A 121,896-nucleotide genomic window follows, 5' to 3' on the forward strand; every position below is an offset into this window, starting at 1 on the left:
CTTTTTGTCATCTCGCTCAAGTAGGTACGGGCTGTGTCTAGGACAGCTGCAGAGCAAATGTCATCGCCCCTCTCCTGGGTTACAGCTTCTGCTCTCTGGATGCATGGCACCTTCTTTCATGGCTTCTGTCTGTTACAGTGGGACAGAACCTCCAGTATTTCCCAGCAAAGAATGCACGGTGGTTAACTTGGAGGGAGAATCTGAATGTCAAGCCTCATTTTTGGTTAATTGGCTCCATATCAAGTTCTAAGCTGCAAATAATTTCCCCATACAGTTTGAAGACATATACATTTATATACATACAAACATATAGGATGTTTATATATATATAGAAAAAAATATATATATATATAATGTTTATATCTATATAAAAGATATAGATATATACATATAGAGAGACAAATTTAAAGAGATAAATATATATAAAGAGAAATTTATCTGATATTTGCAACCAGTTTACTTTCCAATTTCTTATTTCCCCATTTACGATGTATAATTTATCTATTTGTTCATTTCCTCGCTTGATTTAACATAGAGCTATTTCTGGTTTTTAAGCAGCTAAATTTTATTTCTTTTCTGATTTTATTTCATCTCAGAAACCCCAGGACAATCTAAATGGAACATGATGGACAGCTCAGCTCCAGTTCTATAATGAGTGGTTTAAGATAATGAGGATAAGAGTAATGATGATAACATCAATTAGTAATAAAAACCAGTATGGTTATGGTAACTATCATTTATTGAGCTTTTGCTTTGTGTCTGGTGCTCTTCTGTGGACTTTTAATGTCTCAACTTATTTAACCCTCTTAACAACAATATAAGACAGGTACAATTATTATTACTTTAATTTTATATGCAGGATAATAAAGCAGAGAGTTATTTCAGCACCCAAGGTTACTAGACGGAAGTGGAACAGCCAGGACTCAGGCCATGGGGGTCTGTCTCTGGGATGCATTTCCTACCCAGTGTGTCAGTTTAGAGTGAGGAGAAGAGTCTGCATAAGTCCTCTGGACACACTATGCCATGCAATGTCAGAAACCACTGGTTTCTTACAACCGCCATCTGAAAGAGATATGGTTATTACACCTATTTTTCAAATGAAGGAAAAGAAACTGAGAGGTTAGAGTCTTAATCCAAGGACACACTGCTACAGAGAAATGGAACCAAGATTTAATACCAGAATGCCTGTTTACAGCCCCCATTTATAACTTTATTCTCAGCACTCCCCCACCTCTGGTGGAGACTGAATTTTGACTTCGATTTGTTGATTATAGATTTTCCAAGTACAGAAATGTAAAAACAAAACAAACACCAACCAGGGCATGTCATGCTGATGTTTTTGTATATTTTATCTAGACCCTTTCTATGCATGTTTTAGCACAGCTGAAACCACAGCATACGTAAGGTTTCATAACCTGTGCTCTTCGTTCATATTACAAAATAAGCACTAATGTACATTAATAAAAGACTTCCTATACCTTTTAAAATTGTGATAAAATACCTAACATAAAATTTAACTCTGTACAATATTTTAGATGCTTATGAAATCATGTCCTCAAATGAGCACAACACATTCCTCCTTTGGTGGAAGTCTGAAGTTTTTCAAATTTCTCATTCATCAGTGAACCTGCAATTCACATACTCATGAATAATTTCTTTTCCACATTTCAATTTATTTCCTTAGGATAGATTCCTAAAAATGGAATTACCAGATCAAAGAGCATTAATATCTTTAAACTCTCCATATATATTGCCCAAGTACTTTGCTCTCCAGTTATGGCCATATAAAACACATATATAAAATACTTGACTTTCACTAGAATAGCAAGCTGATAAAATGGAAATATGTTATTCTCCAATTTTTGTGGAGGTCCTGTGAGTGAGGTGTGAGAGTAAATGGCTGGTTTGGGGCCTTTTACCGAGCACCTGCCTCTAGCCAATAAAAGAGGACAGAGAGGCTGAGATGAGTTAAAAACTAGTAGAGAATTTTGGAGCCAAGCTTTGTTGTTCATGAGTCCTTTAAGAAGGGCATGTGGACTGTGCTTCCTCTTAGCTGAATCCTAGGAAGAGGGGCTTCACCTGAACCATTTAGAAAGCTCATTGTGTGAATTCTGTAGTTTGGGGACATATTGGACCAATCTTTAATTCATACCTGAAAATCTAAAGGTCATGGCTAGCTACTCTGAGGGTACATTTTGCAAATAATGAAATCAAGGTTTAAGAAGTTTAAGTCTTTGGTTCAAGGTCATCCACATACATGTAATGAAGCCAGAATTAAAACCCAGATCTTCAAATTCAGAGCTTGCATATTTACCCATTCTGTGATACTTCTCATTATCTTTGGAATCTTTCTAATTTTCATTATTTTGTATTTATCCATATTTTGACTTGAATTATTTTGACTTGAATTCTTCATCTCCCAACTACTTGGAATTCTTTGGCAGGAGACCCCACCAACATAATTTCAACCTTGTAGAAACCACCCTATAGACCCTGAAGAGATCAGCTATTTACACGTAGGACTGATCTCAATCCTCAAAATCTTGAGTTTGCTAGATAAACTCAAGCAACTTTAGGCCTCCCTTCAGATATATATTTTAGTCTAACACAGGGGTACGGGTTGAAATGTGTATCCCCAAACCTCAGCATCTCAGAACGTGACCATTTTGGAAACAGGATTGTTGTAGATGCAATTAAGTAAGGTGAGGTTATGAGTCTGGGTCCTGATAGCATCGTTGGTGTCCTTATAAAATGAGGAAATTTGGACACACAGACAGGCATAGAGGGAGGATGGTGTGAAGGGACAGAGGAAGAAAACCTCCAGATACAAGTCAAGGAGAGGCTGGGAGCAGGTCTTTCCCTTCCCCTTCTCAAAAGGGGCCAGCCCCAGCCATTCCCTGATTTTGGATGCCCAGCCCCTAGAACAATGAATCAATAAATGTCTAAATGTTGCGTAGGTCACCCTTTGTGGTGTCTTGCTATAGCAGTCCCTGAAATCTAAGCATAACTGCTTGCTGAGCAGTTGAAACTTGATTGTGAAACCTTGAAGTTCAATACAGGAAGTGCGGTCACCCTAGAGAAAACAGGAAAATCCAGTTATAACAGCAGTTGCAACTCCGTTAGAGTTTTTGTATCTTTAGCATACATTTCATGGTTTGAATGTGCTCCTCACCGTTACGTTTCATAGAAATTTAGATGATGTTCCCTAAATCTCTAAGTTTTGACTCCACAGCTTGATTTAAGACAGTTTTGACAATATGATCTTTTTTTTATAAAAATTTATTTGGGATTATATGAAAACAGTTATCCAATGGATTTTTTTTAATTTGTTCTTTTTAGGTATACATGAGAGTAGAGTGTATTTTGGCAAATCATACATACGTGGAGTATAATTTATTTTAATTAGGATCTCATTTTGTGGTTATACACAATGTGGAGTTTCACTGGTCACGTATTCATATATGAACATGTAAAAGTGATGTCTGATTCATTCTACTGCCTTTCCTATTTCCATCCCCCCTCCCTTTCCTTCACTCCCCTTTGTCTAATCCAATGAACTTCTATTCTTCCCATCCCTGCCCCTTATTATATGTTAGCATCTACATAGGAGAGAGAACATCTGGCCTTTGTTTTTTGGGGGGGGGGACTGGCTTATATCACTTAGCATAATACTCTCAATGTAACTTTCCACATTTATATTCTACTGTCATTTTTCATGAATTTCATGACCCAATTAAACTGGGACACCAGTCCCTGCCTTTGCTCTCTGAACCTCTCTATGTAGAATGGCGTTTCCATCACACATCATCACACATTGAACATTCCAAAGTTAAATTCTTCCTCCAAGACCTGACAGAAAAACCACCATTTTTTAAGAAGACTCATTTCAGTTAAGCTAGAAGATTTCTAAACTTTCATTCTGTATTCTCATTATTTTTAGTTACTCAGATATATATAGGGTCCTCTGATTCACTGTAAGTTCCAATTATTTGGGTACCCCCCAATCTCCTCTCGTAAAAGGAGAAACTGAGACAAGAACTTTGTGTACAGGTTGTTTGGAGAAGTAATGTCAGAGCTCAAGAGCGAGAGGACTGGGAAGGGTAAAACAAAGGAAAGAAATTCAGCCCAGAGGGAATCACATACTGGTCTTCCCTATGGGTGAGTATGACTCAGTGCTATTAGAGACTGTTCAGGAAACACTATAGACTATGTCCCAGTTTTTAACCCAAGAATAGAGGAGTATTTTTCTAGTGGCTCCCACCCTGTGGTGTTCAAGGACTGCCTTCAAATGATGTCTTTCACTTACAGGTTTGGGGATGTGTTAGAATAGTTGAAAAGATTCCACAACCATCTCTCATGTAGCTGAATTAGTGAAGCCATGGGGCATGAGGTGAGAGATGTGGTGCAGTTATGACAAGATGCTGTCAGGTTACACTTGCCCCGAGCTGGCTGATGGATTGAAAAGGACATGTGATAAATATAAAAGGATATGTGATAAATATTTTAAAAAATACATGGTCTGGGGCCAGAGCTCAGTGGTAGAGCACTTGCCTCGCATGTGTGAGGCACCGGGTTCGATCCTCAGCACCACATAAAAATAAAGAAATGAATAAAGATATTGTATCCATCTACAACTAAAAAAATACATGGCATAGCCCATTCCATGCACTGCCCTATCTGCTTAATAGTTCTCCAAAGATAGGTGTGGAGAGTGGGGATTTGACTTGTGGTCTGACGGCCTCAGGGCTGTGGTTGTGCTGGGAACTTCCTGTGTGAAGGTGCAGGTCAAGTGGCCAGTTGCTATGGTGACGCCCGCCTGAGGAAACTGTGCAGAGGTGCAGAGTTATATCAGTTGGGACCTTGAGCTTAGGCACCAGGTCCTGGGGATAGAGAATTCTGAGCACCACAAGATAACCCTAATGTCTCACCAGTTCTGCATCCTTCAAATTGCCCACTTTGCTGAAACTTTCCCACAAATAACCTGTTGATAAAACCTATATAATCAATATGCTGAGCTAGCTCTGAGTCAGTCAAACTCCTTCACAGTTTGGCTACCCACCTGGCCCCAGCTTTTTCTTCCTCTATGTCTGTCTGCCTGTCTTTTTTTTGGGGGGGGCAGATATGGGAGTTATCGGGGATTGAACCCAGGAGCACTCAACCACTGAGCTACATCCTTAGCCCTATTTTGTATTTTATTTAGAGACAGGGTCTCACTGAGTTGCTTAGGGCTTCGCTAAGTTGCTGAGGCTGGCTTTGAACTCACCATCCTCCTGCCTAAGTCTCCCGAGCCACTGGGATTACAGGCATGTGCCACCCCGCCTGGCTCTGTCTTTTCTTTATCCCCTATCACCTCCACTGGTGTTTCCCAGAATTAAAGGGTGTAGCTGAGAGCTGGAGCCAGAGCATATAGGAGTGCTGTGTACACTACACCTCAACTACATTCTTCCCTCTGGTCAAAGGAGAAAGGTTTTTGTGCATATTAGTTTATGTAACTAGAATCTCAGCAAGAGCTCCAGACACAGGAAAACAGATTTGGAATTTCCATCTGAACCAAGGTGGAATACTATCTTGGTTTGCATTCCCACAGAAGCAGGCTCTTGCTAGGTGTGGTGGTGCACACCTGTAATCCCAGCAACTTGGAAGGCTGAGATGGGAGGATCACAAGATTGAGGCCAACCTTGGCAAATTAGTGAGGACTTAAGTAACCTGGCAAGATCTTGTCCCAAAATAAAAAATAAAATGGGCTGGGAATATTACTCAGTAGTAAAATGCCCCTGGTTTCAATCCCTGGTACCAAAAAGAAAGGAGAAGGAGAAGGAGAAGAAGAAGGAGGGGAGGGGAAGAAAGGGGAGGGGAGGGGGACATGGAGGAAGAGGGGGAAGGAGAGGGAGAAGGAGCAGGAGAGGAGAAGAAGAAGACCCTTAGTGAAGGATGCAGCAGCTCCCAAGAAACATCCATACAAGAATGAGAAAAATGAGAAAAAAAGTAAAAGAGCACACTATTAAACCGTTTCTACTGTGGACAATCAGAGATTATCTTATTCCACTTGGGAAAATCAGAAAGAGTATAAAGTACACCCCAGATTTATCTCCAAAAATGGAAGAGAAAATTTGGAGTATTTATCCATCAATTCTCTTTCTGACATTAGTTGAAGGCTGCTTCTAAGAACTCTACAGCTTTTCTGAATTGCCCTTTGTGTGAGCCTCTTGGTCTGGGGGGAAAAAAAAAAGCCAAAAAACCTCCGGCATAGAGTCTCTGGCATTAGCAATGAACAGCCTTCAAGATGAAAAGGCAAATGCTGAGTAGAAACCAACAGCTGCAGAAATTTGCTGCAGGAACCCAGTTATAGATAGGTAGGTCATGGAGTTTTCTAATATTGATCTCAGCACACAGAAATACATCACTGAAGAGAAACAAATGCTTCTCTTGATTTCATGATAAATTCAATGAATATAGTTATAGAAAAAAGATGAATCAAATTTAAAATCAAATCAATTTAATTGAAATTATATCATTTCATTAATTTTTATTGCCACATAAAAATGGTGAACAGAGACCTTGAAATTACACATTATTAACTTCATCGTGAAGTTAAATTCCTGTTTATATTTATGGTGATACAAAATAAAGTCATTGTTGGAACTTCCAAAAACAGCAACTTTGAGAAGAGAAATATTTTCAGCTCTGTGTGTGATTTATTTCTTTTCCTTGGGCCGTCAACTTAATGCGAATGGCTGCTCTTAAGTTTGCCCAAAAAAGTCCATGTTTGCTCTTTTCCATGGGCCATTCCAAATAAGTTCTTTGTGCCATAAGAGTTCTGAGCTTGTGGTAGTTGCTAGGAATGGAGTACTGTGGAATGGGTTCTAGCAAGATCAGAATTAAGTTATCAAAAGCTTTATGGAAGAGATTGTGGTGGGCAAAGTACAGCTCATAATGGCACCACTCACTCTGGACAAAGTTGGGGGACAAAACAAAGATGGACTTGTAGCTCTTCTCAATGCAATTTATGATATTTTCCACAATGCTCTTGCCAGGAACAAAGTTTCTTTCATGGAGACAGATCCGGATATCTTCTTTTTCTAGGTTTGGGAGTAATTCACTCTTTACCCAGGCAGAATCATGCCCACTGTATGAAATAAAAGCATGGAACTGGAGAGTGCTTTGGAGTTCTTCCAAGGGGACGTTCCTAGTCCTGTGCCGAGTCTGGGCCCACTGACACACCATCCTGAGATACCAGGGCAGATCCAAGTAGAGGCAGAAGAAGGTCACAGAACCAGCTAACACCAGCACCACGACCCCAATGGTGGCAATCAGCAGACCTGTGTTACAGGATAATGGAGACACATGGAAGTCCTTTAGTGGGGTTCCCTTATAGCTTTCTGGGTAGTCACACTTATAAGCATCAGGCCAGCCCTCTACCACTTCACTTGGTAGTTGGCCTATATGTTGGATGAAGTCTCTGAGCTCACATGTGCATTGGAATGGGTTGCTCCCTGCTTGTATTGACTTCATCTTCTGGCAGCTCTGGAAGAAATCAGCTGATGGGTGGGAAATAGAATTATGGTCAATGATCAGTACAGAGAGGCTGCTGAAGGTACCACATCCAGGAAGGTCAGCTAAAGAATTGAATGCTACGTTGAGTTCCTGCAAAGCTTCCAGATGGGTGACATCTTTAGGGATGTTCATGATTCTGTTATTGTGAAGATCAAGTACCTTGACCTTGGGAGGCAAACAGCTGAAAACTGAGTCAGTAAGTATATTTGAAGACAGATTTAAACTTAATAAACTTTTAGTCCAAGAGCACATCTTCTCATCTTCTTCATACCTTAAAGAATTCTGGCTAACATCCAATTGTTGCAGAGACTTCATCTCCGCAGTCATATGAATTATGTTTGCAAGTTTTTTTAATTGATTCATTTGTAAACTAAGTGTTTTCAACTCAATTAAGTTTCCACAATCTTTAAAAACCATGTCGGTTAAGAGATTATTGGAAAAATCCAAATGCAGAAATGGGCTAATTTGGGATGGGCAAAGCATATGGATCATGTGGGTACCAGACACTGTAACGTTCTGGATATTCATATTTGAAAATATCTTATAGATGTTACTTTGTGGGAAACTGAAGACATCACTGACAACTTGGTGTATCGACAAGGCCTTCAGAGAAGTGTGAGAATAATCAAAATCCCTCGAGTCAAGTTGATCTTGTAGTTTCACATTTGATATGGAAAAATATTCTATGGTTGTTGGCCAAACCGACTGGAGGATATTAATGAATGAATTCCAAGTTGTTTCAATGTTGTTCAAGGTAAGATTCAATAACCTTGGATTGTTTTGAAGTTTTACCAAAGCACTTAGGAAATAAGAACACTCATTGTCCAGCACACATTTGATATTAGACAGTTCCAAACTTATTGCAGTGCTTACTGACATATCCAAAATAAAATGGAATGCCTTTTTCATAGGGAAAACAATATGCAGACTGTCTGTGTTAAAGTCCTGAAGACTCTCAGGATCTTCTTTTTCCCCATAAGTCTCTCCTAAAACTAGCAAAATCTTACTGATATTCAAATGAGCAATTGGCTGCACACGAGATTTTTCTAACTGCGTAGCACTCAATCCCAGAAATTTTAGCTGAGACATGTTGCCAAACCCTTTGCATATGGGCAGTGCTTCGAACATATTAAATGAAATGTCTAAGTGCTTGAAGTTCACTGCAGGGTGGCAAGATATCGTCCTCAACTTGTTGTGGGACAAATCCAAGTACTCCAATTCCTGGTTGAATCTGAAAACACTGATATCAAGATACTGGATTCTGTTGTGAGAAATTATCAAAATCCTGAGCTTTGACAGTGATAGGATGTCAGAAGTCTGAAGCTCAGATATATAGTTTTGTGAGACATCTAAGGTTGTTATTTCAAGAGAGAGTTCCTTGGGAATGTGGGTGAGGCCTGTGTTTGACTTGTCAACTAAAAATTCACTTTCGTCAGATAGTTGGATTTTGATCTTCACCACTAACACCAAGATGATAACAAATTGGAAGAGACTAGAATTCTTTTCAGTCATTTTGTAACACTAGACATTCCTGGTATAGTTACTATTCTTCAGAGCATCTTGACACGGGTACAGCACCTAAGGGGAAAAACCCATATTAAATGATTATCTCAAATTAAGCATAGCTGACATTAAACATGCTTATTAGAGACTTATAAAATGAAAGCTACACTTGTTAGGGTTATAAAACCTAAAATCAGGAAGATAAATGATTATGTGAATTCTAACCAAATAACTAAGAATGGATGGTGTAATGGTTGAAGGGTGGTTTCTCTCAAAAGGTATATCTACCTCCTAATCCCCAGAAACCATGAATGTTGCCTTATTTAGAAAAATAGTTTTTGCAGAAATAAAGTTAAAGACCTTGAAATGGGGGATTGTTCTGGATTATCCAGATGCTTAGTAAATCCAATGATAAGTGTCCCTATAAGAAAGAGGCAGAGAGGAATTTGACAGAGACACCAAGCAGAGGACCACATGAAGGCAGGCGGTGGCTAGGAATACCTGTAGCCTAGGTGCTAGAGGAGATTCTAGAGATGCTTCAGCCCTGCCAACACCTAGATAACGTACTTTCAGCCTCCAGGACTATGAGAGGATAAGTTTCTATATGCTTATCATAATTTGTTACAGCAGCTGTAGGAATCTAAAAGATGGTTCATCTAAAAGATGGTTCTGGCCCTGACCCTTCCAAGCTCATTTAGAACTGAGGCTAAGATTTATCTGGTACCTTAGACATGAAAGGGTGTGTCTCCCCAGGACTTTCTTGAGATTAGGACTGTTCTTGCATTATCTTCTATTATTGACATATGGTTTGGGCTAACATTTGTCTTGTTCAAAAGCTAATTAAATCATAACAAAAGGTCTTTTAGAAGGTGCATTCACTGAAAACTACAGAACACTCAAGAAAGAAATTGAAGAAGACCTTAGAAGACAAAAAGATCTCCCATGTTCTTGGATAGGCAGAATTAACTTTATCAAAATGGACATACTATCAAAAGCACTGCACAGATTTAATGCAATTTCTTTAAAAATTCCAATGATGTTCTTCTTAGAAATAGAAAAAGCAGTCATGAAATTTATTTGGAAAAATAAGAGCCCAGAATAGCCAAAACATTCTTAGTGAGAAAAGCAGGAGGCATCACAACACCAGATTTTAAATTATACTATAGACTTATAGTAACAAAAACAGCATGGTATTGGTACCAAAACAGACTTGAATAGAAGAATAGAAGATACAGAGACAAACCCTCATAAATACAGTTAACTCATACTAGACAAAGGCACCAGAAACATGCAATGGAGAAGATAGCCTCTTCAACAAATAGTGCTGGGAAAACTGGAAATCCACGTGTAGCAGAATGAAATTTAACCTCTGTCTCACCCTGCATAAAACTCAGCTCAGAGTAGTCAAGTGGTCTAGGCATTAGACCAGAGACCCAGCACCTACTAACAGAAAAAGTAGGCTCAAATCTCCATCATGGGCTTAGGAACAAACTTCCTCAACAAGACTCCTAAAGCATGAGAGGTAAAATCAAGAATCAATAAATGGAATGGTATCAAACTAAAAAGCTTCCTCACAGAAAAGGAAATAATCAAGAATATGAAGAGAGAACGTACAGAATGGGAGAAAATCTTTGCTACCTGCATCTCAGTGACAGCATTAATCTCCAGGATATATAAAGAACTCAAAAAACTTAACACCCCCAAAAAACACAAATAACCCAACCAATAAATGGGCAAAGGAACAGAACAGGCACTTCACAAAGAAGAAAAACATTCAGTCAACAAAGATATGAAAAAATGCTCAACATCTCTAGCACTTAGATAAATGCAAATTAAAACTACACAGAGATTTTATCTCACTCCAGTCAGAATAGCAATTATCAAGAATACAAGTAACAATAAATATCGGCAAGGTTGTGGGGGGAAAGGTACACTCATACATTGCTGGTGGGACTGCAAATTGGTGCAACCACTCGGAAAGCAGTCTGGAGATTCCTCAGGACACCTGGAATGGAACCACCATTTGAATCAGTTATCCCACTCCTTGGTATATGCCCAAAGGACTATAGCATAATACAGTGACATAGCCACATCAGTGTTTATAGCAGCTCAATTTACAATAGCTAAGCTATGGAACCAACCTAGATGCCCTTCAACAGATGAATGGATAAAGAAAAATGTGACATATATATGATGGAATATTACTCAGCAATAATAAAGAATACAATTATAGCATTTGGCATATGGATGGAGCTAGAGAATATCATGCTAAGTGAAATAAGTCAATTCCGAAACTCCAAAGTCCGAATGTTCTCTCTAATATTTGGATGCTAACACATAATAAAGGCAGGGATAGGAAGAGTAAAAATTCACTGGATTAACAAAAGGGAATGAAGGGAAGGGAGGGGGATGGAAATAGGAAAGACAGTAGAAGGAATTAGACATAAGTTTCCTATGTTCATATATGAATACACAACCAATAGAGCTCCACAACATGTACAACCACAAGAATGGGATCCTAATTCGAGTAAGGTGTACTCCATATGTGTAGAATATGTTGAAATACACCCTACTGTCATGTATATCCAAAAAGAACAATTTTTTTAAAAGACAAAAAAAAAGAAGATCTATTCATTAATCTATTTTTTTTTTTTTACCTATTGGCCATGCTTTAGGAACTAGAGACAGAGCAGTGAACAAGACAAAGTCCTATTTCTCAAGGAGCTAATTATCTATCTGATGGGGAGACAGAAAATAAAGAAAGAAATGACTAACCTTGATTTCATGTAGTGATAAGTGCAACGTAGAAAACTGAAGCAGTGTGAATTGTAAGTATGAGATGGTGCTTAGTGGGATATTTTTGATTGGCTCATTGGAGAAGGCCTTTTTGAGATGACTCTGGGGTAAAAATCAGAATCAAGTGAATGATTCACTGTGGAAAAACCTGGGGGTGGGGCATTTCTGGCAAAGGTCCTGAGATGGAATTGAAGTTGGCTTGTCTCAAGAAGAGCAAGGAGATCACATTAGCACCGTCAACGGGACCAAAGGTTAGAGGAAGCCAAGATCACACTGGGCCTTGGAGATCATTGCAAGCAGTCAGGGTTCTAACTGGAGAGAGCCAAAGGCACGGAGCCCTGGGAGGTTCTGAGGAATGGAGTTGTTTCCTTCTCTGTTTTTCCTTCATGGAGTATGTATTTTTCTCAGTGAAGTGCTAGACATTGTCTTAGGTTGTGCCTGTTGCACTAGTTATCAACCCAGGTGGCTCAGATGCCATTTATCATTATCATTCCAGTGACACATGTTATCAAGGGAGCTGCCTTGGGATGAACCCTGGAGAGTGATACACCTCTTGCCCCAGACACCCTTGCAGCTGGGGCCGCACAGCCACACAGCTCTCAGAGAACGTATTCAAAATCCCTGGGAACAGCACTGATGAGCAGGCCATGAGCACCAGCAAAGATTCTTCCTCCCACATCCCTTCCCTTATCTCAGCTGGTGCAGAAGGACGTAAATAATCCAACTCCCAGGGATTCCAACATGGCGGAATCTTGAAAAGAGTCTAGCCAACTCAGAAATGCTGGTAAAACTCACGAGAAAAACATCCAAGAGTTATGGGATAACATAAAAAAAACCAAACTTACAAGTCATCGGGATAGAAGAAGGTACAGAGATTCAAACCAAGGGAATGAGTAACCTGCTGAATGAAATAATTACAGAAAACTTTCCAGAAATAAAAAAGGAAACAGATATACAAATTAAAGATGCATACAGGACACTGAGCACACAAAATCACAGTAGACCAACGCCAAGACACATTGTTATGAAGATATCCAATATACAGAACAAAGAGAAAATATTAAAAGCTACAAGAGAAAGGAGACAGATTATATTCAGGAGTAAACCAATAAGGTTAACAATGGATTTTTCATTACAGACACTGAAAACAAGAAAGTCATGGAACAATGTATTTCAAAAACTGAAAGACAATGGATGTCAACCAAGAATTCTGTATCCAGCAAAATTAAGCTTCAGGTATGACAACGAAATAAAAATCTTTCATGATAAACAAAAGTTAAAAGAATTTGCAGCCAGAAAACCAGCATTGCAAAGCATTTTGAGCAAAACACTACACGAGGAAGAAATGAAAAACAATAACCAAAACCATCAGTGGGAAGTGCCTCGGTAAAGACAGAGGATGAGGGGAAAGATAATCATGAAGAAACAAACTAAATTTTTTTAAAAAAGGATAAATAATCAAACATGGATGGAAGTACAAACCATATATCAATAGTAACTCTGAATGTTAATGGCTTAAACTCTCCAATAAAGCAACATAGGCTGGTATCATGGATTAAAAAAACAAATCCAACAATATGCTGCCTCCAGGAGACACATCTGATTGGAAAAGACATACACAGGCTGAAGGTGAAAGGATGGAAAAAAATATACCACGCACACGGTCCTCGTAAGCAAGCAGGGGTGGCCATCCTCATATCGAATAAAATCGACTTCAAGACTAAGTTAATCAAAAGGGATAAGGAAGGACATTATATACTGTTAAAAGGAACCATTCACCAACAAGACATAACAATTATCAATATTTATGCACCAAATAATGGTGCTGCGACATTCATAAAACAAATTCTCCTCAAGTTCAAGAATCAAATAGACCACAACACAATAATTATGGGTGACTTCAACACACTTCTCTCACCATTGGACAGATCCTCCAAACAAAAGTTGAATAAAGAAACTATAGAACTCAATACCACAATCAATAACCTAGACTTAACTGACATATATAGAATATATCAACCATCATCAAATGGATATACTTTTTTCTCAGCAGCACATGGATCCTTCTCAAAAATAGACCATATATTATGCCATAGGGCAACCCTCAGTAAATATAAAGGGGTGGAGATAATACCTTGCATTTTATCTGATCATAATGGAATGAAACTGGAAATCAATGATAAAAGAAGGAAGGAAAAATCCTACATCACATGGAAAATGAACAATATGTTACTGAATGATCAATGGGTTACAGAAGACATAAAGGAGGAAATCAAAAAATTCTTAGAGATAAATGAAAATACAGACACAACATATCGGAATCTATGGGACACAATGAAAGCAGTTTTAAGAGGAAAATTCATCGCCTGGAGGTCATTCCTCAAAAAAAGAAAAAAACCAACAAATAAATGAGCTCACACTTCATCTCAAAGCCCTAGAAAAGGAAGAGCAAAACAACAGCAAATGTAGCAGAAGGCAAGAAATAATTAAAATCAGAGCGGAAATCAATGAAATGGAAACAAAGGAAATTATTGAAAAAATTAACAAAACTAAAAGTTGGTTCTTCGAAAAAATAAATAAGATCGACAGACCTTTAGCCATGCTAACGAAGAGAAGAAGAGAGAGAACTCAAATTACTAACATATGGGATGAAAAAGGCAATATCACAACAGATGCTACAGAAATACAGAAGACAATTAGAAATTATCTTGAAAACCTATATTCCAATAAAATAGAAGATAGTGAAGACATGGATAAATTTCTTATCATATGATTTGCCCAGACTGAGTCAGGAGGATACACACAATTTGAACAGACCAATATCAATGGATGAAATTGAAGAAGCCATCAAAAGACTACCAACCAAGAAAAGCCCAGGACCAGATGGGTATACAGCAGAGTTTTACAAAACCTTTAAAGAAGAATTAATACGAATACTTTTCAAGTTATTTCATGAAATAGAAAAAGAGGGAGCTCTTCCAAATTCATTCTATGAGGCCAACATCACCCTGATTCCGAAACCAGGCAAAGACACCTCAAAGAAAGAAAACTACTGACCAATATCTCTAATGAACCTAGATGCAAAAATCCTCAATAAAATTCTGGCGAATCGAATACAAAAACACATCAAAAAAATTGTGCACCATGAACAAGTAGGATTCATCCCTGGGATGCAAGGATGGTTCAATATACGAAAATCAATAAATGTTATTCACCACATCAATAGACTTAAAGATAAGAACCATATGATCATCTCGATGGACGCAGAGAAAGCATTCGACAAAGTACAGCATCCCTTTATGTTCAAAACATTAGAAAAACTAGGGATAACAGGAACTTACCTTGACATTGTAAAAGCTATCTATGCTAAGCCTCAGGCTAGCATCATTCTGAATGGACAAAAGTTGAAGGCATTCCCTCTAAAATCTGGAACAAGACAGGGATGCCCCCTATCACCACTTCTATTCAATATAGTTCTGGAAACACTGGCCAGAGCAATTAGACAGACGAAAGAAATTAAAGGCATAAAAATAGGAAAAGAAGAACTTAAATTATCACTATTTGCAGATGACATGATTCTATACCTAGAAGACCCAATAAGGTCTACAAAGAAACTACTAGAACTAATAAATGAATTCAGCAAAGTGGCAGGATATAAAATCAACACGCATAAATCAAAGGCATTTCTGTATATCAGCGACAAAACTTCTGAAACGGAAATGAGGAAAAACACTCCATTCACAATATCCTCAAAAAAAATAAAATACTTGGGAATCAACCTAACAAAAGAGGTGAAAGATTTATACAATGAAAACTACAGAACCCTAAAGAGAGAAGTAGAAGAAGATCTTAGAAGATGGAAAAATATACCCTGTTCATGGATAGGCAGAACTAACATTATCAAAATGGCGATATTACCAAAAGTTCTCTATAGGTTTAATGCAATGCCAGTCAAAATCCCAATGGCATATCTTGTAGAAATAGATAAAGCAATCATGAAATTCATATGGAAAAATAAAAGACCCAGAATAGCAAAAGCAATTCTAAGCAGGAAGTGTGAATCAGGCGGTATAGCGATATATTACAGAGCAATAGTGACAAAAACAGCATGGTACTGGTACCAAAACAGGCGGGTGGACCAATGGTATAGAATAGAGGACACAGAGACTAATCCACAAAGTTACAACTATCTTATATTTGATAAAGGGGCTAAAAGCATGCAATAGAGGAAGGATAGCATCTTCAACAAATGGTGTTGGGAAAACTGGAAATCCATATGCAACAAAATGAAACTGAATCCCTTTCTCTCTCCATGCACAAAAGTTAACTCAAAATGGATCAAGGAGCTTGATATCAAATCAGAGACTCTGCGTCTGATAGAAGAAAAAGTAGGCTCCGATCTACGTATTGTGGGGTCGGGCTCCAAATTCCTTAGTAGGACACCCATAGCACAAGAGTTAAAAACAAGAATCAACAAATGGGACTTACTTAAACTAAAAAGTTTTTTCTCAGCAAGAGAAACAATAAGAGAGGTAAATAGGGAGCCTACATCCTGGGAACAAATTTTTACTCCTCACACTTCAGATAGAGCCCTAATATCCAGAGTATACAAAGAACTCAAAAAATTAGACAATAAGAAAACAAATAACCCAATCACCAAATGGGCCAAGGACCTGAACAGACACTTCTCAGAGGAGGATATACAATCAATCAACAAGTACATGAAAAAAATGCTCACCATCTCTAGCAGTCAGAGAAATGCAAATCAAAACCACCCTAAGATACCATCTCACTCCAGTAAGATTGGCAGCCACTATGAAGTCAAACAACAACAAGTGCTGGCGAGGATGTGGAGAAAAGGGTACACTTGTACATTGCTGGTGGGACTGCAAATTGGTGCGGCCAATTTGGAAAGCAGTTTGGAGATTCCTGGGAAAGCTAGGAATGGAACCACCATTTGACCCTGCTATTGCCCTTCTCGGACTATTCCCTGAAGACCTTAAAAGAGCATGCTACAGGGATACTACCACATCGATGTTCATAGCAGCACAATTCACTATAGCTAGACTGTGGAACCAACCCAGATGCCCTTCAATAGATGAATGGATAAAAAAATGTGGCATTTATACACCATGGAATATTACGCAGCACTAAAAAATGACAAAATCATGGAATTTGCAGGGAAATGGATGGCACTAGAGCAGATTATGCTTAGTGAAGCTAGCCAATCCCTAAAAAACAAATACCAAATGTCTTCTTTGATATAATGAGAGCAACTATGAACAGAGCAGGGAGGAAGAGCAGGAAGAAAAGATTAACATTAAACAGAGACATGAGATGGGAGGGAAAGGGAGAGAAAAGGGAAATTGCATGGAAATGAAGGGAGACCCTCATTGCTATACAAAATTACATATAAGAGGTTGTGAGGGGAATGGGAAAATAAACAAGGAGAGAAATGAATTACAGTAGACGGGGTAGAGAGAGAAGATGGGAGGGAAGGGAAGGGGGGATAGTAGGGGATAGGAAAGGTAGCAGAATACAACGGTTACTTATAGGGCATTATGTAAAATTGTGGATGTGTAATCGACGTGATTCTGCAATCTGCATTTGGGGTAAAATTGGGAGTTCATAACCCACTTCAATCTAATGTATGAAATATGATATGTCAAGAGCTTTGTAATGTTGTGAACAACCAATAAAAAAATAAAATAAAATAAATAAATAAAAATAATAATCCAACTCCCAGAAGCAACCTGGTTACAAAAGTTCCCCAAGTTAGACATACAAACTGAACTGATTTGCAGAGCTGGCCTTGGACTTACCCTTTGGTAGGAATGTCCAAAGTTACCTTAGTTAGCCTATTCCAGTGGTGTGCTGGGAGACGCAGGGGTGTGGGTCTGGGTGTGTTTCAGCTGCTTTGCTCTTCTTCTAGCTTTTTGGTTTGTTTTGGAGGTATGGGGGATGAAACCCAGGGGCTCTCTAGCACTGAGCTACATCTCCAGCCCTTTTTATATTAACTTTGAAACAGGGTCTTGCTAAATTGTTGAGGCTGCCTTCAAACTTGCAATCTTCCTGCCTCAGTCTCCCAAGCAGCTGGGATTACAGGCATGCACCACCACATCTAGCTTCCTCTGGCTTTTTGATCAATGCACTACTGTCGGAGTCCAGCTCCAACAGGGGGTCTCAGGAGACGAAAACGGATGGTGAGGAGTCGGCAAAAGGGGGGGTGGAGAAACAACATAGACTCCAAAGTGAAGGTGCTGAATCCCAATCTTTGCTTGTGAAGTTAATCATATATACTTTTCATTTTGGCAGGCTCACAGTACTTTGTGGTTACAAAACAGAAATCATTATTCAAAGAAACAAAGTATTACATAGCTACAATTAGAATAGAAGAATGTATCTTGGCTTATGCATAAGCAAGCATTTTTACTTTCAGTTTGCGTTTGGCTTTGAGCTGTTTCTGCTTAGTTAGCTTTTAATAATAGTTAGAAATGTCCCAGACTATTGGCCTATACCTTTACTATTCTTTCTTGACTTACTGACTGGAACCGGTGCCATGATTACAGCAAGTGGTTAACTTGAAAAGAGAGGCTACTAATTTTAATCAAACAAGAGCAAGAGAACAAACCATTGTGCACAGAAACAAGAACAAGTTGCCCAGTACTAAGCACTAATCTGTCTTCTTAACATTAATTCTTCTTCTCTAGATTTTAATTTAATTTCTCAAAACCTTCCTTGACAGGAATACGGGGAGTTTTTGATTAGAAATTAACAATTTACGCTCCACAGCTGAATCATTGCATTTAGAGCAAACATATCTATTCTTTAGAAGTAGTTGCATTAATTGGGAAAGTCATGTTTTTTTCCTTCATACTTAATGGTCATATGAGAAGTTGCAACTATACTTATTAAAGGAATACAAAGACAAACCAGCCCATTCCCAGAAATATACTGTACTCCTCCAGAGGATGGACGCCTTGCGCCATCCACCTCAGTAGGGCCTTGCCATTGCCTGAGTCAGGGGAGGGGCGCAGCACACTACCTCAGTGACTGACAGCAGAAAGAGCAAGGGTTAAGATTAAAGTATTACTGCAATACATCCATAAAGAGGGAAGCTAATTTATGTGCTATGAAATGGATGATAATCATGTTTTTTAAAAATTTGTAGTTGTAGATGGACAGCATGCCTTTATTATATTTGTTTATTTTTTGTATGTGGTGCTGAGGTTTGAACCCAGGGCCTCACACCGGCTAGGCAAGCATTTACCACTGAGCCACAACCCCAGCCCAATCATTTTTTTTTTTTTTGACCAATTGGTTTTTAGATCCAAATTGCTGCTGATTTTTTTCCATTGATATTTCCCAGCTTTTTGAAAAACATGATTTTTAAACACTGTGTCAAAAGCATACTAAGACTCTCTTTTTTTAGATAAGGGCCAGGATACTTCCTTGGGGTTGTTGTGTCAGCAATCTCAAGTGAGGCATTCTGATGGCTCCACTCTTGTCTTTTAAACCAACAACATAAAAATGGCAAAACCACACATGGGCAATAAAGCTGAGGATGCCAACCATCTGCCTCTGCACCTGGCGTCCAGTCAAGGTCTGATGTGGGAGGACAGGACGCCTTCTTTATCTCCCTCCACAGCTTTCCCCTGGAATCAGCCTTTCTGCCACACAGAGAACCAGGTTCGAGTCCCTAAAGTAAGGACTGTGGGCTTCTTTTTGATTTATAATACAGTCTCTCTCCCTCTGCACCCCTCTTTATCTTAGAATTTAACAGGAAAAAAAAATGGTTTACAAATTTATTTCAGAAACTAAAAGAATGAATCTCCCTCCTGCTCATGCACCATTTCTTCACTTAAATCTGTCACTGGAGACAAGGACAGTGTTTGATTAAGAATTCCGGACCTGGCTCACCCTGACTCTGAACCCAGGGCTAGAGAGGAAGCAAGTTGGACGTCAGGTGAAACTCCTCAGCACTCCCAGGTCTTGCCTCTCCCCTCAAGTCCTCCAGCACTCAGGGCTGCCCACCTGTCTCCTTGTCCTCTCCTATCCTTGAGCAGACGCACACTGTGATCATGCATATCCGTGATCAGACAGCCACACCCCCAGGAAAGCTCTCATTCTCACAGAATATGGCTTCTTTCTAAACTTTTTCATATTTCATTTAACCCAATATAACCAACATATTTTTTAAACATGTGATCAATACAAAACATTACTCTAATGAGATTTTTTTTTTAATTCTAGGTCTTCAAAAGTCAGTGGGTATTCAACATATCTCAATTGGGTTACCTGCATTTCAGGTTCACCACGATCCCCTGTGACTAAAGGCTTCCATCTTGGATAGCACAAGTCTAGTGGAGGTATCACAGCCATGCACAAAGTCCAAGTCCAAGTCCAAGTCCAGCTAACAGCAGCCTGAAGAGCTCGTTTGAAATGAAGACTTCCTACTTATAGTCTAGGCAACCCCATACTTCTTTCTCCAGCAATTTCTCTGACCACTCCTATCCCATACCAAGACATTTCTTTTAGGATCCAGGGTAGTATAAACAGTCTGCCAATTAGATGTAAATTATAGTTAGGGTTTTTTAGCTTTATTGAAATATATTCACATACTATAAAAAATTTACCAACTTATAGGTGTAAAACTGAATAGCTTTAGGTGTAATCACAGAGTTGTGCAACCATCCCCACAATCAATTTAGAACATTCTCATCACCTTAGTAAACAGTACTACATCCCTCTGCCCTCACCCTCTACTCCCCCCCACACCCCAGTCCTTAGAAACCACTCCTCTACTCCATAGATGGTACTAATCTCTATAGATTTGTCTATTCTGGATATTTTCTATACTGGGAAGCATACAACATGTGGACTTTATGATAAGCTTCTTTCACATAACATTGGGTTTTCATGGTTCATCCATGTTGTAACATGCACCGGCATTTCACCTTCTTTATTACCAAATAATTTTCAGTTGTGTAGATATGCCATATTTTATTTACCCATTCCTCAGTTGATGAACACTATGGTTTTTATGAGTAATGCTGCTATAAACATTTATGTACAAGTTTTTTCATTGACATATTTTCTCAGGCATATACCTAGAAGGGGAACCAATGCATAAATTGGGAATTCTACAGTTAGCCATATGAGGAATTGCCAGAACATTTGAAAACAGCTGTGCCATTTTACCTTCCCACCAGCAGTATGTAAGGGTTCCAATTTCTCCACAACCTTGCTGCTATTTTCTTGTCATCTCTCTTGTATTATAGCCATCCTATCAAGTATGAAGTGGTATCTCATTATGATTCTGACTTGCATTTCCCTGATCAATATGATGTTGAGCATCTTCTTTGATCCAGGGATCACAACACCACGCTGTATCCCGATCCTTGAGACAGGGTCTTCTCTGAGTTGCCTAGGCTAGACTTGAACTTGCAATTCTCCTGCCTTAGCCTCCCAAGGAGCTGGGACTATAAACTTGCAACACCATGCATGTACCTAAAATGATACAAAATGAAGGCACAGATGCCAAGCTTTATTCTGCTTTCAGTCATCCATTGGGCATCTGCAGACCTAAGTAGAGTCAGTGCTTTTAGTAAAAGCAGCTTCTCTAAGTCTCCATTGCACTTTTGTCATGAAGGTGTGGAGAATATGGTTTCTTAATCAATAAGCACAGTATCATAATTTGTGAGGTTCTTCTCACAGTGGGGTTACTGTTCCCATCATGTGCAGAGCAGCAATAGCATATTCCTTTCCTTTTGATATTCAGTTTTCAACCATTATAGCGAAATACCTGAGATAATTAACTTGCAAAGACAAAAGATTTACTTTGGCTCCCAGTTCTGGAGATTCCAGTCCAAAACCAGGCAGACTCTTTGCTTTGGACCTCTGGTGGTGTGCCAGATGGCAAGGACGGTGAGTGTATGGTGGAGCAAAAATGCTAACCTCATGAGCCAGAAAAGAAAGAAAGAGGAAGAGGCCAATTTGCCACAATCCACTTCAAAGACACACTTCCAATGACCCACGGACCTCCCACTAGGCCCCACCTTCTAAAGATCCATAACACCTCCCAAATGTACCACCCTAAGGAGTGAGTCCTCCACACATGACCTTGGGGGGACACTACCCCTATTCAAATATAGCACCTTTCTTTTCTCCCTACTTTCTCCGTGTAATTCCACAATTTCTCTAACCCACCTGAGCCTCAGTGTGTCAAACTTCAAATCGTGTCCCATAAATCTCGGGGGAATGAAAAATGGCATTGTTCAGACTTTTACATTTTAATGAATTTTCCCTTAACGACCGACCTAACACTTTCTGGCCAAATTTTTTGAAATTGACACTAGAATGTCAATACCTGAGTAAATCTCAGGTCAAGACAGGCCATTTCCAACCATGTCCTGAGAGCAGGAGGAGGGTGGGGATTTGCTCTTTCAGTTTCACAAAATGTTAACAAGCACTTTTATAGAGTCTGGGTCTGGATTTTTTTACTATTATCTTAAGAAAAAATCCTAGAAAGAAATAACCAGATTAAAAAACATGGACATTTTTATGTTCTTGATGCATATCAACCAAAGTACTTTCCATAAAGTGTGTTGCAGTGCACCTGCTCTCCAGGAGCATCAGAGCACGCATTACACACACCCACCCCGAAAAGAGCATTTTAGGCATCTGGCAATTTCGTTGATGTACAGCATGATCTCATCATTGTTTCATTTTTGCTCCACTATAAGTGTTATTGGACATTTTTTTATATTTGTTGGCAATTCATATATCTTTAATGCCTGTTCATGTCATTTTACCTATTTTTCTATCGGAGTTATGTTTTTACATTATCTTATGTTACTGACATTGACCTTTGGTCAAACATTTTGCAAACATACACTCCATTGTTCACCTTTCCATTTCATGATCTTTTGAACTAATAAATATATACATTTTTATGTAAGCAAGTCCACCTTTTATTTGCTATTACTAATGCCATTCAGCTGTGTGCCAGTAAACTGGTTCAAAAACCAGTCTGATTTGTAGCATTTGCTGATATTTGTGGTGTCACTATTCCCACCACAGCTGATTTCTTGCTACTAGCTACTCTGCTTACAAAATATCTGGAAAAAAATGTGCACTCCTTTAGTTTTTATTTCCACGCCTTTGTTTATCCTGATAAATCTTATATTTAGTCTTTTCATGTTACCCCATATTTTTTGAAAGTTCTATTTATGGTCTCTTAACATCTTTATGGTTTATTTTCAAGATTATATATTTTCTCTTCATTGCCTGAAACCCTGTCTTTCAAGTGGTCCAATGTGTTGGTGATGCTTTCCATTGGATTTTTAATTTGATATATGGATTCCTTCATTTTAAGGATTTCGGCCTGATTTTTTTTCCCAGAATCTCTCTTTACTGAAGTGATCTTTCACTTCCTGTATTTTCTCTCTCATTTCACTCCTTACATGTCCTTTACCTCACAGATCAGTTTAACTATGAACATTCTAAACTCCTTCTCTGGCATTTCTTCTACTATGGTATTGATAGATTCTGTTATTGAAGTATCTGGGTTTGTTTGGGGTGATTTGTTCCCTTGCTTTTTCATGTTGTAGATGTGTCTACCCATCTAATAGTATGGATCTGGGGCAACAGAGTTTCTACCGTGTGGATTTATAATGTCTCTGAAGGTTTCCAGTACTTCACCATTTAGGAGGAGACTAATAATAACAACAACCAATGCAGACATTATATAGCATTAAACCAAATAGTTCCTACTATGACATCTACAATGTTAAATGTCACAATAAAAAGAAATGATGTGATCAGTTATTGCACACAGTAAGTTTGCAAAAGGGTTTACAACTTTGAACAGTGAACAAGGAGAGAACAGAAGTGATGGAGGATGTGATGATTATGAGGAAGAAGAAGAGAAAATAGAAGTAAAAAATTAAAGGAAGAGAGAATAGAGATTGGCTGTCAGCAGAAGAAAAGAGATAAATAGAATCAAGGGAAACATATAAGTGAGAGAGAAAAAATGTGTAACATAAATTTTTTTAAAATAAAAGGATATAAGAACAACCAAAATATCAAACATCCTAGTCCTCATAAAACTGATCCATGAAAAACAACTTCCTCCAAAAAAATGCTATAAATGAGAAAAAAGAAACAAAAATGAATATGTATAAGTGTCAATTAACTATTCAGGTCACAATTGAACAAAGAAAACAAGAAAAACATTTTTTTTAAAAAAAAAGATTTCAGTGAAAGGTTTTGTTTCTGTTGTCTATTTCAGGCCAAAAGATTCTCAGCTTCCCTTCTCAGCAAGTGTTAGGTGGGGTTGCTGGAGTGTGAGAGGAAATCCCATAAGCAGAGGTCCTAGAGGGCAGAGTTTAGGCCACTTTAATGCCAGTTGGTCTGAAGACTTTAAATCAGTGCACCTCCAGGAGTTGCTGGTCCACACTGGGAGACTGCACCCCAGGGATCTTCCTCTCATGCAGTGGAGGAGCCAATCCTTAGTCTCCTCCAGTACCCACAGATCCCATGATTCCTGGTCTCAGGTTCAGTCTCCAAACTCAATCACTCCTGCCCCAGCCCTTTCAAATTATTGGCTGGGGCATCTCTCCCAGACAGTTCTGCACGCTGCTGGGCTGGAGGAGAAGGTGGGGAACCCTGGTGGGTTTCCACGACCTGTATTCCCCCATGTAAACCCCTCTCTGTGTTTGATTTTCTCCTGGTCACTTAGGCACTCTACGTCATGCGGTGTGAGTTTGCCAGGCCTATATTTCGGGCCAAGCTCAGGTTTGCCAGGAAACAGTTCCCCCAGCTGCCGGTCCCCTCAACACAGCTGCAGAATGGTTCCTTCCTCTCCTCCGTGGGCAGCTGGAAGAGCCGCAGCTTCTTTCCCACACAATGATACTGTGCTGCGCACCTTTCAGGTTAGTTGGGTGGTGTCTTTGATCTCTGATCTCTCCCTACCCAGACATGCCTCAGGTCTCCTAAAAATGAAGATCCTTTTAATTCCTTTATCTCTCCATTTTGTTTGCAGGGGTGAGGGAGGGCCACTGCAGCAGGCAGCAGCAGTATAGGTGGCAGTGGTACTGGGGATTTTTTCCTTATTTTATTATTTCCAACCTGCTGAGTCCCTGATCTGCTTTGAATTTACAGAACTAATTCCTAGTTATGTCCCTTTTTTTTTTTCTTCCACCCACCTTGCTGAGAAGTTGCCTGTCTGCTTTCTTGGTTTAACACCACCATGCAGCCAGGAAAGTGACCTTCTCAAATCCATAATCTTGAAAATCCCTATGTATGTTATTTTTTTTCAGTGAATAATTTTATTGGATTGGATTTATTGTATGTTACTTTTTATCTGTTTTTCTCAATTCATAATATATCAAATACCTTTTAATGTCAGTAAGTATTCATCCACACTTTGTTATTATTGGTTGGATGATATTTTTTATTTATAATGTATATTATTTAATTTTTTAAGTTGTAGATAGACACAGTATCTTTATTTAATTTTTTTAATGTGATGCTGAGGATTGAACCCAGTACCTCACACAGGCTAGGCAAATACTCTACCACTGAGCCACAACCCCAGCCCCATAATATATTTTAAACATTTTATTATACAATGTATCTAACCAGTCTTCTATTGCTGAATATTTAAACTGTTTTCAATATTAGAAACAACACTACAATAAGCAGCATTGTTTCTCTGGGACATGTATAAACAATTATTTTCTTAGGATGTATTCTATGAAGTAGACTTTCTGAACCAAAAATATAAACCATACCATTAATCTCTACTTTTTCTCCTCTTGCTATGGGTAATATGTCCTTTATTGATTTTTTAACTCAAATTTACATTTTTTTCTAGATTGCTCATCTAACATGTAATTCAGTGAAGAGTTTTTGTTTCCCTTCTCCTGATTATGAAACAGAGTGTCAATTGGAACTTTTCCTATGGCTTGGGTTCAAAACTGAAAACAAGGAAGTGTTACATACCCTCATTCTATGAAAACTGCCAAGAATTGGAATCAGGCACTTCTCCAGGGCATTCTAAGAAACAGCTGACCTAGCTGGCCCCATCCTCACCATCATCCCGCCCTCAAATTCCCCAGTCCACCTCATAATGCCAGATTCGGGAGGGGGTAGCAGCACTGGGATATTGGTGTTTATAAGGTAAGCCTGCCCCCTTTTATGCTGTCCATGGAGGAGCTGACATCTTCTCTTTTAAAGCCAAGTGGAGGGGGAGTGCCGGTAGAGTCACTCACAAGGCTGATCTAGGAGTCCAGGCATCTCTTTCTTCAGGATGATGCTTACGTTGATAAAGGATCCTCTGAGGTTGGTCACTTTCTAAAGCAGTTTTAGACAACATTACACTCTAGCCCCTGGAGTTCAGGAGAGTAAATTAGTAGACGGATGGTGTCTACTGGACAGTTCTTGTTACATAATCCTTGTCAAAAAGCAATAGTGACTATGATATCATATACCTCTACCTCAGCTTCCCTTGATCCACAGCTCTCAAAGAAGACACAGCAGTACTTCATTAGTTCCTGTAACTCCACATAAAACAGGATGGCAAGAACTCTGGAGAAGACAAGAACTGTGGGAAACAGAGCTAACTGGCCACCTTTGAATGACTATGGAATAGGGATAGCTATCCATCTGCTATTATTTGGATGCAGTTTGACCCTCAAATGTCTCATGTGTTGGAAGCTTGACTCCAAGGGTGACAATGTTGAGAAGTGGTGGGCGCTTTAAGAGGTGGGGCCTAATGCAAGTTGGTTAGGTAATTTAAAACATGCCCTTGGAAGAAACTGATAATAGTTCTTGTGGGAACCTGGTTAGTTGTTTAGAAAGGGTTGTTATAAAACAAAAAGCCTAGCTCCTTCCTACTATCTCTCTGGCTTTCTGTTTCACCCTATGATTTCTCTTTCTCTCACATGGTCCCACCATGATGCCATCCACCATGATGTGATGTAGCCAGGCAGATCTTCACAAGAGCCAGCACCATGCTCTTTGGACTTCCAACCCCCCAAACTGTTAGGTAGATAGACAATGTGTGTGTGTGTGTGTGTGTGTGTGTGTGTGTGTGTGTGTGTGTGTGTACATACACACACACATCTTGTATATTTTGTTATATAACAAAAAAGTAGACTAATACACTATCAGAGACCTCTTGACTATACTTGTCCTATTATTTAAGAGGAAACAAAGTCCTGTCCCATTTAAGCCCCAGTATTTGGGATCTCCCTGATCTGCTGCTGCTGTTGCTGCTTTTATTTTATTTTATTTTTTTGGTACCAGGGATTGAACCCAAGGGTAACTATCAACTGAGCCATATCCCCAGCCTTTTTTACTTTTTATTTTGATACAGGGTCTTGCTGAGTTGCTTAGAGCCTTGCTCAGTTGCTAAGGCTGGCTTTGAACTTGCAAATTCTCCTTGCTCAGCCTCTTGAACTGCTGGTATTACAGAAGTTAGTCACCACACCCCAGCCCTGTTCTGCTTCTTAAACTTACCTTAATGAGCACAACTATAGAAGAGGATAAATCTGCTTTCTAACCCTCTATCCCTGGTCTCTACCTGGGGGCAGGCCCTAAATCAGGGGGAAGGAGAGGCAGGAAGTGTGTATCTCAGGAAAATCATGCTATCTTACTCCTTGCCAAGGTCGAGCTATGTCTAGGCTACTAGATTATGATATGGGAAAAGGGAATGAGCTTCAGATGGAGCTGGGATTAAAACTGTTCAACTAGATTGCAGAACTGATACCTCAAGATGACTGAGAGGTGTGAAAAATGCTCAAGATATTACCCAGGGGTGACAAGAGTTTCAGAATCAAATTGATGAAATGACTAAAGAAAAATAAAAACTACCTCATATTTAGATTTGACTATGTTGATAATCTGCATAAACTATAATGTAAAACCCTCAGAAAGTCCCTGTATTTAGAAATTCCCCTCAGGCTTCATTCACTGCCTATAGTCTCATTCCTTTCTAAGGAAGTCAGTTTCTAGAATCTAGATCAAAATATTTCCTCTTTTTTTAATATTCATGTGTGTGTGTGTGTGTGTGTGTGTTCGCTTTCTCTTTAAAATTCACACACTCTCCCCATTTACACCTGTGCCCTCTATCCACCCTTTCACTTTCTCTCACTTCCACTCTTTCTAGTCTCTTTGCTGCTCTCACTCTTCTTTGTACCTCTGACTCCCCAAGCAGCCCCTTTCAGATTCTTCCCTCTCCCTAAGAAAACTATTTTCCCCTCCTACCACATTCAGCAGAGTCCCCAGGCCATCAGAGACGGCCACACCAACCCAGAGTAGTGGGTTGGATAGTGGTCCCCTCCCCCAGAAAGACTCATGTCCACCTGGAACATCAAAATATGACCTTATTGAAGATAGAGTCTTTGCAGATGTGACTAAACTCAGGATCAAGATGTGGTCACAAAGGATTGAGGAGGCTCCTAAATCCAACTAGTGTATCCTTGTAAAAGATGGGAAAAGAGAAGGGACAGAGACTGCAGAGAAGACCTGGTGAAGATGGAGGCAAAGCCACACACCACCAAGGACTGCCAGCAACCACAGAAGCCAGGAGAGGCCTGGGATGATTTCTCCCACAGAAACTCCAGGAAGTACAAATCCTGCCAACACTTGATTTCTGACTCTGGGCTTCTGAATGGTGAGAAGTCCATTTCCGTTGTCGTAAACCACTGTGTAGTGGTCATTTTCATAACAGCCTGGGGGACTAACACACCAAGCCCACCGATGCTCCCTCTGCTCACGGTGCCCTTCCAACTTTGCACCCACCGAGGCTTCCCCTTTGAAGGGCCTTCCCAGCCACAAGCCCAGGACCCTCACGCTGCCAAGTGTTGTCCAAGCAGCTCTCGACAGGGCTCATCCTCGCAGCCCTCCTTGATCAGTAACTTAGGTTTCTCATCCTGTTGGCCGTGACTGAAGGTTTGTGTCAGAATTCTTACGTTGAAATCCCTAATCATCAAAGGAATGATAATAAGTGGGGCTTGGGGTAGTGATTGGGTTATGGAGTGGGATTAGGGCCCTTATAAAAGAGACCCAGAGAGCTCCTTCCTCCTCCCCAGTATATGAAGACACAGCTGGAAGCCTATGAACCGGAAAGATGGCCCTTGCTAGACACCAAGACTGCCAGCACCTTGATCTCAGGCCAGCCTCCAGAATCGTGAGCAATGACTTTCTTCTGTTTACAAGACATTCAGTCTATGGCACTTCATTACAGCCGTCCAAGTGGATGATTCCCTCATCAAAGCTCATCCTGGCCATGTCCCACTCTTCCTGACCTGTTACATGATTAAGGAATCTAATCTTTATTCTCATCACAGTGTTTAATAATTGTAAATATATTAAGGCAAACTTCACAAACCGGCACATCTGTTGGGGGCACCTGAAAGTATAGCCCAAACATGGATGGAGGGTATTGGATACGGAGAATGACAAACCCCCAAGTAGTGTGGCCTAGGGACAGGGGATGAGGGAGAGGCAATACATGATAACATTGATCCTTTCCCCAATACATTCTTTCCTAGTGACAAGACAGGCCCCGGGAGAGGAGAAATCCATCAGGTCTGGATTGACAGCCTCTGGGAAGAGGCCAGAGCATTGATCCTCCCCAAGACAAATCCTTCCCCAGATCCTTTATCTGGTCCAGAAAAGACAAACCCCAGATACTGACTGCTGACCCTTGACACCCCCATCTGGCCCAGGAAAACCGATCCCAAATTCCTGAGGCCCAACCTGACATGCTCATTAATTAAGTCACCTCTCAGTGTAACTATATAAATATAATCTCCCCCTTTGCCCAGGGGCTCATTTTCCACCAGGAAAGCGGGTCCATCAGAGGCATCACTCTGTTCCCAATAAAAACTGCGCTGAGCCATGAAGTTTGCGACCAGCCTGGTCCTTTTGTGCTACAGAAGAGACATTCTACCTGTGTGGAATTTTTTGTTGTTGTTTGTTTGTTTGTTTTTCTTCATCTTTCTGAGTCCATTTTTTATCTCACCGAGAAAGGCTGGGGAGCAAAATTTTTTGTTGTTTTTAAATTTTATTTTTAATTAATAATTGCATATGTTTATGGGGTACAATGGGATGTGGCACACGTAGACCCTGTTGAATGAGTAAATCAAGTTAATTAACATACCATCCCTTCACATACTTATTGTTCCTTGGTGGTGAGAACATTTAAACTATATTAGACATGATAAAATATACATTTATTAAAATTTTGATTGACATGAAATGATGGTGTATATTTAAGAGGTGCAGTGTGATATTTCTACACAGGTGCACAGCATATGCACTGATCAAATCCGAGTAACCTTCACAACTGTCTCAACAGAAGGGCTTGCTCCACGCAGGCAGAGGGGGCTGCTGGGTGTGGTGGCTGCCCTGGGGAAAGGCTCGCCCGGTCTCTGCAGGAAGTGTTCCTTTCTCCCAACATCAGGTGACACCCGGGGTCCTCTCACCTAACAAGTGGCCAGTGGAGACAAGCATGGGGACACCCAAACAGAGACAAAAGTATCCAAGACCAAGGGCAGCTCTCCTAGCAGCCTGAGAGACCAGCCCGCCAGCAGGGCAGGTCAGTGTGGACTCCACCAGGGCCGCCCCTGCTGTGCTCCAGCACAGCCACCTCTGCATTGAGGGCTTCAAAGATGTTGTGGCCAGTCAGGGAGACACCTTCATCCAAGTTTTGACTGTGTATCTACCATGGACGATGAACTGTCCACTCAGCACCAGGGAAAAGCGGGGAACACATTAAGAAGGATCCCATTTAACCGCAGCTTCCATTTCAGTGGAGGAGAAACCGAATAAACAGGTAAACAAGTAAACAAGATAACTGCAGAATGATGTGCTGTGATGAAAACCAACAGGAGAAAGTACCCCACAAGGATGAGGGGCGGGTTATTTTAGAATGGGGGAGCAGCCCACACCACCCCCCCACTGGAGGTGACATTGGGATGTGAAAGGTGAGGACAAGCCAATCTGTTCAGGGAAACTAATCTCAGCAGGGGAAGTGGTGTGGCCAAGTGTAATGGTGACACAGTGGGGAACCAGTGTGATGCACTGGGGGACCAGCCAGAAGGCAACTGGGCTGGATTAGAAGTAAAGGGGACAGTGCAGAGAGGTGAGCAGGCGGATCATGATAGCAACCCAGGTCACTGGGAGGAGTTGGACTCTTGTTCCAACTGCAAAGGGAGGTCACTAGAAGGCTTTAAGCAGGGAATGGCCTAATATAATTTACATCTTAAAAAACCCACTCTAATGTGGGAGGCAAGAGTAAGAGCGAGGAGACCAGTTAAGAGGCTTTGCAGTAGCACAGGCTGATCCAGGTGCCTCACATTGATGGATGCTTTGCTCCAGGTTGCAGAGTGGAACTTTCACACTGTTCTCTCATAATAGGTCCACACAGGAAGGAAATCAGAGAAAGCTGTACCATTGCTCTGTGCTGCAGACATCCATATATGTTCTAAGAGGCTATATCAGAGGAATCCAAAGTGGCTTCAACAGATGGAGGTTTACTTCTCTCTCACATAACAGAGCTGAGCAGTCCAGACCTGCAGTGAGGCTGTCTTGGGCAGCACAAGTGGGTAGAATGAAGAGCACATCCACATGTGACTTTCACCTCTAGGTTCTAGATGGCTTCTCCAATTCTACACTCATCTTTCCTTTGTCAGTTCCACTGACAAAGGAATCCACGCTCATCTTTCTTAGAGACATGGCATAGAGAGGCACACAGGTTCCAGTTCCATCCCAGTGCTAAGAGTTCAGTCACATGTCCACATGGAGCCACAAGGAATGCTGGGAAATGCAGTCTCCAGCTGGGTTGTCAAGGGTCCTAATAAAATTGGAGCCATTTAATAGTAAATGAGAGGATAATGGTCATTGGTGGTGACTAATAATCTCCATCACAATATTTTTAAATTTATCTGAATAACTATGTTATGGACTGTATTATGCCCCACACCAAATTCCTATGTCAAAGCCCTAACTCCCACTACCTTAAAATGTGACTGTATTTGGAGACATAATAAAGAGGTGATTAAGGTTAAATGAGGTCATTCAATGGGAACTTAATCCAATATGAATAGTGTCCTTGTAAGAAGAGGAAGGGACACCAGGGATGTGCACACAGAGAAAAGACCCTGTGAGGACACAGAAAAAAGGTGACCTTCTGTAAACCAGGAAGAGAAGCCTCACCAGAAACCAACCCTTCTGGCACAGAAATTTATTTTAGACTTCTAGTCTCTAGAACTGTCAGGAAATAAATTTCTGTTGTTTAAACCACCCAGTCTGCAGTATTCTGTTATGGCAGCCCTGAAGAACAATACACACTCCTTCTCAGTAATGGCTACAGGAAAAGCAATCCCATTCCCACTCCTCTACCCTCATACCTAACCCCCCACAGTAACTTAGTTTAGGTGGGAGACACTAGAGATATCTCCAACACTGGAGAGGGAGAGAAAGTTTGGGCAGTTGGCCATTCCTGCTTTCAAACTTCCTCAGAGCTCAGCTCTATCCCTGCCTTTGGGTTCTGAGACATCTCTAGATTCTTGAAATTAAATACCCTTTTTCTCAAGTTGGTATCAGGTGTTGGCAACCAGAATTCAACAGAGAAAGTAGAATATTCATGGAGAAAGAAAATCTTTATCTAAAAAAGAAATAGATCCCTTATGATAAACCTTTCATATGTCTGAAATGTGTGTGTGTGTTCGTACATCACAAAAATGTAGATTTTAATTCTTTTTAAAAAGGTTACAATTAATATAGTTTAATGTCCACAAATTTTGTGGGAAACATATTATTAAACTTAAAAATATTTGATCATTTAAAATCTGTGCCGTGGATTTTTGTGGGTGGTTTTTGTTAGTCGTTGTTTTTAGTCTAGGAAACAGTGCAACACAGGCTGTGGAAGAATTTGCCATTTGAGAGAGGGCCTATGAAGGAGAACAGTGTTCTCCAAAAGAGCAAGGAAGAGCTAATGTAGACAGAGAGGAGCACTGAAATTTCATTATGGCTTATTTCTTCACAGTGATTCATTCATTATGAAACTGGCTTATTGAATGAATGAAATCCAGAAGGAAAGAACCTGTTTTTTTCTCTCTAGCCACTTCTTTACAACCAGGTTCTATTGGATCTCCCTCCACAACACCTGATCTTGGGAAGATCCCATACATTCTAGTAATTCTCAAGTCTCATTTTTGTAATTGTACTTCTACATCAGGATTAAAGGGCTCAGACTAGTTCCAGTTAACAGAATCTCACACTCAAAAGCTCATTCGAAATTCAGCCTTATCCCTAGCTCAGGCCTTCCGTTCAGTGAAGGGAAGAAGGAATGTAACCAATTGTTTTACTTTTCCTTGGTATTCTCCACCTTCTTATGTTCTGGATGTCCCTAGAGCTTTGCAAGGAAAGAGGGTATTATACAAAGAGGCATGTCCCTGCCGTTAACTACTGGTTTAGACAAATAGGCTATCACACTCCTACTTCCTGTTGTGTCAGAAACCAAAAGGTGGCCCTTTTATGGCATGCATCTGTGAGTTATTTGGAGACCCAAATATAGAGTAGACTCCATATCACACAGTTCCTTAATGCAAATGGCACACAATCTGGCTGATCTCTTCCACAACTCCTGCAATGCACCTCTTCCCCCCAACTCCTTGGCCTCTGGGTGCCACAATATCTCTGCACAATAGGCTGCCTTGTTGGTTGAGGTCCTATTGTGACAACTCAAACCCAGCTACCATGGTCAGTCTGGCCCACAGGAAATGCCTTTGCCATGCTGATGATGGAAGGACAGGTTGCAATCACTGTACCCCTTCTCTTGTCCTACCATTCTGTGCTGCCCAAGCCAACCTCTCTCCTTTTCTCCAGTACAAGCACTCATCTATTCACTCAACAAATACTTATGCAGCACCTATAAATAGCTAAGAATCACACCTCGCCTGCTGCATGGATCTTATACTCCTGTTCCTCTGCAAACCTTCGGTCTGGAAGGAGAATGACAGACTACTTTCCTACTATTCTGGGAGCCCCTCTCACTTGCCTTTTGAAGGTATTCAAAGCAATCTCGCCATATTTTGGAGCCTCCACTTAATGACTCTCTAAATGACCCTTTTGAATCCAGTATTCTAGAGATGGCAACGTGGACTGATAATTACTAGTCCTTTTCTGCTCTTTTAGGATGTCCAGCCTGGCTATGTCTCTCTCTCTCTCTCTGTGAATATGGGAGCATTTATTGCATTTCATCAGCTTTGGGCATTAGGCAAAAGTCGAAGACAACAACAACAACAACAACAACAAAAACCATTTTGATATCAAGTGACACATAAATTTGACTCTCAGTGTCTTTGGCAAGCAAGTATACCCAAGTCTTTCACCTCAGCAGCCTATAACTGAAGGCCATATTTCCTATTATACACACATATTATAATGCCATGAGTTTCCAATGGTTAATTACATGTTTGTGTGTCAGAGTCAAAAAGTCAATAAACTATTACTCACATGTAGAAAAAATACTGTCTTATATTTCATAACTGGCCTAATATTTTTCCTAGGCCCAAAGCTTAGGATGATAAAACTCACCCAGAATACAATGAGGATTCAGAGGAGGCTCCAAGGACCAGTGCACACAGGTTCTGAGGCCACCTCTTTTCTTGCTGACATGAAGCCACAAAGTCTCCTTTCCCTCTTTCATTTGGGAAAGGAGAGTGGGGAAGAAAGATCCCTGAATGAGAATTTACTCAAAAAAGACTGTTTCAATGTGAAAACGGAGAGTAAACAGGAAGATACTAAGATTTCTCTAATTGGCAAAATGAGCATCACCTTTATCCCCACCCCAAACCTAATTCCCCAACTCAGTTGAAACAAGGTTTTCATTGTATCTTCCCCAAAGACATGGTGGATCTGGAAGCAGCCCCAGATAGGAGCTAGAAATGATATTCATCAGAGTTCAAGATAATGGTGTTTTCATTGACTAGTGTTAAGTTCATATTAAAAGCAGCTCTGATGTTAGCCCAAAAAAGTCCCTGTTTGCTCTTCTCCATGGGCCATTCCAAGTAAGTGCGCTGTGTCATGAGAGCCCTCAGCTTGTGATACTTGTTGGGAATGCTATTGGGCGGGATGGGTTCCAGTAAGATCAGGAGTAAGTTATCAGAACCTTCATGGAAGAGATTGTGGTGGGCAAAGTACAGCTCATAATGGCACCACTCACTCTGGACAAAGTTGGGGGACAAAACAAAGATGGACTTGTAGCTCTTCTCAATGCAATTTATGATATTTTCCACAATGCTCTTGCCAGGAACAAAGTTTCTTTCATGGAGACAGATCCGGATATCTTCTTTTTCTAGGTTTGGGAGTAATTCACTCTTTACCCAGGCAGAATCATGTTCACTGTATGAAATAAAAGCATGGAACTGAAGATTTCTTTGGAGTTCTTCCAAGGGGATGTTCCTAGTCCTGTGCCGAGTCTGGGCCCACTGACACACCATCCTGAGATACCAGGGCAGATCCAAGTAGAGGCAGAAGAAGGTCACAGAACCAGCTAACACCAGCACCACGACCCCAATGGTGACAATCAGCAGACCTGTGTTACAGGATAATGGGGACACATGGAAGTCCTTTAGTGGGGTTCCCTTATAGCTTTCTGGGTAGTCACACTTATAAGCATCAGGCCAGCCCTCTACCACTTCACTTGGTAGTTGGCCTATATGTTGGATGAAGTCTCTGAGCTCACATGTGCATTGGAATGGGTTGCTCCCTGCTTGTATTGACTTCATCTTCTGGCAGCTCTGGAAGAAATCAGCTGATGGGTGGGAAATAGAATTATGGTCAATGATCAGTACAGAGAGGCTGCTGAAGGTACCACATTCAGGAAGGTCAGCTAAAGAATTGAATGCTATGTTGAGTTCCTGCAAAGCTTCCAGATGGGTGACATCTTTAGGGATGTTCATGATTCTGTTATTGTGAAGATCAAGTACCTTGACCTTGGGAGGCAAACAGCTGAAAACTGAGTCAGTAAGTATATTTGAAGATAAATTTAATACCACTATACTTTCAATCCAAGTGCAATTTTCCTCAAGTCTATGAGATTCCAGAGAATTCAAGCTAACATCCAGGAATTCCAAGGACGGCATATTCTTCGTCATGAGAGATACTTTACAAAGGTTTTTTAATCCATTTTTTTGCAAGATAAGTGTCTCCAATTGCACTAAAGTGGAACAGTTTTGAAAAACACTATCTGTGAACACATTCTGGGTAAAGTTCAAAAATTTAAATGTGCTTGGTGCTTGAGGACAAAGCATATGAATAAAAGGTGTATCTGATATGGTTAACATCATAATGTTCATCTCAGAAAACACTGTGTACAATGCTGTCTGTGAGAAGATAAAAACTTGGTTTTTAATATGTTCTATTTTTAATGCTTTCAGTGCTGTTTCAGAATAAGCAAAATCTTCTTCATTAATGCTTTCGACTATTGTTAAATTGTAAATATTGAGATATTCCACAGGTTTGGGCCAAAGGAACTGAAAAACTCTAACCAAGCATTTCCAAGTTGTTTCCATGTGATTGAGAGTAAAGTTCAGTAGGGTTGGACCTCTAGTGAGTTCCAATAAAAAGTTAATTAAGACTTGACAGTTCTCATCATTCAATTTAATATTTGTCAGCTGTAAGCACCCTAAAGTATTAACTGATATGTTCACTTGGACAGAAAATAAACTCTCTGGGTGGAAAACAAAATGAAGTGATTTTGTGTTCAGAATTTGAAGACTTTCTGCCTCATTTTCTTTCACGTAATAACCTCCTAAATCCAGAAGAATGTAATTTAGATGCAAGTGAGCAATTGGTAGCAGATCTAATGGCTGGAACTTTGCAGCACTTAATCCCAAGAAATTCAGTTGCGTCAAGTTGCCAAATTCTGTACAGATGGGCAGAGCATCAAAGTCATTGAATGAGAGATCTAAATGTTTGACGCCCACCACAGGGTAGCAGGATATCTTTTGCAACTGATTGTGAGATAAATCCAAATATTCCAGGTAGCGGTTGAACTTGAAAACACTAAAATCAAGTCTCTGGATTCTATTATGGTAAAGTCGCAAAACTTTCAGCCCCGACAAGAAGCTGAAGTCAGAGATCTGAAGCTCAGATATGTAGTTTTGAGATATGTCTAAGACTTCAGTTCTTGATGACAGGTCTTTCGGAACATGCGTCAGGCCTATTTTTGACATGTCTACTCTAAGTTCATTTTCACCAGAGACCTGGACTATGATTCCGAATATTAAGATCACGATACAAACAAAACAAAGGTTTGTGACAACAGGCTCTTTGTCTGGGGTCATGATGCAATGGTTCTCCTCAAGGGCTGCTGTTCTTCAGACCATTTTGAATTGAGTCCAGTTTCTAGAAGTTCAACATATAGTAAAATGAGTAAAGTTTGAATGATTGCTTTCAAATTTTCGCTTACTAAAAGCTCAATGACTTCTTCATTCACAATCACAGTCATTTCTGTCCCCAGATTTTTACATGATGTTTTTTTTTTCCCTGTTACACAGCTTGCTGGTGCCAGGGGGAACACAAGGAATCATGGCCACATGTTTTGACTTGTCCAGTGGCTCCCTAAGGATTCACTATGGGGTTGTCTTTGCTTCACATACCTCAGAAGTTTAAGAGTTGGAGAAACCTCCTGGGTGGTGTTTGTGGGAAAGATTTAAAGGTAAATATACTAGCTGCAGCCACATGGGGCAAGAAATAACAGATAAGCAAGCCATAGACCTACCACGAAGCCAGGAAGGGAAGAGGCTGGGAACAGAGCTACTCGAGAGAACAGAGGCTTTGGAAAGCTCCGTGTATGTCAACAAATCCGCAAATCCACACCCTGCCCAGAGCTGGACACAGGCTCAGAGAAGAGCTGAGAAAAGTCTAACCTTTCACCTCTGCTGAATGTCTAGGCTCCACCTGAGCAGAAAGTGAAGACTAAGGCAGAAGGGCTCCAACATGGAGCCAGTCTGCAAAGATCCAGAGTTTTTTGTTTGTTTATTTCTTTTTGTTTTTTTGGTGTTTGGTTTGGTTTTTTGCTCCAGGTATTTGAGGAAATCTCAAATCACTAGTTGACCACTGAGCTAACAGAAAATTCAGCGTTCACAGATGACAGTCATTCCAAATATTGTTTAGAAAAGTCACTGAATAAGAGAACAACTCTGACCCACAGCAGGCAGCAACAAGAAGCCCTGGGGAGGTGAGAATCTAATTTCTAGTTACCACATTAGAATATTTAAACTATAAAACTTCTAGAAGAAAAAATGTCTGACTTGAAAAAAAAAGAAAGTATTGTTCACTCCTGGGTTGGGGAAGTAATTAAAAGACTAATGTCAAAGTCAAAGAAATGACACACCCAACATCAAGTCTCACTCTAACACTACAGTAATCAAGACAGTGTGGCGCTCCCTCTCTCTCTCTCTCTTTCTCTCTCTCTGTCTCTCTCTCTCTCTCTCTCTCTCTCTCTCTCTCTCTCTCTCTCTCCTCTCTGATCAACATGTGAGCTGCTTCCCTCTGCCACAGTCTTCCGCCATGATGTTCAGCCTCACCTTGAGTCCCCAGGAATGGAACCAGACTTCTGTGGACTAAGACCTCTAAAATCAGTCTTGATTAGCACCCGCGCAGGACTCCTGGCCGCCCACCCATGCAGGAATCCCAGCTGCTGTTCCCACACAGGACACCTGGCCACAGCCCACATGCAGGAACTCCAGCCGCTTCTCCCTTGTGGATCCCCATCTACCAATGTGGGACTCCTCCGGTGACCTCCAACTTGGGGCACTGCAACCACTGCCACAGTCCCCTACGTGAGGTAGCCTGCACGTTGGAACACTGCACTGGGTCTGGTGACAGCTGCCAGCCACAATACTGCATGCTGCGGAGCTGCATCTCTGAACATGCCACTCAGAGCCATCACCTGGTCCCACCCAACCCAGCAGCCCATGGCTGAAAGTAACTTCCTCCATCTTAGGACACCTTCGTGGTCATCTTTAGTTGGGGCAACTCCCAGCTTGGAAAACCGGCTGAGGCTTAGAAGCAATATCCAGGTACTGAAAGCCCCCAATTTCTCCCCTGCCTCAGCAGCCCCTAACCTGGCACCATGCCTGAGGCTATGGGGCCTGTCCCTAGCTCACAAAAGCGGATCACAAAACCGGGTCCCAATCTGCCCAACATAAAACAGCTCTCTGCGACAGGTGTGCAGTCCCCAGAACACAGCCCACAAGACCTCTGGAGAGAAAGGTTCCTGATTGGAAAGTAGAAAGGGAAGGGGTGAGTGAGATACAGTCAATAGACTGAATTAGAGACCAAGAATGGCGAGGTCTACAGGTGATATAAGGAGATAAGACCAGGTGCCCACATCACACAAGTGGGCCCCAAATGAGATCCTTGGGGTACAGTTTCCCATTGGGAAATGGCAAGGACTATACCGCACCTCCAGGAGCCATGCCACAAGACCAACCCTCCCACCCTAATAACCTTCACCATCCTGAGGATGGAGGTACCAGCAAACAACAGAAAACCCTACCTATTGGATGAGAAGGGGAGCTGGAAAGAATCTGATCTCCAACAAAAACAATCCTTGTATTTTCCTCTGAGATATTCATTCTCTCTCTCTCTCTCTCTCTCTCTCTCTCTCTCTCTCTCTCTCTCTCTTCCTGCCCTCAAATCCCCAACATTTGTGAAACCAAGTACTTTTCATGAATTAGGCTACTGAGGACTGGAATGTTTGAATAGTGTTATTACAGTGGTATTATATATTATTTTATCTCTAATTTTTACATTTTTTACTTTTCTAATATTTATGTTTGTTTGTTTGTTGTACTCTACTGTATTCCCACTTACTTGTCTCCCCCAAATCACTTTCTCTCTCTTCTCCTGCTACTAACCAACTTCTTTAGATTCCTCTTTCACGCTTTCTAAGATATAATAACTCCAAATCCTTACCTCCTATCCCCTCAACATCTCATCCTATACCTCACTCCCGGTTCTTTGTCACCATCAGAAATATAGACCCTTTTGAAAACCTACTGTTTGTATTGTAGATAATAATTTAATTCACCATTTCTGTATATTGTGACAAAGTCATAAACATCTTAATAGTGGCTATTTGGTTTAAGGTTGTATATTGTGTGTATTAGGATCTGTTCACATTGTTCTCCCCCTTAAAGAAGAGGTATTGAAAACCTGCAGGGACACTATAAGCCTACAGTGTAAAAGCCGTAAAGCCATGGATCTGCAGTGCTAGAAGGAAGGACACAGGAACAACATGAAAAAATAAAGGAAAAAAAGTGCCCCCCAAAACCAAGATAATACATTATTAGAATCCATGGCCAGAACAACAGAAGAAATTACAGAGAAAGAGTTCAGGATGTACATAATTAAAATGTTCTGTGAATTCAAGGATGATATAAGAGAGCGATTACAAGCAGCAAAAGATCATTTCGATAAAGAGCTACATAAGCAAATACAGGAAACAAAAGATTATTTCAATAAGGAGATAGGGGTTCTGAAAAAAAAACAGGAATCCTTGCAATGAAAGAAACAATAAACCAAATTAAAAGTTCAATAGAAAGCATCACCAACAGATTAGATCATGTAGAAGACAAGACCTCAGAAAATGAAGATAAAATATATAATCTTGAAAAGAATGTTGACCAGACAGTAAAGATGATAAGAAACCATGAACAGAACATTCAAGAATTATAGAATAACATAAAAAGACCAAATTTTAAAGTTATTGGGATAGAGGAAGGCATGGAGTTCCGAACCAAAGGAATGAACAATCTATTCAATAAAATAATATCAGAAAAATTTCCAAACATGAAGAATGAATTGGAAAATCAAATACAAGAGGCTTATAGGACACCAAATGTACAAAATCACAACAGATCCACACCAAGGCACATTATAAATGAAAATGCTTAGCATACAGAATAAGCAGAGAATTTTAAAAGCCACAAGAGAAAGGAATCGGGTTATATATAGGGGAAAACAATTAGGATATCTGCAGATTTTTCAATCCAGACCCTGAAAGCTAAAAGATCCTGGAACAACACATATCAAGCTCTGAAAGAAAATGGATGCCAACCAAGAATCTATATCCAGCAAAATTAAGCCTTAAATTTGATGATGAAATAAAAACCTTCCATGATAAACAAAAGTTAAAATAATTTACAACTAGAAACCCACACTACAGAACATCCTCAGCAAAATATTCCATGAGGAGGAAACAAAAAACAACAATGAAAATCAGCAAAGGGGGATATTACACTAAAGGAAATACTTATCAAAGGAAAAACAAGTTAAATAACAAAAATAAACAATATGACTGGGAATACAAATCATGTCTCAATAATAACCCTGAATGTTAATGACCTAAACTCACCAAACAAAAGACATAGGCTGGCAGATTGGATTTTAAAAAGCCTTCAAAAGACTCATCTCATAGGAAAAGACATCCACAGTCTGAAGGTGAAAGGTTGTAAGATAACATATCACTCACATGGACTGTGGAAACAAGCAGGAGTTTCCATCCTCATATCAAATAAAGAAGATAATGAGCCAAAGTTAATCAAGAGGGATAAAGAAGAACATTTCATACTGTTCAAGGGAACCATTCATCAACAAGACATAACAATTATAAATATATATGCCCCAAACAATGGAGCATCTACATTCATCAAACAAACTCTTCTCAAATTCAAGAGTCAAATAGACCACAACACAATAATTCTGGGTGACTTTAACACATCTCTTTCACCACTGGATAGATCTTCCAAACAAAAGCTGAACAAAGAAACTATAGAACTCAATAATATAATCAATAACCTAGACTTAACAGACATATATAGAATATTTCATCCTTCAACGAGTGAATACACTTTCTTCTCAGCAGCACATGGAACCTTCTCTAAAATAGAACATATATTATGCCACAAAGCAACTCTTAGCAAATACAAAAAAAAAAATAGATACTACTCTGAATTATATCAGATCATAATGGAATTAAATTAGAAATCAATGATAAAATAACACCTGGAGACTAAATAATATGTTATTGAATGAACAATGGGTTGCAAAAGACATCAAAGAGGAGATTTAAAAATTCTTAGAGGGAGAGTCCAACATGGCGGCGGGCACGGAGAGATCAAGTCTCTGACCTCTTCAGCTGAGCGGGCATAGGGAGTCGTAAACAATCTAAATTCTGTTTGCTCAGGATCACTAGGCAATGCTGAGCTGACGTGGATCTGGGGCGAACAGTCTGGGCCTCTCAGAACACACACTGAGCCCGGATCGGCTGAATTCAAGCTCCCTGCTTCCCGCAGACAAACAGCTGTGACTCAGCACTAATCCATCCGGCTGAAACAACTGGTCAGCCCTTCTGATCCTACGGAGGTAAATGCCAACCGAGCCTTCATAGGTAGTGACCACAGGTTTGAAACAGGGCTTGGGAGAGACAGTAAGGACCCACCCGTTGCATTGGTCACCCGGCAAAGGGAAACGAACTGTCACCAATTGCAAGAGATACCACCATGACAGAGAACTGACGTCACCAGACTGCGGTGGAGGAGATAACTTCATTGAAACCTGCGGCTACAGGTGTGTAATTCCCTAGCCTTCCCTCTCCACACATCGGGGAAAACTTAAGGGCCCCTCCCAGCTCTCCCGTGAGCGCGATAGCCAGACCGAGGGAATCCGACGTGGCGCGGGACCCGCGGCTCGAAACTCCCAGCTACCGCTCCCACCAATGCTGACAACTGAGGTCTCTTTCACCAGCTACCGGGGGCGTGGCTACCGGAGGGCAAGTAAAATTCGCTGAGGATTCTCAGCCCCAAGCTCTACAAACTTAGGGTCTGAGGGAATGGCAAACAGGGAGAGTGTGCCAAGTCATTCATGAAAACAGGGCTCCCGGGAGCAGCAGACCTGGCGTGTAGCCAGTATTGTGGTGAGTGCCACCAGTGAGAGGGGCCTGGCTAGAGGAAAAGTGGGGAAGTGACTAGACACAAGAGGAGGCCCTAGGCACTCAGGATTAGAGACTCGCCCAGTCTGGGAGGAGGAGCTGCTGCACAGTGATTGGTTCCCGCCTATTGACAGGAGAAATTTGGCCTGGTGGGCACAGCGTCACCTACTGGAAGAGAAGTTCCTCAAACTCTAACTGCATTTATTAGTTTTTTTTTCTCTTTTTTTTGATTTGGATTTTTTCTTTCATTTTCATTTTTCTTTCTTGTTGTTTTTTAAATTTTTTTTCAATTTTTTTTCAATTTTTTTCCTTCTAATTTTAATTTTTATTTTTTTATTATTTTTTTTAATTTTTTTTCTTTTTTATTTCCTATTTTTTTTCTTCTTTTGTCTTTTCATTTCTTTTCAATTTTCTTATTCCCCTTCCTTGAATTCTACCTGCTTACTCTCATTCTCTTTAGTGACTTCTTCCCTTCCCTTCTAATACCTTTCCTCCCAAGCATCAAATAAATTTATAGGAGTAAACAGTAACTCAGAAGTCAAACAGAACAAGAAGTAACATGAGCAGCTTCAAAAAGCAAGGAAGAAAAGGAGTACAAACAATGCAGGACAGCCTAAATATTCAGGAGGACTTATATTCAGGAGTCATCAGAAAAATGGTCATATAAAGAACTCAAGGAACACCTAAGACAGATGGAATGGAACCTTAAAGAGGATACGAGACAGCAAATTCAAGCAGCGAAAGAACACATTGAGAATGAATTACATAAACAGATAAAAGAAGAAGTTAAGCATCTTTATCAGGAGATAGAGATTATAAAAAATACTCAAACAATAATTATACAAATGAAGGAAATGATAAACCAAATTAAAAACTCAATTGAGAGTATCACTAACAGAGTGGAGCAAGTAGAAGCCAGAACGTCAGATAATGAAGACAAAATATGTCATCTTGAAAAGAGTCTAGCCAACTCAGAAAGGCTGGTAAAAAATCACGAGAAAAACATCCAAGAATTATGGAATAATATATAATATATAATATATACATTCCACACAGCTTATCTTAATTAACATAAACTCGATACAGCAGTCAACCAATAAGGAATCTCCATACTTACTGGCTTGCTGGCATTACTTCACAAACCACTCCCTCTGGCAAAATGCCAGGCGCCATCCAGACTTGTTTACAGACTCTAACAAGGAAGGAAGGGAGGAAGAAAGGAAGGAAGAAATTGTGTTCATCTACAACTAAAAAAAAAAATTTTAAGTACTTTCAATATTTCTAAAATTTCTTGTTTTGAATATTTTTTATAATTTCAAAATATTAAGACAACTGAAGAGTTGTCTTTAATTATAACTTATGTAAAATATTTCATATGTAAAGGTGCATGCTTGTATTATTTGGAATATTAATATATATATATAAAGAAAGAATTTCCTCAGTTAGGTAGATAACTGACAGTCATGGATGAGGACCCACTCAACGGTCTCCCCCACAGACCAACCTCTAGGTCAGAGGACTGAAATTCAGCCATCACATGAGGAAGTAGAAAGCTTATAACACCCACCACAAAGTACGAATATTCCCCTCCAGGTGTTCATAGCCTTGAGCAACTCCTACTCTACACACTTGACAAACCAGCCAGGAACATTGATATATGTAAAGGGGGTGGTGCTTGAAGACAGGAAGTTCATGAGGTCACTGTTTTCTTAAGGAAGTAAAAAGAGATAGGTAAAAGTCATTTATTGAATGCATCAAATGAAAAAGGAGAGAAAAATGAACAAGTAAAAACTTTTTCAGACAAAATGGTATTGGAGGGACCTACAAAAATTAAAGCTACAAGAAAGGAGAGACCAGAAACAAAGAAAACAAAAACATTAAGTTAGGTAAGTGTGGGAAAATAATTTATAATCAAGTCAACAAATATGCCAAAGAAACACTGTTTCTTTTGTCAAACTTAAGGTAGGGAGCCTGGAGGGAGCTGAGGGCTGGCACCGCTGAATTCACAGGTTACAAAGAGCTTGGTCCCTGTCACTTCCTCCATTTAATTAATGGTGCTAGGTGCTCGGGATATTAATATGAAAAGGAATGCCAGGACCCCTCCTTCAAAAGGCTACTGAGTTAGTGACAGATCCAGACCCATAAACTTTCACAGTTCATGCACGGGGGAGCTCAAACACACACGTACACTATAAAAGTATGTAACTTGTGATAGGTGCTCTATCAAACTGCTGTAAATGTTGCCGAAAACAAGGAACTAGAGAAAGATGAAGAGAGAAAACACCACAGACGAAAGCAGAAGAAATAAATAACAAAAGTTAGTTTTTTTTCCACCACTGCTAAAAGTATTAGTTGTTTTATATCTTGCATAAAGACACACTACTTGTTTGTGTACAATTCAAAGGATACTTACAACATTAAAACAACAACAAAATCATTTTGCAAAAATTTCAAAGGTTATTTCCTACATAATCATAAGAATTCTCTTCCTTATTTGACGAATTTGCACCATAACTTGAAAAATCCACAAAAGCATTCTTACTTACCAATATTTCTTTCTCAGAAGAAGAGAAAATAACTTCTAAGAGCACGAAAATAAGTACTTCACCAATGCCAAGTCCTCAAAGTAAAGCAATACAATACCAGGTACATGGTTTGGTGCCATCTGTTGGCGCTTACTGGAATTACTCCCACATAGAAATTTCCTTTCATTTATTTATTTTTTAATTTTATTTTAAAAATTTTTGGTAGTTGTAGATGGACAGAATGCCTTTATTTTATTTGTTTATTTTTATGTGGTGTCAAGGATTGAACCCAGGGCCTCACACATGCGAGGCAAGTGCTCAGAAACTTCCTTTTTAAAAAGTCATGGGCATAGCAGGCTTTTCTGGACGGCAGACTAAATCAATATATACTTACATTCATATGAGAAAGCAGCTTATGAAAACTCCACTGTGAAGGAAAGTATTTTTCTAACGTAAATTTTATCCTGAGAGTGTGCACCCTGAATATTAAGTTGTCACCAGAGTGGAAAACTTTGCCTGTTCTCCAGTACCACCATATTTAACATTTCCTGAATAATTGCATCTGCTATTATCAATCAATGCCTGAGCATTATTTTAGCTAGATGAGATACTGAAAATAAGCCTAGAACCACATTTTTTTTAAAAAAAATCAGCTTTCAAAAAAGCTTAATAGTTGATACATGTTTAGCCATACCTAACAGGAATTGTATCTTGATTTCCCACACTCTAATCAACATTTGGTTCTATTACATGTTCCCATTTTTATTCTGGAATAGTAAATGTTGCTGAGCTCCTGAAGGACTAATTTAAAATTTAATTTTCTAAAGACCAGTTAGAATAATGTTAGCATAATATCAATAAGAGTTGAAATAAAAAGAGGGTGAATGGTTAAGCAGCTACTTCAAGTATCTGGATCCCAGTTCTCAGACTTCTCACTTATTTAGTTTTTGTAAAGAACAGAATACATAAGCTAAATAATGGTTCTAGACTGAATCTCACTGGCCGGCATCATTTTATCTTTACAAAAACGTTAAGACTGTGCAATGTGGCCAATGATAAAGTTGAACATCTAGTTCAGAATCACTTCTGCTTTCAAGGGGAAGGGAGAGGCCAGTGTCTGACTACTCATCCTTACTCATCAAACCCAACAGGAAGTCTTCTTAGGCCTGGAGGTACTCAGCCAGGAGTGATGGGTGCAATGTGAGGCAGCAGGAAAGCACAGATGTGCGGGACACTGGGAAAACAGATTTGAGAAACAAGCAGGGCCGGCTGTGTCTTTGAGGGAATTTCAGCAACATTGGACTAAAGTCTTTAAAAAAGACATGCATATTCACACATTTATACATCACTGAGGATTTGGTCACGTGGCACATTTCTTGTTAGCCTGTTGCACAACACTGCTGTCATTCTTATTGTGGCTATCGTAACCCTGAGAATTGTCTTTAAGAGGAGGGCACAAATCAGGAAGCAATCAGGGCAGTGGAACTAAGAAAGAAACAGCCAGAACTGAGCGTATTCCTTACTTGGCCCACTAACTAGGCAAGTTGTTTAGACTCACTGAGACTCCATTTATTCATCCACAAAATGGGAGTAGTTGTTGTGATTTTTAGGGAAGATAATGAATATAAAGTGTCTAGAACAGTGACTGACACAGAAGAGAACTTGTAACAGAAAGGAGTTTAATTCTATGCAAGTCATGTGTTTTTAAACACTGAAGTGGAAATGGCAGGATTGACTATAAAGGGAAGAAAAGCAAGGTGCAAAACAGGGTGGAGGGGCTGGGAGCTCAGTTGGTAGAGTGCTTTCCTAGTATACTGGGTTCAAACCCCAGCACTACCAAAACAAACAAACAAACAAGAATGGAACAGTGTGGGGAATATAACATCATTTGCACAAATATAACAGTTATCTTCTTGCCAGGCATTGTTCTGAGTACTTTACAAGGATTAACTCATGTAATCCTCATAAAAAGTGCCATGAGCAATTATCAAAAATACAAGCAACCGAAAGAAATTAAAGGGATATGAATAGGTTAAGAACTCAAATTATCACTATTTGCAGATGATATGATTCTATACCTAGAAGACCCAAAACATTCCACCATAAATCTCCTAGAACTAATAAAGAAAATCAGCAAAGTAGCTCGATATAAAATCAACACCCATAAATCAAAGGCATTTCTGTACATCAGTGGCAAATCCTCTGAAAGAGAAACTAGGAAACCCACTCTATTTACAATAGCCTCAAAAAAAATACTTGGAAATAAACTTAATGAAAGAGGTAAAAGACCTCACAATGAAAACTACAATATGCTAAAGAAAGAAATTAAAGAAGTCTTTAGAAGATGGAAAAATCTACCTTGTTCTTGGATAGGCAGAATTAATATTGTCAAAATGATCATACTACCAAAAGCACTATACAGATTCAATGCAATCCCAATCAAAATCCCAATGACATTCCTCATAGAAATAGAAAAAGCAGTCATGAAATTCATCTGGAAAAATAAGAGACCCAGAATAGCTAAAGCAATCCTTAGCAAGAAGAGTGAGGCTGCTGGCATTACTATTCCAGACCAATAGAGCATTGTGTTGGAACCCAAATAGACCTGCAGACCAATGGTACAGAATAGAGGACACAGAGACTAACCCACATAACTACAGTTATCTTATATTATACAAAGCTGCCAAAAATATACACTGGAGAAAAGATAGCCTCTTCAACAAATGGTGCTGGGAAAACTGGAAATCCATATGCAATAAAATGAAATTAAACCTCTATCTCTCACATGTCCCAAAACTCAACTCAAAGTGGATCAAGGACCTAGGAATTAAGCCAGAGACCTTATGCCTAATGGAAAAAAAAAATAGGCCCTAATATCCATCATGTAGATTTAGGCCCCAACTTTCTTAATAAGACTCCTATAGTGCAAGAATCAATAAATGGGATGGATTCAAACTAAAAAGTTTCTTTTCAGTAAAAGAAACAATCAGTGAGGTGAATAGAGCCTAAAAAATTAGAGCAAATCTTTACCACAAGCACATCAGACAGAGCACTAATCTCTAGAATATATAAAAATATACCTTATATATAATCAGAGATATGATAAATTATGGTATAATGGTATATTAAGAACTGTAATGCAAAAATAAATTTTAAAAAAAGAATACATAAAGATCTCAAAAATCTTAACACCAAAAAAACAAATAACCCAATCAATAAATGAGCCAAGGAACTGAACAGACACTTCTCCGAAGGTGATATACAATCAATTAACAAACATGAAAAAATGTTCAACATCTCTAGCAATTAGAGAAATGCAAATCAAAACCACTCTAAGATTTCATCTCACTCCAGTCAGAATGGCAGCTATCAAGAATACAAACAACAATAAGTGTTGGCAAGGATGTGGGGAAAAGAGCTGGTGGAACTGCAAATTGGTACAACCACTCTGGAAAGCAGTATGGAGATTCCTTGGAACACTTGGAATGGAACCACCATTTGACGCAGCTATCACTCCCCTCGGTCTATTCCCAAAGGACTTAAACAACATACTACAGGGACACAGCCACATCAATGTTTATTGCAGCACAATTCACAATAGCTAAACTGTGGAACCAACCTAGATGCCCTTCAACGAATGGATAAAAAAAAAATGTGACATATATACACACTGGAATATTGCTTAGCAATAAAAGAGAATAAAATCATGGCATTTGCAGGTAAATGGATGGAGCTAGAGAAGATAATGCTAAGTGAAGTAAACCAATCCCCCAAAACCAAATGTTTTCTCTGATATAAGGAGGCTGATTCATAGTGGGGTAGGGAGAGGGAGCATGGGAGGAGTAGAGGAACTATAGATAGGGCAAAGGAGTGGGAAGGGAAGGGAGGGGACTTGGGGTTAGAAATGATGGTGGAATGTGATGGACATTATTATCCAAAGTACATATATGAAGGCATGAATTGGTGTGGACATACTTTATATACAGAGATATGAAAAATTGTGATGTGTAATGTATAATAAGAATTGTAATGCCTTCTGCTATCATATATAAATAAAAAATTAATTCAGATTTAAAAAAACAGCAAACTATGGGGACACAGCCACATCAATGTTTATAGCATCACAATTCACAATAGCTTAACTGTGGAACCAACCTAGATGCCCTTCAGTAGATGAATGTATAGGGAAACTTTGGTCTATGTATACAATGAAACATTGCTAGGCATTAAAAGAGAATAAAATCATGGCATTTGCAGGAAAGTGGATAGAATTGGAGAATATAATGCTAAGTGAAGCAAGCCAATCCCAAAAAACCTTTATCTTTCCCCAAAAAATTAATAGTAAATATTTGTCTACCCACAGTTTTGAAATGAGTCATGTGTCAATTATTCATATAAAAAACACAAACCATAAGGAATATAATTGATAACATATTGTAAATATTGATATTAAAATTAAAATTTACTGCTGGGTTGAGGGGGGGAAGCCACAGACTGGAAGAATGTATTTGCAACATACGTATCAACATAAAGGAGTAATACAAATATATAAAGTTTTCCAACAAATTAATATGAAAGTGACTAAACTCAAGAGGGTGGGGAATGAGCCAATGATATAAACAGATTGATAACAGGGAAGGAAGTAGATACAGCTCAAACACGTGAAGAGGTGTGCATCTTCTCTAGAACGTGGGAAACCGCAAATGAAGACAACCAGGAGACTCAGTTATACACCTACCCATGAGATGGACAAAAATTAAAACATGCAGTAGGCCAAATGTTGGTCGGAATATGAGAAAACAGGAGTTCTCATGTTCTCATACGTGTCCAGAGATGCTGATTTAAATGGTCTCAGTGGATACAGGATTATTTTTAAAGCTCTTCTGGGGATTCCATTCCAACCCCCAGACCATCCAGCACGGAGACCAGCACTCTATCCTGAGCACAGCGCCATCTAGTGGTTCCCGTTTTCTCAAATGCACACTTAATAGCTCAGGGCCAGAGGACAGTGTTCTTGATTCCAAATCACTATTTCTCTCTACAGCCCTTAAAATCTACCCCTTCTAGTTGCAATCATTACTGAGCCCCATTGCTTCTCGAGTACTTTAGTGACACTTTCTGTCCAAGTACAATATCACCCCTTTCATAATTCTATGTATTTTGGTAGCTATGTCATGATTTTTCCTTCCCTGCCCCCTCTAAGTTCTTAGATAATCTCACTTCCAATTATCTTGTCCTGACCTTGCCCAGCCAGGCTTTCCCTGATTATATCCTAACTACTGTTATGACCAATGACTACACCCAGTCCATAATCAGTTGCCACTGTCCCACTCCGAGTTTTTCTCTCTCTCTTGCCAGCAGCTCCCCAAACTCACTGCACTGGTCTGAAACATCATGCTCGATCGATCCCTTTAGTCATTTCTCTGCATTTGATCTCAGCTACCTTCTTTCTCTCTTCTCAACCCAGGTTAAGTCCAATACTCCTCTGGACTACACTGAGCTCCAGTGGCTGAACAGAGTTGGAGGAAACATACACTCACCCATGCTGCTTGTCTCACCTGCAATGCATGACTGGGTGCCAACCTCAGGAGGGAACCACAAACTTCCAGCCTTTCTGCCACCCCCCAATCCCCTCTCTCTCCTCTCCCACTCATACCTCCCCCTCTCTTGTCAACTCTCCATAGCTCCTTCTCTTGCTTATTCTCAGATCATGATGCTTTCTTTTTCTCAAGAAAACCAATGTCACCAGAAGACATGTCCACATCCCTCCCCCAAACTCTGTTCTCCACCTGCACTTGTTCTAACTGTTCTTTCATCTGAATGAACTCTCTGTCAATAGCCCATCCTTCCCCTGAGCCCTAGATTGCTCTCTAGCTTATCTGTTCAAGGCACTCACTCTCCTATTGTCCTCTCTCTTCTTCAACACCTTTTTTTTTGTGTCTCTAATGAAGTATTTCCAATCAGCATGTAATGCTACAATTTCTCTCATTTAAAAGAAAAAATCTTCCTTTTAACCCACAACCTCCTTCCTTGCTCCTCTTACACCAGAACTCCCTGAAAGAATTGTTTAATCCCCTCTCTAATTACCCGCCCCACCCATTCTCTTAAATCTCTCCAAATCTACTCCAATCAGGGTTCCTTCCCTGCCACCCAATGTCACCAATGACTGCCACATTGCCAAATTCAATGCTCAATTCTCAATTTTCATCGCATTTGAGCTTCAGAGGCATTTATACACCATTGAAAAGGTCTTGAGAAGTTTTCTTTCTTGGCTTCTTGGACCCCATCTTCTCCCTTCCCACTATCCCCCCATCCCTGATTTCTCTACACATTCACTGGCATTCTTCCCTCGTCTCCTGAGTCTTCCTTATTCCACTGACATGAAACATCCAAGGCTCAGTTGTGGACATCTTTTCTCGAACTCCATGCACTCTCATCCTGGTCCATAGCATCGAAACACCTATTTGTTGATGTTTCCCTGATTATGTCTCCAGCCCAGACTTCTTCCCTAAACTCCTCTTATATCCAACTGCTTCCTAAACTCTCACTAACCTGAATATTGAATTCTCACAACTTCAAACTCCTTCTTCATCTCACAAATGATATTTCTGTTATCCCAGTAGCTTAGGCCAAAATCTTTGGTGTAGTAGCGCCTTTCTCTTTTGCTCAAAGTCTACATCTAACCTACTATCAAATTGTATTGTAGTTTCTTTGAAATATATACATAAGGAAAGCACCTCTCATGCTACTTCATTGGTAGTTAAAGCCATCTGTCTCCCACATGAACAACTGCATTGGCCTCCCAACTGACCTCCCTGTCTCTACACTTACCTCTACCCATTCAACTCCATTTCATCCTAACCCAACCAGACTCAGACAAAAGAATCACAGCATGTTCCTACTCAAAAGCTGTAAGGAGACCCTTCTCAAAGTATAAACCCAATGCCTTGTTGTGTTAGCATCCACATATCAGGGAGAACACTTACTCAGCCTTTGTTTTGGGGGGATTGGCTTATTTCACTTAGCATGATAGTATCCAGTTCCATTCATGTACTGGCAAATGCCATAATTTCATTTTTCTTTATGGCTCGGTAATATCAACATGTTTCTGTATTGAATAAATGGTTGAACCACACTGAAGGGCAACTGGGCAATTTCTAGTAAAGGAATCCAGCCATTGCATTTTTAGCTTGGGATATAAGAAAATATGTACAAAGATGTACCTGCAGCATTATCTGTAATTGAGTGGAATATGAAACACACTAAATGTCCATCAGTTTGGAAATGGACAAATTGGGGCATGGAACGGAATCTTACAAAGATGTTGAAATGAATGTCCTAGAGCTAGCTACATGTATGAACATGAGTGATTCTTAAAACATAATGTTGGGCTGGGGATGTGGCTCAAGCGGTAGCGCACTCGCCTGGCATGCGTGAGGCCCGGGTTCGATCCTCAGCACCACATACCAACAAAGATGTTGTGCCTGCCGATAACTAAAAAGTAAATATTAAAAAATTCTCTCTCTCTCTCTCAAAAAAAAAAAAACCATAATGTTAAGTCTAAAGACATAATGTATAGAATGTTATTTATAAAACTTTAAATCATTGAAAAACAATTCTACATACAATTATGGGTAAGGATTTATGCAGTAAATGCATATAAATATGAGGGGAAGTGATAGACAACCACTTCAGGACAGTGGTTACCTTCAAGGACAGTGGACAATGGAAGGGGAAGGCTTTCAAATATACCTGCAACCTATTTTTCTTTTAAAAGAAGGTTCTAAAATAAAGAGGCAAAAATTTGTTAAATTCAAGTATATCACAGTATTCTCTACTTTTTTTTACACAAATAAGTATTTGTCATATAATCCTTCACTTTTCCAATTGTTTGAAACACTCCAAAGTGTGTGTGTGTGTGTGTGTGTGTGTGTGTGTGTGTGTGTATATATATATATATATATATATATATATTTAGTTGTAGTTGAACACAATACCTTTATTTTATTTATTTTTTATGTGATGCTGAGGATTGAACCCAGCACCTCACATGTGCTAGGCAAGCACTCTACGACTGAGCCATAACCCCAGCCAAAAATTTAAATTACAAAAATTAAAATATCTGAAATAAAACCTGGTAGGCCTGGAGCAGCTAAATTTAAGTGAAAAGGCATAATTTGCAGTTGGCAAAATAACCAGAAAACAAACAAACAAAAGTCCTTGTTGCTAGGGTTGTTTGGCTGATATTCTTTACTGAACAGGTGTGGTTTGAGTCAAGGAGAAAAAGGAAACCAGCCCTTTAAAAATGGAACATGTGGGGCTGGGGCTATAGCTCAGTGGTAAAGTACTTGCCTCAAATGTGTGAGGCACGGGTTCAATCCTCAGCACCACATAAAAATAAATAAAGACACTGTATGTTCATCTACAACTAAATATTTTTTAAAAAATGGAACACATGATTGAGCTCTGGCCAGTGTCCAGACTGTAAGGCAGGTATATCAGAAGTGTCTGCTATCTCTAGGCAGGTGCAGAAATCATGACATGGATGTGTCAGTCTAAGTAAACAGAAACATGCCTGTCACACTTGCAACCCAGTTCCATATTACTCAAGGGTTTGGAACTGAAATGGGAGGTTCAGAGCATGTTCTCTATTCTATTTAGAAGCAGAAAACCCAAAGAACAGGAGTCAGTTAACAATTAGGATTCTAAGTAGTGGCTTAATTCAAAAAGGTTGCCAGTAATTGGAAGCAGTTTCCACAAACCCATGGTCACATTAAGGTAACTTTTTGGTTTTTCTATGAATATAAAGAGAACAAATATTCATTAGCTTAATTTTTTAAAAATTTTATATGGAAAATATAAGGAAGGAGCTAGAAATGACCTGCTTTGCTCATCAGTAGGGAAATAACTAAATAAACTGTGATACCAACATATTACAAAATATAACAGGCGTTCTTAGGATACATATGAAGAGGACAATAATAGATAAGCAGGAAAAAGTTACAAAATATGTCAATATCTTGCCATTTGAAAACTGTCTTTGTATATATGTGTGTATACAAGCTTACAAAAACTACAGTAGGATCCATGCACTATTAAAAATGGTAGTGATATTGAAGGGGTGAGAGAAAGGCTCTCAGCATTTTTCTTTAATTCTGAATTTATAATTTTTAAGAGAGTTTAGGGTTGAAGAGGAGAAAATTGGCTTGAAATAAACCTCTCAGAAAGCCACTGTTTCTAAATTGTTTTCTCTGGCTTTCACACACAGCATGTATACACGCACATTTTATATCTACATGTATTTTTACAAACAGTTCATATGGGACATACACTTTGTTTGCTGTCCCTGCTCCCCAACTTAATATTTAGCCATACATTGAAGAAGGCCTTACTGTATGGCCTTACTTCCTTGATGCTGTTATAAGTTTTAACTGCTACAACATATCTGACTGTTTGAAGTTACTGTAGTGTATTTCACCAATCCCTCATAGTGGGGCAACCACAGGGCTTCCCGATTTCTCTGGCCTAAGTAGCTACCATAAAGATCCTTGCACACCCTTTGTTTACTTAGGACAAATGTGGACTTTCTAGGCCAAAGTTAATGCATTTGGGTTTTGATTCACATTTCCAAACTGGCCTGCTATTAGGAGGGGATTTTTGTTGTTGTTGTTGTTTGCTTTTTTAAAAACACAGCACACTCCCACCGACAAGGTCAGGGAAATCAGTTCAACGCAGAACCAGAAAATCACAACCAGGGTAACTCCTTACGGGTAAACTGCGAGGCTTTCCGGGTGTGTGTTAAAGGGACAGCGGGGGATCCCGAGAACCCGAAGCCCGTCGCGGACCGGAGCGCACAGACTAGAAAAGTTGCCCCGAAGGATGGCCACGCGCAGCCCCTCGGGGGCCAGGAGACCCGGGTGCCGGGGGTCCGGAGGGGCGGGGCCGGGGGCGCAGAGGGCGGGACCCTCTCCCCCGGCCGCGGGCGGGGCAGCTCCTCCGCCCCGCCCCGCCCGCCCTCCGGCCGCGTCCCCGCTGGCCCTGCCGACGTGGCGGGGCGGGACCGCTGGGCGCTCCCGCGCGCACCCGGCCGCCTGAGCGGTAAGAGCCCCGGGCACTCTCTTCCCATCCCCTTCCCCCGGCGGGCGGGGGATTGCCGGCAGCTGCAGCGGGGTGGTGGGGAGCCCCTGCCGTGGCTCCTGGTCCCAAGCCCCCTGAATCCTGCCCTCTGCGTTAGTGAGAAGCCTTCGGCGGGGACTTGGCACCCGGCGCGCGGCCGGGGAGGAGCCGGCTTGGGGGTGAAGGTCCTGGGAGTCTGGGAGTGCGCGGCCGAGGGCCCTGCGTGGGTGCGGGCGTGTGAGTGTGTGTGTGTGAGTGTGTGTGTCGCTCCGGGTCCACGCTCATGCACACACCCACACGCCCGCACGCCGGGTCTGCCCCCTCGGTCAGCGTGAACACCCGTGGAGCCTGCCTAGTCCTCCCAAAGTATCCAGTTGGCCACCAGGCAAGTCTGAAAAGTTTCCCCCGTGTCCCAGGTCCAAGTCAGAGGCAGGGTGCAGGGTCCTCGAAGCCCAGGGACCGAAGGAGCAGGTCCCTGTAAGGCAAGGGCCTCCCTGGGGTGCGCGTACCCTTGGCCTCCGAAAGCCAAGCCCAGGCCTTGACCTCCCACCCAAGCCTGTCCCCCCTCCCCAGCAGACCCGCGCTCTACTAGCTCTGTCGCCCTGTCAAACCTCTGAGCATCACAGCCCCAGGCTTGGGTCCTACCCCTCAATCCAACTCCCTCCACCCGTTTGTCTCACCTTCTGCCTGGAATCCGGTGAGTATTTCCAGCGCGTCCCATCAGGCTCCTGAATTTCACTGCCTTTTCCTGGAATAGGAAGACATCTCTCTCTCTCTCTCTCTCTCTCTCTCTCTCTCTCTCTCTCTCTCTCTCGCTCTCTCTGGGCGGTGAGAACGGTATCTATGCCCTGTTGACCCCATCAGTTCCCATCCTGAACATCTTGAAGGGTACCAGCAAGTGGCTTTTTAAATCAGTGTCTTGAACTCCATAAGACCTCAGCCAACCTGTGGTAACTGAGAGTGAACCAGGCTTTTTATCCCCAGAGGCTCTGTCTGCTCTTGCTTCCTCCCAGTGGCCCTCTCAGAACCCCACCCATATACCTAAAGGCTCCTTTCTCCTTTTTATTAACTTCTTATGTTGTAAGCCTTAAGCAAAGGAATTAAACTTTAGAGAATTTGAGGCACAAGTGAACCAGTGGAGAAGGAATTTGTAGGTGGGAGGAGGATTTCCTGAATATTCAGGATTCAGGCCAGATGCGTAGTCATTTATAATGCCAGGTTTATATGAAACATTACTTCTTTTAAAATGGTATCAAGCACAGTATATTTCAGTTTGGTAAATATTTGTGGGTAAGAAACAATGAATTGCTATTGGTCCCAGTCCTAGAGGTGAGAATGATGTAGAAACAAATACTTTAGGAGTAGAAGTCTGTGCAAAGTATCATGAAAACATAGAAATAGAAGAAATTAACTTTCTGGAAGGAGTGGGGACAGATTAAGGAAAATTTCAAAGTAAAATGTGATGTGGGACGTTGGGTATCTATGGGCACAGGAGTTTGCCAAGGCAGGTGGAGGCAGGGCAGCCCAGGCAGAGGAATGGCATGAGCAAAGGCAGGGTTCATGACCAATGATGGGCAAAGAGGTCAGGTGCTGCAGGGATGGAGGTTGTGTTGAGAACTGCAGGGGACTGAGTGAACAGAGCTTGGTTACAAAGGCCACTGGTGCTGTCCCAAGGTGCTCACACCTAATAGTTTTTAAACAAAGGGGCAAGTAGGTCTTGCCTATGTTCCAAAAAATATGTCTGGCAGACACATGGAGACTGGTCTGGGGTCTGGGCACATGATAATGTACTTGTCAAGCTGCACAGGGACTCAAATACTCTCATCCAGAAGTTTTATTCCTGGTCCTTCACTAACTAGTACTTTTTTTTTTTTAAACTGGGAGAGGTGACCTCATACAGAATATCATGTTACCACATTTTTATTTTGCCAAGCGAGGACTTTAAAAAAAAATCTATCCACTGTCACCACTTTTTCATAAAAGGAGAGACATCGTAGTACCGATAAAAGAACAAAAGCTAAACTTGCAGGACGAAGCCAGGGCTTTATGTTTAATAAATTTAGATTTATTAAAAACTCAAAATCTTGTCCTCATTTCTCTCTGTCATCAGGGGCCAGTTCTGCAGTCAGGGTTGGGAACAAAATATTCATATCATCTTGTCCATCTTACTTTGCAGAGGAAGAAGGGAGGAAGCCCAGTAAGGATGAGTGAGTTTTTTGCCTACAAAGGAACTTTGCAACCAGAGGCCACAACTTGTGACTCTGACAGGGCCCTGCTTTTTCCACGTCTGAATCCTATCCCTCCCACTCCTCACTATTCCTCTGTGCAGCCTCTTGTCCGGACTCCACAGATATCTCTCCTGAATGTCCAGAGCTCATTCCTGAATGCTGGGCATTTGCACATGCTCTTACCCTCCCACTCTCAAATAACCTTATCAAAGCCACTTTCAAGATTCTCCTTTGCATGAGGTCAGTCTAGTTCAGGTATCTTTTTTTCCTTCCTTTGATATGCTGTTTTGCATCACTTTTTAGCTGTTTTGTTTTAGCTCCTCAAACAGATTATTCATTTCTGAAAGACAGTGACCATGTCGCTTGTTTTACATTTACTTGGGGGGAGCCGTGGTTGCAGCTCCAATACCTTGGATAGTCCTAGGAGCATTTTAGGTGATGAATGAATTTGCTCATGAAAAACTAACTTATTCCCAGCACACAAAGGCTTCTTTATACCCCACGCTTCATCTCCTTGGAGTTTCCTGAAGCAGCCTCCTTGTTCCTGTGGGTTGAGTCTCCCTAGCATCAAAGCCACCGACACGGCTGCAGAGCGAATGTTCCAAACCAGAAATCAGGAAAGATTTCTGACTGTACTTTTAGGGCATCGAGACAGAGATGAGGGTCATCCCTGAAAATGTCCAGGGTCACCACTGAAGTCCTGGTGGACTCTCCCAGTCCATGCTCAGAATACAGCTGTGCATTTACAGCACACAATTTCTAGTGGTGTCTTAGAAGGGCACAGTCTTAAAAATGATTACATTTTCCCCATCACAATAGCATCCAGAGTCAATAAAGTTCTCTCAGAACAAATACATTTAAAAGAGCATTTGCTTCTTTCTCACTTCTTTTTTTTTTTCTGGTTTTGGTTTAGGGAAAATTCAACCATACAGGTAGAAGCAAATACCAATTAGAAATACACACAGTTAGAAGTCCAAATAGGGCTGATCTCATGGTGACTATCCCTATTAAACACGTGTAAAAATCTGGTCTTTCTGAGATGTACACATTGGTCATCAGAGGTAGGCGAGGGCTATCAGTTCCGTGGGTTGAGTCCTCTTAGCATCAAGACCAGGAACATGGCTTCCATCTCGCTAACCAGGAGGCTCTGTATTCATGTGTATATTAGCAACCAGACTTAGTTATACAGCCTGTTCTTGTAAGCTTGAAGTCATAGCTCAGTGTCCTGTCTAGAGGACGGACTTAGACAACATTTTAGTCAGTTTCAGGCTCTGGAGTTCTGTGGTCAGCTAGAAGCACCCGAAAAACCCTATTCCAAAGGGCCGCAGGCTACTGGACTTAATGTAATTGTATGCTCTGGTCACAGAAGGGCAGAGGGACCAGTACATTGTTTCTCACTGATCCACATATCTTAAGCACTTTCCATTTGGCAAGTGGAAAAAAAAGAGAGAGAGAGAGAGATTTCTAAGACTGTTGTGCTAATTAGCATACCCTGGAGCACCAATCAGAAAGGACAGTATTGAACCCTCTCTAGAGGTGGACACCCAATTATGGATTTTGAAATGCTCACTAAAGGCCCCTCGAGAGTATATTCCTGAATAGAGCACTTTCCATGTTAACCAGACACCCTTAGGGTGTAAATTAGAACTAATTAACTTGCACTATGTCACATGGTATAGCTGAAGTATTTTAGAATACATTAGGAACAGTATGACAATGCATTAGGACAAAACATGTACATCAAAGTTGTCATTATGGTGTTTATTTGCCCATGAATGTTTATCAGCCAGGTTTATTCTCTTAGAAAAGTGAAATAGATTGGAGTTTCTTAATAGTTCATATTATGACGGTATGCATGATGGCCCACTCCTGTAATCCCAGCAGCTCAGGAGGCTGAGGCAGGAGGATTGCAAGTTAAAGGCCAGCCTGGGCAATTTAACAAGTCCCTGTCTAAAAGCAGTAGAATGGTTCTGGGTTCAATCCCCAATAGGATAAGTAAATAAATAAAAAATATCACTTTACAAAGAAAACAATATCAGATAATGTCTATGGCCAACTACAGAAGAAAAAGGAAATAAAAGTGATGGATGTCAAAGTGCCATTTATTCATGGGGTTCTTAAGGTCATGGCCCGGGATGTGGCTCAAGTAGTAGCGCGCTCGCCTGGCATGCGTGCGGCCCGGGTTCGATCCTCAGCACCACATACCAACAAAGATGTTGTGTCCGCCAACTAAAAACTAAATATTAAAAATTCTTTCTCTCCTCTCTCACTCTCTCTTTAAAAAAAAAAAAAATCAGCTGAGGCAATTTAGCAAGACCTTCATTTAAAAAAAAAAAAAAAAGGTCATGGCCCTAGAACCTAGGTGAGGATAAGACAGATTCAGACAGAGAAATCTTTACTCTGTATCAGGCAGGTAATCCCCTGGGCCAGGGGCCAGCAAACATATTCTATAACAGGCCAGAGAAAATATTTAGGCTTTGTGGCTTCACAGGTCTTAGGGTCTATGATGGAACCCCCCCCCCTCCGCACCTGCTACTGTAGTGCTGGAGAAGCCTTAACTATTGAACAAAAGGGCACATCTCTGTTCAATAAAATTTCATTTCTAAAGCAGGCAGAAGGCAAGATTTGGCCGTTAGGTTCTGGATTTCCGATCCCCTGTCCTAGGCCATTCCTCACTCAGAAAGAGGTTTTCACAAAGATGCTCTCAGCTTCCAAATGACAACTTTTCAAATCCCCACCCCACTGCCAGCCTCCCTTTAGTTCCATTTGCTCCAGAAACCTCAGTTGCACCTCTTATCTGCACAGTGGGTGTGTATCACTCCACTGTTTCTGAGCAGATTCCTTGACAGCCCATGGCCGTCCTTGCATACTATAGACCTATTATTTCAGCTGGAGGGAGTAAGCATCCCTTGCCTTTCCTACCTGGAGGTTTGTATGCAGGAGTCTTGTCTTTTAATTCAGGATCTGGCAGGTATTTCTGGTTTTGCTCTACCATGCTCCTGTCATCACGCAGGACCTCACCACAAGCCCAAGAGCAACAGAGCCAACAAATCATGGAGTGAAAACTCTAAAACTATGAACCAGAATCAACCTTTCCTCTTTATAAGTCTGTTATCTCAGGAATTTGTTAAAATGACAGTAAGCTGAGAACACTCTCAGTTAACTGTGAGGTAAAGGAACAAAAAAGTAAGGCAGTGTGGAATTGTGGAATCATTTGGAACCACCAGATGTAAGACAGCCTCTGAGTATCTCGACATGAATATTAATATACCTCGACAGTCGTATTTGTTGAGATTCCCACTATATGAAAAAAAAGTGTTTAAGTACTATGTAAAATATTAAAACAAAACAAGGAAGACCCTGACTTCATAGAAGTTACAATGTAATAGGAAAAAAGAACACCACAAGCAACTTTTAATCAGAGAGGACTTGATTAAAGGTGGGATAGATACAAAGCATGCTGGGGGTTCCAAAAAAGAAAAATTCAATCCAACTGGGAGGAACCAAGAATGGAGGAGGTAGTTGTTTTATCTGGGCCTTAACTGGGTAACATATACATACACACTATACATACAGACATATGTACGTGTGTGTGTGTGTGTGTGTGTGTGTGTGTGTTTGTATGTGTATGCCATTGGTTGAATGTCAGGGAAGGATCAGGCAGTATTGAGGATAGGACTCTGATGGATTCAATCTTAAAATCAGATGTGGGTTCAAACTTGGAATTTATCTTGTACAAGTATGGCATCTAGCCTCATTTTCTTCATCTGTAAAATGGAGCTCATCATATCTTACTTTCAGGAGAAAATACATTTAAATGTCCTGGATACAGTAGATACTTGGTAAATGATAGTTATTGATATTATATATTCTTGAGAAGGTGAAGGTTTAATCAGTGACAGTGTTGAGATTTTAAGCCTGGATTGTTGGGGAAAATCTAGGTGTTGTTAAGGGAAATACAAAAGACAAGAAGATCTAGAATTAAGAGTAAGACAGTAGGTTTCCCTGGGCAGAAAGAGATGTCCAGCTGGCCATTAGAAATACTTGTCTGGAGGTAGAGTTTTTATTTAAATAGAAGCACTGTTGAAATATAATTTATATACTCCAAAGTTCACCCATATAAAAATATTCAGCTCAGTGGTTTTTATTATATGTACATAATTGTACAGCCATTACCACCATCTAATTTTAGAACATTTCATCAACCCCAAGAGAGACTTCATACCTGTTGGCGGTCACGCCTCATCCCCCTCCATTCATCCCCTACACAAATCTCTCCATCTCTATGGAATGGAGGAGGAGTATATAATTGAGAGCCACCACAGAGAAATGGTGCATGAAAACTGTCAGAGATGTGACCGACCCAGGAAGAAGGCATAATAGAAAGGATGAGACAGACTTGTGGGGTGACTATTTGAGGAACAGGAGGGAAGCAGACCCCTGTGAGTAAACCTGCACACAATGTGGCCAGTGCATTATATGGCTTCTCACATGTGTTAGTTTAGTAACCACTTGAGATCTGACCAGTTGGTAAACACTGAAGTCAACAAAAACGCCCAATGATTTGCCTGAGATTGGCTTCTAATGCAATAAAAACACCATGTCTTTATTCTTGCCTAAGCAAATGATGGTCCTGCACCAACCTTCTCAAGCTACTCTACCCTAGAAAGTAGCTGTGTGTGCCTATGTAAATTAAAGTTCAATGATTGAAAAATTAAATAAAATGAAAATTTTAGCTCCTCTACTGCACTAGCCACATTTCAAGTGCTCAGTAGCCTCTTGTTAATTGCCACATTGGACAGTGCATGCACAAAGTAATCATGTTGTCATGGAAAGTTCTACATGAACTTTCTTAGTAGGGATAAGAGGAGAGTCCTACCATCCTACACGAATTCAAAACTTTCCAAAAGAGCTCTCCACATGATAACCTGCATTCCTTATTTGACTTCATATCTCAAATCCCTTTCCCTTTCATCCTTGTGTTTCCCTGACTGAACTACTATCCAATGAGAGTCCAAACCTTCCCCAACAATGGCCCCAACAGTGTACATTTATGTGTATGTATGTCTCTTTCTTGTTAATCTCTGATGGCATTGCAAAGCTATATGACAAATATATTCTTATAAGTTTCCAAATATTTTCTATGCTGCTCTCGTTGTTTTCTACCAAAGTCAGATTAAACAAATAATTTTATGCATAATATGCTTAGTTTCCATGTGCTGATCTCTTCATGCCAAGTAAGAAATCCTTAAAGGTTTACAGATAGGGCTATATATTAGTTTTCTGTTGCTGCTGTATCAAATTGCAACAAGTTTAGTGGCTTGTACCAACACAGGTTTGTTCTCTTGCTGTTCTAGAGGTCAGAAGTCTGAAATTAGTTTCTTCTGGCTCAAGTCATGGTGCCTGCAGGGCTGGTTCCATGGAGTCATGGAGGGAAGAATGGTTTCCTTGTCTTCTTCAGCTTCTAGTGGCTTCCCTTGTTGCTTGGTGTGTGGCTCCTTCCTTCATTTTCAAAATGCATCCCTTGAATCTCTGCTCCTGACATCGCCCCTTCTCTTTGTAGTCCAGCCTCCCTATGATGAGGACATTTGTGGCAACACTTAGGGCCCATTCTGGTAAACCAAGATGATCTCCCCATCTCATGATCCTTAACTAATCACATCTGCAGATTCCTTTTACCATGTAGGGCAACATGCACAGGTTCAGGGATTAGAAACTGGGTGTCGTCAGCTTGCTACAAGATTACATAAAGCCATTTATCAGTAGAAAAAAGTTTACCCCAGATTTAATTGGGTTATTCCAGGCTTTGGATGAAAGCTTAACAATTCAGATCAAAGCATAAAATGTTTGTTGGTAATTGTGTCAACAGATATTAAAATGTCTGATGATGCCAGTGACGCCGTAGCCACTACAGACAGAGAAGAAATTACAAAGATTCCCAGTAGTGATTCTTTACCTGAGGATGCGGAAGTGCACAGTGACTCAGCTACAGTCTCAAACAAGCTGGCACCAGGGGAGCCCAGAGGAGACGTGCGTGAGGATGCAGCTGATCAGGGCGCAGAGACTGCTGCTGCTGGGCACCCACAACAGCCCAAAGATGCAGGAACCACGGAGACCTCCCTCAATGGAGAAGTGACCGAGGACACACTGGCAGAGTGCGTCGATTCTGTTAGCCTCGAGGGAGAACCTGGGTCTGAAATACCCCTGAAAGAACCGAATGATCCGGTAAGAGTGCTCATTCAGGCCATTTCAACTTAAGTTCTTCCCAACACCTATTATCTTAGTCCATTTCCTGTTGCTACCAAAACCATCCCACAGACTTGGGAGGTTATATAGAAAGAAGGTTTATTTTGACTCAGAGTTCTGGTCTAAGGTCAAGGGGCTGCATCTGCTGATGGTCTTCTTGCTGGCAGGGTCCCAAGGTAGCTAAGGGATCACATGGCCAGAGAAAGGGAGTGCACAGGAGACCTAGCCAAACTGACTGTGATAGCAGATCTACTCTCAAGATGACCCATTAACCCATGAATCCATTAAACCTTTTACGAAGGCAAAGACCCAGTCACCTTTAAAGGTCCCTCCTGGTCCCAACTCTTAATATGTTTTAATGAAGATTCAATTTCAATAAGAGTTTCAGAGGGAACAAGTCATATTCAATTCATGGCACATACCATGTGTAGAACTTTGGGTCAAGCTCTGCAGGTGGGAATTGAGGACTCAGAATATGCTTTGACGTCACCTCTATCATCAAAAATGTGTTGTGTAGCAAGATAAGACATGTAAGAAAAATTTGTTGCTCTCATATTTGCATTTTGGCAATTCTGTTGTAAATAGTAGCCACCAATTGTTGGAGAGAGCCTGTGCCATCCACTCCACCGGCCACCTATGTGTCATGTAATTCACTCCATACAATAATTCAGAGCTTATGAACTCCAATTTGCAGATGAGGTACCCAGGCTCACAGACATTAAGCAGCTTGTCCTGGGCCACTCTGGAGTAAACAGAGAATATCATAATGTCAGACTTAATGACTCCAGGTGACTAAGGAGCCAGATCCTACCCTAAACAAGTCAAGTGTTTCCATAAGGCCACTTACATTCTGCCTAGTTATACATCCACCATGGAAATTGTCACATTCAGATCACTGTCATCACATACCACTTTCGGGGGACCAGCCGTAGAGTCACCTCTCACCCATTCCCTTAAGTGCCTGCATCTGTCCCTCTGGAGGATAAGATCGGCCAGTGTTTCCTTGTTGGCACCCTGTGCCATACCACAGGACCACACAAGCTGGGTTTTCCTGGTTCCTCCCCTCCAGGAACAAAGGGAGGGATGGGGCAGCAGGTGCTCAGCCAGGAGGAGGAGATGAGCTTATGTGATTCTAGGTGTAACTCAATCTGGTAAAAATCTCATTACCCCTTTTTAAACATTTCAGTAGGGAAATGCCTACTTTAGGTTTAAAAAAATGTAGTGAAACCTATGTGGCCAGTGTCCTCCATCCTGTGCAGGATAGATGGCCTTCTACATGATGGTGCAGGAGAGGATCAGGGTCTGTTCTCCACCAGCCCTGCTCACCCTGAAGTGTGCACCTTAGGTCACCCCAAAGTAACTACATGGCATGTCATAGGGGACATGTTATAGGGATCCTGGTACCGCCCTCCCCCCCAAAAAAAAAAATTTGGAGAGGGCTGGGTGTGTAAGATCAATGTTTGTCTTGTTTAGACAAGACTTTAGTTCAAGCCCCAGCACTGCATTTATTCTTTTGGCTACTAGGTTTTTTGTTTTTTTCTCTTTCTTTTTTCTTTTCTTTTTTTTTTTTTTCTTTTTTTTTTTTTTTTTTGCAATCCTGGGGATTGAACCCAGGGATACTCTCCCAGTGAGCTCCATCCCCAACCCTTTTTAATTTTTGAGACACTAACTTGCTAGAGGTCTCACTAAGTTGCTGAGGCTGACCTCAAATTTGCAATCCTCCTGTCTCAGCCTCTTAGCTCACTAGGATTACAACTATGTACCACCATGCCCAACTTTCATATATTAATATTGAAAAAAAAAAACAGGAACAACAGCCACAAAACCTAAGGGAAATAAGAGTGGGACATTCCTAAGCTTCAGGCTTGGTAGTTTTGAGAGTTAGACCAGGGGATTATGCCCATCTGCCCAGAATAGAGGAGAGGTAGGAAGAGTGGGGATTTGAGTTGGGTCTTCTCAATTTTAGGAACTGTTTTGTCTCTGAGCTGTCTTTCTATTACAGGGAACTATAGTTCCTGATTTTTATTGTAAGTATTATTGCTAATAAATATATTGCTTCAGTAATAAAATATAACTGAGCCGCACTATTCTGATGACTTAAAGGAACCACATAAGCTCCGCTAATTTAAAACCCATATGCTGCTGATGGATAAATTATACATTCTAATTTCACATTTCTAATAATTATAATAGGATTGTAAATTAAGAGAGCACAATGAAAATTCAATATACTCCTGCCACATCTTCCTTCTTAAATTGTTTGCACAAATGAATGCTACTTTGAAAATACCTTATAAACCTCTTTGATGCTACAGGAATAGAGCCTTTTGGCAACAGATAGCTCCCCCGCCCCTGCACCACCCTGATAGCATTTCAAGGACTTTGGACAGGTTTTTTTTTTTTTTCCCTCCCCTGGGACTGGAGATTGAACACAGGCTCTCATGCATGCTAGGCAAGTGCTCCACTACTGAGCTTCACCCCAGTCCTTCAAGGACTTTGGAAAGATGAGCATTTCCTCATTATGAAGCATCACAAAGTATCTGGATGGAAGTACAAACACTGGCCACAGAGGTTTCACTAAGTTGCTGGGGGTCTGCATGTGTGTGTGGGATATTACATCAGGAGCTCAGACACCCTGAAGGCCTGGGAGAGACACCTGCAGCAATAAATGCCCAGGAGCTTGTCCCTTCTAAGAAGGGCAGAAAGCTGATCTGGCTGAACTTGAGAACCTTGAGGGTAGAGGGTATCCTTTTTACCCAGGTCCTACTTAAACCCTTCTATGTAGATGCAAATTTAGTCTCTTTTAAAGAATTACCAGAAAAGTATATTCTTATCCTGAGTTACTCATCTGAAATTATTAGAAGTCAATTTTGTGCCCAGTCTTCAAGTATTGTTCATTTATTCTGTTTGCTCTTTGTTGGATACTTATAAGAAATCTTTTTGTAATGGTGAAAATATCCAGAGGAGAAAGCATTTTTTTTCTTTTTTTTTTTTATTGTTGGTCGTTCAAAACATTACATAGTTCTTAATATATCATATTTCACAGTTTGATTCAAGTGAGTTATGAACTCCCATTTTTACCCCGTATACCGATTGCTGTATCACATCAGTTACACTTCCATTGATTTACATATTGCCATTCTAGTGACTGATGTATTCTGCTGTCTATCCTATTCTCTACTATCCCCCTTCCCCTCCCCTCCCCTCCCCTCCCCTCCCCTTTTCTCTCTCTACCCCCTCTACTGTAAATCATTTCTTCCACTTGTATCATTTTTCTCTTACCCCTCCTTTCCTCTTATATGTAATTATGTATAACCCTGAGGATCACCTTCCAATTCCATGCAGTTTCCCTTTTCTCTCCCTTTCCCTCCCACCTATCATCCCTGTTTAATGTTAATCTTCTTCTCAAGCTCTTCGTCCCTACCCTGTCCTTGGTTACTCCCCTTATATCAAAGAAGTCATTTGGCATTTGTTTTTTAAGGATTGGCTAGCTTCACTTAGCATAATCTGCTCTAAAGAGGAGAAAGCATTTTACAACTTAAAAAAAGAAAGTCCTTGACTCAGAAGTTTGCTTATAAACTGGTTACTTGGATCTTGAACATGGGTTACCAAGAAATGGCAGACTCTATAGGAAAACAGTCAAGCTCAAAAGCTTATTTGATCCCAGGTATAACTCAAACTGATAAAAATCTCATTACCCCTTTTTAAAGGTTTCAATAGGGAAATGCCTACTTTGGGTTTAAAAAACCTTAGTGAAACTCTGTGGCCAGTGTTTGTACTTCCATCCAGATACTTTGTGATGCTTCATAATGAGGAAATGCTCATCTTCTCAAAGTCCTTGAAGGGCTGGGGTAAAGCTCAGTGGTGGAGCACTTGCCTAGCATGCATGAGGTCCTGTGTTCAATCCCCAGTTCCAGGGAGGAAAAAATCTGTCCAAAGTCCTTGAAATGCTATCAGGGTCGTTTTTGTTAAAAAAAAAAAAAATTTTTTTAAAAGCCTTTGAGGTAGTATGCACCAGTATCTTCTAGAATACATTAGATTTTGTGATAATGTTTGCATAAATGTGTGTATTTCTATAACTGATTTGTGTCTGCATAGACTTTGGCTCTGGGTGCCCTTAATGTCCCTGCCATCAGGCTTACCTTTGACTGGCCCAGGGTGGAGGCTATCTCTTGGCCCATATGGTAATGCCATCAGAGTGAGGCCTAAGAATAGGGCAAGGCCAGGAGCCTACCAGCTGAGGCTGGATTCCTGCTCTGAAGGATCACACGAGGGAATTACACCATCCCTGTCTTTGGGACGCCTTTTCCTCCTACTCCTTTCTGATGGAATTGAGCCTTTCTGCAAGAATCCACTTGAAAACATTCATGAGAAAGAGGCCCCATCCTGGCTGGAACATCAGAGGTCGAAGCAGACTCTCTATGATCTACCAGATCCGTGACACCATGCTTTCTATCCAGGAATCTGGGTGGTACAGCCAAGTTCAGGAGGCCTAAAATCTAGCTGGAGAGAAACATCATACAAAAGCAATTATATCATGTCCTATGGCATGAGGGGTACCCTTGATGGAGCACATAAATTAGTCTTCAGAGGTCAGGCAGGTCTTCAAACTCAACAGAGAGGTTTGTTCTGGGGACTGGTTGGTAGTGATATTTGTTCCCAGGAGTCTTGTGGGGCTTTATTATGAATCTTTAGAAGTCTCACACTAATGGAAAAGACCAGTTATGGAGAAGATAAAAAAAAAAAAAAATCCCAGTGTTACCACTACAAGTCCTCTCAAAGGAAAATTTGAGACTGTGGAGTACCCCATAGATGGTTCTCTTCCTAGAAAAGAAAAAGCCGAACATCTAAGAGCCATAAAATTGCTATCAAAGGAGACAAAGGGGAGGGAACATAGCCTAGACATGCTGATGGCAGATTTTTGCATTCTAAACTGGATGCTCCACTTCTCTTTGAGTATTTCCCCTTTTAGACCTGCTGTATATGATGACACCCAGTTTTGGGCTTCAACAACCTGGTGGTGCCATTTGGCCATAAAGAGCAGTGCTTCCCAAATCTGGGAGCATATTAGCATCACCTGAGATGCTTGTCAAAAATTCAGATTCCTGGGCTTTAGCCTAAGACATCTTATTCAAAAGGTCCCAGTGGAAGGTAAGGGTCTATTTTTAATGAGTTGTCCCAGATGATACTCTGGCAGTCAGTCTGCGGACCAGTGTTTGGGAATCACTAATTCTAGGACACAGAAAGAACTCACTGGGGGACATGGAGGAATTGAGAAGATGTTGAGTTCCGTACTGGACACACCAGGGAAGCTCTTTGTAGGCAGTTGATTATAATGGTCTGTGGAGAAACAGGTGCCTTGTAGGCTCTCAGCACCTGAATGGTTATTTAAGTAATGAAAATGGGTGAGATTGCCCATGTGTTTTGTGTGTGTGTGTGTGTGTGTGTGTGTGTGTGTGTGTGTGTAAAGAACAAAGGTCAAGGACTCAACCCTGGAAAGCTCCTGTCTCTAAGCTGATGGTCATGCACAGCTCATAGATGGAATACGGGGATAGAGGTAGTGATGGTGGCAATGATGATTTTGAGGTAGCCAGAGAAGTTGAAATGGTGAGAGTTACCTGTTCCCTCTACAGTCTCACCACTAAGCTCTATAAGTGAAATCAGGTCTCAAATCACATTATACCACTCTGTTGTTTTTAAATAAAACATTAACAAGAGGGTTAAAAATAGTTCATGAGCCCTGTTTTCTGTGTAGGTTTGAGAACACCCCATTGTGCTGCCCCTTTTGGTGCTCTTACCTTGAGGGAAAGGCTCAGTCTGGATTTCAGAGGTGGGGTTTCTGCCCTGAGAAGAAATGTGGCATTAAGTGAAAAAAATTCCCTGAAGTTCAAAATTGGGTGGAGGACCGTTTATACAGGGCACAATCCCTTCTTATACCTTATTCATGTAAAGAGAGGAAGAACCCCTTAAATATATATGACCATCTACAAATCTTGACTACCTTTGATTTTCGCCATCCAGATCCCTTTCAGGTGTTCAGATGGTTAGTTAAAATATTCACATGTTTACTAATTAAAATCCATTTCTGCAAATCAGTATGCTAATTAGCATAGCATCAGGTGTTCACAGAGGCACAGATAATAGAATTGCTCATTATAGCTGCCTCTGGAGTGTGGCATTCCTGATTAGAATGCCGCTGGCCTTCCTGGACTGTGCATGTTTTATTGGAGTGTTGTCAGCCCGTGGGCTGTAGTGTAATCTAAGAAGCACCCATAATATCACAGGATGCATGTAGAAACATGGTTCTCAGGGTGGAGATTGTTTAGGGGTAGGCCATTTGGAAGGTGGGGACTAGTGAGAAGTCCTTAGGTCATTGGGAGAGCTGCCTTAGGAAGATAGCTCCGGAAGCCAGAGCTCTCGTGAGAGTGAGCTGTTAAGGCACAATGCTGATCCCTGAATTGTTCTCTGATTCCTGTTTTGAGATGTGCTCTCTTCCACATGCACTCCCACCACTGGGACACCATTTGCCATGAAGTCCACACCCAAGCCATGCCAGCGCCTCACTTTGGCCTTGAATCTCTAGGACTGTGAGCTAAATGAACATGTTTTCCTGATAAAATAGCTTGCCTCTTGTATTTTGTTATAGTAATGGAAAATGAACTAATATAGATGCCATGACAATAGAATACTGTAAGTGGTTAAACTTCAAATGCTATTGAGAGATCAAGTAATAAAAAGACTAAAATGAGTCCATGGCTTTGACAACAAGGAAGTCACTGTGAGCTTGATGAGAATGGCCTCATAAAATAGTGGCAGTGAGAGTCATGCTGGGTAAGATGAAGAATGAAGAGGGGAGTGGATACAGAAAGCAGACACTTTTTTTTTAAAGAGGTGAAGAAGAAATCTATAGAACAGAAACCAGATAAGTTTGAAAGAATCACTTTCTCCTTGTTGTGATTTTCATTTGTTGGTGTTGAGACAGATAAATCATGTGCATGATTAAATGTTGGAAGTATCCAGTAGAAGGAAAGGTTGAGAAGCTAGAAGAAGGGATAACCAATCCGCACACACCCAGGGGAGTTGAGGGGTGCAAGTGGTACCTAAGAGGAAAGCCTCATCCCCAATTAACAGAAGGGTACATTTAGACAGGGTTTGAGGGGTATAGGCCAGTGTGTATGCTTTGTGCATAAAAGGAACTACTTAGCTGTTTAATTTGGTTTAAACAATTAGTGTTTGATTATTAAGATTGCAAATCCATTAAGCCTTATTCTTCCTTAGGCTCTACGTTTGTCTCACAGATCCTTTTCTGTTTAGAAGTCTAGCGAAATTGAACAGTCACTTTCAAGGGGTTTCTGAAATGTTTGGTCCTTTTTTACCAACTTAAACAAGTTTCAATATTTTAAACGGCATTTAAAAGTGTGATGGATGTATTTTATTTCCTCTTTAAGTACCTCATTTATATCTACTGATACAAAGCCTTACTGAGTACTTAATAATTGTTATAAAGCTATTCATTTATAGAGTGGATTGTAAAGACCTCTCAAATGTTATAATGGTGTGCATACACTGAGGAAGATTTCAGCTGAACATTAGAAGTCTAATAATTTATTCCTTTTAAATTGGATTTCAAAAAGTTTCAAATGGGTCAAATTTCATAAATATTAGTAGGACAGAAAAGACCAAGTGTACACACAAATATTAATAGCCTGTCTTTAATGCTTTAAACCTTTCTACATATAATTTTTAAATCTTCCCAGAGTTGAATGAGGTGCATTCACCAAGGAAGAAAACGACTCGGAAATAACTGAGTTCGTTGTCAGCAGATATTTTGACAAAGCTACAGATGTCCTGAGCAATTGACACCTTCCTACTGTCCTACTGAGTCCCCCTTTATAGTGGCTATGTCATGAATTACAAAACTTAAAAAAGATTTGGTTGCATAGATCCTATGGCCCACATCACTGTACATAAGATAGCCTCAGGAGCTAATTTCTCATCTTCTCAAGGAAACAGGATAATTATATTGATCTTTGATCTTTAACACATATACTTCCCATATATGTGTTAAAGACCTTTGAATTGGATGGAATCTGGAGATTTATAAATTTTTCTAATGATACCTTTGAACTTGATGGCCTAAAATAAATTTTATTATTTTTGTTGGGCATCAAATCCAGGACCTCATGCATGCTAACTAAGCATTCTACCACTGAGCTAGACCCCTAGCCCCAATGAATGTATGATAGAGACCTTTAAATGGGATACTAGATAGGTAAGTATTTTTTTTCTATTTAAAGAACTTTGAACTTGATGAAATTCTGCACTTTTTTATATTTTTAGGAGTACGCAGCGGTTATAGACGTTTAAATGATCTTTAGTTGAGTATTGGACATCCTTCATCAATCCATATCAATTTGCTGTTACAGTATGAGGACATTCTGAAAGTTCATGGGGATGGGGCAGAGACTTCTCATTTATTTTCCCTGTGAGTTAAGACATGAAGTTGTCTGTTAAAGGAGGTGAAAATTGCACGGGGGAGGGGGGAGAAGGGTGAGAAAAAAAGCTTTAAAATAACTAGATTTGATAATGAAAATCTGAGTTAATCTGTGCTGCCTATTTCGTAGTTTCCTGTATGTGACATCAAGGCCATTTGAAGTGGAGACAATATTCACGATGAGATAATTTATAATGAATGTTTAACATTTGGTATATATATTTTTTATATTAAATGTGCACATTTAGTCATGTGAGCATTTGCCGTTGATAACAAATATTCTTTGTAGCTGATAAGAAGTCCCAACTCAAGCCAGTGCAGTGGCATATGTCTCTAATCCCAGCCATTTGGGTGGCTGAGGCAGGAAGATCATGAGTTTCAGGCCAGTCTGGGTAACTTGGCAAAACCCTGTCTTAAAAAAAAAAAGTCCCAACTCAATGTCAGAGGACTTTATTAATAAGGCAATTGAAGTAGTCACTTATTATACAGCAAAAAAATTCTAGACTCATTTAACATTTATTTCCATTTGCTAGTCAATTACCAGCTGTCAGAACTTATTAAATATTGTAAATTTGAGTCAGAAGCTGTCACCCCTAAGTGTATTAACTCTTCCTGCTCATCGGTAGTGATTTGTCCTATGAAAGAGTGATATTAATCATCAACTTACATCTGTCTTCATGATGGTATAAAATTGTCACTGGGTTCCATTGCCAAAGTGAAGTAAATCAATGTAGACACCAAAAATGAAAGCAGATAGTCAGGAGTATTTCCATTCATGTTAACAGGCTGCTCTCTGTAGACTGAACAAAAAATAAAAGCCAACTTTTAAAGCTTTTTTGCTTCATAGTTTTAAAAATGCAATTTCTTATTATTATTACCAGCTAACAATTTATGGAATATTTATTATATGCCAGACGCTGTGCCCACAACTTCATATGAATTATTTCTTGTTTTTTAAAATATTTATTTTTATTTATAGGTGGATATAATATCTTTGTTTTATTTTTATGTGGTGGTGAGGATTGAACCTACTGCCTCACACGTGCAAGGCAAGCGCTCTCCCTCTGAGCCACAATCCCAACTCCTGAATTATTTCTTTTAATTGTCACAAGGCTGATGAGGTTATTGGTTCTTATAGTTCTAATACTGCCATATCTCTCATTTTGTAATAAGGAAGGAAGAATGTCTAACAGGAACTTGAGTAACTTGTTGCCCCAAATGGCAGTGTTTGGACCCAAACCCAGGCAATTTAATTTCATGACCTTTTCTCTTGACCAGTGCTCTACACTGATGGATGGTGTTTGATATTTTCTAACACCTTTGGGTGCAAGTAACTAAAATCCAAAATATATTGGTGTACTAAATAGCAATTTATTTTTTCTCATTTAATAGGAAGAATGGAGCTAGGTAGCTAGCTGCTCATGTCGGTTGAGTACTTTAGCAGGGCCAGGACCAGTGACTCTGTGGTTCCTTGGCCTTTCCCTAATGACCACTCAGTTTCAATCATCATATCCCCATCTAGAGCAAGAAAGAGGGAGCGGGGAAGAGTTGGCACTAGCCATAGCTGTATGAGTCATCATGAAAGCAGAAACATTCTCATGTATACGTTTCATTGCTTGAAAACTGTTTCCTGGGACCACCCCTAACTGCAAGGGTGGAGACAGCCCGGGGAAAGGGGGTTGGGATGACTGATAACCAGCCTTGGGTCACAGCTGCAGAATCTACAAGCTGTGCAGGTATTTTTCAAATGTTCAGCTTCATTTTTTTTTTTCAAGTGAAAAGGCTGTGATTCTCATCTGGCTAACTCCTAATGTATTTATTCTTGCCTTGTTTCTTAGAGTATGTTCCCAGGAGGTAAGAGAAAGCTGTAGCTCTACTGAGTCAGGACTCATTGGTTGCAAGTAGCAGAAACCTCAGTTACTTATCCAATATTTATTAATTAAGCACGTAATATATTCTAGGGACTCTCCTAGGCCCTGGGGATATCAGTGAACAAAACATTTTTTTAAAAAAAGCAAAAAATTTTAAAAAGGGCATCTCGTAGAACTCAAAGACAGAAATGGAGCAGGTCTCAAGAGGGTTGGAAACCAGAAGCTGAGAAGCTACTAGAATTCCAAGCAGATCTCTGAGCATATCTCCATCATTCTGCTCACTCTGTTTTCACTTAGTTCTTAGTGTGCACAGAGAGTAGAAGAGGGTCAACCTGCATAGCCTGAGTTTTCATTATCTATTCATGCAAACAGCTCATGCTGAACCATAGTCTCCAGTCCCGACTCTAAAATCTGAGGCAAAAGAATTTGAATCCACTGAGGCCAGAGACCGTCTTCCCCTGTGCGTGAGAGATGCACTTACAGGGGTCAAATAGAAAGGTGTCTCCCTCACAAAGCTTGCTGTTACTGCTACCCACCTCCAGGCTTATTGGTACCTTTTAGACACTTTGCCCATGGTCCATGCCAAGAATCCCATCTGCCGTCCCAAAGGTTTGAAGGTTCACCCTACCTTGAAGACCACATTTGTTTAGCTGCCTGGGTCAAGTTTCTTTTGAATGTTTTCAAATCACTCTGGGGCTCTAATGTGTTGTATCTTTTTTTCTGGACCCAGCTCTTGTCCCTGACTTCCAAATAATTGGAGAACTGAGGCTTACTTCACTTCAGGCCAAGACTTCAGAAACCCACACCTTCACTAATCAATTTGGTTTCAAAGTACACACTGCAGCATGGGTCGAGATTTTTTTTATGACCCATATGAACCATAAGCTAGTGCGATACGGCAGGTGGTGGTTTTTCTTAAACCTTCCCTTTGTTTTATACCAACCATTTTTCCATTTAGGGATAAACTGAATCGCTGACCTGCTACTGATCTGTTTCTCTGCAGGCTGTGGATTCCCCTCCTCAGGGAAGAGGATGGGCAGGCTGGGGCTCCTGGGGCAAGTCTCTACTCTCATCAGCGTCTGCCACAGTAGGTGAGCAATCATGTTGCTTTGGAATAAAGTTCAGAAGCCTAATAGGGTATGATATTTTGATTGTAACATATATTGATTGAGTTTAATATTAACCCATGAGATGCCCTTATTTTCTCCATTTTACAAATAAGAAACTGAGTCACAAAGCAAATTAACACCAAAGACAAGAATGTGTGGGTTGGGATTTGAAAACCATGTAGTGGCTTTTAAACACTCTTAAATGTCTCTAAAAATGTTAAGATTTGAACTTTTATAATACATTCTCCAATCTTTTTTTTTTTCATCCCTTGACTTTTTTTAAGTGTACAATTTCACCTACTCCTTCAACAAATTTGAGGTATCTTGATAGAAAGCATTTCATCAGCTGGACATTACAATATAAATAGAACAAAATATGAAGATAGGAAGAATATATGTGATAAAGACTAATAGAGTTACGATAATAGAGCACTGCTATTAACTCTGGCTTCCTGGCTATTAGTGTGTGTGTGTGTGTGTGTGTGTGTGTGTGTGTGTGTGTATTATTTATTTATTTATTTATTTATCATTGAATGATAAAATTTAGTTTATCTAAATAAATCTATTTTATTGGTTTTAAGTTTTAAAGATACTTCCCATGTTTGTTCTTATACAAAAGAAAGCATCTTTACCAGAGCAGGTCGGTTAAGAGATCCTTCCTGTTCCACTCTTCATGGAAACTGAGGGTAGAACATCACCATGTCGGAGGTGACTCAGCAAAGGCAGCCATTTTTGAAGGTGGAGGGTAAGGAGAAGGGCGGGGAAGCCATGGGTCACCTGGCTTCAGCTCAGGGCCATGAGGAGCTTGTGCACCATGGATTGGATCAGTTATTGTTACTTCAAAATCCAGAAGGGGTGGGAAGACCTTGAGGTGTCCCTCAAGGACTTCATGGTCCTCACCTCAGTGGACCACGGCCACAAAGAGCTTAGGGGCCTGACTTCTAGCTTCATGGACCTTAGACTGCCTGGAAGGCCAGAGAGATTGCTTTCCCCTAATTTCATCTCCTTCAAGTGTCGGTTTTCTCAGAAGGGATCCAGCAAGAAATAGCTAGTGGCCAATAATGTCAGTCTCTGGTGAGATCCTGGGGAGCAGACTTTCTCTATTGCTAATGGAAGAAGGGGTCAGGGATGGCTTGGAAGCCACCTAGGCTGATGACAAAGTGAACCAAACTGAAGTGAAGGAGCCTGTTTGGCTTTCTGGTTACTCACAGGGTGAGGGTGAGCACCTGCAGGCATCTTTCTTTCTTGGAAAAATGTGTGAGCTTTTAGTGGCCTTCCGATGGTCTTGTGAGTGGCTTGCTGTCTGAGCCAAGAAATAAAAATGGAGAATCTGAAAGTTTCTTTAAAATTGGAATAAGTCATGAGAAAAAAATAATGTGGTCTCCGACATAATAGAGCTGTCTTCGTGGTTTGTGTCATAAAATAAAATGTCCTGGCTGCTCCCAATTATATTAAAGTTCCAAACCACTGACAATGAATTTGGTGCTTCACAAGGTTCTATTAGAGGTGAAGGATTTACTTTCTCATTAAAATTTTAAATCCAGGGCTGGGGTGGTGGCTCAGTGGTAGAGGATTTGCCTAGCATGTGTGGAGGCCCTGGATTTGATCCTCAGCACCACACAGAAATAAATAAAATAAAAGGTATTGTGTCCGTCTACAACTAAAAGAAATTTTTTTAATTTAAATACAAGTTTATTCCACACCAAGTAATCATCTGTCCTGTGGGTCACAGTTGCAGGTGCTTTTTGTGCATCGTTAAAGTTGCACCTACCTGGGCATGGTGGTGCACACCTATAATCTTGGGGTCACAGTAGTTGGAACTGTTTAGAGTTGGCAGGAGAATGATTTGGAAAGTGGCACTTTCTTGCAACGAGCACAGTACCAAAGACCTGGTCCTGAGTGCTACTAACTTGTCATTACAACAGATTGCCACTGCCTAGCTACCCCATGCACTTCACCTCGAGTTCTTTATTTGGAAAAGTGTGGGTCCATCCCATCTCAGGAGGCTGAGGCAGGAGGATCATGAGTTCAAAGCCAGCCTCAGCAAAATCAGGGTGCTAAGCAACTCAGTGAGACCCTGTCTCTTAATAAAATACAAAATAGGGCTGGGGATGTGGCTCAGTGGTCGAGTGCACCTGAGTTCAATCCCTGGTACCTGCCCTACACCGAGCCCCCCAAAAAGGTGTACCTGCCTATAACTGCTCCACCAGTGGTTGGCCTAGCCAGCTGCCTGCCATTGCTTCTCATTATCCAACCATTTGACAATGGGCTTTTCTGGACTTTATAAGGCTTTCCATTGAGGCTGGGAATGTAGCTGAGCAGTAGAGTACTTGCCAGTGTGCAGAGGCTCTGGATTCAGTCCCTGACACTGAAAAAAATAAATAAAAAAGGTTTTCCATCTGCCAATGGATAACTCTCTGGTTGGATTTATTGCCAGAGTCTTCTTAGGTGTGTTATTGCAAACTGACTTTGGAACATCAGCCTGGGTTTTAGTAGGCTGTGCTCCAAGGCCTCTGGGTTTTTTTTTTTTAACCTGGTTCCAAATGCAACCAGTAGATGATGCTGACTCTGCTGCTTAAAAAAGCAGGCTGAGCATGTAGCTCAGGGGTAGAGAGCACCTCTGGGTTCAATCCCTAGTGCCACCAAAACAAATAAGCAAAAATTATGGTGAGCTGGGCACAGTGGTACATGCCTGTAATCCCAGGTACTCAGAAGGGCTGAGGCAGGAGGATCACCATTCAAGGCCACCAATTTAGACAGATCCTATCTCAAAGTAACATTTTAAAAGGATTGGGAATGTAGCTCAATGGCAGAGCACTTGCCTATCATGCACGAGGCTCTGGGTCCAATCCCCAGTACCACTAAAAAAAAAAAAAAAAAAAAAAAAAAAAAAAAAAAGATCTATGTGCCTTCCTGGACTATATGGCCTGTACTGAGCTCCTACCTTGGGACTGAGAAAGAAACAGCTTCCATTACATACAGACATCATATCAATCCCAGGGCTTTGCAGCATTAACAGTTTATTATCATAAGGCAAAGAAACTTATTGGAAAACAGAGCACTCACAGCAGTAGACAAGCTCTTGAAGGTTTGTAAATTGCCTGTGGAAAGCAAAGAAAGAAAATAACCACATATTCAATTGCAATTGATTTCCACTCAGAAACCTCATGTTACCCCCAGGGTACTCCAGTTGCAGACAGGAGTGCAAAACACATAGTCCTTAACAGAACACAGAGCTGTCCATTGAACACTAGAAACAGAAGACAAAACTTCTTACAATTGTTGAAAAACTGTGGTCACAGTAGTTGGAACTGTTTAGAGTTGGCAAGAGAGTGATTTGGAAGGTGGCACTTTCTTGCAAGGAGCACGGTACCAAAGACCTGGTCCTGAGTGTCACTAACCTGTCATCACAAGACATTGCCACTGCCTAGCTATACCATGCACTTAACCTCTGTGAGACTCAAGTTCTTTATTTGGAAAAGTGTGGGTCTGAGAACTTGAGAAATTCTAAGGCCCTTTCCAACTTGTAGAAAGTGATTCTGATTCCATATTCTGCAGGGGTGTATAGAAAGAAGCTGACATCTGTAACTTCATCAAGTGGAAAAATACAGAAAATTGGCCACCTACATCCCTAGTTTTTTGTTTGTTTTTGTTTTGTTTTGTTTTGTGGAACTGGGGATTGAACCCAGAGACTCTCACATGCTAGGCAAGCACTCTCCACTAAGCTATGTCCCCAGCTCTTTTTATGTTTTATTTGTGAGACAGGGTCTTGCTAAGTTGCTGAGGCTGGACTCATAAACTTTTATCCTCCTGCCTCAGCCTCTCCGGTCATTGGGATCACAGGAGTGTACCACGGCATCCAGCTTTCTACTCTGTATTTGTTTATCTTATCTTTTACTTCACCCTTTGACCCTAGATTAAGGGGAAATGATAAAAAGTGACCTTCCCATGTGTATATGAAATCACACATTTCTCAGCCAACAGATCTTTTCAGAGAGGCCTTAACTCTTGCATATGGTTTCTCTGAAGCCACGCTATCGTCCCATTCTAAGAAGGTTTGATCATGTGTCTCCTGTGCCTTTGGACAAGTTTGTAAAATGCAACAAAAATATTTATTATTCCAGTCAGAAACCAGAGTAGGAAAGGTCAAAAGTATAGAAAAATGTAAAAAGAATATATTTTGATGATAATTCCAAAATGATGATGTGACAACCACCAGCTATGATTTCCCATAAGCACCTTATAGACTCAACTCATTCTTAAAATTTATCGCTAAGCTAAGAGTAATAGACCAATAATGAAAATGAAAGTCGACAGGCTGCTAAGTAAGGCAAAGCCTCTGCGCACAGCAGAGCCGTGTAGATCCAGATGCAACCAAAGGCCTAAATGTTTATTTGAAATTCTAGTTTTGACGGTTTTATGAGTCTAAACACCTTATGCAAGAGTACCTGGGGTTGGCAGGATGGTATATATGGAATATATCTGATCTGTATATTTACTTTTTTCAAAATTACCATGATTCCCTTTTCCCATCCTCTCCCAAGATGCACAATTTTTTCCTGCTGCACATTTTAATGAAACCCTTCTACCAGCCCTGTCAAAAATAATGACAGTGTTTATTACAGAGAATGGCAAACTTGTCAGAATGGTACTGCAGTGAGAACACTTCCCTGTGTAAATCACTATCAGTAGCACATGGATTCATTTTTTGAAGGTGACATTGCTGAGGATGTGGAAATTCTCAAGGATTGTTGCTAGAAAAGGTAATCAGATTGATGCTTGGAGTTTGCAATCTATAAAAAAACGCAAGGGGTGGATGAGTTTCTGTTGGGTGCTAGGCAAGCATTATCAGTCCAGTTACACTTCTTGTCAACCTTGAACCTAAAGAAATGTGAGCATCTGATTACACAGAGTGAACCCCCACCATCATAATGGAGAGCGAAGACTTTTCCAAAAGAAGGTTGATTGGCTTCTTGCTGCACTTTTGACAGCTTTAATTGAGCACAGCAGCATTGACTCTGTTTTCCTAAACAACTGCTCTTCGCAGCTTTTTGAAATACTTTGAATTCATTGCCAAAGGAGTCTGAAATGCAGTGAGTGTTTTTAAATTGCTTGATTTGTACAATTCACCCAAAGGGAGTGTAAGTGGGTACAACTTTCAGAGGGACTCTTAGCATTACCTATAGAGTTTTGAATGCTCAGCCATTCCCACGGTTGATCCTTTGCAAAGATCATTAACATATACATACAAAGGTGTTCAAAATGGAATCTACTCAGTGAATATTAACTGTGCCAGACACTGTCAGAGACACTTGAGATAAAGTAGTAAACGAATGAGATAAAGGCCCCTTCCCCTAGTAGGGCTTCCATGCTAGTGGAAGGAGATAAACAATAAACAATGCACATAATGAATAGGAAGTTTACATAGAATGCCAGAAGGTGATAAGTCTATAGAAATATATAATAAGTGGATCGGATCAGAGAGGTTAGGAGTGCAAATGGTGAGGATAGATGTTGGTTTGGTGGTATTTCAACAAAGACTTGTAAGGGGTGAGGGAGTTCACCATCCATGAAAAACTTGAAAGAACCATGGGATTTTTTTGTTTCTTTGTTCATCCATAAAGAACAGTTAAAAAGTGATATAGTCATTCATTGGAATACTATGCAGCCATTAAAAAGAATAGGGTAGATCATAATTCTAATTTGGACACCCAAGAGAGGGATTGAGGCAGAGATTTCATGCGCTACACTCACTGTGACAGTGCCAAGGCTCCAGAAGCAAAAGGATTAGGAAGCAGAACTGGATGGAGAAGAAGTAGAAGTGCAGCACAGTTTGAAGCAGAAGCCGCAACCTGTCCCATGGGGAGCTTTGGGTTTGGGAGGACTCTTCAGAGACATCCCCTGTTGAAGCACAGGGCTGGGTCTTTGTATCACCAACTGCCCCACTGACCAGTCATTGTAGTACAGTTTTAGGAGAACCAACTCCCTGGCCAGGGCAATTCCCCGGGGAGGCGTTCCATTGAGGGCTGTCAGTAGACAGGCTCCCGCATGGGGAGGAGGAGCAGGGGTCCCGGGCAGCACACAGCAGCCACAGCTCTGTGCACAGGCTGACTCCCACGACTTATTGCCAGGTCCCAACACCTGTGGCGGTACAGCCATTTTTTTTTCCTTGAAAGAGGCCACAAGAAATAAGTGAGAATTGTTATTTAGAAGGAAGAGTTTGACTTCAAGTCTTTTAGAAGCTTCAGTCACTCCTCATTTTGGAAGTCCCTCCTATATCATAGCAAATATAATAGTGTGCACCCACACCCCTCATCAATATTATACCTGCACATAACTTTGAGTCAAATGTATTTGAATAGTAATTGAGATAAGTTGACCTAATGTTGTGTTTTGAAGACATTCAGTAAATATTGATCCATTTCTAACTTGCAACTTTCTTTCATGGTTTTAAAGTAACAATTTTTTTTCAGGTCTTAATTATTTCCATAGTCTCCTATAAACTCATAGACCCTGTCGCCTCTGTCTACACAGAAAGAGATTGGGTCCGCCCTCCGTGTCCATGTATCTATAATTTTTGCATTTGCAAATTTATGAATTTTTTATTTTAAAAATAAGCACATGAAAAGATACTCATTTTCACTAATTATCAGGGAAATGGAAATCAAAAACACCCTCATGCCTGTTACAGTGACTACTATCAAAAAAAAAAAAACAAACAGAAAAGCAGCTATTAATTTCCATACCAAAAAAAAAAAAGGAAATAAGTATTGGTGAGAACGTGGAATAATTGGAACCCATATGTTCTGTTAATAAGAATGTAAAATGGCATAGCTGCTGTGGGAAACAGTGTATGGCCATTCCTCAACAAATTAAAAGCAGAATTACTATATAGTCTAGCAATTCCACTTCCAATTATATACTCAAGAAAATCAAAAGCAGTATCTCAAAGAGACATTTGTACACTTATGTTCATAGCAACATTATTCACAGTAGGTAAAACATGGAAGCAACCCGAGTGTCCATTGACAGATGAATATATAAGCAAAATGTGGTCTGTCCATACAATTGGAATATTATTTAGCCTTAAAAAGTAAGAAAATTCTGGAAAATGCTACAACATGGATAAACCTTGCAGAGAGTATGCTAGGTAAAATAAGCCAGCCACAAAAAGACAAATCCTGTGTGATTCTACTTGTGTGAGGTACTTAAAGGAGTCGAAATCAGAAACAAAATAGAATGCTGGTTTCCAGGGATGGTAGAGAGGAAATGGGCATCACTGATAGGTATAAGAGTTTCAGTTTCACAAGATAAGGCGAGTTCTGGAGATGGACGGTAGTGAGAGTTGTATAACATTGCCAATATATTTGTTACCACCATACTATACACTTAGAAGCAGTTACAGAGATACATTTTATGTTATGTACACTTTACCACAAAAAAACATTTAGGGACAAAATTCAACCAGTTATATCAAGGAAATTACATGGGATTTTTTGTTTGTTTGTTTGTTTGTTTTTAAAATGTCCATTTTAAAAAAAAAGGAAAGAAAAAGAATTTGTATTAAAAAACACCTAAAAGAGAAGAATCCTCCTAATGAGTTAGCCATTCCTTCTTGAGGTCCTTTGGCGGGTGAGACGATGGAAGTACCCACTGGACACCAGTCATGAGGCTGCTGTGAAGAACTGCTCTTGCTCCCCCACGTTACCCACGTGGTCAGAGAGGACCTCCCCCACAAGCCAACTACATCAACTTTTCATCTTTCCCTTCAAGGGGTTTTGGTCTTGGTAGAACTTACAGGAAGAAGGCTGGAGAGATCACAATGGTTTTGGAGAAGAAAATTTTTGTACTGACATGTAAGATTGCACACAGTGTCTGAGAACTCAGTCTGCACAGCACAGGAATGACCCTAAAGCATCAAGCTGTGCGCCCCACCGTGTGGTTGGGATGGGTTAGAGTCAGGTTAACACCCATGGAGGTGACCTTCACCTTGCTCTGTGGTCAAGCTATGGTAAGTCTAGCTTGTTTTAGCATAAAACACCCTTTTTAAAAGGAGAAAGCTCCTGACCAAGGATCTGATTTCCAAGGAGGTACGGAAATGAGAGTAAAATGACATTTAATCAACATAAATGACATCTAAAATCTTCTCTGTATGATATAGTGAGTACATATGTGGGTCTAGACTCTGAAGGACCACGTTGGAAACCTGCACCTGTCACTGAGTGGCTCTGGGACCTTTTGCAAATTATTCCACCTTGACCAGGTCTCGGTTTTCTTGGGTGTAGAATGGGCTTCATAATATCCCTCTCCTCATAAAGTTGTTGAGATAATTACTGTACTGAAAATATTGAGCACAGTGCCTGGAACATAGTATGTGCTTAATAAACGTCCATTGCAGAGGTTTCACCCGCCTCTCCCCTATGATCTCGCCCTCTGGGAAGTAGGTGGGACAAGTCTCCTATCTGAGAAGATGCACAACACTCTGGTTAACTGGCTCACCCGCATCAAATAGCTAGTGAACCTCAGAACTGGAATTCCCCCACCAGACTTTTGACTCCTAAGCTTGTGTTATTTTCCACCATGTCAGAGGTGGTAAACTAAACATCAGCCAATCATGCAACATTTATTTTAAAATGATTTCTACAACATTCTTTGCAGTACTCACCTTTTACTGCAATAAGAAAAGGGGTTCAGGATATTCCCCCTTTAGGCCATGGAATTTAGAGGGACTTCTTTTTCTTTTTTTCTTTTAGAATATTTAGGGTTCATGATGACATGAAGAAATTAACACAGAGATCTGTTGTTATTGTTTTTACTGGTAGAACCCAGTGAACATCTCTGGAAATTAATTACTCCTACCTAATCAAAAGGTGACAGTAACTCCATATGATTATTTCCTTGCTCTGGGCACTAGATGTCACACTAAGTAAAGTTTTAGAAGTCACTCTTCAAAGTAGGGTGTGGCAAAATGTCTTAACCTAGCTATGAAAAAATTACAGCTTTTCCATAAAAATAAAGCTCAACTTTGTACTTCTAGTAGAATGCGGTAAAGATGTACTTGTACTAACAAAATTTTAAAAAATAATGGCGAATCAGAAAATAGAGTAGCAGCCCATGTCCATGTCTGTTTTTAGGCACATTCCACTTATATGCACATGTAAACGGTATTTCCTTCCAGTGATTGTTTCAAGAGGCAGCTATGTGTGTCCAGAGATGAAGAAGGTACCCTTCCCTGGAGAAAGAACCAGATATGACCCTAACTTGCAAGAGGAGGAGAAGGGCAAAGAGAAGATGAGGGATATGAGGTTAATTAAACCTGAAATGGTCTCAGGGACGGATGTGCCATTACCTTTCTTGCTTGACTTAAGCAGAGAAGATGGGAGCAGATGGCCAACCTCCTCCAACTCGATTATTCCTTGATTGTGATTCTCAGAAATCTAGATGAGAATCGTGGGTTGAGATTTGGATGTACATTCTCCTTTTGGAAAATATATGTGTTTTTTTTTAAATGTTAAGGAACGTGGACTCGGTATGTAAATGAATTAGATTAAGTAATATCCTATAACTTGAATGTTACCGAAACTTCAAAAAGTTTCCATTGAAATGCTTGGAATTCATAGATAGGAAGCTTAGAATTAACTCAAGTCAGGTTTAGCAGTTTATTTTTTCAAGTAACTCAATAATGAGTTTGAACTCTGTCTAATGATCTGCCTGTGAATATAGACACATTTTTTTCTCTTTGTAATTAAAGTTACAAAGTTTCTTTAATTTGGGGGGGGGAGGTCCTATATAATATATAATGACAGGTGATTTCCACTGGATATGCTTGGTAAATATCAGTGCCTTCTTTGTGTTAAGATTACAGTTGATGAAAACTACTCGTTGGGTTTGGGACTCATCTGTGTCATCCTCTTATCCAGGAAATGGACAAATCGTCATTTTAAGTGCTTTCTAGTTCTGAGTCATTCTGTTTTGCTCTCGAATCCTACTGTCACTCGGGACTCCTTTCCCACTTATTAACATTGCTGCTGCCTTGTGTTTTAACAAGCTGAGGTTTCTGGAGAAATCCTTTATTTTCTCCCTGCATGCCAAGGGGGATGGTGAGCACTGGATGGGGACAGCCATGCTGTTTGTCTTTTAAGGACTTAAGCAACCAGTAGGACCATCAGTGGGCTATTCATTCCTCAGGCTTGGGAACTCACCACAGCTCATGATGGGTCCTCAAGGGGGGAAATCACTCCAGAACAAAATGGGGATAAGACCATCTATCAAGTCAAGGGTTGGAATTTGTTCAGTGTGGATGGGACAGCCATCCTGTATCTCTGTATTCACCAGTGAGTTATTGAATCCTTGCTGCACTGGGATCTCAGAAATATAAGTATTGTCCCTGCCCAGGTAGAGTAAAATCCATACCTTTTAGCCTGGTTCAGACCATTGCTACCAAAGACAAATTCTCAGAGCCACTGGGTGGCCTATGTGGCTTTTCTATTTGGAGATGTCAGCTCAAGACCCTTTGCAGTGACACTTGGAAGGAGCATATTCAGGCTCAGCTGATTTCAGTTCAACCAATATTTAACACCCTCAATGTGTTGGGTCTGCAAGGAATCAAAAAATGAATGACATTTGTCTACCATGAGGATAAGAGTAGCGCACTATTCATTGGCATTGTCTTGAGTTTGGAACCCCAGGGTGAGAAGCAAAGTCAGTAATGTGGCATCTGAGAGTGCTTCACATACACTATCTCATTTGCTTCTCACAGCAACCCACTGAGTAAACCTGAGTCACAGAGAGCTTCTCTAAGGTCACTCACGCAGGCAGTGGGGAAGCTGAGCTCCTCTTGGAACCTACTTTGGAGGGATTCCAAAGTCTCTGCTGTGGGCCACTTTGTTGCAATCACGATGGATACCTACAAAACTTCAAACAGCTCTGTAAGATCAGCCAAAGAATTTTCAGACCACAGGCATCTAATGTGTGCACAAACCATATTTATATTTCCTGACAGGTCACGGCTTGACTGCAGTCAAAGAAAAAGCAGGGGCCACCCTTCGGATTCACAGTGTCAATTCTGGATCTTCTGAAGGGGCCCAACCTGAGACAGAAAATGGAGTCCCTGCACGTGCGTGACGTGTGACTCTGGGCATGGGGTGGGAGGCTTTGGACTTTGTTATATCGTGTGCATGACTAGAAGCTCCCTAAATTCAGATCAACAAGATGAACTCTAGCAGGATTTTATTTTTTCTCTTTAGTTGCAGACGTGGCCGCAGATCAGGACCCTGCAGGTAACCCCCCAGCGTCCCCGGCGTCAGGTTCTCGGGGCATGCTGTCAGCCCTCACCAACGCGGTTCAAAGCACTGTGAGTCCTCAGCAGTTTCCTCTTCTCCCCGTGTCTCCCTTCTTTTGATATTTCTATTCACCAGTGACCTAGATACATCAGAGGAAAGATGGCCGCGCTCGTGACTTTGGATTATGATTTTGTTATGCTTCCTGCTGCAGAGTAGGTGTAACCTTGGATCCCAATAATAAGGGCAAAATGAAATACAGTTTTATGTTTGAAAGAAAGGAGCTGTTTAGAAGGTCCCTTTTTCAATCTGAATGAATAGTGTCCTTTCCTATTGCTGCAAGGACAGCCTCTGGTTGGAGGAGAAAGATGCTTTGAGAGCTGGGACAGATGTTTTTCCTGGGTGGTCTCTTGCTCTTGACCCTCAATTTTAAAAAATCATAAAGCCATTCAATTTTTTTTTTAAAAGGACCACTTATTAACATTGCGCTGCCTTGTGTTTTAACAGTAAAAGCCCAGATATATTTCTGAATATTTTTTTTCCAGACAATCTGTGTCCCTCCTACTAAAGGAAGCTTATCATTGGCACCAAAACACTGATGCATGGTGAAAAGGGGGGACCCCCACCTGACTAGAGGCCGCTAGCTGTCCTGAGGGTCAGGGAGAAAGATATTTTCAACAATCTAGAACCAACTAGCTAGTTTTTCTAGAAATATGGATCATGTCCCATTCGTTCATTCATTTGCTCATTCATTTTGAAAAAGGGATGTATGCCCTTCACTGTACACCTAGAGCCCCCTCCACTGGACACTGGGCATGAGATGACAAACAAGAAGGTGCCATCTCTTTCAGGGTGCAGCTCAACAGACAAATACAGTGGACTGCGGGAAGAAGAGGGGGCTAGAGACGAACATAGGAGGGTATCTTACCCAGACTTTGGGGTCAGGGCACCCCAGAAATACAGAAAATCACTCCTCTTCTCCTTGCTCCTTGACCTCTAGACTGGGCATGGTGAGAGAGGAACAGCAAGTATGTTTTGGGAGTCACATAGCAATGTAAGTCAAGTAGTCATGGGAAAGTTATGGGACTGGGGATGGTCGAGCTCTTTCAGCATCTGGTATCAGAAAGGAATTCATGGCCTCTCTGAGCCACCCTACAGGGCGCTCTGAGTGTGCCTCCAGCATCCCCAGCTCCCATTCTCTAACTTTCTTGACCCTTTTCCCCAAGCTCCAGACACCCGCAGCTTGTACTTACTCAATGTCCCTATGAATTGCCAACATCCTACCATCCTCCAAAGTGTGTGCATTTTTTAAATCTCTTTTCCAGCATGGGTTACTGATTAGTCCCCACATCTGAAAACAAAGTCTGACTATCCAAGATGGAAATGATTAATAAGGTATATTAATTCAGTGAAGTTGAACAATGCTATTTAAATAATTATGAAGGTTGGAAAATGTACATTGATAATAACATTACAATAGATCATTTTCATGTAAATTGGGAAAAATACAGATATGCACATTATAATTACAGTTATGCAGTGGGAGCGTACGTACAGAAGATGTGTCAAAAATGTATACAGTTATGTGCAACAGTTTGTGTAAGTCTTGATTGTTTTAATGGTTTTAATAGAAAACAATAGCTGACGAAGGGATTTTCAGGGTGATAACTGTATAATAGAACAGTTTCTAAAGCCAGAAGCACATGCAAATCAACCTGTCTTATTTCATGAATCTATTAATTATAGGTGGGTCATGCTAGTTCCTGAAAGTATGCAAGAGCCATCTGACACAGCCCGAGGGTCCTATACTCCAGGGCCCTAAATTAAAGAATTCCCTAAAAAGTCAGGAGTATTTGACATTTTAATAAACTGCTCCAAAAGGAAAAAAAAAAAAAACCTCTATTACTTGGGTTAATTTTTTTTTCAAACAAAAACAGCAATTAGGTCACCTGTTAATTTTAAATCTTAGATATATATCTATTCATATACACAGAGCAAATATAATTAATCCCCAGTGTGCTTTGGTTTTTTTCTAAGCATCATTTTTTAATAACACTGCATGCCCTATGAATTATATAACATATAGTTTTTGGAGGAAAAGAAAATCGGATTAAATGGATGATAAATCTCCTGGTGAGAAAAAAATGTGGCTTTATATTGATTTTAATATTTGAAGATAGTGTCAGTTACCTAGGAGCTGCTGACTGCTGCAGAACAGCAAAATGTAAAAAATCTAATCTCATGCAATTATCTCATCTGCAGGGCAAAAGTGTCTTAACTGGAGGTCTCGATGCTTTGGAATTCATTGGCAAGAAAACCATGAATGTCCTTGCAGAAAGTGACCCAGGATTCAAGCGGACCAAGACACTCATGGAGAGAACTGTTTCCTTGTCCCAGGTTGGACTGTATTCTTTGACCATTTTTTTCTTCCAGTCAATAGAGTAAATACACTTTTAATTTTTTTAATAGATCATGGAAAACACATGTTTAAATTCAAATGGCACAAAAAGAGTTGAATGAAAATGGAGTTTCTGATATATCCATTTCCCTGTTGCTAAATTTCTCCAGGGGATGACCACTGTTGACAGTTTTTAGGCATGCTGCCAATTATACAGGTACAGATACATATAGATGAGTCTGTGCGTAATCATATAGATATATAAATACATATGTGGACAGATAGACATAGGCACATACATACACACATACTTTCTCAATCAAATGGTAAATACTAATCACACTCTTTTGTATTTTATTCACTCAATGATTTCTTGAAGCCTATCCCATTTATGCCACTGTATCCCAGATCTACATACACTTGGTTGCATGACCTTGAATGGATTCCTTAGTCTCTCTGTGGCTCATTTTACTCATTTGTACTCTGGGGTTAACATCATACTTACTGACAAGATTTTTGTGAGGGTTGAATGAGTTACAGTAGAACCGATACCAACCTTCGTGTATGTATATGTGTGTACATACAGCTATATGTATAAATTTTTTTCTCCTTAAGATAATGATGATGTAGGATGAAATGAGACTGAGTCCAGAAACTGGCTAACTCTGACTTCTTTGGTTGTGAAATGAGAACTAGACGAGGTTAGTTTCCCAGATCACCATAATTCTCCATACCATTGGCACAATTCTGATCATATCTGCATGCAATCTACCATTACAAAGTAGCACTGCTCATAGAACTGTGTCACCCAAGAACCACATTAGCCATCTGCAGGGCTTGTTGTAATTACATATGGCTGCATCATTGTGGCAGGTTTGGTTCAGAACATTCTGGAGCGCACCTGAGCATTGCACCTGCAATTTGTATGACTGCTTCAGATGGGTCACTGGTAACACTTTTACCCTCTTAGACCCATCTCCATTTTTTTCCCCCAAAGGGAAAAGCAGAACCAGCATTCCTCATTAAGGGAATTATCCTTTAGGCAGCTTTAATTACAGTCCCCACTTGTGAGTGAATTCTGATCCACTCCACAGTGATGTTTTCCCTTTACCTTCCATTTCGTCTCTTCCTCCCTCTATCCCAAAGCACCCATTTAGAGATGGTAGTTGGTAGAGAAAGGAAGCAATCTCAGACGCACTCTGCTATTTTATGGTACCACCATCAAGCCCTGAGATCAGTGGGGGTCGTTGAGTTTTATTGCAGATATTAAAACTTTCCAGTGATGGTTTCATTGGGTTGTTTTTAAAACTTTAAAATTCAGAACCTGTACTAATTTAGTCTTAAAGATAGACAGGAGAGAGAATTCTTTCTGCAGAATTCTTTCATGGCTAACAGCCTCAGGAACCCAAAAGGAGAATGAGGCCGACTGTTTTATTGGCACACAGTAAACATCAGGCTCTGTTCTTAGATGATCTGTCCCCTGTGCCCTTCTGGTGTTGACCAGTATATTGATGGTGCTCTCCACAGATATTAAAAGGCCCCATAAACTTAATGCCCCAGTAAACTTAATGAGAAATCCAAAGATGCTTAAAATCAAAGAAGGCAAGTGCAGAAAATTGGAAGTGACTGATAGACTTGTGTTCATTTTGCTGTCTTTTTATTTAAAAAAAAAAATAAAACAACTGGAGAAAAGTTATTGACGTGCACAGAAATGCAAGTTCACAGTCTTATTTCTAAAGACTAGCCGAAGCATCTATAAGCCTATTTATATTTAGTATCTGGTGATGAACACATTACGAGTTTATAGTTATCAATTCTTTTTATTGAAGTTGTCAAATAACTTCATACACAAAAGATTCAAAGTAATGTAAGCGAGAAAATCAGATCAGCTTATTTCTGCTTTGAAGTCTGCCTAGGTGCGGAATTCACAGTTAATCTTGTCACAAGAGACTAGACTTTCCCAGTGTGCTTAAAACTTGCTCAATATAGACAATTTGGGCATTTTAGAAAATAGAAAAGTTAACCACACATGTGGGAAACACCTCTGGACACCATTGTGAAGTCTTTGGTGAGCTTCCCATCTCATTCCCAGGCATGGAAATTTTGCTTTGCTTTGCACATAATGAACATATAAAGTCCAAAATAGAATATTATGTAAAAATTATCAATAGCATCCATCAAAAAATAATTTTTTAAAAATTCCAAAGTGATCAAAATCAACCCTTCCCAGAACCAAAATTCAGCCCTCCCCCACCCCACGCCCGACGTGTCTTTTACAGGAAGTGGGGCTTTTAAGCATACATCTGGGTATAAGCGTTGTGTGTTTCTGCAGATGTTAAGGGAAGCCAAGGAGAAGGAGAAGCAGAGACTGGCGCAGCAGCTCACGGTGGAGAGAACCGCACACTATGGGATGCTCTTTGATGAGTATCAAGGTCTGTCACACCTGGAAGCCCTGGAAATTCTGTCCAATGAAAGTGAAAGCAAGGTACATCCCCACCGGCCATTTGAAATAACATGTTTTGTAGTGTGTTTCTTAAACATGAAGAAACTGGGAAATGCCAGTATCTCATCAGAGCCTTAGTATTGCAGTACTAAGGTTACAAATGCCATACAGCCTGATGAGCCCCACAGACGCCATATAATTTCCTCTCTGTCCTGTGCCAAGCTATTGCCCCACACCAGCCCCAAGAGAGCCATAACACAATAAGTCAGCACTACCCCTCCTTGTGGTGTGAAGGGCTGTCCTAGAACTTGGCTGTCAGCCTCCTGGCCTGTGCCTCCCTTTGGTGACGTCATACCCGGATCCACGATCCCTTTAGCCTGAAACTTCCATTCCTCCCCAGTGTCAACAAAGCAGCTGAGGTTTGTTGTAGATTTCAGGGTTTTAGTATATTTTGTTTTATATATTACCTTTTATTGATTCCGCCACTTTGTTAGACTATCTGGGTCATAAAGGACAGAGTTATCCTACCAAGAATTAAAGGTCTATTGGGGAAACATGCAAAAAACCCTGGGAAACACAGCCTCCCTGAGGGTCCTGCACATGCTCACTCCCCCATTATGGCCCAGGAAAACAAAACACAAATAGCAGTCATCAATGGGGTTTGTAGCTCTTCTTAAAGTAGTGTGTGTGTGTGTGTGTGTGTGTGTGTGTGTGTGTGTGTGTTTAGTAAGCTTTTACATAGCACTTACAAAGTCCCCATTCTAAATACTAGAAAGCCGTTCATTTACTTGTCCATGTGACTCTTTTGTGGAGACATCAGCCTGACTGCAGCCCTACTATAAAAACAGTGGAGGCCACAAGGCAGTACCCTCTGGCCCTCCTGTGAGGGAGGGGCTGTGGGCCATCTGACATTCACCAGGGAGAAGCAGGTCCCTGGACAAGAAGCTGAACTTGGAAGTGAGGTTCAGAATGGAAAATAATTTTGACTCTCTAGACCTTGTCCTCTTGTCTTTAGATTTTACAAGTCTGAAACATTTTTTAATGAACTTTCTTGCCCGTTCCCCCACCCCACCCACCCCTGTGCTGGGGGTGGAAGCCAGGGCCTCATGCATGCTGGGCAAGCACTCTGCCACTGAGCTATATCCCCAGCCCTTGAGCCATTCTCGATGCCTGGCTCATCAGGGAAAGACCACTTCTGCCACATGATGAACAACCAAGAACCAAACAGGATGGGGACACCCTCCCTGCCCTAGATTATAGGGCTGCATGTTACTATCTGTGTTTTTTTCCTTTTTTATTATCCATGAGCTTCAGTGGAAGTTCAAAGATAAATCTATTTAAGGCTAATTTTTCCCAAAAAAGGCAAAATCATGACTCTCACGCTGACACAAAATAAACACACATTAAAAATTTTTTAGTTCATTAATTGAATGAGGAAACCGGGCAGATGTTATCACCCCTTCAAGGGAAAGCCAGAGAAGCCCAAATTTACATGGAGTAAAGGAATGTTGAAATGAATGTGCAGATAGACATAAACCTGGTTTCTCCACAGCAGGGGACATTGTCCCTCCACTGACAGAATTCATTAACTGAGTTTGTAGAGAAGAGTTGATTTGCATTGCCATCAGCTATCCACGATTTACACAGTTGTAAAATTGCTCCTGTAGATTCAGAATCTCATAATCTAGTAAAGTGTGATCTAAAAAATGCAATTTTTCATGGAAGCGCAAAAATTTTCCCTGAAAAAGCAATGTCTAGAGCCAGACTTTATATTATTATAAATCACTCTGTAGCTGAATGATTTTGAATCCCCTTTGCCTCAATCTCCTTATCCATGAAATAGGAATAATAATAAAACCTACCTCATTGCATTATTACAAGAATTTAATGAGATAATCCTATGAAGCTAGTAGCAACACACTTAGTACATAATAAACACTTGAAAAAATGCTAGCTGTGTATGTATAGGTTTATAATGTTAATGATATGTTATTTTATATGCATTCTTATGTTGTATATAATTGTTATTATTATTAATAAATATTACAGGGGGAGCACAGCCCTACTATAAAAACAAGATATTGTACTGATAGAGAGATTGCATTCTGGCTGCTTCCATCACAAGTCTCAGCTCTAAACAGCCCTGTCCCCTGGAAAAAGAGCCCCAAAGGACTTACATTGCTGGAAAGGAGATTCAGGCTATGTAGGGCATGAGCCAGCTTTCCATCACTAGAACAAATTCCTGAGATAACCAACTTACAGGGAAAGGCTTATTTTGGCTCATTGTTTCGGAGGCTCCAGCTCACAATTGGAGGTTGGCCGTGTTGCTTTTAGACCTGTGGTAAGGCAGCACGTCAAGGCAAAAGAGACAAAGAGGAAGAAGCCAGAATCCCAGTCCCCTTCAAGGGCAGTTTCTAATGACCTAAAGAGCTCCCACGAGGCCCCGCCTCTTAAAGGTTCACCACCTCCCAACAGCCCAAGATGGGGACCAGTCCTTTAACACATGAGCTTTGGGGGGCATTTCAGATCTAAACTGTAGCAAAGGTGTACACTTCTTCTGTTTGCACACTTCTTTCACAAGCTCTGCCTCTCTTTCCCCAGCTTGGAGTTTTTTTGGTTTGTTTTTTTTGGGGGGGGGGGTATTAATAGTAAGGAATACAGAAGTTTAGGGTTTTACTTATTAATTCTCTTGCTTAGTAATAATAGTTATTGGATGCTATAGTAAATGGTCCGAAAAATATATGAGTGAAAAGCAGTAGAAGTTACTTTTCACTCCAGTGTCAGTCAGGATAGGGATACCTGGACAGCAAGCATCTTTCCTGCACTTAGGGATTCAGAACTCAGGCTCAGTTCATCTTGTGGCTTGGCTAGACCCAGCCTAAAGTCCACAGGCCTCCAGTAAGAACACAAATACAGCAAATGAAAATACATGATGACTGCTTTTCAGAGATGTTCATAGCATGGTGATACTGGTGAATTATGATGTGTGTGTGTGTGTTTCAAGATTGCTAAGATAATAGACTTTGAATATTGTCAGCACAAAAATGGTAAGGCCGGGTGCAGTGGCGCATATCTGTAATCCCAGCAGTTCGGGAGGCTGAGACAGGAGGATCCTGGGTTCAAAACCAGCCTCAGCAACAGCAGATTGCTAAGCAACTCACTTGAGACCCTGTCTCTAAATAAGATACAAAATAGGGCTGTGGATGAGGCTCAATGGTTGAATGTCCCTGAGTTCAATTCCCAGTACCCACCTTGCAAAAAAAAGGTGATGGATATGTGGATATATTCATTAACCTCATAGAATCATCCTGCAGTGTATCCATATATCAAAACATCAAAACATTGTACCCATAAACATGCAATTGTTTGTTATTTAAAACCAAATTAAATTAAATCTTTAAAATAAATAATAAAGCAAGTAGGGGCATAGATCAGTGATAGAGTGCTTCCCCAGCATGCGCCAGGCCCTGGGTTGGATTCCCTAGCACTTCAAAAGAAAAAAATAATAAATAGGGAAAAAAACCCACAGAGTGACTAGTTAAATTTTTTGCTTTTGATAAACAATGATTTTTTTTAGTATAAATATATCCTGTGAACTACTTGGGACACACTTATATTTAAGAAAATATTTATTATTTATATGAAGTTTGAATTTTACAAAACATCCTATGTTTTAATCTGGCAATCTTACATATGTCAAAGATTTAAAAGTTAAAGGAATTTTTGAAACAAACTGTTAAAGAAAATAAATTCTGTCTTTCTCCCTTGACACCATGACCTGAAAGGCTGGGTTCTCATACAGAATTCTCAGACTCCTTGAATTCCCACACCACCCTCCAGCCTGCCCCTTGTATGGAAATAGAAGGAATTATTGTCATTAATATTCCACTAGACTTACTCTAGGACAGCCACAGGCATGACAATGTGATGTGTGATAAATGTTAAAAATAAATAATTTTTGGTGCCTTTATGCTCACTGTAAAAATAGTAAAAAATATATCTTCAAAATAGTACTACACATTTGTTCTCAAGAAAAAGCTGAGACACACATTCTACTCTCAGGTCCCAGACAGAACTTAACACAGGGCCAAACACACAGTCAGCAGTCCACGGGTATCTATTAAGGAGCACAGGGGTTTTTTTATTATTTATTGTTGGTCTGACCCAGAGATTCAATGCATATCACCATGGCATGATGGAATGCCCCAGGAGGGAAAAGCAGGAATATAGGAACAGAAATGAAGGCTCTGAGGAGGTCAGGACAAGAAAGAGTGGCTAGGGATTGTCAAGCAGGGTGCATTTGCTTCTCCCTGCTGAACTCTCATGGGCGCTTCCTGTGAGAGCCTCAGGCAGGTTGCATCGATCATAAAGATATGCAATAGCCAGGTTCAGTGGTACACGCCTGAAATCCCAGCAGTTCAAAACCAGCCTCAGCAATTTAGCAAGGCCCTAAGCAACTTAGTGAGACCCTGTTTCATAATAAAACATAAAAAGGGCTGGGGGTGTGGCTCAGTGGTTAAGTGCCTTTGTATTCATTCCCCAATACCAAAAACAAAACCAAACAACCAAACAAATAATGTACATTACCTTTTAGGAAAATGGAGTCCTGGCATCCTGGATGCCCTAATTCTCTCTCTTATCCTGATGTGCTAACCTAATTCCGGGATGAATATTAAAACATTTCCAAAGAGGGCCATAGCTCCTCTGCCAGCGCTTCCTCCAGAACAAGAATTTGACCTGCAGAATGAAAAAATTAAAACCTCACTACTTTACAGTCAGGCTTCAATTTTAATGTAGTGTCTGTGCCCTTTGACCCTTTTGGAAATTGAAATCAACTGGTGGACTGCTGACTTTCTGCACATAGAATTTTTAAGCACATACAGAGGATGACTTCAGAAGGGGGTTCTGAAGACAGCGAGCAGGGACGGCCACAGTTCCAGCATCACGTGGGCTGTGCAGTCCTCCCTGTGCCACCTCTTCCCTCCTAAAGGCAGAGCGACTGCTGTCTCCTTGGCCCCCACTGTGCCCTTCACTCACATCTGCCGTGGCCACTGCTGGTGGACCTGGGCCTCCATCCTCTAGACTGCCAGGGAAGAAAACTGGGTATGGTGCATTTTTTTTTTTTTTTTGTAAACCCAGTATAATAGCTCCTGTCTAGAGGTGTACGTGTGGATATGTATGACACTTATTTGTCTACATATGTGTACATATATGCAGGTATACATAATTTGTTGAACACCACTATAAGTATTTTAAGTACATTACTTCATTTAACCTCCAAACAACCTCTTCAAGTAGATAGAATTAGCCCTCATTTCACAGATAAGGAAACCAAAGCCTAGAAAGGCTAAATAAATGACCCAAGGTCACATAATTTATAAGTGAGCAGCTGATATCTGAACTCAGTCTTGAGGCCAAAGTGTGTATTTAACCATTATGAGAGAAGAGCTGGTGCCACCGTTTACTCAGCACCTACTATGTACACTTGTGCAAAATGCTTTATATTCATTACCTTATTTACCACACAGAGGATCACAATGAGGGCTGGGGTTGTGGCTCAGTGATAGAGTGCTTGCCTAGCATATATGAGGCACTGGGTTCGATTCTCAACACCACATTAAAAAGAAAATAAAGATATTGTGTCCATCTGCAACTAAAAATATATTTTTTTTTTAAAAAAAAAAGATCACATTGAAGCATAGATCTTGTTTTACGGAATATGAGATCCAGGAAGCTTTTGTAACATGCCCAAAGTTGCAGGTAATGGGCAGTAAGGCCAACATTCTACCCAGGGTTACCGCCCATACCACAGATCACCTTGGGGAAACTGGGAACAGCTGTATGGAAATGTTATTAATGAGAAGGAAAGATGACAGTTATATTGACCTATTTCTTTTTTTTTTTCAGGTTCAGTCATTTTTAGTATCACTGGATGGAGAGAAGCTGGAACTCTTAAAAAATGTCCTAATTTCCATTAAAGACATCTTTGCAGCCAAAGAATTAGAGAGTGAAGAGAATCAAGAAGAACAAGGTAAAGGAAAACAAGTTAAACAGCAAAACAAACTAACGGTATAATCCTTAGGAGACTGCTCTACACAGCCCTTTGAACAGGGTGAATGATTTCATCCAAGTGCTCCTCCTCTGCTTCTGGAATTCACTGTGCACCTGCTCTGGCTATGGGAGCTGGCCACACTGATTTGTAATAGGAGCTCCTATTCTTTCCCAGGTGTCCTGCACAATCCTGGCACATCACAGGCACACAGTGAGGGATGTGGTTGAATGAACCAGAGTGCAGTGTGCTGGGCCCCGATGATTAGAGTTCATGTACCAACTTCTAATTCCACCTGCACATGGAAGTTGTCGAACGTGATTAATGCTGGTGGTGGGAAGTCTCGCTGTGGATTTCTTTGCATTTTTTCTTATTCCTTTTAATTTCTATGTTTAGGAGTTAGGGCATATTTTTAGTTTCTACACTCCACCTAAAAATTATAGTTCTGGATTGGGGTTGTGGCTCAGTGGTAGAGCACTTGCCTAGTGTGTGTGAGGCCCTGGGTTCAATCCCAGCACTGGGGGGGGGGGGGGAGAAGCATTTCCGTCCAAGGCTGTACTATTTCCCCACAGTGTGCTAGGGCATGACGTGTCAGGCGGACAATCACTAGAGTGACCCAGGCGTGCACTTCCTGATCATCTTCCGCCCAAATCGTAACTTCACCCCTAAGGAGACCAGAACCTATATTATGAGAAGCAAGGCTTACTTAAGAGGAGAAAAGATATTCTCTGCATTGGACATGCTTGGGCTGGGGATGTAGCTAAGTGGTTGAGTGCTTGCCTAGAATGGGTTCAATCCTCAGTAGCTTAAAAAAATTTTTTTTTAAAGTTGGACATGCCTAATGAATACTTTGGATTGTCCATTTGGGAGGAGAATAGAGTAAAACATTTGCTTTGTACCTGGAGAGTGACTCCTTTCCATGTCATCACCTATGCTGGAAAGCAGAGCAGCCACAGACACAGGTGGCTTCTCCTGGGACTCTCTGTGTCGTGTTCCTCCTGACTAAAACACTCAGGGTCACTCCAGGTGAACTGGGCTGCACAAAATAATCACATAACTGACAGAGATATCTTTTTCTTTGGGTCCTGTGACGGCTCCTCTGACCTTAAGGGTCCACAGAAAGAAAGAGAGAGCAAGTGCTGACCCTTTTTATTGAAGAGAAGCCATTTAAATGAGGCAAGGGTCAAGTTTCAGGGGGTCCAATCTAGCCTCGTGATGTCTGCTGTCAGCAGTTTGACTGACATCTAGGAAGGCCACGCCCAAAGGCAGAGCAAGAGAAGGGGATACACAAAGGGAGTTTCAATGGAACATTCTATCCCAAACAGGGCAAAGGGGTAGGATTACAAAGGAATAGGTGAGTGTAGCTCAACTCCATGGGTGACATGCCTACATCTGAAGACACACTCTCAACTTCCTGAACTGAGTGGCTCCCCACATATCTGAAAGGCCCGACTGGAAACATCTTTAAAATTTTCTTGCCATGTGGCCTTAGACCAGAGATATAACCTTTCTGAAGCTCAGTCTCTTCCCAGAACATAAGGATCAAATTAGATACTGTATATTCAAATGAGATGGTTTGGGAATAATGTTTTTCAGCATCTGTATATTTCTACAAAAGTCATCAAATAAGCTAGGCACAGTGGTGTACACCTGTCATCCCAGCAACTCAAGAGGCTAAGGCAGGAGGATCACCAGTTAAGGCCAGCCTCAGCAACTTAGTGAAGCGCTGAGCAACTTAGTGAGGCCCTGTCTCAAAAATGAAAAATAAAAAGGGATGTGGCTCAGTTGTAAAGTGCCCCTAGTTTCAATCCCCAGTACAAAAAAAAAAAAAAAAAAAAAAGTCTTCAAATATGGCAGGCTTGTCTTTGTTCTTCTGATGATGAAACCAAAACACTAGCTCTAACTGTGGGCCCTAAATAAGTTAATAGATGCCCCTTCCCAGATTATCAGTCACCACAACCATCAATCTGTTCCTCTTCAAGTTCACAACCTTGGTCCTATTTCAGGTATCATTCAGAAAGGATCCAAAAGGACCCAAGTCCCCCCAACACCAAAGAGATATTGTTGCCAACACAAATGAAGGCAATATTGCTCCCTAACTGGTGCCACTCCTTGGAGAGGATACATGATTGCATCGTGTTTAATAGAAAATGTTGTTGGGTGCCGTGGCACATACCTATAAATCCCAGTGGCTTCGGAGGCTGAGGCAGGAGGATCACAAGTTCAAAGCCGGCCTCAGAAACTTAGGAAGGCCCTAAGCAACTCAGTGAGACCCTGTCTTTAAAGAAAATAAAATTTTAAAAAGAAAAAAGAAGGGATGTGGCTCAGTGGTTAAGTGCCTCTGGGCTCAATCCCTAGTACCAAAGAAAAAGAAAATGTTACTATGGGTGATGTGTTCCCTTTTTAATGTATAGCTTCAGTAAATAGAGATTTTTTTTAGTCACTCGCGCGCACACACACACGGAAGTGCTAGACAGCATGCTTTCAAACATGGTAGATTCATCTCTCCTAAAGGGATAAAACCCTATTATCTCCTGTAATATATCCATTTTTCCCAAAGGGCATCTCCAGATTATCAAAACACTATTAATTTTAATTAACTTAATTTAATAAATAAACGCCATTCAAACACTTAATGAAGCACTGGGAGAAAAGAACAGAGGCCTTGTCATTAAATCAGCCCAATTATGACAGTGTCACAACTCCAAGAAAGACTGTGGGGTTCCCCAAAAGCCTCAGAGAGGAATTGTATCAGTGGGGTGAGCAGAAAATCAGGGAGCAAAATTCTGGAAGCAACCAAAACATTTTCCTCATTTTTTTTCTTATAAACATACATATTCCTAAAAACCTCTTAACAACTAAATCATTTATTTGGGAGTCTCAGAAAGTGTAATAAAGTATCGTTTTTAGATTAATATCAGGCTCCTGCACATTTAATAACGTTAGCTAATGATTTGCGTGTTTGTCTTTCCAGCAGATGTAATTTTATCACACTGCCATGGGTCTCTAATTTAGTTTACCCTGGCTGTGAGGAGATTTTAAACGACGGTTTTCTATGTTTATTGTGTTAGGGAAGATCCTCTGAGCCATTTGTAGTGACCAAGAGTTTGCAATAATAGTCTTTCTTGCAATATATATTATCATATCTTTTTATCTACTTCCATTTTTTCTGTGATTTTTTTTCCCTAAAATGCTTGCTAAGATATTAGTGTGTATTTTATAAAATTAATGCACTTTCAAAAGCTGGAACTACCCAAAGTACTTGTGTTCTAATTTAGTGCCAATTCTTCCCAAATATGCTCAATCTCCCCATGTGTATATCTAGGTATCACCTAACGGTTTATTTACACAGAGTTTCCATGTCTACAAATCACTTCCACAGTCATTGTACTATTGGGTCTGAAAAGGAGACAGGTGGTTTTTACTATCTTTGGGTTACACAGAGGGAAATGGAAGGAGAGGAAGTGTTGTGTAGTCCCAGGCCACATAGCCACTAAGTATAGGAGCTGGGTGGAACCCACACTTGATGAGTCCCCGTCCAGGGCTCTTTCTGCGCTGCAGCACGGCCTTACACAGAACCAGAAGGACCAGGCAGCTTGGAGATGGCACCATGTCCTTGCTGCCCAGGTGTGCTTGCCCCACCCACCCTCTTATTTGTCTACCTGCAGAGGATGAGTCCAAGACCTCTGTCCGGTGGAGAGAATCTCAGCTTTTGATGGAATCAAATCTCATGGAATCATTTCTCAAAGTTCAGAAGACTAGGAAGTCCAAAATGGGGGTGGTGGGGGAGGTCTATGAGAACCCAGTCTCTGGGCCATAGACAGCGCCCTCTAGTGGCATCTTCACATGGTGGAAGAGGCCAGCCTGACCCTGGGGGTTCTTTCCCAAGGGCACTAATCTCATTCATGTGTTTCATGCTGATGATCTGATTACCTTCCCAAAGACCCACCTTAGTACCATCACTTTGGTATCAACATATGGATTTGTAGGGACACAGCATTCAGACCACAGCACCTCCTATTTAAAATTCCAATCCCCGGCTACCCCTATTCCTTGCCTTTGGTTTATACTTCTCCATAAAACTTATCACTTGACATATATATATTTCACTTATGTTTTGTTTATTAACCTGTCTCCCTCATGAGACTCTATGAATTATAAGTAATAAAAACTGAGCTAAGCCAAATGTTTTGAACAAAGACCCACGAGCTATCCTGGCTATCTTCATGAGCTGCAGACTAACCATTTGTCTATAAAACTAAAAATAGCACATCCAGACAGGTGCTGGGTACAGTATCTGTCACACGGCTGAGTTCTCCCTGAAGGTAGTGCCTTCACCCACTGGCAATAGTGGAGAGACTTCTCAGTGGGTTTTCAGATTGTGTAGTCAGACCACATTCATGAGGCTATTTTTTCCCCCAAATAGGGACTAAATCCATTATGTAATCAATTCATTCACACCTACCAGAAACGTTAAAAATGGCATTGCCTTGTACATACAAATGAGAGAAATGAGATTGTAGCTTTTAAAGCTTTCTATTTCCCACTCATTTCTTTTTATTTTATGATATATGATAATATATTGTCTATTATGTAATTCATTAATAAATCATTGAGTCAATAAATATTCATATTAGCACCTACTGTGTTCCAGACACAGTGTTAGATGCTGTGGGTTTAGGAGTGAGCCAAATAAATCCTGGCTCTGTCCTTTGATAGTTTCCAGTCTGAAGAGAAAAACGGATCTTCAAGAAATATTAGAAGACAGTCAGGTGTCCTAGGAAACCTGGGGAATTTTTCTCCAGAGAGATGGTGTTGCTACATCAGGTAGTACGCGCCCCATGGAGACTCAATTCAGCCTCCTAGCATGGTGGCTCTGTGGATGTGGAAGGGCACTCTGGGGATCGCTAGGGTTGCCATGCGAAGCATAACCAGTCTGCACGTCAACAGTGCTGTCCCAGATCTGCCAGGCCTGGCAGAGGTCAATCATTTGTTCATTCAGTCTTTCTTTCAACAAATAGCTATTGATCACTTACAGCTGTGAACAAGACAGACACGGCCCCTCCCTGCCCTCTTGTCTTCAGGCCAGCCCGGGGGTGTCCCAGTGCACCGCCAGCAGCAAGGCCTCTGCAGCTGACTTGCTGCTGCTGCCAAGGGACCCCGTCCTGAGTCTGCAGCAGCCGGAGGGCACACTGCCACAGCCCCCGCTCGGCCTACCCCGACTGCAGCCTGGAAAGTCGAGGGAGCTGCCACATTCTGAAGGAAGAAACATAAATCACGCTTCTTAACTTCTGTCACGTTCTATTTCTAGGCTTAGAAGAAAAGGGAGAAGAATTTGCTAGCATGCTTACAGAGCTTCTCTTTGAATTACATGTTGCTGCCACTCCTGACAAACTCAATAAGGTCAGAACCTTCTGATTCTGAGTTTTGGGGGTTTTGAAAGGGGTGTGGGGGTGGCTCTCAGTTGTAAAATTCCAGAGAATTTTTCCATGAAATGGAAAAACCCCAAACCCCACAGGGCACAGTCGGGGGAAGGGAGTTTAAGGTCTGTAATTAAGAACTGGGGAAGCAACGTAATGAAGTGCAATGATAGAGAACATTCCAGACTATCAGGAGACAGTGTTGTAGTTGCAGCTTTATTAGTAATCACCTTGCAACCTTAAACAAGTCATTGACCCTCTCCTGGTGAAATAGAATGTTCTATCAGAGCGGTGTTTATCTTTAGAATGTAGAAAGGAAGAGGGAAACAGAATCACACAGAGACTTTTTCAAATTCCACTCCCCCCACACCCAGCCTCTTTAAAGAGACTTTCCAGAATTAGGCAGAGAGATGCCCTCAGCTAGGTAGACCATAGATCTCCTCCTGTTGGGATGTTGCTACTGGTAATGGGACCCAGGCCCGCTTGCCTGCATCCAGAATAAGAGAAAAATGATATACAAAGGGAAAATGAATTTAGTTGCATTTTGGCCAGAACTGGGAAGACTGCTACCCCCATCTTACACAAACGTTACAGTTCATGGGCAGGATCCTCCTAAATGGGGAGCAAAATCCAAGAAACGTGCCTACTAGACGCAGCAGAGGAATCAGTTGCAATCTGGTTCTCCTGATGCTGCGGGGAGGCAACTCAGCTTCCACTCTCAGCCTAAGATGATTACCTGTAGGTAGCTGGGATGGAGAAAGTAGCTTAAAGAACAGGTGAGCAGGACAATGGCTGGGACTAGAAAAAAACAATCTGAGGCTTGACAGTTCCTAATTTTAAAGGGGCCTCTTACACTGCAACCTCACATCTAAGAATAGTCCAGCTCCAACAGTCTGGGTGCCTCTAATACTACTTTGCAGGTTAGTACAAGGTTTTGCTGTAGAATTTCTTAAGAAATTACTAAAAGCTATGTGATGTTCTCTCTCTCCTTCTTTCTTTTTCCTTAGCGAGCACTGCTTTGCATAGGCACTCATTTATCAAGGTAGGCGAGGAAAGGGCAGAATGAGGTAGTGAGGTGGTGGTGAGATGAGTTATTTCTTTATCTCCGATGGGGGTCACTGCTTCTGGCAGGTCAGTGACTTGAACACAGTGGGAAATTGCCTCATCCATCTCCCTACAGCACCTGCTGCTGCTTGGAGGGAACCAGTGGTGGCTGCAAGGTTGCTCTGGTTTATTTACATAACAGAGTCAGCGTTGATCCCTAAGAGGACACAGCAAAGACAGTTATGGCTAACTTGCCATTCAATACTTTGTTAAGTATTGACATACAAGCTTGAAAATCAGTCGTTTTAGCGTAAACTGAGAAACAACCTTCGCTTAAGCAAACAGCTTCCACAATGATAAAATCTGGGCAAGTCTGCCCTAAGTTCAGGAATAACAGGGGAGATGATGTCTGCACCTTCAATTTAGCCATGATTTTTACAGCCACAGATAGTGACGGAAATTAAGCTGGTCACAGACAAGCACCAGGTCTTTCCAGCAGTGCCGCTTCCCCCTTGGAGGTGGGAAGACCTGCTATGAATCAGGAGGAGCAGAGCCATCTTTCATCTGCCCTGCGTGACACATTATTAGGTTCATGAAACATTAAGAATTTCATGAAACATATCAGATCAGGACATTTACTTTAGCCCTGACTCTGGCTAAATTTCTAACCTATAGATGAAAAAGTACTGATAATCTTTTATAGTTGGTCATGAAAAGTGAAAAAAAGTCTATAGATTTGTCAGTCTCACTGTCACTTTTATTCTTATCTGAACATCCTTTTAAAACGCTGGATAGATACAACCAAAGTGCATTAGATGCTTGTATGAAAATGTCACAAGGAAACCTGTTTATTTTGTACTATTAATATGTGCTAATAGCCAGGCTCAGTGGCACATGCCTTTAATCCCAGCTCAGGAGGCTGACACAAGAGGATGGCAAGTTCGAGGCTAGCCTCAGCAACTTAGCAAGGCCCTAAGCAACTTAGGGTGAACTTATCTCTAAGTAAATAAATAAATAAATGGCTGGGAATATGGCTCAGTAGTTAAGTGCCCCTGGATTCAGCTCCCTCACCCCAAAAAATGCTAATAATTACAATATCTAAAGCATTCTCAGGTCTTTCAATATTCTCTCCATATTTTCTATTCTGTTCCCCTTTCCAAAAAAAATTCATATTTTTACCAATATCAGTAGTGTCTTTTAAAGAGGCTAAGGAATGGACCCACCACTTTTAAAACATCTGAAGTTTCCCCCCTTGAGGTTTAGAGCAAATTGGGGTTGGGATGGCTTAGTTTTCACTGTCGCACACTACACGTATTCTTTGGTTGGGCGCATTGCAGGCCATGAAGAAAGCTCACGACTGGGTGGAAGAGGACCAAACCACGGTGTCAGTGGATGTGGCCAAAGAGTCAGAGGAGGAAACTAAACAGGAAGAAAAAGAAGAGAAAGCTGAAGATCCTCAAGAAAGCAAAAAGGAAGAAAAAGGAACTAAGACTGTAGAGGTAAATTTATTCTCCATTGTTCACCTGCAGGGTGACGGTTATGTGTTACTTTTATTAGGAGCCTTTTTGTTTTCTGTGTTTTGAGGTAGTTTTTTTTTCGGCGGGGGGGGGGGGGGGGTAGTTCCTGGGGATTGAACCCAGGGACTCTCTGCCACTAAGCTGCACCCCCCCCCCAGCCTTTTAATTTTTTTTTTTTTTTTGAGACAGGGTCTCACTAAGTGGCTGAGGCTGGCCTCAAACTTGCAAGATTCTTCTCTCTCTGCCTCCCACACAGCTGGGATTACAGGCGTTTGCCACTGTGCCTGGTTTAGCAGCCTAATTTTAAGTGAGGAGGGGCCGTTGCCTTATGATTTGTACCTTGTCTGACATTATAGAAATATGTATAGGAATGTAATAAACACAAAAAAAAATCCTCTCTGCCAAGACAGTTTGTAGCTTAGCGTGGAACTTGTAGCTTTTCTCCATTGCTTTTGCAATTATAATTTAAAGGGGAAAAGACCTTTAAGAACATAATTGATTTATCTTTAGAGTAAATTTCCATCTTATGCAAATTTGTTACTATAAAACGTCTTTATGCTCCATAACTAATGAGGTAACTGAAGCTGTTTTTTCAGAAACTTTCATTGCTGTAGCCTTTGTTCCGTCGTTTAATAAATTTATGTGTGCATACTTGTCCTGCTCATGTTCGAAAAGGAGTTTGCAATAATTGCACCTTATGTTGGATTTTAATTTGAAAGAAAGTAGCTTTTCAAACCAGATCTCTCTAAGGAAAAATGGCAAGGTCTGTCCATCTAGCCTCCCTTCCACACACCTTTTTAGCACCTGTCTGCTGGGTCCCAATATTGCTCATACTGCTGGGGACACAATTGAGAATAGGCTTGCCACGTTCCCTGGGGACCTGGGAGCATTTCCATTTTATGGTAGCATTTCACTTAGAAAAGTTTTAGATGTACAACTTTTTCATGTTTTATTTGGTGTTTTGCTAATGAAGAATTCTGTTTAGGGACTAGAAGTGTAGTTCAGTGGCAGAACATGTGCTCAGCATGTACAAGGCCCTGGGTTCAATCCCCAGGACCAAAAGCAAAGAACCATTAAGTTTTAATGTCACAGGCCTTTTTAAAAAGCATCTGCTCAGCAGATAATTTTCTTGCCTTTTTTCCTACCAGGAAGTGTACATGTTGTCCATTGAAAGTCTGGCAGAAGTCACTGCGCGCTGTATTGAGCAGCTTCACAAAGTGGCAGAATTAATTCTTCACGGACAAGAAGAGGAGAAACCAGCTCAGGACCAAGCAAAAGTGCTGATAAAGTAAGTTCAACTTTTAATTCTTATTTTTTCAAGTGTACATACATATCTGTGCCACTTGTATACACACACCCTGAACAACTAAAGGTTTGGGTTTCAACTCAACTAATTTCCTTGTTCTGTGGTCATCTAAGAAATGAGGATGCCCTTAAGAAATGCATTGTGTTAGCAAGAAGATGATGAACACTCTAGGAATTATTGATGAAGAGTTTTAAGGAAAGACACACTAAATCATTCAGAGCTATGAAAGTGTTTATTTTGATAGATTGAAGTCTTAGAAGTACAGACCTTGGGAAAATTATATTTTCAACATACCATACAAATAGAGGAAGGACACTCTTATGTGACTTCTCAGCTAGTTTCACAAAAATAAAGAGACACACTTCACCTTTCCCAGGGACTCAGACCAGCTCCGCATGTCCTGAGCTGTGGTGATGATGGGCACTAATGTAACAAGCCAGTTCACTGTGGATTGTGCACTCGTGTGTGTGTGTGTGTGTGTGTGTGTTCCTAGTTTTTTTCTTCAATAAATAGTAACTATTGTTAGTTTATTTGGTAAAATTAAATATATATATATATATATATATATATATATATATATATATATCTACATATACATATATAGAGAGAAAAAGAGATAGATATGTATATTCACATACACATGAAAATACTTGGGTATGGAGTGTTCATGAAAATAGATGGTATGGAGATGAAAAATAAATCATTAAGTGTTATGCACTTGACTATTTATTATGATACAGAAAATTAGCATCTATCCAAATATTTTCTCATTATTATTAAGAACAGGAACAGAATAGGAGCCTCCTGAAAATATATGGGGGGATGCACACATACATACATGTCCCAGTACTCTCATTCCCTTCGCCAGCTAACTGATCTTTGCTTATGGCTTAGTGCATTTGACAGAGTAAGTTAGGGAGTCAGTTTTAATTGAAGGACTTTCCAAAAAGTCACTATTAGTGTCGTTGTCCTGATGCCATTTTTTCTCACTTGTAAGATTTGTCATCTAGTCTAGACTTTCATATCTAAGCATATAAAATCAAGGATGTTAGAAGAACCACATAATCCACCCGTGTAATATTCCTAGAAAGATTATGTATTGACTTTGACAATATAGAGGAAATAGGAAAGGACAAAACAGGAAAAGCTTCAACTATCAAGGACAATATATAGGTACTATTTTATTTTTGTAGTGCTGATTTGAAAGAGGAGAGCTGAAGTTCACAAGCCCCTGCGTGTGGACAGCAGGACCTTGCTCTTAGCTCCACTCTGATTCCCATCCCTGATTGTCCCAACCCTTCTAAGCCTCTGACTTTTCCATACGATGACTGTTTCTACACCCCCCTGCCCAGGAACATAGAATTGGGGCTGCCTGCTGGCCTTATTCTTGATATTTTTTGCAGATAAGTTTTGAGCGGATGGATGGATGGAGGGAGGGATATAGCTCATCAAGCCTGAATGTGTAGGTTAGATGGGACTTCTATTTATCAGAAACACCTAATGACTTCACTAGATCTTGTAACATATAAGGTTCTTAACTTGGGGTTGTTTTTCCCAATAGCATTTTAATCACTATTCACAAAAGTCATACACTGATTGTTAGGAGAAAATTAGACAGAACTCATAGATTAGGCAATTATATTGTTTCCAGTTTTGTCATCATCTGAAATGTCAGGATAAATGTGGTTTTCATTAAATATTTCTACCTTACTTCATTTTCTGGGGTGGAAGCAGAATGGCCAAAGGAATTTGGATATAAATCTTAAAAACATTCTATAGGATCTTTATTTTGAGGCATCTGGTAAAAAACATAATCAAAACATAGAGACACCTGAGTTTGAATCTCCCCCCTCTACCAAGTACTACCATATGCCTAGATAGGTCATTCACTCTCATAACAGTCAGTTTCTTCATCTATATAAAATGGGAATAATGCTATAATCTATGAGGGCACTATGAGGGTTAAATATGATTAGGAATATAAGTACTTAACAGAGTGCCTCAGTGAATGTTCATTATTTTTTTTTAAATGACCAAAAAGTGGGAGGAAAGCCAGCTGGCCAGAGTTTATGCCCCTATAGATGTGGAGCTCACGCTTGATATTTTCCTGCGCAGTTTTGATTCTAAAAAGAGGTCAAAGGAACTAGATGATGATTCTTTAATTAAGCATGGAGATAAAAATCAGAATTTGATTAAACTGTGATTATAAATCATGGAAGATTGTTGAGGAAAACTCAGCTGCCATTTCTGTTGAGCAACTTCAAACTTGATGTAGCACGCATTCATATCAATAATTGTCATGACAATTAAATTATTTTACTTTATTAAAAATCCTCAAACCCCTTTTTTCATATTTCAGGTTAACTACAGCAATGTGCAATGAAGTGGCTTCCTTATCCAAGAAGTTTACGAAGTTGTTAACAACTGTTGGGGTAAGATTATAATATTGATCTTTTTTTTTCAAAAACTTTACCTTTTTAAGGGAAGTAGGTCTGAAAGAAAGAGTGGGATATGCAGCACCTTTTCATTATTGTCGTTGTTCTTCCTAGATATAAATGACAGTAGAGCATATTTTGACACATTTTTATAAATATATATATAAAATAAGTATAACTTGTTCCAGCTAGGATCCCGTTCTTGTGGTTGTGCATGATGTGGAGTTACACTGGCTGTGTATTCATATATGAACATAGGAAAGCTGTGTCTAATTCATTCTACTATTGTTCCTCTTCCCATCCCTCTTCCTTCCCTTCATTCCCCTTTGTCTGTTCCAGTGAACTTCTATACTTCCCCTCCTTTATTGTGGGTTATCGTCCACATATCAGAAAGAACATTTAGCCTTTGTTTTTTGGGGGGACTGGCTTATTTCGCTTAGCATGATAATCTCCAGTTCCATCCATTTACCAGAAAATGCCATAATTTCATTCTTCTTTATGGCTGAGTAATATTCCATTGTGTACAGTACCTTTTGGGGGACCTCCACAGACAGGAGCCAAGCCAGGATGTTTGCTAAAATTAGGCCAAGAGCACCTTGTCTAACATTAGGCAGCCTAGCGCTCTCCTCCCACCAGGTTCTAGTCCCACATCTCAGATGAGATGTTGAGTGAGTTTTCAGACCCCTGTGGGCCTGGTTTTCATAGTTTGTTAATAAATAAATAGTGTCAGGGGCAAGAGGTATAGCTTAGTGTTAGAGCACTTTCCCTGGGTTCAGTCCCCACCACTGTGATATAAATAAAGTATCAAATGAAAATCCCTTTCATTACTTAATATCTGTAATATATATGTAATTTAGGAATCTCTATTAAAATAATTAATCTTGGGTTTTCTTATTTACTGTACCCTCAGTCTATTTTATAAGCTACACAGTTTATTTTGGAAGTATTGCCACACTTCAGCTTTAACCAAAAAACATTAACAACAGGGTTTAAATCCTGTTTTAGTAATGGTGTTTTTTGGTTCCAAGTATGTTAGTTTTCCAGGACTACTATAACAACGTGCAACAAACTGGGTAGCATAAAAACTGAAATTTACTCTCACAGATCTGGACACTAGAAGTCAGAAACCTGGGTGTCAGCAGGGCCATGCTCTCTCTGAAGACTCTAGGGGAGGATCCTTCTCAGCTTCTTCCAGCTTCTGGGAGCCCAAAGCTTTCCTTGGTTTGTGACTAAAAACCTCCAGTATCTCTGTCTTCCTATGATCATTTTCTCCTTGTGGGTCTTCACACATTGTTTTGCTCCATGCATGTCTGTGTCCAGATTTTCCTCTTCTTGTAAGGACACCATTCATGTTGGATTAGAGTGTGATCGATATGGTTGCAACAACCCTTTCTCCAAGTAAGATCATAGTCTGAGGTCCTTGGGCTTAGAACTTCAATGTGCATTTCCTTTTCGGGAGGGCACATTTCAACCCCAAACAAGAAGCAACAGAAGCAAATTCTAAATGTTTTAGACTAAAATGGGGCTTTATGAAAGGTAGTGGAAAACCTCCAGAGCTCATACACATGCTCTAAAAGTGTTGCTATTAATGTGACTCAACAACAGCGCTTCCCAGCCCCTGTGTCTCTCCATTCAGATTCCTATTTCCTGGGTGAGAAGGTTTCTGAGGCTGATGAGCATGGGTCAAAGGTCCACCTTGGGATATCACTCAGCAGTGACTAGGGACAGGGTCATATCATGAAGACCCACCTGGCTATGGAGTGCACCCCTTTCCCCTTACGGGAAGTACTCAAGAACAGTTCTTTGAAGAAGCCAAAAATAATTGTGTACCCCATGCTTCTATAGATGACTCGGTTAACAAAGGGGTGAGATACACACTGCCTATTCATTCTGCTTTCAAGGAACCTGGTTTGACCCTCCTCTTTTGCAAAATAGCAGCTTTTACATTTGTCTAATTTTAGACCTTCAGCCATAGACCTTCACTGTATGCAAGCGGTAAGGGGGGAGATGGAAGTTCACAGAGAGATTGCATTAGTGTGCTCGGTGTTGTCTAAGTTACCCAGTGCCCACGGACTTAAGCGGAAATCCTAGGTTTACAAAGAGGTGTGAGGGCTTAATCAGGAACAGGATAGACTTGGCAATTCAGGTTCCCAGGGCTCTACTGTTCTCTCCCCTTGCTCCTTCACACACACTTAGATGAGGAAACCAAGGCTCAGAGGGGTGATCCACAGGTCGCCCAGGCCTCTTAGTTGATCTCTCAATCAGCTGCCTATCAGATGCACCAGACAGAGAGCCAATTGTTTGGTATTCTATGATCATCGAGGGGAGTGTGTATGTATGTATATGTTATATATTTTATATGCTTTATGTTAATTTATCTACATTAGTGAAAAATTTTCATAGTATTGTTTTCCCTTCCTTTTCACATATTATATTCCAGCACTGTGTTTCTCAAACCTTAATGGGCACACAAATCACCTGGAGACCTTGTTAAAATGCACATTCTGATTCAATACACCTGGGATGAACACTGAGCGGCTTCATTGCTAATAAGCTCTCAGATGATTAGAATGTTCCTGACCCGTAGTCCACATTTTATGTAGCAAGGCTCTAGCAGATGGTGTGTACTTGAGCTTGTATAAGTGTGCATATGTATGGATGTGTACAAACGTTTGCATGCACAAAACCAGGACCACACACAGTATGATTTTGGAGAAAGAAAAACCTGAATCTAAAATAGAATTTCCTGAAATGCCATCTCACCACAATAATGCCCCTAATCTTGTGCTATGATGAATCATTTGCATCAAGTCATTGTTTCTGTTCTCTAAAACAGCCATTATTCATAACTTGAAGACAATGAGTATATATTGCTCTCCAGACTCTATTTAAATTGCCTGCACATCTCATTGATTCTGAAAACCAATGTCATTTTATTGCCCTCATTTTGATTATATTTTAGAGGTTTATTGATAATCAAATAAACATGAAAGCAAATACCATAATAGATTCTCTGGTTACTTACTAAAATGACTGGGTTTTTAAAGAGTTTTTTCCCAAGACTCCATTATGGTTTCCTCTGTAGGGCATTACTTTACCTTTAATAACATCAATGAAAGTGGTGTGCTCTGGGAAGAGATATTTAATTTATATGCTTTTGTTTGCCATAAACTCTTGCATTACAGTAAGGGAAACCAACATATTAAGCGTATTCTCTCTCTCTCTCTCTCCAGTTCCTTTAATAATTTATCATCTAAAAGTAGGTTGAACATTTTATTTTTTAAAATTGTTTTTGTGGTTGTAGACGGACAGAATGCCTTATTTATTTATTTATTTATTTATTTATCTATCTATCTATCTATCTATCTATATGGTGCTGAGGCTCGAACCCAGTGCCTCACACAAGCTAGATAAGTGCTCTGCCACTGAGCTACAGCCCCAGCCCCAGCATTTTAGATAGTGGAGACTAAAATAACTAAGGGTAAGGCTACTTAACACTCACTCTCACTTTTTGAATACCTGCTTTTAACTAGGCTTTTCAGCCCATACTTTACATATATTCATGTTTTTCAAACTCAGATCTGCAGACCTGTTTGCAAAATATATTTAAGGATGCTATAATTTTGCTGCTCTTCTGGAAGATGCACTATAGCCAAGTACTTGTGTTTGCATCTAAAAGAAGCAAAGGGTCGGGGGGAGAGACTAGAATAGGGCTGAGACCAAGAGAGGTAAATGGAGGACTTAACCCTCCTGCAAAATTTGAGAGTGCCCAGGAGAAAAATTAGGGGAAAAAAAGTAAGCTATATAGATATTTTAATACAGTATTTTTACAATAAAAAGTACAAAAATGATGAACAAATTATCAAAATTTAAATATAGTATCCAACTATGTACTTGTACAGTTCACCTCACCGAACTCCCAGACCTACTATAAGTAGTTTCAATAGTTAAAAAGGTCTGAGTTTACATTTCTAGCTATGTGGCCTTACACTATTTACTCAACCTTCCTGATTCCCATTTCTCATGTTGAAACTGGGATTATTACAGTACCTACCTACCTCCTAGGAGTTTAAGTGAGAAATCAAATGTCAGAATTAAATGAGATGGTGTAGGGGAAGCACCAAATACGAAGCCTGGCCTACACAGCCAGCATTCCACGCCTCCCCTTCTAAGAGATCCTCCAACAGAGCCAGTGTCTTACGTTTTATTTTAAATGGCGAGCCTTGCAGCCCAAGCCCCTAATCTGTCAATTTCATACTTTTGATCCCACAGAGCAAGAAGAAGGCTGAGGTTCTTAACCCCATGATCAATAGTGTGTTGTTAGAGGTAAGTAGCCACAGGAGAGGGGGTGCTTCTGATCAAAGCCAAGGTGGAAGCTACAGTTTTTTTCCTTCTTTGTCTTTCTCCCAGGCACCACGTTGTATTGCAATTCAAAATCTTATCACCAACAGTCTCTTTTGAGAACGGTTGTGTAGCTCAACCAGCTGTAAATCCTCTGGTGAAGCAACAATACCCAATTTTCAAGAATCCCTGATTATAAAAAGAAATGCTAAGCTTGCATGTTATTTCCATCACTGTTTCCTCTGGCAGAGGTGGATTTCTGCTGTCAAGTTTGACACTAGATTTAACAATATGATTATTGGCTGCCATGAGGGCTCCTTGCCCGGTGGTGATTTTTGTTAAAATGGGCCCTTCCCTCCATTCACAGTAACCTTTGGCTTAACTGGACCTGAGCTCCAGGCTGGTTAAAAAAAAAAAAAATGACAAGCAGGCTATTTCCCCTCTGTGCAGTGACCAGGCCACCATCCCCTATCTGCCTGCTCACCAGGGGCTGTACTGACACAAAGCTGTCCCAACACTGCTCTGGCTTTGCCAAAAACAGTGATGTGCGGAGAAGAAAAAAGGCTCAGGAAGCCACCTTGGTGGTGGAGTACGGGCTCTGTGCTCTACCTGTGGATGGTGGAGGAAATCTTCCATCAGGGGCCAGACTGTAAGAAACGGGCCCATCTCTGGCCACAGGGCACCCACCTGAAGCCACAAGATGTTCGCAGCCGGAGGCTGAACACCAGCCAGGCATATACAGTGGTGTTTTCCTTTCTGAAGTTGACATCAATGTCAGACTTTGGAAATTACAAAACTTGGGAAGGGACTACCTAAATATTTATAGTAGTATTGTGAGGACTTGTGTCCTCAAAAAACAGCCCAGGCACAAAAATAACAAGTGGGGGCGCTGAGTGCTAGTGTTTAGGACACAGCCACACAGTGAAATAAAGTCAACTGGAAGGGACGGGGGCTGTAGGGACGTCCAGCAGGCAGACGCAGCTAAGCATTGGCAGCAAGAAGCAGAATATGGAACAGGAAACTCTCCCTGGTTGCCAGAGAGCATTAGATTAATTGTTCACAAGATCGAAGTCCCATGTTTACTCATCCCCCCCCCCATATAGAAGTCTTCATATACATTAGTTACACTAAATTTATCTATTTATTTTATTTATTTATTTTTTTAGTGGGGCTGGGATCAAACCCAGGGCCTCACACATACTAGACCAACACTAGCACTGGGCTATATACTCCAGCTCCACCCTAAACTTGAAATGGCCTCTCTGTTTAATACTGTTTGGTAGCCTACCACAGTGCATAAACGGCATGCGACTAGAGTATTAAACTGAGAAGCCATTTAAAGTTTATACCATAAAGTTTAAAGGCCATATCAGATATCCAAACCAAGCAGAAAACACCAACACTCATGGGTGGATGACACTGTTCAAGGATTTACCATGAATAATTCTACCATGATATTTTCCAGTTAGCTTAATGCAGACCATTTGGTTTATCCAGCTATGGGTTAACACAGGACCTCCTTCATACTGTGCCTTCATGAGATTTCAGAGCAGTAAGCTGACCTGGGGAAGCGGTGGATTTCACTGATATATGTACACCTATGTGCTTTAAAAGTCCCCGTGGCTTTTAAGCAATTCACCTCATTTTGAGTGAATTCTTCTCTGTAAGTATAAACAAGAGCAAAAATACTCCGTCTAGAAGAATGTGTTTACATTTGCTGTAAGCACCGACGTTATAAACATTTCATAATGTTCTTCTCAAACGGAAAGGAACATCATCCAATTGGGAGGATTGTCAAGGTCAAGGCTGACAGCAAGAGTAACCTTGGGCTGTGTTCTTTCCCTCTCAGGGCTGCAACAGCACAACCTACATTCAGGATGCCTTCCAGCTGCTGCTGCCTGTCCTGCAGGTGTCACATATCCAGACCAATTGCCAGACTCCAGCCAGTTAAAGGAAAGGGCAGGTCCCACGGCTTCATTGAGCACCATGCAAGGGGATGTTTTCAACACAATCGGCCACACACACCCATTTTTGAGGACACTACAAAGCAATTTTGCACAGACGATATTGAGAATGCAAGTTTAAAGAGAGTTGTCATTTCTCTTAATGTAGAGGGTCGTTTTTACAAATAATTGTGTTTTCTTTATGTTAATTTAAAGTTTCACAGCTCATAATGAAGTTTTCCCTTATGAAATTCATTCACGAGTATTCATTCATGTCCATCCTCCTAGTCAAGCATGTGTATTTAGTTAGAAATTCAGAAGCAGACCCTGGCTTTCTTTTAATCGTTTAAATTTCTACCTGTAAATGTCACATTCTTATAAGCATTACTTTAAATCAATTCTTGTACTGAACTTTGTCTTATTCCATAAATGTCATGGGCAAAAATAACACTACTTACAGATTTTACCCAGTATAACAAAAAAGAAACCTAAATATCTCTATCACCATTCATTCTTGCAACAATCATTTATTGAGCGCATACTGTGTTCAGAATAAAAGAACATGAACTCACCCCCATAGAGACAAATATTCAGATAGAGGGTTTACAATAAATCTTAAAATATTTGAAAACACTAAAACTTTTTCTAATCCTCAAAACATTTGAAGAACAAGGTAAATTTATAGTGTTTTCAATAGTCTGTCAGTTTATCTTCCTACTTTCCTTAAACTTATTTTTATCCCAACTTTATATATGGGGTAAAATATGTATGAAAGGAGTATTAAAGAATAGTTTAACTGTGTGTGTGTGTGTGTGTGTGTGTGTGTGTGTGTGTGTGTGAGAGAGAGAGAGAGAGAGAGAGAAGGGAGACCCTAGGGATTGAACCCAAGGGTACTCTACCACTGAGCTACTGCCCCAGCCCTTTTTATTTTTTAATTTAAGACCAAGTTAAAGTTGCCCAGGCTAGCCTCAAACTTGTGATCCTCCTGCCTCAGCTTCCCAAGCAGCAGGGATTACAGGTGAGCACTACCACACCTGGCAAGAGTACTTCAAAATTGACTTCATATGATCATAAGCCCCTGGTGGCATAATTGCAAAGCTTACAAGTGTTCAAATAGAAAAAAATGAAAGGGATTTTAACACAGTAGAATCCCATCACTGCATTTTTAAAATCTACCATACTGATCACACTCACCAGTGGCAAAGGACAGAGAAAGCCCATATGTGGGTTGATTGCTCTGTTGATCCCTGGGGGACTTGACTGAAGACCTTGCAACTAGGAGGAGCATCAACAATGGGCACTTCTCCTGAGCACTTCGCACGCATTGCAGGTGGGGATTCTGTGTGATGCACCTATTTCAGAACCCCAATGACACTCCTACCAGCAGTGGCAAAAGAAGGTCCTGCCCAGTGGCTCTCTCCAAGCCAAATGAAGCTTGTGGCTTTGCAAGGGTTAAAAATTCCTTATTCATGTTTATTTGTATTCCCCAGATAGTCAACTGCCTTTGTTCCCAACAGATCAAACAGAGATTTTTTAATGTCATCCTACTTCTCATTAGCATTTCATTTGTCTCTGTCCTGTATTTCGTTTGTATATCTCCTGAAACAGCCAAATAGAAAACATAATTTGCAACCTGGAAAAATAAAATTCTCTGAGGAATCAATTAAAGAAATTTTTTGTCCTTTTCTGATTGCCTGAAATGTTTCTGTGATTTTTAAGTCTGAAGGTGATTAACGGGTGAAAATGTTACATGCACATCTTCATAAATTCAGAATTTTCATGTATACAACAGAGGAAATAATTTTGATTTATGATTTTTCACAACAGATTATTTTTAGCATCAGATGGATTTAGACAATAACTAGAAATATAAAAGAGAAACAAATATTTCCAAAGGAACTAGATTCCCAGACTTAGACTTCAAGCTTAATTGCACTCATTTAGTGCACAAAAAATAAAAAAATAAAAATAGAGCAGAAACTTTAAAAAGAAAAAGCAGGATAATTATTTAAAAGAAGTGGTTGGTGTTACTGACACTGCATTTATGTTTTAATGGTATCGTGTCAGAGGTTGCCAGGTGGAGAGAGGGTTCTGTGATCCATGGTCTATGAATTACATTAAGAGAAAATAATCGCTTAACATATATCTGTCCTCCAGGATTTCTCTCTTTCAGTGCTAGTTTTCAACATCACTTTTAAATAATTGCTTCTTTGCTTTGCTTTAAAAGCTGCCAAAGCACAGGATCCAGATCTGCGCAAATGTCAGTCAGTCACTGAATGAATGATTTAGCAGCTTACCTTGGAAGTTTTGTATTCCTTCAATAATCCTTCACATAAATTGGGTTCATTGCACTCTACGCAATTACTATCAACAGCATGCCAGATTCTTCTCTTACGTCAAGTGCAAAATAAGGTCTAAATAATGAATGTAGTCCTGGGCTTGTGCCTTATTAAATAAAAAAGCATCCAAAGCATATTTCAAATTCAAAGTAAAATGCATTTCAGAAAAATTTGCTTTGGGATATTGATATGTACAGATCTAAAGGACAAAATTGAGTCTCAAATCTTAAGGCATGGGCCTAAACTTAAATATTCTATCTCTCTGTTAGAAATACCGAGGTGCCACAAAAAAAGTCAAATATGGAGGTGCTCAGAAGTGGGTGGGCAAGGCAAAACTACTTCTGCAGCCTGGCGTACTCTGAAACCTGGCTAGCCAGGGTGCCTAGGTTGGGGGCAGGTAGGAGGTGGGGTCCACCTGCTTATATACTTAACCTGTCCCAGCGTTGCCCTTCACTCTGATTGGAGGAGTTTGGGGTTACAATCTATGTGATTGGCTAATTTTAAAATTGGGGCGGGCAAAGGGAGGGGCTATAATTAAAATGGCTACAATTGGATCCAATAAAGGCTGAATACTGTATTCTGAAAATGGAGTGCTGGACTTTCTGTTTCTCACACCTCTGAAAACAGAAGTCCCTGTTCCCTGTGGATCTCCTCTGCGTGCACAGGAAGCTCATAGTTAAATGAGTAGTGTGACTGTGCAGGCCGTGGCAGGAGTGAGCAGAGTTGTGTCCACAGCCTCAGCGACACCCACCAGGGAACCAGGGACAGGGTACCTGGGGACACCACAGCAGCAGAGCTCACATGAATGGAGAAGGACCAACAAAGGGTGGAGGGGCTAAAGAAACATGCAGAATCCAGGGCAGAAGCCCGAATGCAGGAGTGGGAGTGTTTCCTTTGTGCTTTGTAGAAATCAGCACCCCGAGGGGCTGGTATATGTGGAAAGTCACATTCTCCACGGCTGGCCATGCTACGCTTACGAGAGAAATGAAGGCAGGCAGATCCCAGGCATAGTCATCCCAGAGGTCTGATTATAACATCTCAGGGAAGCAATTTACAAAGCGAAATAAGCACTGTATCTCTTCTTTTCTTAAAAAAAAAAATTGTATAGTGTGTGTGTGTGTGCAGGCACTGAACAGATGGGGTTGATCATAATACATAACTTCAAATGATGTTTAATTTTATAAAAGCAATTATTCTACAGGGTCAAGCTAGTTTTTTATATAATGTAAAAAAAATGGCCTTTGATTTTCCCCTTAAGCATGTTCAACATACTAATGTACAGATCCAGGCTTGGACTTGGTTTCTTAAATTACCATGTTTGTAAAGGCACATCAGAAGAGATCATACTGAAAATCCATCTTAGAACTGCTATTTTGCTCTGTTTTTGTAGTTGATTAGAATTCATAATGCTATAGGAGTGGATTCAGACCAGCCAGCCATTCTTCACATAAAAGAAAACAAATGATGTGGTTAGTCCTGTGTTCTATATTTCTAGAGAGCTCACCCCTTAGGCAGGGTTATGGCCACCCTGGGTATGCTCGCTCATACGAAATCGTTCACTAGAATATCAGCTATTAAACAGATTCAAGGAAAGACACCAATCTCTTCATTTTTTTTTCCTTAGACCCACAAAATGAACTAGTCTACCCTTTAAGCATTCTACCTTTAGCAGTGATTGAATTATTACAACCCAAACAGTAATAGTGATATTTCTGCTATTTCAGATATCTAGGATTATCATCAACTGGAAATAGAAGCTGATTTTGGAAGGCTAGAATTTTGTGTTGGGATCAGAGAAGATTTTTCTCCGCATGAGCTGCCAGCCAAAAAGCAATAGGATTATGTCTGCCTGTGGTCACTGCAACTCACCTGACAGCCTGCTTCCTCTATTAGTCTCAGAAGAATTCTGTGCTGCAAAAGAAAAAATATGCGTATTTCTTAAATGCCTTCACTCAGGGCAGAAATTTGGGGAAATTGAAATGATCTATCTCCCTGGCCTGGGTTTCACCACCAGGCTTCTCAGATGCTATTTGGAAGAAAAAGTCAGTGTAGAAGCCAAGGCCAGATGGGTGAACCCTTGGCAAAAAGTAAAACTAAGCTTTTGGCTTTGAGTCCTTGCCATTTTTATCCTTTCTCTCTCTCTCTCTCTCTCTCTCTCTCTCTCTCTCTCTCTCTCTCTCTCTCTCTCTCTCTCTTTAATAGTCAGTACCTGGCTTCCAGAATCAGCTTTTATAACCTGCCCCTCTCTTTCCTATCTCTTGTTCCCCTTCTCTTTGGCTACATCATTTATACTCTCCCTACCTTTTGTGTGTGTGTGTATGTGTGTGTGTGTGTGTGTGTATACACACATACATACATACACTCACATATATGTGTGTGTGTGTGTTCTCCCATACTAAATGGTTATATATATCATATAATTAAGCTATACTTTGTACTGAAGACTGTGTCCTATGTTTTATATGCATTATTCCATTTAATCTTCAAAGTCACCCTGTTGAGACATTATAATCTCTACCACACCAGTGAGAACACTGAGACCCTTAGAAGCTATGTAACTGGTCTGGAGTTATAACTAGTGCAACAGAGCCACCATCAAACGCAGATCAGTTTGACCTGACCTAGCTAGCATTTTGAACTGCTGTACAGAGTATCTCAACAGAAGAGAAATGTTACATGTTATTTTTAGAGACATCTGAACACTAGATTTATCCGTTTCGCTCTCTGGAAGCTGTGAGTTAGATTTGTAGCTGAAAGCTTTGGTTGTCAGCTTTGGTTGTTTCCATGCAACTGAGAGCAACTAGGACTAAAGAGACACAGAAGGAAGCCACGTGAGGTGATTTGTCCCCTGGGTGGTTCTCGCCATGGGCTTCTTGATCATTTCACAGACATTTACATCAAGCAGCTTCTTGGTCAGGGCAGCGCAGCATCCTGTCTCGCAGGTGCCTTTGATCGCACTATAAGGACCCCATTTCCTCCTCCCCCTTTCCCTTCTCTGGTGCCAGGGAAGCCCATTTGAAAATCAACACCATTCCTGAAAATCCTGACCCCTCTACCTGCTTCCTGGAGCATGGGATTTTTAAAATGCTTTTCCTGCCTTGAAGATTACAGATCTGTCTAGACAGCCTTTAAGTTGAATCTCCAATGCCAAGTTCTGCAAAATGCTGATAAATGTTTTAAAGAAGTACTTAATAATGCCTTCTCATCCCTGATCTTGGTGTTGCTTCCTATTGAGCCCAAGAAATGACAGTGGTGATGGTGACGATGGTTGTAGAGGAGACCCACAGAACTGAAGCAACCACAGGGTCCAAAGCAACCAGTTCTTGCAGTCCTGCAGGAAGGATTTCAAAGGAGTGGCTCAGAGCAACAGGCAGGAGTTTATTAGAGAAAGTGAGATAAGGACGCACAGTCTAGGCACTGGGGGGACCATCTCCGGAGAGAATGGTGTAACTAAGAGTCTGAGATTTGGTTCTCTTTGTTCTTAGAGCCTCAGTTTCTCACACCCTTAAGTGGCTTATTACTACCCTTTCTAGAGCCCCCTCAGCAAGTTTCTTTATCACAGGAGGGAGTGACATAGTCTCAATAATGACCTGGTCACAATGGGAGGATCATAATGACCTGGTAATAAGAGATAAGGGGGGTGTGTGTGTGTGTGTGTGTGTGTGTGTGTGTACACGCGCATTTTCCTTAGTTTCATTTTTGCAGCACTGAGGATGGAACCCAGGATGGAACACATTCTAGGGAAGCACTCTACTCAGCCACATCCCCAGCCTGACAGATAAGGCCCTGAAACAATAGTTCCTCAAGGGGTTATAATTAACTATGGCTGTGGGAGGTTTGACAATCAATATTTTTTTTAAAAGAGAGATTGAGAGAGAGAATTTTTTAATATTTATTTTTTAGTTTTCGGCAGACTCAA

General features: G+C 40.6%; 3 protein-coding genes across 8 annotated transcripts; 1 reads left to right on the forward strand and 2 right to left on the reverse strand.

Annotated features, from left to right (window-relative positions):
* Positions 1–6,545: 6,545 nt before the first annotated feature.
* On the reverse strand, positions 6,546–56,296 carry TLR1 (toll like receptor 1). Of its 3 annotated transcripts, none has more exons than XM_081303218.1 (2): positions 56,196–56,296; positions 6,546–9,132 (listed from the first exon to the last, which is right to left on the reverse strand). In XM_081303218.1, exon 2 carries the CDS (start codon positions 9,064–9,066, stop codon positions 6,679–6,681), a length of 2,388 nt encoding a protein of 795 aa, XP_081159344.1. In that variant the 5' UTR covers positions 9,067–9,132; positions 56,196–56,296; the 3' UTR covers positions 6,546–6,678. The 3 variants fall into 3 exon arrangements, with proteins under 3 accessions (XP_081159344.1, XP_081159345.1, XP_081159343.1); XM_081303219.1 differs by lacking the exon at positions 56,196–56,296 and adding an exon at positions 45,421–45,484; XM_081303217.1 differs by lacking the exon at positions 56,196–56,296 and adding an exon at positions 17,676–17,713.
* Positions 34,812–56,300, reverse strand: TLR6 (toll like receptor 6; the record flags this gene model as incomplete). The annotated part of the gene is made up of 2 exons (XM_081303481.1): positions 56,196–56,300; positions 34,812–37,281 (listed from the first exon to the last, which is right to left on the reverse strand). The coding sequence occupies exon 2, from the start codon at positions 37,218–37,220 to the stop codon at positions 34,812–34,814; it is 2,409 nt and encodes an 802-aa protein (XP_081159607.1). The 5' UTR covers positions 37,221–37,281; positions 56,196–56,300.
* Positions 55,407–116,132, forward strand: FAM114A1 (family with sequence similarity 114 member A1). 4 transcript variants are annotated; one of them, XM_081303229.1, is made up of 14 exons: positions 55,407–55,497; positions 63,613–63,968; positions 75,358–75,445; positions 86,466–86,579; positions 86,710–86,816; positions 89,005–89,139; positions 91,473–91,625; positions 97,491–97,614; positions 102,944–103,035; positions 105,434–105,595; positions 106,762–106,901; positions 109,279–109,351; positions 113,627–113,680; positions 115,545–116,132. In XM_081303229.1, the coding sequence occupies exons 2-14, from the start codon at positions 63,621–63,623 to the stop codon at positions 115,644–115,646; spliced, it is 1,692 nt and encodes a 563-aa protein (XP_081159355.1). In that variant the 5' UTR covers positions 55,407–55,497; positions 63,613–63,620; the 3' UTR covers positions 115,647–116,132. The 4 variants fall into 4 exon arrangements, with proteins under 4 accessions (XP_081159355.1, XP_081159358.1, XP_081159356.1 ...); XM_081303230.1 differs by lacking the exon at positions 55,407–55,497 and adding an exon at positions 55,836–55,900; XM_081303231.1 differs by lacking the exon at positions 55,407–55,497 and adding an exon at positions 55,914–56,212.
* Positions 116,133–121,896: the final 5,764 nt, after the last annotated feature.

This window comes from Spermophilus citellus, assembly GCF_964194105.1.
Source record: "Spermophilus citellus genome assembly, chromosome: 8".
In the NCBI taxonomy this organism is placed as follows: Eukaryota; Metazoa; Chordata; class Mammalia; order Rodentia; family Sciuridae; genus Spermophilus; species Spermophilus citellus.

What these genes read in the sequence shown, in the direction of transcription:
- TLR1 (XM_081303218.1), bottom strand. Translation starts at nt 9,066, where the DNA reads ATGACTGAAAAGAATTCTAGTCTCTTCCAATTTGTTATCATCTTGGTG.
- FAM114A1 (XM_081303229.1), top strand. Translation starts at nt 63,621, where the DNA reads ATGTCTGATGATGCCAGTGACGCCGTAGCCACTACAGACAGAGAAGAA. An exon ending in GAACTGTTTCCTTGTCCCAG is followed by an intron (nt 89,140 to 91,472) that starts GTTGGACTGTAT and finishes GTGTTTCTGCAG; the next exon opens with ATGTTAAGGGAAGCCAAGGA. An exon ending in AGAGAATCAAGAAGAACAAG is followed by an intron (nt 97,615 to 102,943) that starts GTAAAGGAAAAC and finishes TTCTATTTCTAG; the next exon opens with GCTTAGAAGAAAAGGGAGAA.